At 45.6% G+C, this 135,433-nt stretch overlaps 3 protein-coding genes and 1 long non-coding RNA gene across 6 annotated transcripts; 2 read left to right on the top strand and 2 right to left on the bottom strand.

Annotated features, from left to right (window-relative positions):
* The first annotated feature begins 30,649 nt into the window (after window positions 1-30,649).
* Window positions 30,650-95,206, top strand: ARHGAP31 (Rho GTPase activating protein 31). 2 transcript variants are annotated; one of them, XM_075106699.1, is made up of 12 exons: window positions 30,650-31,575; window positions 67,538-67,640; window positions 68,157-68,301; window positions 75,533-75,615; window positions 76,248-76,355; window positions 78,081-78,226; window positions 80,047-80,245; window positions 82,025-82,149; window positions 84,539-84,598; window positions 85,286-85,912; window positions 86,243-86,556; window positions 87,437-95,206. In XM_075106699.1, exons 1-12 carry the CDS (start codon window positions 31,476-31,478, stop codon window positions 89,903-89,905), a joined length of 4,479 nt encoding a protein of 1,492 aa, XP_074962800.1. In that variant the 5' UTR covers window positions 30,650-31,475; the 3' UTR covers window positions 89,906-95,206. The 2 variants fall into 2 exon arrangements, with proteins under 2 accessions (XP_074962800.1, XP_074962810.1); XM_075106709.1 differs by lacking the exons at window positions 30,650-31,575; window positions 67,538-67,640 and adding an exon at window positions 74,386-74,530 and having other exon boundaries at window positions 68,226-68,301.
* Window positions 95,207-100,510: 5,304 nt separating this feature from the next.
* UPK1B (uroplakin 1B) lies at window positions 100,511-112,744 on the bottom strand. Of its 2 annotated transcripts, none has more exons than XM_075106678.1 (8): window positions 112,508-112,744; window positions 107,005-107,092; window positions 106,267-106,467; window positions 104,638-104,712; window positions 103,777-103,899; window positions 103,315-103,494; window positions 102,467-102,550; window positions 100,511-101,842 (listed from the first exon to the last, which is right to left on the bottom strand). In XM_075106678.1, exons 2-8 carry the CDS (start codon window positions 107,071-107,073, stop codon window positions 101,792-101,794), a joined length of 783 nt encoding a protein of 260 aa, XP_074962779.1. In that variant the 5' UTR covers window positions 107,074-107,092; window positions 112,508-112,744; the 3' UTR covers window positions 100,511-101,791. The 2 variants fall into 2 exon arrangements, with proteins under 2 accessions (XP_074962779.1, XP_074962771.1); XM_075106670.1 differs by having other exon boundaries at window positions 112,514-112,698.
* On the top strand, window positions 111,789-113,756 carry LOC142063232 (uncharacterized). Its single transcript, XR_012662698.1, has 3 exons — window positions 111,789-112,065; window positions 112,214-112,316; window positions 112,449-113,756. It is a non-coding gene; the product is annotated as an uncharacterized LOC142063232 (long non-coding RNA).
* A 7,117-nt stretch (window positions 113,757-120,873) lies between these two features.
* TEX55 (testis expressed 55) lies at window positions 120,874-127,180 on the bottom strand. The gene is made up of 4 exons (XM_075106660.1): window positions 127,031-127,180; window positions 125,525-126,013; window positions 125,191-125,253; window positions 120,874-124,556 (listed from the first exon to the last, which is right to left on the bottom strand). The coding sequence occupies exons 1-4, from the start codon at window positions 127,046-127,048 to the stop codon at window positions 124,443-124,445; spliced, it is 684 nt and encodes a 227-aa protein (XP_074962761.1). The 5' UTR covers window positions 127,049-127,180; the 3' UTR covers window positions 120,874-124,442.
* Window positions 127,181-135,433: the final 8,253 nt, after the last annotated feature.

Genomic DNA, 135,433 nt, shown 5'->3' with positions numbered 1-135,433 from the left:
CTTCAGTAAGCTTGTGATATGATATTTAATGCCAAGACATACTAAAGAAAGGAAGGCAAAAAAGTTTTTGCTTCTCATATTTACAGCTGCAGGGATGTTAGTGGGGAGCCAGTGGAAAAGGTACCTCTTGTACTTTGGTCCAAAGATGATGACATAAAGAGTCCAGAATGCAGCTGAATCTGTGCAACTGCTTTGGAGGGCAGGGAGTCCATGCTAGTAGCCATAAGGCAAGTCAGAATATTTTCCTCCATGCTCCAGGTAAATGTCTGGACAGGGCGTAGGGCCATCTTGTCTAGACTGCGCTCTTCCTAGAAAGGTTGGAATGGATGATCCCTGAGGTCCCTTCCAACCTGGGATTCTGTCTTTCTTGCCTGAGTTGCTCTCCCTCTAATTAAGTATCACAGAGTTCATTGAAATTGGGCCAATGGTTCTGGCCATGTCACATCCATAGTTGTTTAGCTATAGTCTGGGAATCAGTGACATCTCTCCACCTTCCCAAGAATTTTCAGAGGGTAGTGTATTACGTTATGCAGGCAGGAGCTTCTGAGGCAGATAAGCAACCATCCATCGTAAGAGGATGTCTGCTCTGTAGCCTCTCTGGGGCCTGGGTAAGAAGGACTCTTTGCTGAGCCAGGGACAAACAGACAGGAGAAAAGCCTTTGCAGCAGAGGACATCAAATACCAAATAATAAATTTGAGACAGGAGATCTTGCAATGCTCATAGTCATGCACATATAGATAGAGTGATAAAATAGATTAAAATTTCAGTATAATCCCTTGAAAAATTTCTTGTTTTTATAAAGATCCAATCCCACAGATGTTGACATCTCACTCATCAGTTTCTAATCTTTGGGCTCACCAGGAAAGAGAAGTTGACTCAATTGACAAGTGGTTTCCCAACATGTGGCTGGTTTGTTGGGTTCTCCTGGAGCAGGCTGCAGAAAGAGGGCCAGTGTTGGTTCTTCTTGGAGCAAGACAGGCATCTGCCCAGCCCATGTCCTCACCTCCTCTCTAAAGGGAAGACTGATTGGTTACACTTCTTGACTAATGGGGAACAAACCAAAGCAAGAAAAACCAAATATCCCTAGCACAACACATAGCTTTATCAGAAACTTGCTCTTGGTCTATGCTTACCATTAGTTTAGACTCTCAGCCACAAGCCTCTGACACTTTTATCACTAAGTGAAACACTAGACACAGAGGTCTTATTTGCTCATATGCCTCAGCTTGCAGCATAAAAGAACAAACCGGAGACACCCAAGAGGACAATGAGCAGTTTCTCTGGGAAATGCAGTGTGTAAAATGGCAATTAGTCTAAAACCTGATTCAAGTGTATGTTCACAACACAGTCTCTATGAAAAAGCATGTAGGATATAGTTGTCCAGCTTGCTGCAATCCATAGTTTCTGTTGCCATCGAATGTGGGTCAAGGTAGGTACCTTATTCCTTGGCCCCAAATTGCAATCACCTTCTCTGCCTGACTATGATTCATCTCCTCCCCGTCACATTCAAGGCATTGTAAGCATCAAGTCACCAAGTACCGGCACTTGTGTCAGTCTGGGCTGAGGAAAAGTTCAGGTACCTGCTCCGATGCAAATCATTCAGGGGAAGCTTGGTCACCTCTCAACTGAGTCAAGCACTTGAAAGAGAATACATCAGAGGAAGGGGCACATCAGCTGTTTCCTCAGCCTTTCTCACTGCTGCCTGCATGATAAAATGGAAGAGGAGCTCAGCTCCATCTGAACAGTATTAATCATGGCTGGATTGTCAGCAGTGCTACAGGCAAAAATGTTTAGCAGTAGTGTGGCTGAAGAGAAATGTATTTGTCACAAAAGCCTGGGGCTCCCTGATGGTGGCAGGGGCTTCTGGAGTGAAACCCTGGGCTGATGGGGATATGTTGTCAGTTGGCTGTTACCTTTTCTGGCCCTCAGAATCATGGGGTCCTGATGTCCCAGTGAAGACTACAGACAAAAAAATTCATGGCATTGAATCGCAACATGCCTCGGTGGTGCTTAAAGAGTGATCTTGCAGGGAGGTACCTAAGGACATGGGCACCACAGTTCATAGTGCCTAAGCTGTGAGAAAAGCATGATTTACACCCCAAGCCTCCCTGTTCAAATGTGCTCCATGCCTTCAGGACTGAAGTGTCAGGATTTATTCTACCAGGCTCTGAGATAATATGACAAATTTGCATTTTCAGCTAGGTCTCACAAATTCCACCACGTCCCCCAGCATGTAGCTGTACTTTGCTCTATCACTAGTCGCTCTCTTTGTTTCAGCAGGACAGCTGAGGGAATAAGATATTATTCATCATGAATAAAAGAAATAGCAGATAACTCTTAAGGAAACTAAGATGAGTAAATTGTCCTGTGGCCAGGTGTTCAACCTGCAGCTATGAGAACCAGGAGTATGACCAGAAGTTTAGCTTGCAATGGGGCAAAATGGGTTTCATATTGGACACACTTTACTAATTAGACATCTGGAAAAATCTGCAGCTAGATATGCAATTATTTAGGAACATTTGAATGCAGGAGTTCTCCAAGGTCAACTTAATCCAGCCCCTGCTAACAAAAACAGCTGTATCACAGTGCTTCTTATAAACTGACCAAGTCCCAAGTAGCTATGTTGCTTGACCCCTCTCTCCCTTGGATCCCACGTAATATAAGATCAAAGACTATGAAAGACTTTGAAGTGTCTAAACAGAGAGAGGCAAAAATTGCCATACTGGCAGAGAAAGTTCAGCTGCTGAACACTGATGTGTTCAAAGGAATCATCTCAATGAGCCTTAAATGTTACAGGACCAAAATTAGCTGTCCCTAACGACCAGGCTATTGAAAACTTGTGTTTCATTGCAGTATTAGTCAAACAGACAGAGGAAGGAAGAAAGGTACAGGGCTTCTGTACATGTTGGTAGAAATATTTATTGAAACTTATGTTTGTGACTGCAGAATTTTCATTCTGTGGTGACTTGTGCTGACCAGGAGTGGTGACAACTGTACTGCAGGATGGCAAGTCTGAAGGCTGGGTGTCAAGAATTGAGCTTCTTGTCTGCAAGTCTGTCTATAAAGCACGCAGTTTTAAATGATGCTGTATGAAATGGTAGTTATTATAATAATATATAACAAACCGCTTGTTAAAATTATCCAGGCTGGACATTTGCACAGTGTTTGTCTTAATGGAAAGAGTCCCAGGAAATGCTAACTCTACTTTTCCTGTTCCATTTACTGTTTTATATTCCCTTAACCTAACTATTGTTATTTGCTTCTTCTTTAAACTAAAGGATTGCATCCTTCTCAATCTTTCTTCAACAGCAGCCTCCCAAGCATATAATAATTCATGTTACCAGTCTCTGAACTTCCTCCATCTCTGCTGCAGCCACTTGATGGCTGGCGACTAGGACTGAACACAACATTCCAAGTGAAAGCACACTATTGATTTATTGAATGGCTTTATATTTTCAGCAATCTCTTTCACACACACTTTCTTGTTACTGATGCTAGAAGAGTAAATGGATTAAAAATGTCTCTCAAATGCACTAAAATGGAAAATCTTAGGTACAATCTCTGCCTTCCCCCTGGAAAAGTAACACATCTGACACCCTCTGTGCTGCAGAAAGTGCACATCCATCTTGGCTTTCAGGGAGGTGAACTTTTGACTTTCAGTGCGACTTTCAAGAAAGTTGGCATTTATTGTGTTACTGCACATTTTCAAAGTACCTTTCTTTTATTTATAGAGGTGTGATTCAGTTAGCTGAAAATGGGAATATCTTTTATTGGGTCAAGATATGTTAAGAAGAGGATGCTAAAGGACTTTTCTTTGCCAGTAACCATTTCTGTAGGTGGATTTTAGCATTAGGCACCTGTAACTGTTTTAACAAGAGATTCTTTTTCATATAAAATATATGGATCATCCGTAATATAATGTCATATAAACATGATGGAAAAAAAAGGAACAAAACACATTAACAGAGTAAAAGTTTGTTATGTCCTAAAAAAATAATTTTAAGGGAGGGAGAACTTCCCTCCCCTCCCCCTTGTATCCTGTGGAAAATAAAAATCAAGAACTTTTAGGAAGTCAAGAGTCACTGATTCCTTCTGGCCACCTCTTGGCATGCTCTTTGCCATCTCCTGGATCCCTAAAAGGTGCAGTTGGACTCTAAAAGTAGGGGGAGCTGGCTCCTTGTGTCCCTAAAGCAGCAGTGCAGATACCCTCACAGGCAGCTTTGGGCTGAGTGCTGGCAGCCTTCCTGCTGACTCTTAGATTTTTTTGTTCCTGTAAGGGCTTAGGGATGAAGCTTCTAGACATACAGGCACCTAGACTCTATCTATCTTGTCATATGCCAGTGTAGATAAAAGAGTATATGGCTATGTGCTGAAGCTGTCTGCTAGAGCCAATTGACAAGAAAGAAATGAAAAAAGTTACTGTTGTCATTATCACCGAGTGTCTTCTGGACAACAAGGATCACACTCACCAACCAGGAGCCCAGCCTCACAGAGTGCATAATGAAACAGGCACTAAGATAACTTTGCCTCCACCTTTCCATCTCTTGTCCTCTCCAATGTCCAATACTACAGTTTTTCTGTGTACAGCCATGCTGCATGGTCCACTGATTGATTCAGGTGATAATCCTAACAAAAATAGGCAGCTGTGTGAATAATGACACACCTAATTTACCTTTTTTTTGTCTATTGAAAGCCACCTGAAGTTACCAGTATTGGTGGAGAACTCATCCAGTCCTGGAGAGTAAGCCCAGTCTTCATTATAGCCATGACGACAGAAATGAAAATTATGAATTTGCAGAACTTTACTATTCAGTTGTGACACCACATGTGTTAGACAGGTCTCCTATACACAGATATCTTCCCTGGGTGCTTATAACATGCATTGAGCTATTATAATGTACTTTCAAGTATGAAATATGAATCTTTAACATTGAGTCTATCTTTGGGATTAAGAACAGTTGTGCCTCTGAATTTTACGTGGCATGTATTTGATATCAGCCTCCCTATCAGCAAACAGCACAGGTGATTAACAGACATGGATCTAAGAGAGTAATGTCTAAGGAGGCTAGGACTCCATGCAAATACCTGCGGATTAAACAGCATCTTAGATAGTTTGCTAGTCATAATGCATTTTAAAGAGCCGTGGAGAGCTGCTCAGTCTGTTATTTGATCTTGCTCATGTTTATCACCAAAGAATCTGAATATTTAACAGTGAATGCATGCAGATCCTGCAGTGAGCCAGCAGGGAAGTGGTGGTCAGTCAGCAGGGTAGTTATCTGCTAGAGACAGTTCCTCTCTGAACAGCTCTTTTAGCACCACATTCTCCTGCTATGATCAGATATATTGCTGTGGTGGGAAGATGAGTAGATAAACAGATGCATAAAATAGATGACATGGTTCAGGATTATATGGTTCAGGTCATTAACCATTAATGTGACAGGTCAAGTGCATTCTTCATCTTTGGATGTTTTCAAGATCAGACTGGAAAAAGTCCTGAGCAACTCGGCCTGATCTCATAGTTGACCCTCCTTTGAGCAGGGGATTGGACCAGATGACCTCCTGAGGTCCATTTCATCCTGAATTAAATTATCTGATTATCTTTTTTTGTTTGTTTGTTTGCTTGAACAAGAGTAAACTGCACTATCTAAGAGCCGACAACTCAGTAACAGCTATCTGACAGGTGCTGTTGCCAGGGTCCCAAATCTGTGCTCTAATGCCAGAACATCTTCACAGTCTGGCATGCTTTCTTAGCTGACTGAAATCTTGCTATTAGTTTCACTCCTCACAATGTACACTTTGAAAACATTCTGCATTCAGTGAAGCCAAAGGTCTAGAAAAAGAATATCAACAGGAAGACTGTGGCTGTGAAATGCATAGCCAGAGGTCAGACTAAAATTGATGAACAGTAACTATAAACTCCCACCTCTTTACCCAAACACATTTACCTTTCATTAGGACTAGCAAAATATGGTGGCTGTTTTCCACACATGATGTCCCCCCACAAATATACAGATTTCATTTTTTCCAGAGTTTCCCCCACTCCCAACTTTGTATCATTTAGGAATGAACACTAAATCATAATTTCTGTTTCATTTCATGTGGGCAATCTTTCTTCAGTCACGTCAAGCAATTTCATCCTATTTCAGTTCTAACAGAAAAATGTTTGTTTTTTTAATATCCCTTCCTCAGCCTAAACAAACAAAAAATTGGAGAAGAATCAAGTGCTTTTTTTATTCTGGAGAATTAAAATCTCTAAGGGAACAAACATTTCTCATGAGCACCCATTCCTTTGAAAACTCAGTTTTTGTCCAGAAAAAAAAAAAAAAAAAGAAAACCAAGGCTTTGATGAACATATTAGCTGCTCACTCTAACCGCAATAATAAATGAAACCCTCTGGAAGCAAAACCAGCCAAATAGCATCTTAAAACAGATAGCTGCCTGTGATGGCTTTTTATGGACTAATAAACTTGGGACAGCAAGCTCCCACGCTGCTTCCGCAAGACATTCTCCCACCCTCGGTTTAGGGCTACTGTGTGATAGAAATCCCTGTACCATGGCAGGAATCTCTCTGTGAATGGCTGCAATGCCTATAGGGGCTATATGTAGTCTGAAATCAGGATAATTGTCTATAATAGTGCCCTTCACTCTCTTTGTTGAGTTTATTGTTGCTGAAAGATGTCAGCATGACAACTGCTGAGACTGAAATCCCCCGTCTTCCACAGGAAAGGTGACTCCAAATGTAGGACAGGCTCCAGGAACTTTTCAGCCCTTTAGATGAGACTGGGTATAAGGGGGACAACTGTGGCGACAGTTCTGTGACCTGGACAGTTCCTCAAGAGCAGCAGGACAGGATCATCCACAAGAGAGAGCCGTTATTAGATGGTAGCCACTTATGATTACTTTTAGGTGGAAGAGATTTGAGGTAGTCATATTATTTTGAAGTCAGAGGCTTCACACATTTTGTTGTATATGCAGGTTTCCATATCTTTTCAGCTTTGTGAACTCCTGGTGCAACACTGAGAGTAACTGACAACCCCTTGGAGTATGCTGCTCATGGCATAAAGCAACCAGGAGTATAATATAAGGGAGGACAAGAGGATAGACAAGGGGGATTGCAGAACTGGCCAGGCACAGTGCCACAGCACCAGGCAAGGTGATAAGTCAAGTCCAGGGTCCCTCCAGGGAATGAGACAAGGCTTTCTACAAGGTGGATCCAGCATGTCTCTGGAAAAACAATTAAGCAAGCTGGGACAGAGCTGAGCACAGGTCCATGGGCAACACAGCCTAGGAGCTTTATTTAGATTCAGGTCTGGGCTAATGTGCAGAGGGTGCATGGCTGGAGGGCCCAGGTAAGCCAGCCAGGCAGTTAAGGTCTGTTAGTGCCTTCAAGGCATGACAGATAAAAGGTTGTAAATAAGGGGGAGCACCATTAAACTGAGAATGTGGACACAGAATCACAGGGAGCTGGCTTATAGCATCTTGTGAACAGTCATCTTAGTGTGAATTGATTATTCCAAGTTTTTTGTGTGTGTGGTTTTTTTTTGTGTTTGTTTGTTTGTTTGTTTGTTTTTGTAAAGGGCAGAAGGCATTTTCTTTTTGCATTGGGCTACAGGCAGTAATACACGGGCATAAAGGACACACGTCACTCAGCAGAACAGCTGTAGATTCAACACAGAACAGCAAGGTATATTAGGGAGAAATCAAGGGCAGGGAGAGAGGAAGGGGTTAGCCTGTGCAAAAGAGCAGAATTTGCAGGGCTACCCGGTAGGTGAAAACACCAATGGCTGCCAATTATCATGCATCAAGGTCAAAGTGGATCACAGTCAGGAAGGCATTTCTTTCCAAAGTATACATGAAAACATGAGGTGTGTCATCAACTATTTCATTTCATCTTAGAACACATACATCTCATCCTTCTTCAGGAGAGGATAGGTGCTCTGGCATAAAAACTTCGGCTATTCCTCTGGCTCCTTTGGATATGCCAAGCTGCATGCCACAGAGAGGTGGGGCTGGTGGAGCCCTATCCCAACAGAATGTTTTCTCTAAAACATAAGGTGTGAAGGTGAAGCAGCAACGAGTCTTATAATAATCAGAAGGATCTTTATTTCTGTCTGGAAACATTATTAGGACTTGTTAACTTCTGTGTGTCAGCCCCTGGAAAAATATGGCATACCACTCTCTCGTAGCAGTCCCTGCACACACTTCATGTGTTATTTGCACATAAGAAGGAGTCTTAGGCAGCAGATGATGCAGAAAAGGGAATCAGTGAATATTTATTCAGATTCTGCACAGCTGCTCATCTCCACTCTTCCTCCACTCTCTTTTGTTTCTTATTCATGAGGACTGGTGTGACTGGGGTTCTGCCTGGCATGTAACGTTTGGGACACAGCTGTGGCAGGGGTATTTTCTGCATGAGGAAGGAGAAATCTTGTAATTAAAAGCATTCTGACATGCAGTTCAAGAGCAGTAAAGCACAACACATCAGCAAGGGAGCCAATTAGACGGCCTGAACAGGAGAGGCGAGCAAGATGCAGACACCTCCCACAGACTGAAGTTTATTTGCATGAGCCATTCATGAAATAATTACCAAGAGTAACAAAAAGAAAACTCTGTTTGCTAATGATTCATGAGCTAGATAAAGGGTTGAATTAGTTAGATAATTTATTTGTAAAAATAATCTAGTCAGCTGTAATTAGAAGGCTGGATAGAGTGATCTAGAAAGAGAAGGGAAACATTCCCAACAGCACATGACCTTCCAGAGGGTATTGTTGGTTTTGAACAGAAGCATTCCCAAGAGCCTGTGAATTTGCCTTGGTACAGGTTGGGTCGGGTGGAAGCCTAGGAACCAGGATGCTTTTTTTTTTAGTGTAGGGATCATTTCCTTTCTTGGCTTTGGCCTGTTTGAACAGTTGGTGTTATTCCCAATGGCTTTTGGGTGTAGATCAAAGCGTTGTTGAAATCACTTTCAAGTTAAGTAGAGAGCATTTGGAATTAAATCAGCAACTAGCTTCATTTTAAAGGAGTTAGAGATTTTCTGTTGAGAAAAAAAGGTTTTTTTTGAAATATAGCAAGGCACTAACTTTCCTGGAAGACTCTCCATACAGTTCAGGTCTTCTCCCCAATTCCAGCTCTTTAACTACAGAGGCTGAGATAGGGATGCCCCTCGTGTGAAGCACCACCCTCTGGGAACAGTGCATCTAGCCCATAATGAATATCTAAAGGCCTGTGTGAGATCCATCCCAGCATCACTCATTTAGCTTGTCAAAGAGCTGAGCTCAAATGGTTCCTTGTCTGCCAGCTGGCCTGACCCTGATACCAGCAGTGGAGGCTGACAATTCTGCATTGTCCTCGGCCTTGCTGCGGGGCTGTTTTCTTCTCAGCCGAGCAGGGAGAGTAGGGGACAAAGAACTTGGCTGAGCAACAGGAAGAGGGGAAGGGGGCCACAGGCAGGTGGGAAGCTCTTGGTGGTGTCATGATACTGTGGAGATGAGGAGTAATCCATCTATTGCTTTGTGCAGAGCATTGCCACCTCCTCTTCACACAGCCATCAAGCCAGTGTTTGCTACCGACCTTTCCCTGAGCTCTCATCTCCAGTCACATTCATACACTAGGAGCCCTGAAAATGGTGGAGCAGCCCCTTTGGATGTTCTCTGCCTCCACTGGGCTTCTGAGGAGCTCCACCCTGAGCACTATCTCCCTGTTTCAGCCTAGCAAACTGTGTGAGTTGAGGCCAGGACCCTCCCTTGTCAAAGGGAAAGTCCTCTGGATGGAAGAGAAGCACTGGCTGACCCAAACACCAGCAGTTGTGTCAAGCTCACCTCAGCCAGTCTGTAGTTTAATCATCCCTGACTGTTTTTGTTGGCTTGCTCTGAAGCCCTTGGACCAAGACTCTAAAGGGCCTTTCCTTGAAGCTGCAGTGAAATGTTAAAGGGACTGTTGCAGCTCTCCATTGCATGATGAAGCAACAAGTGAAGATAATATGCTAACTGTGCCACTGGTTTTCTAACAAAGGTCTCATAAGTGTTCTCCCTCTAAACTATGCTGAGTCCTCCCTTCCAGCAGGACAGGTGACAAAGCGCTCTTTCATACTCATGGGATGCCACATCTCAAGCCAAGCCTTTCCTGACCTGCCCATTGCTAGAGGGAGCCCCATTCTGTTGCCAGGGAAGGCAAAGACCCAGTTGGTGTCAGCCAAAACAGGGTGAAAGCTTCATATGGAGGTTAAAAGGACCTCACATGGAGAAGCCTATTTTTAAACAGCTATGCAAATTGGTGGAATCATTTTAAGGATATTGTAGATTGCTGTTTTAAGGTATATCTGGGAGCCACAGGGGATTTTTCATCTCTCCCAGGGGAAAGTCAGTAACATTCAAAGAAAAGCAAGTCCCTTAGATACTGAAAATCAACTGTTTGTTGCCACCTATGTAACAGACCTGTATAGAGGGACTTGAGAAAAGGGTAGGTGGGAAGGCTTTCCACCAGATCAAAATAAGACTGTGAATCATCAATGTCACACTGCTGTGAAAAAGTGTAAGACCATACTAAAAAGTATGGCTAGACTCCTGTTAAGACTTCGGAAGTAATGCTTCAGCACAAGTATTGGTATGAACTCAGCTCAACAACTGGCATCATACTTCAGAAGATTTGTGGATCAGCTGGGCAGAGTCCAGGAGGAGGTTGCCAACAAAGGTCAACAGTTGAGAAAACAAGATCTGTGAGGAAAGACAGAAAGTACTGGGCTAGCTTAATCTAGAGATGATAACATTGGCTGAGGAGGAGGATGCGATGCACAGTCTTCAAAACATAAAAGACCACTGCAGAAAGGCTAGGAATAATTGTTTTTTTCCATATCTATGCTGGGCAAAGGGCAAGTAGTGAATTGCAGCAAGAGGAATTCAAGCTGGATGTTCAACTTTTATAGGTAAGACTAGAGATATGCTGAAGTAGATTGTCTGGGATGGGTGAGTTTCCATCAAGGTAAAGTTAAATAAATATCTGCCAAGAACTAGCCAGATATAGGTAATTTTCTTCTGGGCAGGAGATGGATAAAATAGTCCCTTTTAACTCATATCTTTTTATTAGTCTACAGTCAATATGATAAACCCTCACGCTAGCCACACACAGAGAATAGGATTTTGGTGCTGGAATACAGGGAGAAGGAATGGACATTTGTTCCAAAGATTGCTGAGCCTTGAGAAGGAAATCAGGGAGTTTCCAAGTCAGCGTATGTGATCAGAAAGGATTCATTTAATGCATTAGTATGCCAAGCAGAATGCTGTCCACACATCATTAGGAGTCAAGGCCTTTCCAGTCTGCTCTTCTCTGGCACAGAAAACAAAAAATTTGTCCCAGTAGCCTGTGTAAAAAAAGAAAAAAATTCTTTCTCATGCAATGCACTGGCTACTGAACACAATTTGTTGTCATCCCTCAGCCTGGTGACAGTTGCCTTCCAGCGGCACTGCAAGTACAACGCAAAGGTGCGCAGAATACTTCAGGACGGAAGTTTCTTCCTACAGAACCATATGGCCACAAGCTGATAACGCTGTGAGCAGCATTCATTAACAATTTCCAAATCTGCAGCAGCTGGAGCGTGGGATCATTGAAAACATGACTGATTTACTTCCTGCAGCCTTGAAAAGGAGGGATCAGTTGGAACCCAAACGCACAACACATTTCTCTGGACTTATCAAACGAAGCCACATGCCTCCCATTACCATCATAAACGTGTGCACACATGCACGCACACACACACACGTACTCACAGAAGTTGCCTCTTGGGGAGGGTACTGGAGACGCACACAGGACAGATGCTCAGTGGAGCGTTGGCAGGGGATCAGGTATTCCAGTTGCTGGGGTGGCTCCAGAAACTGAGCAGAACGGGTGAGCGGAAAGAATATCTATAATAATGCTGATGAAGACAAAGTGTCAGGCTACTATTTTATTTTAGCCACAGCAAGAACAGCAATAAAAGCTGTCAGAGGCAAGGACCGTTCTTTCAGCAAAACTGTTATGTGAAGGCTTGTAATGAGTTGCACTCACCTAAAAATAGTGTTCACGTTATCATAGTGTACTTTAATTGGTGGGACCGTGATCCATCTTTGCGCCCACCAGAAGTTACTGCATTAATTATTGACAACAACATGGCATTTCTATAGTACTTCATAGTGTTAAGAGAGTTTTATAAATAGATTGATAGATAAAAAATTAATAAATTGATTTTGTTAGACAATTAACTAGCATCCACCGTTTTAGTCTGAGATGATGCCAAGATGATGCTGGATTTTTTTAAAGCGTGCAAGAAGGGAGAGGCTGAGCTTGCCAGAAAAAAAGATAAATGCTTCCAACCTAAAAATGTGGAATAATTTCTGAATGTTAAGCAGTGGGGTTAAATGTTTAGAGTCTCCAAAAATTTTGGGCACTGGGACGGAATTCATCTTCCTCAGCTTGATTGAATGCAGACGTTTGCAGCTAGGCTCATCATCATGGACTCCCTTTATAGTCAGCAAAAAGAAATGAACCATGCCTTTCAAGTGCCTGTTCCTTTTGGTTGATCATAAAAAGAGATATTGTAGATGACAAGCTCTGACGTAGGCATTGCACAGCTGGGGGAGAAGAATCCTCCCCTGACAGCTCCTTTGAAAATTTGTTAGGAAAAACGTTTCAAGCTCCTGTCCTGGGGCTGCTGCAATTTAGTTCTTTAAAGATGAGGCAAGATGGCACCTCAGGGGAAGGATCGCCAGGCACATGGCAGGCACAGGCTCTGGCCAGTGCAATAACAGCACTTTCTCTGCAAAGGCATCGCATAACAAGAGCACCCATCAGAGGTCACGGAAAGCTCTCCTCCTCCAGTACCTCAAGTGTGGGCTGTGCCTGTGAGCTGCCCTGCTGCAGAGAATAAGTGTCCGAGGTGTGGGTTATGAAAGAAACTGTTGCCCAGAAACATATGGGCAGGTTTAACCTGGCTGTTTGGTTTGTGTTTAAATTGTGGTGATGTTGGGGCTCTTGCTGGGATCCCAGAGGGGATGCTGGAAGCACAATGAGTAGTGGTCACCAGCTGCTGCATACATGGCCATCCCAGCTCTATGCTTTGCACTGGCTGTGTGGGCCTGGGGAGCCTGAGGCAGTAAAAGGAAGCCAGCACATCTATAAGTTGAAGGAGCATTAGTGATAAATAGGAGCAATAAGAAGAAATACGAACGTGAAGAAAGGCTGAAAGAGTGGGGTTGTTCAGCCTGGAGAAGAGAAGGCTGCAGAGACCCCTTATTGCGGCATTCCAGTACTTAAAGGGGAACTATAGGAAAGATGGGGGCAATCTCTTTGGCAAGGCCTGTTGTGACAGAACAAGGGATAATGGTTTTAAACTAAAGGAGGATAGATTTAGGCTGGATATAAGGAAAAAACTTTTTACTATGAGGGTGATGAAACACTGGAACAGGTTGCCCAGAGAGGTGGTAGATGCCCCATCACTGGAAACATTCAAGGTCAGGTTGGCCAGGGCTCTGAGCAATCTCATCTAGTTGAAAATGTCCCTGCTCACTGCAGGGGGGTTGGCCTAGATGACCTTTAAATGTCCCTTCTAACCTAAACCATTCTACGATTCTACGAATATCCAGAAATGGATTGCAAAAGCTCCTGCTCTGTTGTCCCTGAAAAAGGCATCAGAGCTGCTGACACACTGCAATACATTACTCCCTTCAGCTGTTTCTCTATAGCAAATAAACTGTTGTTTGTTTTATGGTGTTTTTTAGGATGTAAGAGTGACCTTACATCACTGGGGAACAAGAATGTAGCGGGCTGATATTGTGCAAGCAATACAGCATGCTCTGAAGGCTGAGAGACTCACAGTGTAAAACACCAGGACCAGGATCCCCTCTCCAGACAGCAGAAGCCAGCACTCACCTGATTATTCAGGATTTCAGTTTCCCAGCTGGAGAGGGCTGTAGGATGTGGCTGTTAGAGGAGACATGATGGGAGGAGAACGGGGAAGGAAGGACTACTATAATTGGGTGAAAATCCTATTTCTTCCTTCTGTTCTGAAGGCCAAGACCAGGACAGTTCTTCCCTTGGGGACAGCAGCATGCAGCCCCACCAGTATTTTATAAAAATCACTGACATCTTTGTCATTTTGTTTTAGTGCAATGTACAGCCACAGCACAATGTAATAGGTGTTTAAGGGAACGACACTGTAAAAAAATAAGAACAGCACTGGTTATCATTATCAAGGTAATACTAACGAGACAAGAACATTTTGTTGTTATATGTTGGAAGACAGAAGACAGGGCTGTTACCTTGTAAAGGACTAACCTTTACAACTTTCTCCCACACAGGCTTTCTTGGGTTCATCTGAGTTGCCACTCTCCAAAATATTCAAGTGTTATTTAAAAAATATATCCAAGGAAGCTTGTTAAGAGTACTCATAATGAGTTCCGATAGATTATACCCTTTCTAAATAATGCTTAAACATTTTAGAGCTCTTCTGCATTTGTGCAGTAGTCCTCAGTGGGGATTTCGCTGGCTGTCCCCAGGCTCGGAGATGGATGTGCAGCAACACGGGCTGATTGCAAATATGGGGCATGTAGGAGAAGGCTACGAGGTCTTTTATGAAGTAATGGCCATTTTTTTTTCAGTTTTTCACCCCATCCCCCAAAAGAACCCTATATACTTTCACCCTGATGGTAATATCTTGATTATGAAGAGTCTTTCACTGTTCTTGTCTGATATTCTTCCTTTAAACCTCTATTGCATTATACATGCATAAGCATTTGCATTTGGATATCTTTTGTTGCTTTACTTGGGTTAAGACCCTCCTGCTATTGCTTCGTTAGCATGGTAAAAGCATGCATAGTGATCTAAAAGATCATAAGCAAAGAGGTCAAACCGAATCTTAACAAGATGTTGCTTTTCTGGGTGAAATATGACCTGGGCGTACCCCTTTGCTGTTTTTCTCCCTTAATCAAATGTCACCGCAGGATAAGAAGATGCACAATACCAAGGTGTATGGCTGTGGCTGTACATGCAGCATACAAGTGTGTACTTGGCTGATATAGGGATCCTCCCTCAGTGTGGCTGATCCCGAGACTGTGACCCTTGCACTTTCTGGTGTGAGCTCTGGGATTATACCACGCTTTACCACTAGATGTCAAACTGTGTCCCAAATCCCACAAATGCCTCTAGTGTCAAGTGTGGAGCCCTCTACGTGCTGTTCCTGCTGCAGCCATCTCAGCAACATGTTAGGGTAGATTTTAACTTTTCCTCAGAGGAAAAAGATTGACATGTTTAAAGGGCTTTAGCTGGTGCAGACCCAGGGATTTCTAAAGGGGTACTTTGCCCAGAGAGGCAGGCTTAGGTGTTACTAACAGCTACCAACCGTGATTTTGATCAAAAATTAAATCTACCTGCTCAGACGATTAATGAAAGAAGCAATTAATATAGGTCCACAGAGAAAAAGTTAACTCACCAGCAACAGAGGCTATATTATTTCTTTCTTTCCTCTTGGCCAGTTTGAGTTGCTTTAAAACCAAAATCAGTAAAGAGAAAAAGATGATGAGCCTTTAGCTTAGGACTGCAGCTCTTGCAGCACTTGTATGCAAAGCACAAAGGTCGTGATCAGCATTTGGATCAAGGTTCCCTCTGCACACAATAAAACCACAAGAGAAGCTGGTTCATTTGAGTGGATTAGTTTGGAAGCAGTGGAGGGGCTCACTTTCAGAAGAGCTGGACACTGAAGCCCCTAATGGAGGGTGTTTATTAGAAGTCCTGTATTTCCTTCCTCAGGAGAGGTCTATGGCACTGTTACTCTGGCCAGGTTTGAACTCGCTACATTCCACATGTTTGATTTCTCAGATGTGGGCTTCTTTTCATCATCTTTTGGTTGCTTCTCAGCAGGAGGTGAAGAAATTCCCATCTAACTAAATGCCTCTTCCATGAAAACTGTGACGTAAAGGATGAGATCTTGCCCTTACCATGTGTAGGAAAATACATAGTTAGGTGTAGGCTTCTGAAAAGACACTGCTTGGGCTCTTTTTAGGCTCACCAGCATCCTTCCTGTTTCTACCAAAAATAAACAAGCCAAGGCTTTTCTTCTCTAGCACTTTTAATCTTTCTTGGCTTTGTCACAATTTGTGTCACAGGATGTCCCACATCACCACAACATACCACATCACCACAGCATGACACGGGCTGAGATCAGCTCAGCCCTTTTCTGCGTGGGGAAGTGGCTGGGCCCCTCCTGCCTGCAGTTCCTCCTTCTCATCATCTCCCAGGGGATCAAGGGCGACCAGGTAGACCGGGTGCAGAACAGGTATATGCTCCCTCTGATCGGGAAGATTTCATTGCCTTGTTTTGACCCTCTGGTTTAGCATTGGTGCCTTACACCTCTGAAAGGTGTAAGCGACCCAAGCTTCCTCCCTGCATACAGCCACAATCCTTTCCCTGCCCATGCTCCACATACCCTGAGTGTGCAAACAACATTTAGTTACGGCTCATGTCCCTTATTGGATTGGTGCCTCCTCAGTATCTCCTGTGGTCCCCTTCTGTGGCCAGTAATTTGGTAAGAGACCCTGAGGCGCAGCTCTGTAAGGGTAGAAGGTCTGTCAAACATGGCACGGTAGTGGTCTGCCTCCTGCACGGGGAGTGGAGGTTCCAGCTGTAGCTGGCAGCTGGAGAGCTGTGTGGGAGGGAAGGGTTACCTTCACCCAAAGTCCTTCAGTCAAACCTGTGACATTACCTGAAGGCCCATAGCAGGTCCTTTTTGGCAGTCTTGCTTTTATGCACGGAGCAGCAGGTCTAAGACGAGAGTCTCCTAAACCAGACTGCAGAATAAGCGTGATTGGAAAAGCTGCTGCTGCTGGTTACTTGTCCCCAGAGCTATGTCATCAGCCAGAAAATTTCATCTTGACACACAGGGAGGGCCTCCTCAGCAAGTGTGATCTATCAAAACCAGGAGAAAAAGGGCCTTGTGCCAACAAACCCAGGCCAAAACTATGCAACCAGACCTCCAGCATGTTTAAAAATACCTCTGGGTCCCTGTACATCCCACTTCTCCTGGCTCCCTTTCCAGCCTGCTTCTCAATGTGAGGAAGGACTCTGTAGCTAGCTGGGGTTTGGGATGTGGTTGAGATGTTTCTGTGGCAAAAGGGTGGAGTTCCCTTGTTTTCTCCTTTTTCCCCAAAATACTCTGGCTCTCAGTCAGTGCTTGTTCGAAAAAAAGGTCACTATTCCTCTCCACTCCCTGCCTCTCCTCCCCTCACTGGAAAGGTAAACTAAGGAGTTCAGGGATGACAGGAGCCTGCAGCAAACCTGCGCCTTCCACCAACCCTTTCATTACAGCAAGGTGGGGCCAGCACACAACCCAGGAGGTCAGCCAAGACAAGCATTGCCCTTCAAGGGCCCTCCTTCATACTATACCAATGTTGGGACATCCTTTCAGGGGATTTCCTTACTATGGCAACCCACACCCACATGGTGTTTAGACGAAGGATGGTTTTGTTTTTTTCGTGTGTGACTACCTGCTCCACTTGCCTTCAGAATTGCCTCCTGCAGCTGAACAACAGATTGGCTGGGGGCTGGGATGGGGACATGGAAAACACCAGGGTGTCCCAGGATAGAAATGAAATGAAGTGGCTGTTGGCAGCTTGACAATATCATTTTTCAGTCAACATTTCTCTCCTTGAATTTTATATCTGAGGCTATATCCTGCTCTGAATATAATGAAAAAGTTATTCCCCTTCAATGACATGCAGTCCTATATTTAAATGATTCTTCCTTCAGCATCCTTCTCTCACATTCACTTTCCTTAAGTGAAAGATACAGGTGTAAAAGTTAATAGCAACCTAAAGTAATAATGATGATCTTTTTGCAGTCAAACATTGGCATGTGACTATGCTCTTGATTTTTCTCAAGCCGTGCAGTCTCACTCATCACAACTGGCCCATCTGCCTGAAACCACGACTAGCCAAGTATCCCCCTCAAAGTTCACAGTCAATCCATGCACAAGAGGAAGAAACTGCAGAAAACTTGCCAGATAGCTTAAGATAGTAAAGAACCTGAGGAAATAGCAATCTGCTCTGAGATATTCAAAAAACGGAAAAAGAAGTGAGATTTGCTGAATAAACAATTCATTGCAAAATTATTGAATGAGATTAGGAGCCAAATAAAAGGAGGGAGAAGGATCCAGAACATGTTATGGTAATAGAAGGCATGATGGTGTTGGCACAGGAGGAATGTACTTCCTAGAGGCAATGACAAAGAGGATCTGTCTCCTTATTGGCATTTTTCAGAAGCAGAACAAGAGGTAGGACCCTAGAAAAGAAATAGAAGCAGTTTTTATCCACAACCCATAGATCCTGGGGCCCCAGAGCTGAGCTGTCACTTCTTATTTTTATATCCTACTCCCAGTGTGTGAGTGTTTGACCAAGATGTTTTCTTTTCTCCTATTTCATATTTTCAGCAATTGCTATTGTTCTGCAGCCTACAAACAGGCTCTGGGAACCCAAGGACGGCATGAAAAACTGAAGTACAGGAAACATTGTACCAGGAAAGGGCAGAGCAAGAGGACTGATAGGACTGACAGAGACCCCAAGGTCTTCTGGAAATGCGGCGCCTAACTACTCTTGCCGCAAGAGCTGTACTCAGATGCAGTGGCACTTCAAAGCTTAGGTAGCAAGTTAAAAAAGAATTTTATAACCCTCAGGTATTGAGTGACTGTGGTTTCACATGTCTGTAATAAGTAGTAGGTAGTGTTAGACTATAGCGAACAGAAAAGGTGCTGTTTTGTTACTTTTAAAATTTTGTTTGGAGGCTGCTAAGCACGTACTAAGTGTTGGGGGTCTCTGCTGTTATCCATTTCTGCTCTGGCCATAAAGGGCTGGTGAAACCAGCAAACACTTGAGGAACTCTGTTTCTTTTTGCAAAAGTTAACTTGAAAAGAGGAGGTGATCCAAATCCAACTAATTTGTGAGTAGCCCAGATAGTTTAAAAGGGAGGCAACTGTGAGTTGGCTTGAACAGGGATATCTTAGAAAAGCATTTTGTAAAGTTTCCACAAGACTGGTGTGTGATAATATCTGTTCAAGATGGTGTGATTTAAAAATATCAAATAGAAAAAAAAGGATGATTGGAGCAATCTATTTTAATTATGTTTCACATTTGTAGTTATTTCCAAAACCTCATAAAAATTACCAGAAAACAAAACGAAACTAAACTAAAAAGTTGCTTCCTGTTAGCTGGTAATTAAAGCATCCTGATTTGAAATTAAATATAGTCCTTCCACTAAAATTGGTAACTTTTTGCTAGCCTGGGCTCTCTGCACATGTAAATAGGACAATCTAATCGCTCACATTTATTCAGATCCATAATTTGCATTTAGTTATGTTAGAAAATAGTGAATGGCTTTGCTTATTTACATGATAATTATTTTTTTTACTTTGATTTATGTCAAGCTATTTCTGGATGAGAATTGGAATTTAATTAAGATGCAGAAAGCCAGCATTTTAATTCTGCTTTTTATTAGATAATGAAGCTACACAGTAGCTGTGCAGGATATACAAGACAAGTTGATCAAAACTGATTAAGCAAGGGAAGAACATATTATCTGTAGGTAGTGAATTGAATTGCTTCTTTTTAGTCAATATGTCTTACAAGGTTTTAGAGCTAATGGATCTCAGCCTTTCAAATCTCATTTATACTGAGACCAAAAAAGAAAATCTAGCCTTCCTTGGTTTTCCAGCTTGCTATGAATTTCTTAGTGTTGATCAGAACATTAGTTATTGGATCAAACAACATACTAATAATGAATAAATTTCAGAAAAGCTCCTACAACTTCCAGAAAAGGCTGTGAATTGTAGGTAAAGGGGCTTTTTGACTTCAGCAGACTTCTCCTAGACTTTGTACTGGTGAGTTGCCTCACTTTGCTGGAGTGAGATTAGGCCTTTAATACACTGTGCCAAAATCTCACATTCATTTTTCAAACAGCTTCACTTTCTAAAAAGAAGATCCATTTCTTTTAAAGGCTAAAAACACAATTAAGAAAAAAAAATGCAGCTATGGTTCCTCCCCCAGAAGTCCTCCTAATCCACTTCACATCTAAACAAAAGTTTCTGCAAGGGGCTCCTCTCAGAACAGGGTCCACCATGCAACCACCAAACACAGGTTTTTGCCATGGGTTCCTCAGAGAATTAGCACCACCTCAGCAGCCATTTCATTGCCATCCCTGAGCTTCTCAGGGTGTCATCAATCCACCTTCTTCCCCTGGTCCTCCCTGCTGGTAAGCTTTTCTGTTTCCCGTTCAGCGGGAGCGCAGGACTTCCTCCACCTGGCCTTGCTGCCACAACAGGTCACAAAAGGAGCTCCGGTGTAAAATCTCCTTGGCCATTCAAGCAGTTGCCCAGTGGCTTTCTTATAGGTCAGGGGCTGCAGCGCTATCTTGGGGAGAGTCAGAAGAGGGAAGTGGCTGCAGGCCAATCCCTCTCGCATCTCCTAAGCAACCACTAAAAGAGATGAACAGTCTTTTCATAATGGCATCATGATAAAGTGATTTGGCAAAATGAGAATATTATTTCCTGTTGACTATTAAGGCTCCACAAATGATCTTTAGTCACTGAGCACAGTGGATCTGTGTTCTGCAATAAACAGCAAGTATGAGATAACCCCCTTTATTACTGCAGCACGAACCAAGAGGATCCCAGATTTCTCAGCCAGCGTGTGCACCAAATCAGGAGCTGCTATAGAGACAGGCCTTTGTTTTTTAGGCTGCCATCCAAATTTTTCCAAGCTTTTAGAGTTTGCATATTTAAAATTTCCCTGTACACTAATGAAGGATGTAGATTTTTTGGTACTGGTTTATACTAAAGACTGAGATTCTTACAAGAAACCCCCTGACTCCAGGAGATGTGACTTTAAGACATTTGCTAGATATGACAATAATAATAATATTATTACAACCCAGAAAACCTGATACATATGAAACTGCCTTATTTCCTATTACAAGGACCATCCCCAATTGACTCTCTCAGTGGTTTTAGTGATATTTGAGTTATTCAGGTTGTATTCTGGCATATGTTAAAGTGCAACAGTGCAGGGTCCTGCTTACTGTATCCTATAGACACTGTCTGCTAGGGGTCAGTCTGAAATGCAGCCTTTCCTTGCTGCATTATTTTCTCCCTTTTACCTGATTTGCCTGCTGTAGTGCCTGAACTGCTCCCTGTACTCTCCATTCATCTACACAATTTCTGCCTAAGACTGCTGTCCTGACGATTGGTGCTCTGTGCCCATGGCGTCAAAATATTATCTACTTATTTTTCCCCCAGCTGCATTTCTCCTGCCAGCATCCTATGCATTTCTCAAGAGCATCTTTCCTGCCAGCCTCCTAAACTGTTCTCAAAAGCTGGTTCCATTTTCAAGTTGAAAATACTTGGGATCATTACAAAAAAGATGCTATGTAACTATAAATCAAACAATTGGATTTGGCCCAGCATCTCTTAAATTTTCCAGAGAAGAGTGCGTACGTGGTGATCAGTGGAGTGAGAGTATGACATTCTGGTATGTATGACATGTGCTCCCCTATTCCTCACAAGAGATTGACACCCCTCTTCTCAGGCAGGACCAGCAGATGCCTGTGTGGTTTGGCCAAATACCTTTTAGCTGATCTTTCTCTTGCCCTAAATTTTGCTGTGATTCTGGTACTCAGCACCTGTCTTCCCCTGCTGGAAATGTTGGCGCTTTTTTTTTTTTTTTTTCTTTTTTTCTTTTTTGCAAGCTCTGACCTCTGTAATGCTTTACGGGCCTAAAGGAAAACCCAAAACAGATCCAGCTGAAGGATGTTCCTGGAATCTCCCTCAGGGATACACATGTCCTTTTCTGGCTAGAGAGAGTTTGGATCAGGAGGCCAAAAGAAGCAACAAATTTGGAACCTAAGGTAATGGAACAAAATCCGTTTTGGATGCAAATCTGCAGTTTCCAGGCTCTCATCATTTAGGCTACTGTGGATCAGGCAGACCCCTCTGTCGTAAAGAAATCTCTCTTCTCACCCTTCTCCCTGTCTGGCTTTTTTCCCTTCTTTGTTTTTTCCTTTGGCTCTGTTTGTTTAAAACAAACAAAAGTAATCCTAACGTGGTTCTTGTTCTGCTCACCAGTAGGGCTGGGGCTGCTCTTTTTCTCTCGCTACAGTGCTGAGGTTGTAGAAAATGGTAGCCAAACACCACAAAAGCACTAGAAAAGAAACACAGGGTGAGTGAGAAGGGCATCTGACTGCACCTGTAACCCTATATGTACACGAGCAGCTTCTAATACAATCAGGGCAGATAGCAAAGGCTTTCCAGGAACAACCTGCTGCTAAAACACACTCTGGCAAGAATACAGGATTAGAGGTGAGGGAGAACAGAGACCAGATCTCATATTGCTCCTTGCCACCCTGATTTGTTGCCCCTTGGCATTCCCCCCATGTCTTCTGACACCTCCTCAAAGACAATCCCTGGGGTAGGGCCACACCACAGAGCTGTTAGCATGAGGAAAAAGCCTGTGCTGGAGGTTGAGGCAAGAGGGACAATTGCTTCCCATTTCCCAGTACAGTATGTTACAAAGGGCTGTTGCAAAGCTTGGCTGCCTGACAGTTTCTTTTGCAAGAGCATTGGCCCCTTTCCAAGCAATTCTTTCAGGTCTCATTGTTTAGTAGGAAACAAACAAGGGGAACAGCACTGGGTGGGCACACCAGAAGAGGGTCTAAATATAGCAGGGCAGCATTAGGGAGCCAGGCTTCTTAGCCAAAGCTTACTCTAGAGATAACAAACCCCCTCTGCTAGTCTGCAGAAAAGACACCAGCCTTGCTATAGCTACCCCAGTTACACAGGAAAGGGGTCCCCAGATGTCCTGGTCATATTGGCCAGCTACAGTGGTGCTACCCTAGATATAAAATTTGAAAGCAGCCTGTTAAGCTGTGTAAGTAATTGCAAAGCACAGAGAGAATATTATTGGTTCCAGCCTGAAGTTTTCTGAGTACTTTCTGCTGTAATTTGCACCCAATATAAATTCAGCATGAGTCAGGAAATAATCTGAACCACAGATTTAGACAATGAGGTGTCCAAGTAAAGGCAAGCCAAGCCCTTTTGGCCTGTGATGGAAAGAAGATAACTTTGCGCCACCTTTGCCTGGAGGTGTTGAGACTCAGTAGGATTCAAACTAAATTATGTTGCTGACAGGACTGGAGGGCTGGTGACATTTCTGAAAGCAGAGGAAAAGAGAAAGCAAGTATGCCAAAGAAGTTTAAAAAATCCTCCAGAACCTGGCACATCCCCACAGAAAACACCTCCCGCTAGAACAGCCAGGGTGCAGGTAAGGAAATGTCAAAGGAGAAATATGGCTCTCCCTGACAGAGTATACAGGCAGCTTTAATATTATACATCCTGAGAGAGGGGGCACTCAAATCTCAGGCAGAAGGGATCTCCTAGCATAGCTGATTTCCCTGCTCAGTACCTTCAGCATTTGAGAGCACAGTAGAAAGGCAAGTTGTTTTTCCACTTAACCTAGGCACACGCCTGACAATGGAGAGGGATGTGGTGCAAGGCAGGAAAAGAAAGCCTAGAAGGGAGAAAGGATATGGTCAGCCTTGCAGAGAAGACAATAAGAGATCATTTGTGCAAACCCACCAATGCTTTCCCTACAGGGACTTAGCTCAGCGAGTAGAAATAAGAAACAACAAATGTGCCGGAGCCTGCCACTTGCAAGAACACCTGGCCTTGCCTGCCACAGCTGCTAGCACTCTACCCATCACAGCTGACAGCCCTCTTGTAGAGGTGTTTGCAAAGGAGACATGTGGCTTTTAAAACTTGTATTTCCTCTCTTCCCCTCTCCTGCCACCAAATCATACTTTGCCTTGCTGGAGACAGAGAGAACGGGCAAAGCAGCATTCTGTCCTAGCTGGAGACCATCACCATAGCTGGTGATTCTTCATGGGAGCTCTTCCTTGTGGTGCTAGACGTTCAGACAAAATAAAAGGACTCTTAGTTGAAAGCTTGTGCTAAAACAAGACATAACTCTCTCACAGAAAATATGATTCTCACAGTGATCAAGAGAAGACCCCAGAATAAAAGAAGTCAGGTTTTAAGTGACTAAAAATAGCATGTGACAGGCTAGCTTTTATCCCTAAAATAGTGAGCATCCCCTGAGCTATTTGTTAGGGTGTGTTTTTTTAAACAAATAAGACTATTATAAAAGAGCCCTTATCTTCTACAGAAAGTGATCAAAATAGATTATTGCTTGAGTGAACCCCTAAACTAATTTCTTACCTCCCTTCCAGCTTAGTTCTTATAACAGAGATTCTTTCTCAGTCCTTAGCCTTGCATCACCATTAAAATAATGCAATTGCAACAGACTGCTGTCTTTATGCAGTCAGGTTAACCCACAACTCCCTTCTCCCATGGCAACATGATTAGCAGAACGGATAATAAGACAGGCACGTCTGAAGGTGGAAATACAGGCAGTGAAGTGGGTGTTGGTGTCAGCAACCTCTGAGGGGTGGTGAGCTGGGTTAATCAGAAATTATACATGTTAGGGTCCTTTATAGGATACTACCAATGCTGCTGTTTGGCAGAATTGATAGCCGGAGTGCCTAAATAGTTTCTCTTTTTGCATTATAGGACTCTGGCTCAACAGATTTCTCATTTCTGCTATAAGAGTATTTATAGGATAAAGGGTGAGGGAAACTCCTACAAAACCAGTGAGGTGCAAATGAGGAGGAACAGGTACTGAAAGTCTTCTGCTCTCCCTTAGGCTGTGGTAGTATAGCTGCTGGACATAGTGACTGAGCAACGGGTGGATGAAGTGATAGATAGATCTCCTCAGGATTTTCTTCCCAGATTAAGTTGTTGGTTTTTTTTTATCAGCTCCTAGAGATCCTGGCTGTGCTTGAGAATCTGGTTATTGCTTGTGCTCACAACCTGGTTAGACATGAGAAGCAATGGGCTTATGGTTAAGGCATTTCCCATGTTCATAGGTGCTGTTGATTTGGCTTTTTGCTTTCCTATAGAGTCACAACATAGTTTTAAGCAAGTTGTTTAATTTCTGTAGGTCTCTTTGGTTACCTGATCAAGGGAAAAGAAGGAGGCAAAAACATTTCCTGGTTTAGTGGGAATCCTTATTGTTGTTATTTCCAGTGAGGCAATGTGTTGAGGAAATCACCTCTCTCTCTATGACATGCTGTCTTGCTTGTACTCAGCATAGGGCTGCCAGCTGCCTCTTCCATGTTATCCAAAAAGCTGCTGGCAGGATGCTCTTGAAAAGGCCTGTGTGAGTTTGGAATGGCTCCATGGTGTGAGGTTTGTGGCCTTCCTGCTTCACCAAATGGGTCATCTCACTGGTAAGATGCTTGGAGAAGGTTCAGAACATGCCTCTGAGATGAAGGAAGCTTTTTCTAGTTGTGTGGCTTGTCTGGTAGAGTTTTTTCTCTGAATGTTTGTTTTATAATACTATCATAAATTATTGCTCTATCAATACAGTTTTACACTGGGAGACACAAAGCCTTTCTATAATGGTCTTTATGCTGTTTAAATAAAGAACAATTGGAGTCCCCAGTCAAGAATTAGATTTCCTCTATGCTAGATGCTGTACAAACACAGAATTAATTAACTGTCACTGTTCAGACAAGTTTGTGCTTTGAGTAAGGAAAAGGAGGTGTGTTCTTCACCTGTTTTTCTGTATGCAAGACACTTCTGAAATGACTGTGAATAGTGGGAAAAGGCAGTCTGGCTAAAAATATAGTTGTATGATTTGTAGTTGTGGTGTGTATAGTCAATAACTGAATATCATCCTATATTAGGCTACTTATGTCCTTTAGACATCTGGGATGATACTCAAGGAGGTCAAATGGACAGGAGTATATGTCTGCTCCTAATATGTCAGTGACTACACCTGGTACTCTGGCTGTAGATCCTTGCTCTATGCCTTAACCAGCAAAGTGAGAGAAAAGTACCTTCCTGGTACAAGGGATGTTCCATTTGTTCTTTTCTGGTTGCTTTCTATGACTTCACTGTGATGACATCACATCATCATGCAGGGTCGTAATGAGACCCTTCTGGGCATAGGTCTGTTGTACATCCTGGTTACACCATCGTGTCATGGGTATGCAGCCAGGAGTAAGGAGGCTTGGTAGTGTGCAAGTGTGAGGTGCCTCCTTCATTTGTAGCTGAAGTGCTGGGATCTGTGAAGTAGCTAACTAAAAGCTTGCATGGGGCAGACAGATACACAGAAGAAGGTGCGTCATGATGTGGGGCAAGAGGGCCCTCTGGAAGGCAGAAAGGGAGATGAGAGCTAGGGGAGACAGGGCTTGTGTCTGGGAATGGGATGAAATTAGGAACCAAGAGTGGTGGGTGCCCTGTGACAAGGGAAGCTGAACGGTAGCCCCATAGTCTGCCATCCAATGTATAGTCAGAGAAACAAAAGCCTCCACGCCAGGCTTTAGGCTTCACAATACGCTCCAGCTTTGGCCACAGTGATGGGAGTAGACAGGAAACTGGGCTGGAGAGGGGCAGGAGAGGAAAGAGAGTGTGTCAAGGGGTGGGGAGGGAGGGTGAACTGGCGTGTCAAGGTCTAACAATGAACCGTCTGTGTCAGGAAAAGAGTCGTACTCGGCAGGGCTATTTTTAGGGGTTCAGATCCCCCCCTCCCAGAGTCTTCCACTCCCCCACCCCCCCGCTCTTTTGTGCTGAGTGGCGCCTGGCAGATTGGTGGAGATTTTAAAGCCATGGATAGGAAAGAGCTCAAACACAATGAAGGAAACGCAGCAGGGAAGAGAGAAATGGGTGCCCAGAAATAGTCTGTGTGACACCTCCGCCACGGCCCCTGGCTCTTAGAAGGGGAAGAAATACTTAGGCCTAATGGCCAGAGCTGTTCCCCAGGCTCTCTGACTGCTTCTGGGGTCACTGATACCTTGTCTGTGAGAACGGAAAAACTGTAAAGTAATTATCTGTCCTACATTCATTCACACACACATGTTGTCTTGCCATACCTGCTCTCGAGCCGAAGGGTGAGGCATTGCAGATCAGCAGCAAATGGGATGGGAAGGTGCCCCACCTTCCTGCATGAACCTGCGGCCCTCTCTGACAGGGAGACCTTTGTGACCAACTTGAAATCCTGACCTATTTTTACAGGTTCAAAGGGAAGGAATTAAAGTAAGTGTTTTGGGCCATGACTTCCTTATTTGGGCTGCAGTACCATGGGGCAGCTGGCCATCACGCTGCTTGTACGGCAGCAGGGACTACTAAGTAATGTCTATGGAGAGATTGCTTCTGTGAGAGCTCTGGCTTGGCTTGGTGTTGCTCTTATTCTGCAGACTCACTTTTTTCTTTTTACATATTTATTTTTTAGGAGGAAGAGAAATTCCCCCTTCTTTTCCAGCTGTTTCAGCTTTGAACTCCTTTTTGCTTTTCATACTTCTGGCCTGAGCTTTTTTCCTCTCTGGCTTTGTCTGTTCTTGCCTGTGAAAGCTTTTCCAGGAGGGACACTGGCTTATTCCTTAGCCCTGCTGCTCTCTTTAACTATTGCAGAGACCTCCCCTGCCTCCCGGGCTGTGCAAATCCAGACTTCTTATTTTTTTCTTCTATGGAGGAGAACATAGGCCCTTTCCCTTGGAGAAATCCCCTGGCTCAGCACTGATTTCAGGCTCTGATATGAAGTGCTTTGTTTGTAAAGCCTCCCTTGTTTGGTTCCCACTCACCTTGCCTGACCTCTTCCTCCTCCCGGCCCTGGGCTCCCCAGGCAATCCTGCAGCAAACTCCCCTCTGTCCTCTCGCTGAACCTCGTCCTGGCATGGGGAAAGCTAGTCTTGTAGCCTAGCCTGCCTGGCAAGAGTTCTCCTGGAACTCCTTATGCCTTCCTTCGCTCGCCGAGGTGCACGCCTCTTTCACCCCGCCTGTCACACCATTTCCTTCCTCTGGCTCCCTCATCCCGCCATGGGGTACCTGGTGTGGGGCAGCAAGGCAGAAAACTGCAATGTCTGAGACAGCCTCTGAATAAAGTAGGAATCCTCTCTGTTTTATTTCTAGCTCATCTTCCCCCGATTTGTCCTTCAAATACTGTTTATTCTTGGCAGATGGATGGCAGTCACTTCCCGCCCCACTGTGGCACCCCTGTGGCAATGGCTAATGGTTGTTTTGCAGCCTGACCCTGGGCAGCCACCACCCACTCGCAGCCCAGCCTCGGTCAGGACAGCACAGCCCCCAGACAGCCAAAATCAGATAGCAGTGCTCGATTCCTGCAGCATTCATCAGCCAGCAGGACCCACCACCATGGCTCCCAAAGATGGCGCCTCCTTCAGCAGCTGCAGGGAGCCACCACAGATCCAAGTCCAAGAACTGGTGCTTTCAGCTGAAAATGCCTACCAGCCTGTCAGAAACACTAAGGGGCGAGGCTGATGGGCTAGCCCAGCAGCGCTGCTGAATCCTCACACTCTGGGCCCATGGGCCACCAAAACCTCTTGGAACAGGGCTGCGCAAGGGACAGGAGGGAGCCTGTGCTGCATGGTGGCCATGCCAGGGCTCTCTCCACTGTGCCTGGGGCCATAGCTCCCTTGCTGGTGATGTGAGGAAGCCATATGCATGCAGGGGTTGCTTTTATTTATTGATTATCTTTTTTTAAAGAAGACATCCTCTATTGAAGACATCCTGTTTGGGTAGGCTTGCAAGGAAGTAGAGAGGAAACTGCATCTAAGATGAGGGAGGGCATGGAGGTGAGGGCCGGAGTGTGGTGCAGCAGGTCACCTGGCAGAGAGGACAGGTGAAGGCTGTGGGCACAGACCCCATTAGTGTTGCCGCCTAATGTAGCACGATGGAGGAGACCAGCATGGGGAGTTAGATGTCCTGTTTGGTTTGTGGACAGAGGGAGGTGTCTGCAGTGGGGAGTTCAGGACTTCAAAGAAGATGGTGTGGTTACTCACTGTGATGAAGTGTTTCCTCCCTGCTGGTCTGGTGCTGGGGCTCAGCCCTGTGGGATAGGTCATGCCTCCTCTCTGAGAGGGCAAGGAAAGGGGTTTCTCTTCCTACAGAAGGCAGCCAGCTACCCAGGCAGTGGGAGGACAGCCTGGCAAGATATCCAGGTCTAAGCGTCCTGTTGTCTATCTGCCCCGTTTGAAGTCTGTCCCTTGGCAGACAGGCAGGATGCGCTGCGGCACGCGATGGGTTTGGCCACATGTCGTTACAGGGAGGGATCCCATGCGCTGACTTGACATCAACGCGCTGTGAGAAGCCCAGAATAAATTCAAGGAAGTTTTAAGTGTTTCATGAGCACTGAAGGTCCCTGAGAACAACCATCGGTCTAGTGGCAAGAGCTGTTTTCCCCCTTAGCCTGGGAGTGAGAGTAGGAGGCTGGGAATTGACAGGCCAGACATCTCTGGCACCCTTCTGCAAATCATTTTTCCCTCAACCCATCAGCCAGCAAGCTGCAAAACAGGGATAATGATAATAATTATGGTGATAAACTGCACAATAGGAGTTATAATTGCTCAAGGTCCTTCACCAGGGCTCTCAGGTTTTTTTTCTTGTGCGTAAATGATAACATCCAACACTTTTGAGGGGAAAAAAAAAGAAGTCACCATACCAACAGACAGAACCCGAATTGCTTTTGGCAGCGGTCGAATCACAGTGTAGGCTTGATTTATCTGAAAAACGACTCTGTTAAAATAAAGGGGTGAGGTGGTGAGTTTGCAGAGGTCTGTGGGAAGGGATGAGGTTTCTCTGCCATGTGAGGGTGTGGAGCACAGTGAGTGGAGAAGGGAGGTAGGTTAAGGGAGTCCTTTGCCCTGTTTCCTGGCCAGTTTTCCTCCAAACCAAAATTACTCTGTCTTTGGACTGATTTTTGGTGAAAAGCTGCAATTTCCTGTTTTTCATTTGCTTGTTTATTTTTCACCCAGACCCATAGAGTTACATTTGATGCAGAGCAAGAGGGGGCAGTGAAGCCTTAGCAGAGTTAAGTCTGTCTCCCTAGGTGAAGCATGTGGCCAACCAGCATACCCAGTTGTGTGAAGAGGTTGAGTTTCTGGGATAAAAACTGTGGAGAAAGTGCAAGTGGCTGCTTTTATGGGCAGAGATATGGAAGTATTGAAGATTAGTCTAGAAAGGTGTTGGTGGAGGTGACAAGACTCAGGACCTGAGGGCAGACCCATCCTGTTTCCTTTCTTGCTGCTACTGGGTGATTTCTGTTGCTTGTCTTTAAACCCTTTCATCGGTCAAGGGGAGCCTTTTTTGGGACCTGACTCAAAAGTATATAAACTTAGATGCCCAGGCGGCATCTGTTTCTGCTTTCCAGGGAGATGGGGAGGAAGGAGCTGAAGGTTTCTCTCCTCCCCCCTCTCTTTAGTTTCCCAACTTTCTGCCCCCTTCTTGCACTTTGGTATCTCCAGCCTGCACCTCTGTAGAGGGAGGCAAATCCTGAAGGAACAGAGAAATGTTTGAGAGCAGGAAGGTGCCTTGCGATGAAGGACTCGATGAACAGAGGCAGAGATTTACTGGGGCAGCTTCTGGTCTCTCCTCCTCGCCAGCCCCTCCTCGGGCCTTTTCAGAGCTGAGCGTTGGTAGCACAGGAAGCTCCTGACCGCGCTGCGGGCTGCGGCTCAGCTCGCAGTGATTTCCTCTCAGGCAGTCCGTTATCTGTCGACTGTCAGGACAGGCTTTCCCTCTTCCTCCCCTCAGCCCCATCTCCGTCCCCCAACTCCTCTGTGTGCCTTCACTCAGCCTCTTGTGCGCGCACACACACACACACCCTTTACTGCCAAAAAACCGTCCTCCGCCCCCCTCCCCAGCTAACTTCCTTTCAGCATTTTTTTGAGCTGGATAATCCCAGGATTTGTAAAACGGGGGAGAGGAGAGAGGGAGCGAGCGGGAGTCAGGACAGGAAGCTGGTTTCTCATTCCTCTAACTGTCCGAAAGCAGGAGGAGGGGAAGGGGGGGAGCCAAAGAGGAGCCTTGTGCAGACTCTTCCCCTGTCCCTTTTCATTAGTCCGTTTGAACTTCCAGTCTCTTCTGAGAGCCGAAAGAAAGAAGACCAGACTGGGACGCTTTCTGCTGGAACTGGCAACAGCGTGGCTGACGAAACCCAGAAGGTGGCTGTGGAGGGTCCTGGGACCGTGCTGAGGGAAAGACGTCCTCCCCACCACTATCGCCTGCCCCCAACTTGCCAGGTCCGATGCGGGTACCCGTCCACCACCCACTTCCCTCTGATGAGAACCCTTCCGGGCTCGGGCTATGATCACTGCTGCTGCCAGCTGGGGAGCCTCCTCTAACTCTGACCTTCCTCTGCCACAGGAGCAGCCCAACATCTGGTGGGGATTAATGTTTACTTCTCCAGCTGGACGCTGTATGGGACCCCCGATGTTACTCCCTGGGAGTGGGTCACGGGCGGTTGTCTGAGAAGAGCAAGATTTTTGTCGCCCAGCGTGAGGCCGGGGGGAGGGGGGCAAGGCAGGAGGGGGGCGAACCTCTTTTGGGACTAACCTCATGAAGAACAAGGGAGCCAAGCAGAAACTCAAGAGGAAGGGAGCCGCGAGCGCGTTCGGCTGTGACCTGACGGAGTATCTGGAGAGCTCTGGGCAGGATGGTAAATGCCTCTTTATTCTCACTCTGGTAGTGGAGGAGCAAAGCGCGCGTCCCCCCCTTTTTTAACTGGTAGGACTGCAAACCGGACCTTTCCCAAGGCTGAGGGCTAGACAACCTGGAGCTGGTTTATCCCCGGGAAGTGGAGTCATTGCCCAGTTGCTCACAATGAATGAACAATCGGAAGATTGCTTTGGTGACGCGTCTGCATGATCCTTGCATGAGTAGCACTGTGTGTGGGGAAAGGACTGGGCTAGGGCTCTTGGGCTGCTAAGTGTGGACAGAGGTGGCCAGCTGTACGTTGTGGTGCCCTCTCCCATTCACCTGGCCAAGGAAGGGGGTAGCAGGCTTTTAGGGAGCTAGGGTCAGAAATCATAACTGTGCTTAGTGTTGCCTCCTCCCGGACTTGGAAATCCTCCTGAAGTCCATGAGACTAGAGCGTTGCGGGGCTGTAAGGAGGAACTGGGAATGTCCCATCTGCCCCTCCCGGACTTCACTACAGTTCCCATATTGTCCTTCTGGATGGAGGCAGGATAGACCCTGGGGTGTAGGGTGGAGTAGAGATGGGTGTGAGGTGTAGGGGGCAGCTGAGCTAATATTTTCACTACGCTGCCTGTTATCTTTCTCTCCTCTCCTCCTCCCCCTGACCTCCATGCCCCCAGATATCAGATGAGAATATGGTAGCTCAGACAAGAGGTAACTGCAATAAGATCAGAGGGTCCTGATCTTGAGATGGCCAGTCTTGGATAAGGGAAGGAGAACAATTTTTCTTAAAGAGAGTTGGATGACCAGAGAAGCAGTTGAGAATTTGGCATACAAAAAGACCTGCAGTTTAGCAAGAGGGAAAATAAATACATGCCTATTACCATCCCTGATGTGAGCATTATGTTCCAGGTTTAGCATTATGTTCCAGTTTGAATTAACTAACTTTTACCACTGTCAGACTACTCTGAGCACAAAAAAGCTTCAAGCAGCAATGTCAGCTTTGTACAGGGAGGGCTCTACAATCAGGTCTTTCATTTGCTGATGAGCATGGCTGATGAAGTACAGTGTGGAACTGCGCTGGCAGAGGGGTAGACTACATAACAGTAGTCCTTTCCGTTGCATAGTGAAGAGGGCAGTACACATATCACTAAGCTAAAATGTTATATATGTGCATTTATTTAGGTATGGGGGAAAACCAGCCATTCAATGTCATTGTGAGTCATCCGTAACAATTACTGTATCTTTTAACTTATATAGCCGTCAACGGCAATTGAGTTGAAATAGCAAAAATAACAGGCTTAATGAAGAGGCACCACTTTGCCAGCTTGAAGTACAGACAGATTAGTTCCATACAGTGCTAACATGAGCTGCTGCGGTGGAGGAACAATTTACAGCTGTTTACAGGAACACTGAAAAACAACACAGGGAAGGCAGGCACAGGGAGTATATTCGGTGGAAGGAGCAAGGGGAATTTTAAAGGGAGAAACATAGTTACTGCAGTTGAAATTAGGCCAGAACAGCAAAATTTATTACCCGAAATCCCATAGTTTTTTTAAATAGTTTTTTGGGCACAAGAAAGGAGGACATTGTCTCAAGTCTCATTTGTGGGATGGTTCACAGTTCCAACCTACTTATCTGTCCGTGCTGAGGAGCAGTGGGGGAGAATATGAAGTTCCTTTCCCTTTATGCAGTGCTGCTATTTGCTGAATAGCACATCCCATTGCCCAGTGCCGTGGGATCCAGAAATGAAAGACTCAATTGTTATAGGTTTATTGGGAAGGGTGTAAGTTAGGTTGGTACAATTCAATTCATTGGGACAGGGAGAGAAGAAGTGAGAAAATTAGAGATGCTACTTCTTATGCTGGTTGAGCTCTCAGGATCAATAGGAAAGTGACCAAGTATGCCAAAGTGATGTCTTGAGAAGAAATGAAGGTTCAGATGTCATCAGGACATCACAAACTTGCAACCTGTAACTGTGAAACAAAATTAGAAAATAATTTAGGGTAGGAAAGATGGTTGATTTGGGGATAGTTGAATTGTCCTGCTAAGAATTATTTCCAGTGACAAGCCAGTGCTCCTGCAAGCAGGGGCTTTGGTAGAGATGTAAAGCAATAGCTTTCTCTCTGCTTTAGATAGTACTATGTTTAACTGGTGGGATGCAGGGTCTGGTTGTTCCCTACATGGAAGCAATGAAGATGTGAGACTGTTCATGGTATCAGGAGTGATGAAGAAGGGGAGAGCACTTTGGTTGCTGTCCAGAAAATGTTTTGTTGTGGACCTTTGTGAAAGCAGATTTGAAAATGCACCCGAAATGATTAACTGGAAAAGAAGAAGAGGCGGTAGTGCAGGTGGGACACAAGTCAGACTGCTTGTGCTTTCATGCTCAGGTCTGCTTTAGACCATCATGCAGTGCTGCTTTGTGTGACTGGACCTGCATGCTCGCACAGGCGAGGAGAAGTGGAGACCTGCTTTACTGGCACTGGGGATGGCAAAGGGAGCACAGGAGATGGCCAAGGCCAGTATAGACAGCTCAATTTGGCTTTTTTTTCCCTCTGGGTTAGTACACAGCCATTACAGTTAGGGGGTGCTGCGCTACTTGTGTGGTGTTTTGTGGAGGAGATGCACAACTTCACTCCCTACATGCCTGTGGTTGTTGAAGAGCAGCTTGTGCTTTCTGCAAGGACCTTAGTCCCTGTGTTGTTGCCAAATTCCAGTGGAGAGAATTATATTCTGCTTAAGGTGTCAGCATTTCCTCTCCTGTCATTTAACTGTTTAATACCTTGTTATGGTCAACTTCAGATATGGCTGTGTTTCAGTGAAAGATGAAAAGATCCTGCTGTCTCCCTTACCAGACAGATGTACCTAAGGCTCTTTTATAAAGAGCTATATGACAGTGCAATAAAAGCTGCAGCAGAACTACAAAGTATTTAAGAGTGGTGTAGATGGAAAAACTTTAGCAGGTACAGTGGAGTAGCTCAGGAGACTAAAAATATGATGCAACGCCTTTAGCCCTAAGTTGATTCTTCAGATCTGACCCAGGTCAGTGGTCATAGATAGATGTTGCTGTCTGGTGGCTGGTCTGAAGGTCAGATGTGTTGAATTTACTGTATTTCAAGTAAGTTCCTGTCACTACTGCATTTGACCCTTCTTGGCCTTTTTCTGCTGGCAGTCTCTACACAGAGACTGGTCATGCTCCTTATGGGGGCAGACTGCTATCAGTGTTCCCAAGCATTTTAAATCATGACTCAGGACACAAAAATCATGAGATAAAATAAAAATCAGTGCTGGGTTCTTTTTCTGCTTTCTGTTTTCTGAAACTTGAGTGTGCATCTGAGTTACAATTTCAAGCCTTTGTACTGGCGAGAGGGCTACAAACTTGGGAAAAAATTAGATTTTCTTCCTTCCCACTAAAATTCTCAAACAATTACTTTAATAGCAGTGGATTTGAGGAAAAGCTCACATAAGACATAAAAGACTGGTGGCTGGCAATGCCAATGAGTAAAAGCTGTCTGATTTCACATAGTCCCTCTTCCATACACGGAGGCAAGTGATCTTTTGGAGTGTCACAGCTTCACTAGAAAGCAGTGTCAGGCTTTGGGCACAGATAGGCACTCATGCAGGAAGATGTTAGCACTCATTTCCCCTACTAGAACATTTTCGTGTGTCAAACTTTTAAAAAGTGTTGTACAGGTACAATGGAGCTAACAGATATTAGCCCTGAAGGATTACCATTAGAGCCATATTTTGGCCTCTCAATAACAAGCCTGCTTTCCAGAGAAAAGCACATAGTGCCTCTACTGAAGTCAATGGGATCTGCACGTCAGGCCCCCAGTTCCTGTAGTAACAACAGTATAATTTTCTGGTGACGGATGGGCCAGCAGAGAAGACAAGACACAAGGTTGTGCACAAACCTTAGCTGGGGCAGGGCAGTCTGAACTGCCTAAAAAAATGGTCACAAAGAGTAGTCTTGCTTCTGGTTGTATCACAGGAGTGTTACAAGGTGGGCTGGAAAAGTCAAAGCTGTTAAAGTGAGAGGGACTAAGTCAAAATGGTGTTTAATATTCTCAGTACTTCTAACTGTGGGAGATTCAGACTGGGATTTCAGGTCCACAACCAGGTACAACTTCCATTTTTCAAAATGGAAGTAGACATAGCATCTATAAAAATCTGATTGTGCTGGCAAAAGATAATCCAGTGTTTTGCACAGGAACCACTACTGATTTAGACCTACCTTTGCACCATTTCCTTAGAGCCAGGTAGGAGAAAGGCTGAATTGTTTCCTTCATTTTTAGTATGATGGTGTCTAGATGTTGGGATAGGAGGTGCTACCAGGACTGCAAAAAGCCAAATCTCAGATTAGATGCCTTGTTCTCTGGGTGCAGATCAGCTTTGTGTGTCCTAGCTTCCCCTGTTCGCTGGAGAGTTAATTCTGCTGTTCCTGTACCCCTCTGTGGTTTCTTGCACATCTGTTACTTGACTGATGTTGCCTGTTTGGGATGCAATGAGATCAGCTTTTCCCCTTAACCCCTTCCCACACTCCCCACAGCTCATCCTGAGCCTGTGGCACCCAAAGCACTTTCTATCTCTGTCTAATGCTGCTTATTGGCTTTGTTTGTTATTTGCTGTAGAAACAGAGCTGCTTCATTTGAGGAGCTTTGAAGCCACCAACCCCCTCGTGCTCTCTACTTCAGGCTCCTTCTTGCCAGGGCAGAGAGCAGGTCTGGCCAGCAGCACTCCCTGAGGCCAGGGAGGGAAAGGAAGCAGTTGTCTGCAAATGTAGCACAGGGAGATGTGTGAGGAAACCCTTACAAAACCCTGGATTGTAATATAGAGAAGGAGACAACAACATGGGTAGCTCATATGATATTCTTCTATGTTATGTGTTTATGCAATGACTGCTTTTGCCTTGTCACAGCTGCATTTGAATGAAAGAGTAAGGAAAGTTTTCATTTAGTGTTAGTGGTCTCATAAAAACATGGGACCCCTGGCTTGCACTAACTCCCCGAGCAGGATCTTAACCACTTTTGAGAGCTGCAGTAGGTCAAGACTTTACTGTAGGATAGGTTGGTATCTAGTACAGTAGTACTGTGTACTACTACTGTACTCTGTGTACTGTAGGATAGGCAGGTATTTCTGAGGGAAAACATTAACACTAATTCAGCAGTAGTATGCTTTGTACAAAGGAAAGGTGGCCTTGGATATTCTTTGGCTGTTTAGGTAAAGCCCCTTAGCATGCAACCTTCTGCCTGATTTTGACGCTAGGTGTTTCACTCTGAAGCTGCCTCGTCTGTGCTCAGATGGATGGGAGACCTGTCACTCAGCAAAAAAGTGGTTTGCTTCGAGAACAGGCTCCCTTCTAGCCAGTCGTTAAACCTGCTACCCAGATGTGAAGCAGCTTTACTGGGTCATGTGGCTTTCCTTCCTCACACTTGTATGTGCAGCTGCATGTGTTTGTGGGATAAGAACATGCAGGGATGTGCGTGAGGATGCATGCAAGTAAGTGTGTACCATACAAAGATGCATTTGTGTCCACTTAGTATTTTTTTTTAAGCTGCTTTTCCTCTGTTGATATTTTGAAGTGAATGCATGTCCATGCTTTTGGGTAGGTGCTTTTGGTTAGTGATGCATGCAGGAAGTCCTGAGGGAACTGCTGAAGGATCATTCATGGCAATGTGGAGGAAAAAGACGAGGGCATTTTTTTTAAAATCCCCTTGGAAATGAGCCGCACACTCATTTAATCTGCTGCAGAAGAACGAAGAGCTGTGTTCATCCCACTCTCAAAATTAGAAACTGTGGCACTGGGGATTTCTGTCTTACAAACTGATCAAGCTGAAAAGAAACCTTTTTCTCTTTTTGTGACCAGATTGCTTTCAATCCAGACCTCTTCCTTGACCTGCCTCATTCTGAAGCTATGCAAACACTTGTTTCCCTGCAAGGAAGGAAGCAGCAGGGGCTTGGAGGAGAGGAGGACAAGAACAGCCTCTTGGGCTGGCTTGAAATGCATTAGTCCTCTTTTTTTATCTGACTTTCTGCTACAGTCTGCTCTACATTTTCACACTGCTGATACACCAACCAGCAGAGGGTCTATCCCTAGCTGTAGTCATGCAGCCTGTGTGGATACTTAAGGCTGTGTCCCCTCATCTTTGTGATGGGAGAAAAAGGGACAGTTGGGCTGTGAAGTCTGGGGGCAAAAGAAAGGGGACATTACTGTACAGTGGAGGAGAGCTGTGGCAGGGTGGTCCTGAGGGTTTACATTAATTGGCAGGTGGAGGAACTGGGCTGGGACTGGGGAGAAGACAGCTCCATGGCCTTTCAGAGTCTGCCAAGGCCTGTCCAGTGGGCAGGGGAGTGAGAAACTCTGCTGCCAAAATGGATAGTGAGGGGTAAATCATTAATAACATAAAGGTTGCTTTTTCTCCACCTGCTTTCACAGGCGGAGCATCACTTTATGAGTCCCAGATATCAGCCTCTATGGCAACAAAGTGAGAGCAACAAGACACTGGGAACAACGGGAGCAGAAGCCATCTGTCTGCTTCTGTTACTCTGCTGTTCATCCTTGTTTTGGATGATGTTTGTGTTACTTCCTCAATCTGTTTCTGGTTCCTGGGAGCTGTTTTTTTGTGTCTCTGTGGCACAGTGTTACTGCAGTTAAACATTCATGTTGCAAGCTCAGCTCCTTGTTCTGTATTGACTTTCCATTGCTAGCGCTGCGTAATTAGCAGAGAGCTCTTCCATGCTGCCTCCTGCTTTACATTTCCCTTACCAAGCACTGCAGGAGGCACACGTGGCGTTTGCATGCACTAAGCCCCACTTTGATCCTGCCTTCTCCCCAACCCCTGTGAACAGCATGAATCACATGTCTTGCCTGCAGATTCTAGATTAGAAAATGTATTTTGATTTAGCAAATGTTTTCTCTTTGTTGGTAACAGCTGATTTCATCCAAACTTGGAAAACTAAGGACTAGGGACTTCACTGCCTGTGGTATCACAGCTCTCGAAGGTTCAAGGAAATAACTGGTGTGGATGAAATGCTGGCACTGCACTGGGTGGACGTACAGCATAGGCTGATGCAGACATGGTGAACAAGTAGTCTGGGAGAGCCCCAAACGTCTGCAGTGCTTGAATCCAAAGTTTTGGTCTAGGCCTGGTTCTAGTTTGGAGAGTTTGTGACAAAAACGAAATACTAGAAAGCTTGCATCTGTAACTTGGACTTTGCGTATATGACGCAGTTCTATAGCAGCAACGTTTGCTGGCAGTCAAGGTTGTGCCAAAGATTTATGTTCCAGTGTTTCTCCTTTAACAGTAATAGGGGAAATGTAAACAGACTGTCAGTAATGGTATACCCAGCCCTACTCTGAAGGGTGTGGGTGGTTATCAGATTGACTGCCCACATCACGGCTTGGACTGGATCTCTGATCAGCACTGCATGCAGTTTTCCTAAGTGTGAAATACAAATGGAGTGTGATTAAAGGATGGAGAGCTACCAGCACCTGCCTCCAGTCCTGAACTGCCATCAGGGTGCCACTTGCACTTAGAGTTCTGAGACGGAAACCTACAGATACCTTATTACAATACAAAGGCTGCTAATTGGCTCCACTGCTGGTTGTTTTAAGGGCTACTAGTGTTGCTAGTTGCCTACTAGTGCCTACTTTCCATACGTTCCCAGAGCCTCAAGTCCCAGATGTCCTTTGATCGTATGCCAGAGCCTCCACCTTCTCTACTGATAACTTCAATGAATGTGTTTTGCGTTGTCAACAACAAGAAAAAAAATCTGTGGCATGTTTACAATAGACACAGAGAACAGTGTAACATAAATTGAATTTAGTGCTAAATTAAATAATGTGGGGCAACTGCGCTGACTGTATTATTAACTTTCATACTTAATTCAATAATGTAACCCTCTGTTTTCTATATTTACCTGAAACTACAAGCAGACTTTCTGGTCTTCTGCATCATTGTGATTACAGATATGAAAGTACTTAACATGGGCTCGAGACCTATCTTGTTGTCAGTTGTCTAGGCCCTTGCACATGATGAAGTTATAGACACCAATACTAAACTTCACCCTCACTCGAGTGCCAGATCAATGCTATCGTTGTGGGTGAGAGTGAGTTCAGGCCCTAATACTACAAGTCTTTTAGCACACACCACTTGAGCGGACAGGGAAGTCTCTCTCCTCTTCTGTCTCACCCTCCTGCCTTGAACATGGCCCTGCAGGTGGATTAAATTGCCCATTTTCAGCCAGGTGGATGCACTTTTGATCTTAACAGTGCACAAAAAGGATAGAGAAAACCCCACGTGTTTTGTACTTGCCTTCTGTTCCTCTGCCTCATCTGCTGTACTCCCATTTGGGAGCAGCAGCCTGGCCTGGGCTTAAACCAGTCTGCCTCCATCCTGATGCCAGCACCTGATGCTGTGTGTGACAGCCCCAGTTCCAAGCAACTCTGGGTTGACTGGATGGCTGCTGAGACTTAGGTAATTTAATGTGCATATGGGATGAGTTACTTTAACAGCAGCAGAAAATGTTACAGAATCACAAAATTATTGATATGAGGAGGAGGGACCTCTTGAGATTATCTAGACCAACTCCCTGCTGAAGCAAGGTCAGCTAGAGCTGGTAGCCCAGGATGGTGCCCAGCGGAGTTTTGAGTATCTCCACAGATGGAGACTCCACACCCTCTCTGGGCGCCTTTGACTACTGTCACAGTGAAAAAATATTTTGTTCAGATGGAATCTCATGTTTTTTAATTTGTGCCTCTTGTCCTGTCAATGGGTACCACTGAGAAGATCCTGGCTCCCTTTTCTTCATCCCTTCCCATCAGCTATTTGTACACATCGATAAGATCCCTCCTGATCCTTCTCTTATCCAGGCTGAACAGTCCCAGCTCTCTCAGCCTCTTGTTATATGAAAGATACTCCAGTCCCTTAATCGTTGCAGCCCTGAGCTGGGCTTGGTCCTGTAAGTCTGTCATTCCTGTACTGGGGAGCCTGGAGCTGGACACAGGATTCCAGGTGTGGGCTCACCAGTGCTCAGCAGAGAGGGAGGATCACATCACTCTGCCTGTTGGCAACACTCTTCCTAATTATTGTGATGTTCCTAGTGATTTGTACAGTTTCTATCAGAAATTTGCATTGGTCTCCCAGCCTGGGCTGGCAATTTCAGTCTATAAGTAATGTGCAATTGGGACAGCGTTAAGGATCCTTTCTGCTCTGGTTAATGGTGAAAATGAATTGTGTTTTCATAAAGGGCTGCTGTTCTTTAATGGTTATCACAGTCTTGCTGCTGGCTAGCTCAAACAGATTAATGTATGCTTTATATAATATGCTGACATGCTACATCTGATGAAAGCTTTGCAGAGCCTTGGCTTAATAGAAAGCCTACAAATGATGCTGTGAAGCACAACACCCTTCTCAGGTCTTGGCTGCACAGCCCCCCCAAAGGCACTGTGCACCGAACCTGGGGTGGCTGTGTTACATGCCCTTCTCCAGCACGGGGACCGAGCAAGGGGAGTGGAAATGTGCATCCCCATGCAGGATTCTCAGCTGTGGCTGCTGCTTTCAGAAATATGCCCTGAGCAGCTGAGCTGGGTTCATAGCCATTTATCTCCAGCTCCTCTCTCTGCCCTCTTCTACGCCGAAGGCTCAGCTAACTAAATGCCTTTGGAAATGCTATTATCTCCTGTGCTCTCTGGGGCCAGGAGCAGCTTGAAGATTTATCATCTGGAACAGGAGGCTTTGTTTAATTCTGTAAAGCAAAGAAGAGTTAAAGAAAGAACAAAAGCTAAACCCCAAACCAAATGCAAAGCTCTCTTTACATCTCATGTCCTTTCTTTGCTTTCTCCCATCTGGGAATATGTGTGCATTTGGTTTACTAATGTGATTAAATACTGTCACATGGTGAAATGGTTAGAGGAGATATACCTGCATCTCTAAAATAAGGATTGAACAAAGGGCCAGGAGACATTGCTGCTGTAACTGAGTTGTGTAATTTGTTTCCTACAGAGTGTTAGACAGCAGAACAGGTCAGATTCTCCAGTACAAACTTCATTTAAATGATACCACCGTGGTTTTCACCAAACACAGAGGCAGCATTGGTACTGCCTCTTTTTCTGAAAGGTGCTGACATGCTTGCAAACTTTCTCTGCATGTGGGATGTAGGGCTGAGAATCCGGGCTACATCTATGCCTGATCTCACTGTCTATATTCACTAGCTCATCAAAAAAATACTGACTTAACAAACCAGAACACTGGGAGAAAAGGGAGGGGTTTGTTTATCTAGATCTGAATAGTTCAGTTGGGATACTTTTTATACTTTTAGTATTCTGTATTTTGCCATCTCAGCAGTGGATGTGACTGTCAGACCTGTTGCTGACAGGCAGCTTGGCAGCACAACAGGGCCAACCAGCGCCACGTGCAACTAGTGCTTGTTTTTCTATTCATCTCTCATTATGGTGCTGTGGGTAGTGATGGCACTCACACCTCAGGACCTGATCAGAGGTGTGATCAGGCAGGGTGAGCCTCCTTCTGGATCCCTTGCGTCTGCTCTGCAATTTGTGTGAAATAAATAAGCTGTCATCGGGACTGAATTACTTTCTTTCCTTATGCAAAATCAGAGAGGGGAACAGGTTCACCATTTTGCTCTTTCTCTTTTTATCTTCCTAGTGTACTCCACTTGGTATTGCATTTTCCTTACCCTTGCTCTGGTCAGGTAGTTTCATATACACGAGAGGCTAAATGAGAACAAACTCTCTTGTGAGATTTATTGCATCTTCTGCTTCTAATCAAGCCAGAAGAACAGAGCAACAGACTTCCTTCTATAATCCTGTCCTTTCCCTACCAGTCCCGGCTGGAAACCAGAAGTACAACAAGGTAGAGGAATGCAGCAAAAAAAAGCTAAAACAAATGTCCTGGAACCTCTAAAAGGAGTGTGGGGGTTTGGCTTGAGGCAACAGCTGAAGGTTGCAAAAGGGGCATGGGGGATTCTCGCTTTTCTCAAGTGTTTTCAGTTCTTCTTACTTAGCTTTTTTTTTTTGTTTGTTTTGTTTTCATTTTTTCCTCCCTCCTCCATTTCAATAGCATTATTGCCAGGATGGCAGTATGCACATATTGCCAAAGTCAATACATCAAGCGTCTGTGCCTAAAGACAGGCTTAAGAGCGATAAATGGGAAGAGCTGGTTTTGATCTATTGAGTCCATTGTTCTTCCTTCCTGGCTCAGTAGTGAGTGCCAGTCTCATACTGCTGCCCAGGGTTTGCTGTGTAAAGCCACAAAGGGGATCTGAGTCAGGAAATTCAGTTCCAGATCCCAACAGCTTCGATTTCGGGTACCCAAGAACCTGGATGAGGAGTGACATCCTCCTGCATCCCCATTTCTAGATCAGCCAGGTGCAGGTGACCCTGTACCTGCTGTCCTCAGGGTGGCAGGCAAAGTGCGTTGTTGGAGGCAGCCCTATGGCACTGCTTGTAAACATGCTTCAGAGGTGGGGAAGGAACCAATGTAATAAATACAAAGAAGGGCTAGCAGCCCTAATTAGTCCTCATTTCTAGCCTGCTAAAATAACCATCTGTCACTTTGCTGCAATAATGAGATTTGAGAAGATTAACTGGATACTACTTAGGCCCCTAAACATGGCAGCTCAATAAGTGTGCCGCTGTTCAGCCTTAAGCCGTGCAGCAATTACACCCAAAGTGGGTTTATGTCTGGTTAGCACTTGCATGGGAGTTGCCCAAGAAAATCTACTGCAGGACTGGGGTGGATGACTCAGAAGATGGCAAGTGTATCGTCTGTTCAGTCGTTGTTCACTTGGCATCGTTCAGGAAAATGTTGCCATTTGGGCACAGTGTAAAACAAGGGCCTCAATCCTTTTAAAAAAAGTTCTGGTTTATCTTTTGTTTCTAGGGGATAGGGACTTTTTTATATACGTACATGCTGTGCTGCATCTTTCCCTTTCCAGAAATGATTTCAGCTAGAGCCACAATTTGTTTTTTTACTCACTGTCCTAAACTGTCTTGTAGCTTTGCTCTGCCCAGATCAACAGCTGCCACCTCCCAGCCTAGAGATGGGTGGAGTAAGTCTTGTTTTTGCAGTTTGTGAAATATTTCAGGATGTAAGGCGCTTGTTAAATTACTGATGTTAGCTGTTGGGCATTAAAGACAGACATGAACTGTAGCTCTAGATCCTAAGGGCCTTGGAGGCTTAACCCTTATACTGGTTCCCTGCTTGGGATTTTTCATGCATCTCTTAATACAGATTTGAACTCACTGCAGGTTGGTGGAAGGATTTAGCAGATGGACAAAGGGTGACAGCAAGGCTTTTTGTTGCAACATTCTATACCTATGAAAAAAATTCAAGTGAGCATTAGTAGAAAAAGGGGAGAGGGACATGTGTGTTTTCTTTGGGAGAAAGGGAAAAATCAGAAAAATGTGTTCCTGCCTCTTGACAGAGAATGTTTGCAGGTTATGAAAAGGTTTTGTATCGTTGTGCTTCAGGGGACAGTGCAGGTGCACCTGACACCAGTTATTGTGCTTAGGGAAAGATATTTTATCTTGTCAAGTGCCTTATTTCTATCCCTTTCCCCACTTCTGCCTCCTTGAAAAGAGGCTGATAGCAATGGTGCTACTTGCTTTACCCAATGGTGACCAGTGTGGAGGTTGGGACATTCGGTGCAGTCTTGTCCCTGCAGTGCCTTCAGCTCTTTGGCTGGGCTGCAGTGGTGAAAAGTGAGGCCTTGGCCAATGTGGGAGAAAGGAGAGAAGGCAGCAAACGTGGCACTGTGCGCCACTGAGATCTCCGGGCAGCTTCAGCGCTGCTTGCAAATTCAGAGAGAACTGACTGCAAATGAAAACCCAGGTATAGCAGGAAAATCCTCTCCTGCATTTGACGAGGGCGTCCATGTTTGTGTTTGAATGGGAAGTGTTCCCCTTCCCCACCCATTTTCCCCTCCCTGTGTTGGGGTGTTGTGGTTGCACACAAACCTACTGTTTATTATTGGGGAGAGGAAGGGGTGAGGGCCATCTCTGACCCTCTCCTTCCCTTGGCAGTTTGCATGTTAATTAGCTTGTCCCTACAAGACGAGCCCGCAGCCTGACAGAGCAGCAATTCAGTGGCCAAACAATGTCCAATTATCCCAGCCCGGAGAGCAAGAGGCCAGCCCCCAGCACGTGGGCTCTGCGTCCCTGGCCAGATGGCTCCTCGAACTCACTTGGACAGGCCAGTAATGCCGCCTGGGGGATTTGACACATGTCAGCAGTTTTGGCTGAGCACTTTTGTGAGCTACCAGCAGCACGGTTGTCTGGAATATTGGGAGGAGCTCCACATGTACCCCAGGCAGTGCTGTCTACTCCATGCCCTATGCCAAGGCAGTGACCGATGGCTAAAAGGGATCGTGGGAGTTCACACGTGAAATAAGACTTTTGCATCCACAGTTTGGGTTCCTTTATCCCGTATCTGGTTTGGTGACCTGGCGGAGATGTAAGCAGCTTAAAAGCACACCTTCTGCTCTTCCCTTTAAATTCCTTTGTTTGTACACAAATGAAGGCTGAGTTCCTCAGATTGGGATTTGAATTGCATAGAGCAAAGGAGGTGGTAGGAGTCACACCGGTGGCATGCCATGGGCTATGGAAATCTCTGCTCCTGCCTCTGCTTGACTCAGTGAGAGACCTTACGCTGCTCCTTTTTCCACATTCTACTTCCCTCAGTGGTTAAATGATACTGGTATCATCTTTTTTTTTTTTTTTTTTTGTACAAAGTTCTCAGTATTATTTTTGCTTTTATTATTGTTATTAAATGTGAAGGGTCTCAGCTGTTTTCATCACCCAGTGCTGAAAAGTGGGCTCTTGCAGCTGTGGGGAGTGCCACATTGCATGACAGTCGGAGCAGAGAAGGATGGCACTTGCCCAGCTTGCCTGTCTCAGGCAGGGCCCGTACCAAGAGCCTCAGAAGGAGATGTGAGGAACACCAGGTTGGCATTACATACCTAGAGAGGAAGGCTGCTAGCACTTCCTTCTGAGTTAGTGAGGCCTCTGCCTCGATACGTGATGTTTTAGCTTTGAAGAGAACATGACAGCCGTTGACCAGCTAACCTCTGGGTCTAGGAAATGGAAAAACAATGCAACATGTATCTGAAATAGCAGAAGAGATTACCCTAAACTGGAATTTGGCCAGGATGCTGTCCTTAGTTCTGCTAATGTTGCAAAAAAAAAAAACCCAAGAAAAAAAAAAAGTAGAAAAGTGCTACCAAGTCTTTATGCAGGACTACAGTCTCCATTTTATAGTCCCTGTTTTAGAAGGGAGAATATGCAATAACACAGCTTTTCTTTGCACGCCATGGGACATGGTTCATTACTGGCCTATGGAAAGGATTGCCTCTTACAAGTCACTGGCAGCAATTTCAATTGATTCTGGTTTTGGGATGAGGCCCGCCTTAGGTTATTGATAGAAGCTAATGGTAATGCATCCAAAGAAACAGCTGGGAGGAAAGAAGTGTGGCAGAGAAATTAAAAAGGAGAGCAGAGGGAATGAATGGGGAAAGGGAATAAGGGCAAAGGTGGAGTGGAAAATGCATGTGAGGAAATCCCAATATGCTGAAAATAGAGGAGGGGAAGGTTGGAAAAACTGGTCTGAGAGCAAAACTGACCATATTGGAACAATCTGGACCGTATGGGAGACTGCCAATGAATGGTAGAAGAAGGTGGGCTGTAAGTGGGAACAAAATTCAAAATCCTGGCAGTTTTGATATTAGGGTTAGAGCAGATGAAGAGATGCTTTTCTGGGTATAGCCAGCCAGAGGATAGACAGGAATAGTGTTCACCAGAAACAGTGGACAGTAAGGGACGATGCTCACAGTGCCAACAATTCTTGCTATCCAAAGCTCATCTTCCAGATTGTTACCCAAAACTGAGCCAGGGTGAGAGGTGAGGGAATTATTTCTGGCTTCTTTCAGCCCTTGAAATAAACTTGGTTTTGGAAAGTGCAAGGAGATGCCATTGAGTTACTGCACTGGGAGTGATGCATTTTTTTGTCAGCTAACTACATTTTTTCATTCCCCCTTTGGTGCCTAGCTGATGTTAAAATGAGCTTCAGTCTCTGATCAGTTCCAGAGTATGGGCGTGAGCAAGAGCAGCTTTGCCTCACTTGGGTAAGCTTGCAATACTTAATGTTTAAATGTGTTCAGCGTCATTGCCCGCTGAGGGCATGCAGTGCCTCAGCTTCCTTTGCTTTGGAAGCCTGTGCTGTGAATCAAAACTTGTATGGCTTTACAGTCTCCAGTAAGTTCCTGCTTTTAGATCATGCAGTTTGCCCCCCTTTGAGGTAGACCTGTACAAGGAGATGAACTTAACCTGGTGGTTTTTTCCTCTGAAACCCATCAGCCGTGTACTAACATCAGGATACAGGTCTTGGCCTGAAGTGTGTGTGGCTCAGCTGTGTTGGCTGAGATAACTGCAAAGGCAAAGAGATGATTGACTTCTACAGCAGCACTGTAGCTATCAAAATGTAAGGAAGTTTGATTAAGTATGATCTCAACGCCCTTTTCCTGCAACACCCCTTCTTGTGTTTGCAGTGTGTTTGTTAGTGTCTCAAAGCCCTTAGTACAGCAAGATCCAGGAGTCAGAAAGACAAAAGAAACACAGCCCAGAACCTAACTACTTGGCATTTGCCTTTGAAGAAACGCAGTGCATGAAAGGATTTTTCTTTTGTTGCTTCCTCTTTCCTTGCCCCCCCCCCCCCCCCATCTTTGTTATTCCCAGCAACGACTGTATTTACTTATTTGCCTCTTCCCAAACCACTGGACAGACAGGAGCTTCATCAGGGAGCAGTTTAGCAGGACTGCTGGAGAGGGCAAAACAATAGGGCTTTAATCAGGGTGCCTCCAGCAGCCACTGCTGGCCAGAGGTTTCTCTGAATTCCCAAAATGGAACAGTTGCCTCTTTCATGAATTGCCTGTGGGATGAGCACAGGATTGCTACACCCAAAGCATTTTCATGCAGCAACAGCTCTCTGAAAGGAAACGCTGCTGAGGACACTGCCTGCAACGCCCCAAGCTACTGGGGTGTCCAGTATGAGAGCCTCTTTCTTCCAGGCCTGGACTGTGTTTGCCTTCCACATGCAATCTGTGAATAGCTCAAGTCTGGAAAGCGTTTAGGAAAGTGCCTAACTTTTCTCTTACAGAAGAATAAAAAAAAAGGAGGAAAAAAAAAGAAAACGTCAGGGGTAATGAAATAGTTTCCAGTGACTTGATGCAGTGTGGCCAAACCATTTGTAATAATTTCCCTTAAATTCCTTTTATATAGAAAGAATTAAATATGAAATCATGAAGCAGGAAGCAGTCATCCTGCCAGCCACTGACATGTACAGAGAGATCAGAGCAAAGTGAGAAAGACACAGAACAGCAGGAGACTTGCAAAAACCTTTTTTAGCCCTCTCTTTTTCTTCCTCTTTTTGTTTAGTGTACACATCCATGTAGTATTAACATTTCTTACCCAAAAGAAGCTGCGGGAATCTCCTGCTGTTCCTTGTCTCTCCAATGGCAGCCCTGAACCTTCCTGTCTTGATGCGTCTCATCTGTCTGTGTTTCCTGATGGATTTTGCAGTCCCCAGATGTTTGGATACCTGATTCATCTCAAAGGAGACTGTGAAACATTAAGTAATTTTAAATACCCAACTTTATAATTGCTTTGTTTAACTTTGCCGCATTCTGAGCTCATATAAGGCAATAATAAAAATCACTGCTCTTTTCCTTCAAAGGATTTTGCTGTTGCTGCTTCTAAATTTTTGTGTGCGCAATGGCTTTTGCCTTTGCGCTAGCAAGGTTATAACATTTCCGTTTCCTGAATTTTTCCAATTCTCTTTTCAAACCCTCTATAAAGATTCCTGTCAAGAATGCCCAGGCTGTTGTGTAAAAGAGGACTGGGGTTATCCAAATGCTACCAAATTGAAACTAAGAAATTTCCCCAACAAAACCTGAAATCAGAAGAAAAAGACTTTGTGTCTGTTGCCTACAAAGGTCTGAAAGTCTACAAAGCTGACCTGAGTTACACCTGAGTTGTGCATATCTCAAGAGCCTGCTTGGATTATACTCTGGAGATCTGGCACTGGCCTCTGCTGCCTCCTGCCCGAAGTGGGAGACGAAGATGCCTGCCTGGAGCCCAGCTCGTTTTGAACTGGTTCTTCTCAGAGTGCTCTGATCAGGGTTGAATTTGAAGTACAGATGCCTAAGTTCAATTTCCCTGAAATCCAGGGTGTTCAGCTGCAGGGTTTTTATCTGAGTCTGTCTCTAGCTTGGCTCCAAGGGAGGAAAGGGTGAACACTACAGGCTACGAGCCTACAGATGCAAAAAATTATAGGCTTTAAAATGTCACTAGCTGAGCACATAATGGATATTCTTTGGATTTTATGAGTAGCTGTTGTGTTTTGTTGGCTAATGCTGCCTTCCTGATGCGATTTATAAAGGAGTCTCAGGTCATGGCCAGCCAAGCCAGATTCAAAAGTGGATTCCCTGGGAATGTCACTATCTTCTGCAGCATTTCCTTTGTTTCTTCTGAGCAGGACAAGCTTGCTGATACACACCTGACTGTGAGTCCCACCCACTTTGCCACCTCTCCTTCCAGCCTGAGTCTGACAAGTCGTCATCCACCCAAATGTCTGCTCGCATACTGCAAAACCAAGGGGACAGTTATGAACCAGGCTATGCTGCTAAATCATGCCATTATGTCCAGCATTTCAGATCAAGGGTAGTGCACTATGTGCAGGATTCATACAACTGACTCCCATCTCTACCCAGAGCCATCCTAATACCTGGGATGGCCCAAATGCTGCACGTGTGCCTGTGCACAAAGCTGCACATGCCGTGAAACCAGGATCTAACTCTACATGGGACCATCTGTGCCCAGGGGACCAGGGCGTTGGTCTATATTCCATGAGAGTTGTGTCTGCACTTCATGCATTCATATTGATGTGTTTCCCTGTAACCCTTTCCTACTCTGCTCAGGTGGGCCAAAGGCGCAGCTGGCCTGACTGGCTGTCCTCTGCCCAGCTGTCCTCTGGTGTATAAAGCTGTGGAGTAGAAGGGAATGTGCAGGGCTGTGTGGCAAAGTTGTATGGTGCAGGGCTGTACAAGCCAAGGGATCCATTTAGGACAATGCTCCTTGGCTGCATGTTGCACCACAGGCCCTCCCTAGTGTGTGGTTCTTGGTACCCCATATGCCCTTTCAAGTACTCCAACACATAGGGTCTCTCACAGTGGGACACAAGAAGAGCAAGGGATTCACATGGTGGCAGAGAAAGGGTGTCTCCATTTTGTTACTGTGTCTCTGAAAAGTTTCTCCAGCACCTTGCAGCAGTCTGGCACCTTGCCTCCATTTCAGCATACTGCCTTTTACCACTGAGCTCCTCCAGAAGCACAGGCTGCATGGCATCACGCCAGCTTCTGACCTCAGTGACACTAGTATAAATCTGGGATGCTGCAGCCAACTGGTGTGGAAGTGCTTCGAATCTGCATATACAGCAAATATTCCCAGCCATAAAGGGGCTTATGACTTAGGTTGGTGAAACAGCAAAACAAAAGCAATGTCTCTGTGACTTGGGTAATTGTGAATCTCCCCTGTGACAAAGTGCTTCTGCAACACCCACACGGGAAGTGTTATCACCAGAGTGACACATGAATTAGCTCCAGGGAAGTCCAAGGAATGCACCAGTATACAACTGGTGCCAAGAGTGAAAAAAAAGAACAAAATTTTAGGTGGATTTGTCAACAGCATTGTTGTAATTGACTGCAGTTGGCACTGAAGATGGTGGTAGTATCAAGTCCAAGAGGAGTAGATTGAGTTGGCCTAAATCTCTTGTGGGACAACCTGTTGAGAAAGTATTGGTGAGGTTGGATATGTATCAGAGGAGCACTCAAATTGAAAGCTTCAATGACAGTGCCTGGATGGGAGGTTCTGGAGACCTGGAGACGAGGCATTATCTGTTTAGAGTGCTTGGCCACAGAACGACCTTACTCAAATGAAGCCAAGCTGCAGACAAATATGATCTTTTTTAAGACATGCTGCAAAATTCCTCTTTGGCCAGGGCCCTTTTCTGCTGTAATTGGAGAAAATGAATTAGCAATAAGCAGTGGGAAAAAGAAGTGTGGTAGGAAAAGATTGACTGAACTGGAGAGGTGCAAAGCAGAGGGCAGGAAGAGCCTTAGCTCATTCCTAAATATGATCACATTCTTAACATAATGGCTACCAGGGAAGTGCAGTAGAGCAGCCCTACTCAGGCTCTTCAGGCGGAAGCCCAAGCACATTATTTTAGAACAGCTGAGAAGCCATGGCTGATATTTTGCAGAATATTGGCAGGCAAAGCAGAAAGAGTGGCACAAATGTCCTGGAAGCCCTGAGGATCCCCCTTAGTACAAACACTTCAGGTGAACAGGGGAGTGATGCTAAGGCAACCCTTACTGGCCAGTGCAGGCTAAAAGTGGTTCCTGTGATGGGGCAGACAAATGTGGCCTCTGGTTGGTAGTTGACTCATAGTCTTTTCCCCCACCCCCCGTGATGCTGTGACAGCAGGCAGACATGTTTTGCAGGCATTTCCCCACGGCTCAGGCAGAGCCTGCTGGGCTCTGCACAGGCTCTCCTATAACCACAGAACAACATGGGTCAGGATGGCAGGCAGTGCTGTCTGCCCCTCCCCACAGTGCAGCCAGCGCTCACCAAGGAACAACCAGTGGCCAGAGAGGTCCCAAGTCATCTCAGAGCAGCCCTGGAGGCATCTGGGGAGGTGACAAGAGGTGTCTGGGATAGGACAGACCTACCTCCCCTGGTTTGGACTTGAGAGAAACCATTTCTACCTGGAAGTCAGCAGAGAGCTGGAACAGCCGTGAGGGCTGTGAGCTCTCACAGTCCTGCAGTCTGTCGGCTCAAGAGGCAGCAGTAACACATATATTTTGAGTCTTCCTCCAGACAAAGCAGGGAATGTCTGAAGGGGTGGATATCCATCCCAATATCCAAGGAGATCCCTGAGTTCCCAGCATGGTTTCCTGTCCTCCTGGCAGCATCAGCAGCTGCTGATTTGGAACAAACAGTCTGCATGTCCCTGTGCGAGCCAGGGCAGCTGGAGGTGGATTTGTTTTCTGTTGATTTCATGGCAGTGTTGCTGCTTCAGGCCACTGCCTTAGTGTGAGGAACAACAACATCCTAGAGGAGACACCCAGTGAATTGCTGACTGCTCCATGGCTACCCAATCTGCATGCCCAGCGTGGGAAGCGGTCAGACCACCCTGACAGCATCAACAAAGCCATCATGTTTGCTGACATTTCAAGGGAACAGAAGAGGGAACAAAAGCTAGAAACAAAAGTCTTTGATCCAGTTTAGAGCTGCCGTTGCAAGGTATGGGCCTGAATCATAAATGCCAGATCCAAGTGCCATTTTGCTGGTGAGGGATTTTAAACCTTGGTCCACGTCCCAAAGGTGGGGTTTGAGTTTGGTCTCTGGGAAGAAAATTGTGCTGAAAACTGATTGCCCTGTGAAATGAAAATAAAAGGTAAAGAAAGGAAAACAAAAAGATAGTTCAGGACATGGAAGTAGTCAGAAGACATGTAATTCAAGATGTTTGGTATAACTGATCTGTGAACAGACAGGAACATCTTTTCCCCTCCCACCCCCTGCCAACTTCCCTTCCTTGAAATGATCAGAAATAATGCAGTTTCTCCCCAGATGGCCTCTGGGTAACTTCTTGCCGTTATTGTGGTATGTAGTTATGAGAGAACCACTCAAGAGGGGGAAAAAAAAAAAAATAAAAGAAAAGAATTAGAAGTGAGACCAAGCCACACCACAAAGCATGGGTTCAGTTCCAAGCATTCCCAGGCACAGGGGTACTGAAGTCTGGTCTTGTGGGACAAGGCTAACTTTTAGGACAACCAACCCAAAAGGTTGCTCCAAGAATCTGATTATCAATCTCTGACTCAAATCTCCTTCTGAGGTTTTAGTCTGTGTGTCCAGATTTTGGCTAGAAGTTTGTGTAGCAATGGTCTTTCTGGTTTAGTAGAAGCCTGGGAAGAATTGAGCCCCTCCCAGAAAAACACATCTGTGGGAGATTTTCAACTTGACCTTCTGGGTCAGTGATTCTGAGAAGCCAGTTCAATCTCTGTGTGCTTTACCACCTTCTGAACTTTTGAAGGTAAGCCTCTATTTACCAGGAGTTCAGGTACAAGAAAACTGCCCATGTGTTTAGTTACAGAGTGGGAATCAAAGACGTGGCTCTAACTTTAGCTCTTCCACTGACTCTTTGCATGACCTCAGGCTGCCAACTCCTTTCTGTTTCTCATTTTTTGCACCTATGGGATGAGAATGATACTTATCCTCTGTTAATTCATGACTCCTTGCCAAGGGGTTAGATTTTTGCTGATGGAAGCGAAGCACATTCTGTGAGACTGTGCTGGGGTTTTATCCTCACAATGGGGGATGTGAGATACAAGCAAGATTTCAAATGAGGGTTTTTTGTATCCGGAGCGTTGAAAAGCAAACCCTAGGACACTCGCCTCCTTTTTCTTTCATTCATTGACAAGAAACACACACAACATTCTGGCTTCGGATTGCAAGGAACGGTGCTGCTGTCCTCAGAAATGTATAGAGGGGAGCAAACACTAGCCAGCCATTGATGGTATCACTTGATATCCATTAAAGCCAGTTCCTGTTTTGCACTGTGCTCCATCTTCCCCTACGGCAAGACTTCCTTTCATCTGGAAGAAAAAAAAGTAGAAACTCCCCCTAAATAAATATTCTCCAAAAGGTTATACTATGTTGAAAATAATGATATGGAAGTGAACATATTTCATCTTCTAGAAACAATATATTTGAGTGCTTCTCTGGTTGGAAACTCAAACTGAATCCCTGCGTTCCGGTGAAACATTTTGATTCTGCGAAATGTACGCTTTGCCACTGGAAAATCATTCTGCTGGAAGATATTCAAGTAGCCTTTCTTCCCGCATGCTTTAGTATCCAATTTAAACTCCAGCTGCTGGTTGCGGTTGTCCCTCATTGTAGCGAGTGCTGGCACTATATGCTTTCCTTTATACTTAACACGGCAAGCTCTTCCAGGGGATCTCATTGTGGCTTAAAAGGCATCACCTGATAACAACATGGGAAGGCTGGCAAGATTGTTTTGTCTTTGTCCCAGCAGCCCAAGCAGGACTGTTCCCTTCAGAGTAATCTCCTGCCTAATTTTCAAATATCCAGGCAGCGTGGCTCCCACCCCCTCCCTTGAGAAGCCAATTCTACAACATGATACTATGTCTCACTCTTAGGAGGTTTTTCCCACCATTCAACCTAAATTTCCCCTCATAATTTCATTCAGTTGCTCCTAGTTACAACCCCTCGATCATCAGAACAAGCCCTTTCCCCTGGTGGTGTTTGCACCCTGTGTAGACCACTATTGTGCACGTTCGTTTCTCTCCTGGTAATTCGGGCCAGCTGCGCCTATTTACCACCACCGCTTTGTTCTTCCTTGCAAGTCAGTCCCTGCAGATCATTAGAGTTTCTGCTCCTTTTCCCTTCCTTCTCCCCATATGAAGCGTAGTATCCTGTTTTCCTTGTAACTGTAGCCATGCTACAGGGCTAAAAGATTCAAGGATTTTTCCATTAATGATCCCCACGCCCTTTTCCTGGTCAGTATACTGCTTAAGAGGGATTGAGGTAATTCATTCACGAATAGCAAGCTTTACTAAAAGAGAGAGAGAGCGTGACAGGAAAATGTGAGCTTGGTCGAGCCTGTTTCTCTTGTATGCTTCTTTGTCAAAGTGCAGTTTTGCTCCCAGAGTGGCTTTGGAAATGGGGACCCATCCTGCAGAACACTCACAGGTTTTAGTTGGTGCTACCTTCCAGAAAAGCCACTGGCACCGAGCAGGTTGGAGCTCCCTGAAAAGCATGGGGAGGTCTCCTTTCCCGGTCCCCCATCCTGCCCTCATGTGTGAGCAGCGGCACAGCTCCAGCTGAGTTTAGCCTTGCAGGGTGCATCTTCTGCGGCTGGGAATGCTTGCCTAAATGTCAGTGCTGCAAATTTCAGCAGCTCTGGCCAATTTCTGCTGTGAGAATGTAGGTGGGCTTTTTTTCTTTACATCTTACACCCGTTCTTTACATCTTACACCCGTACTAGCCATTAAGATTTTGCAATTGCACCTTGAGTAAGAATTTCTGCTTGTGAGGAAAACTAAGCCCCAGTTCACTCTCTTGTAACTCTGCTGGCTCTGCCAGACTTGGGGCCACATCTGCTGCTGGCTACAGTTGCTGGAGTAATTTTGTCAGCCTCTGTAGCAATTTACACCCTTAGCTTAGTTGCTACAGTGACAGGGGAAGGTGACCAGGCAACAGAAGTAAAAGAAGGAGAAAATCACATTATAACAATATTGACATACACGTGAAACTCATCCCCAGCAGACCATTAGGAGCAGTAGTTGAGTCTCTAAGGGACAGGTCCTGCTTTCGTTATTGTTAGGGGATCTAATAACCTGTTCAGTTATTGCTAGGGACCCCTTAGTAAACCCCCTCCCCCCTCTACCCATTTTGGCCACAGTTTTAGGTGTAATATAGAAAATGCTGGGGGACTATTTCCCCAGTCATTCCCTAGGAAGGGGAAACCTCTGCTTGCAGGGAAACATGTGCCAGTGCAAGGCAGCTCCTCACCCTGCGCTGGAGGCCATGGGAGCCATGTGGCTGAAACACTGTGGAGGGCAGTCAACGCCACTGCCACAGCTGGCTGTGCTCCTCATGCTCCTCGTGTTGTGACCCGCCCACCATGATGGAGCCTGCAACCACACGTTCCTGGGCTGTTTCTGACACTGTGCAACAAACTGATAACCTCCTGGTAGGATCTGGGACAAGCCCATCAGCTTCTTTAATGGGACAAATGCAAACCTTGAATGCCTTGGACTGTGGGGAGGTCCAAAATGGTGTCTGGTTAGGTTTTCCCTTCTCTTGTGGTGCAGTGGCTCACGCAATGGCAGTCTGTGGAGCTGAAGTGCTTCAGCTTGGCATAAGCTGTGTTCTGCAATCATTGTCCAGTTTCTCCACTGTTGATGAAACTGTGCTGGCAGCAGTAGAGATTCCTCCATTTGAAAGAATAAAAATGAAGGCAATGGTCTGGTGTAAAGGTCTTGGCATCTCCCACAGCTTATGACAGCGCAACTGGATCATGGGGGCCGTGGCTGTAGCTTTTCTTTTGAGAGCTTACATTCCTTAGCAGTGGGACATCGGCAGCTGTAATTAGTCTCTGATGTTCTCTGCTAATAAGCAGTTTCTCTGGTACTTGCAAATACCAGCATCCCTGAGACATAGCTCGATTGTTTTGACCTCTTATCTCTTCTCTCTCCTTCTCACAGAGAGGGGCCCCAGATGTTCTTCAACACTGCTAGGAAAAAACTCCATCCACCCTGCTCCTCCCTGTTATATCCCTGTCTCCACTACCTTTTTCAGGTTTTGGGCTTTTATTTTTTTTTTTTACCCAGCCAGTGTGTAGGAAAATGGCTCCTGCTAGTCCTCATGGAAAAGGACACAGATGCCGGCAGGAAGCCCATTTGCTTTGGGAGGAAGAGGGGCCTGACATCAACAGGAAGCACTGTGTGGCAGAGCCTTCAAGCAAGGGGGACCTTGAAAACAATGTCAGCTTGCGGTTTAGTACTCACCGGCAGGAAACGCATGCATGCTGGTGTTTGCAGTGCAGAGGAAATGATAAGCACTACCTGGCCTGACTTGGAGCAGAGATAGCGCCATGGAAAAAAAATTTAAAAAAAAGGGGGGAGGGGGAGTTGTTTTTCTTCACACTGGTTTGGAGCCTGTCTTTTGCCAAATGGAAAACAAAATAAAGAGCAAAATGTGGAATGTATCAGGAATCCGTTGGGGGGCTTGGAAACTGAGGAGTGCAATTGCAAAGTGGCTAGATTTACTACTTTAGTAACAGCTGCATATTGCTTTTTTTTTCCATTGTTAGCACTGAGAATGACCCTCAGCTTGATAACCCCTGGCATGCACATTTATTGAGAGATGAAGGGAGGGAGAGGCGTGTGTCCCATGTGGAACCAGGGGCATTTTCTGTGTGGGAGAAAAGTCATGGGGACAACTGCTCCTACTGGGGGCAGAAGAGTAGCATGTAGATAGATATCTCTTCTGATTTGTCCCTACTAGGTGAGGGTATAGAAGCCTGTTTGGGGAATTAGAGGATGGCCTCATGCTGTAATATTTTATTCAGCTTTGTTTCTTTTCCTCTTTTATTAGGGCCTGTAAAAGCTTTATCATGCCTTCTTTCATCACTGACCTTCTGACAGAAGTAGTTTCTGTTTCTGATACCATTACCCCTCCGCCAGGCAGTTGCAGAGGTACAGTCCTTGCAGGTCAGCCTTGGAGAAACCGTGCCATACGCTCAGGGTTCATCTCAGTAAGTATGTGCTGACATCCTGGGGAGGAGGTAAACACCACCAGCAGGGCAGGAAATATTTTCTTCTAAACAATCCAAGCCCAGCGTCAGTCTTTAGAAGGCCGGGAGGCTGTGTGACACCATCTGCAAATGCTGTTCTGCCTCCTCTGCTGTCCTTGATGATTCTCACAGGCTTTGGAGAGCAAACGAGCTGCCCTCTTGCAACATAGCGAAGCGTTGATCTGCCACAAGGCTGGCAGATGGAGCAGTGCTGTATTCCCTGCTGTCTGTGAAAGAAACCCTGAAGGTGCAGCAGCACAACCAGCTGTTGAAGCCAGGCTACTCAGCAGCTTCTTTTAGAGCTCTTTACTTTCCCTGGTGTATGGAAAGGAAAACAGAGTCCCTGTGATCAAGGCTGTAAGGTAGACTTCAGAGGACTGCAGCGTCTGGACATGAAAAGATATAGCTAAAATGACCCATATCCCATGGGCTACCCTTCTTAACTAAGCTACTGAGTGAAACCAATCCACTGAGACTGGTTCTGGACCTGCTGATGTAGAAATACACATATGCTTGAGGAATCCACACCCAAACAAATAGCTTTCCTTGGCTGAGAGTAAGTACTTCACCTAGAAAGGCCTTCAGCACAGTAGCAATATGGAGGGCAATGCACTAGGTAAATGCACTTTTCCTGGGACAGGATGGTATGGAAAGTGTCTGTGGCAATGTCTTATTCTCTGGCTGGCTGAGCAAGCTTCAAAAAGCAAGAGCACCAGCATGTAGTGATGTATCCCCCAGACCTATGACATCAGCCTAGCAAGACTCGTGCAGCTTTTGGCTCTGTAAATGCCATCTTTAGGCTTTGATTGACACCTTATTAAAAGGAAAGCTATTTCTCTAAGAATTTCCTGCTAATGCACATGAAACCTCTCTCACACACATATATACATACAGAAATGATTATAATTGTATATGTAAAAATACATGCATGTATGTATATGTATGCACACACACACATATGTTGATATATCCATAGATATACATTTATTTATATATAGAGGTATGTGTGTCTGACCAGGTGCTGCTTCTGGCAGAATTTTCTCCATGTTGCTCGGACACAGAAACTGAGCCCACAGGCTGTGGTGATTGTATGTCTTGGGCATTACTTAGGATGGGTGGAACAGCACCTTGTTTCACCAGACAAACATCAGCAATCTGAGTCACCCACAGCTTAATCCTCTTCAAATAAAGACTGACTTGTTTTCAGCTTCCTCTGAGCAGGGCTGGGAGGAGCATTTCTAGGTGATCTTCCAGTGCTAGCAGCAGTCTTAATTCTCCACACTGTGTTGAACCTCACACTATCATTTTATGCTTTACAAGCTGGTAAAAATGCTTCTAGCACTCACCTCATTTGCTAGCACTTGCATGCCAAGGTAAGAAGTAAGAGAGAGTAGAGCAAACAGATTTTTTTTCTTTTGTGGAAAATACTGCTGAATTCAATGGGATTTTTGTATGAGTGTGGTTCTTTGGGTCAGGCCAAGACAGCCTTGCAATGAAAACACTCAACCTAAATATATGCTCAGCAACTGAGCAAAGATGGAATGGATTTTGTGCTGCTTGGCTTCAAATTATAATGACTGATTATTGCTAGTGCCTTCACATGTTTGTTTTCAATCAGATTGACATCACAAAGCCTTATTTACTTTTTCTCAAAAGTCTGTTTTCATTTGCCTTTCACTTCTCATTTGCAGCCTTTACGGGTTTGTATCAGGCTCCTCGTCTGTCTGTGATATATAATGACCCTCACCAATTTCCCCTGCTCTTTACCCTAAGTTGTTGACTATCCGTAAAACAGCCCATTTGGAATAACCTCTGGAAACTGCTGTATCCACTCTTCACCAGGAGAGCCCCAGAGGCAATATCAGTGAAAGGCTTGAGTGAAAGAACATTGCTGCATAGTCTAGTGTCAGTCTGCATCAGTCCATCAGTGTGACAGAGGGCAAAATAAAAAGAAGAGAAATGATATAAATAAAAGATATGTGCTGTGAGATTCAGCCACACAGTTTTTCATCCATATGAGAGCTTGGTCCAGGACCAGCTTCTCAGTTACTTTCTACTTTGCTAGCAAACATTAACCTGGTCTTTCTGTGGGGTGATTGGCCCCTGCTCTCTCTTTCACACACCTGAGCTCATTGGGACTGCCATTCTGCATTATCTGGCAAGGTTGGATGTTTGCCTTAAAGCTTCGGAATGGCTGTCATATACACTTGTAAATGACTTGCTGTGCAGAAAGCATGGAAGGAGAACCATGAGTGCTGGTGGTCCTCCAGCCTACCCTTGCACATTCAAAGAGACAACAATAATTTCCTGGATAACAACGGAAAGAACTGTGGAAAATCTCACCCTGCTGTAGCACCAGAGCTCATGAGACAACTGCCCAGCTCCTTGCCTCACTCTGTCTCTTCACCAGCAGGACAACAGCAGCATCATTTTTCCTGAAGCCTCCCAAGAGCATCTATTTGGGAATTAGTTGCTTTGTCACCAGCATGCCATCACTACAAAAGCGTACTAAGGATTTGTCTAACAGTGAGATAGCATGATGGAACAGCACAGAAACTACAGACAAATTCTATATCCTACAGAGATTGCTACAGATTTTGGTGTATGGGGGTGGTGTTTGTGAAAGGCACAGTACAAAGCCTTCAAAACTGTTCAACTAGTAGCTGGTATTTTTCAGATGCATGTCAAGATCTAAGCACCCAGAATTTCTAACAGCCCCAAAAGCTTCCTTATAAAGAGAAACCTGTAATCCCTATTGCCTGGCACACTAAAGTTCAAGTCAAAAAGGAATAAGGACCAAACTAACACTGACAGCCAGGTAGGGAGCATGCATTGATTCCCTTTGATTGCCTTTCTCCAGACTCTGGGATCCTAAGAATCCCATATGAATTCCCAAACTGTCAAGGGAGATGTTGGTTTCTACACTCTTTTTACAGTCAAGAAATTGGTGTAATAGCTTACAGGTCACTTCTAGAGTAATTTTGGGACTGTAAGAAATGGGGAAAGTCTGCATCAGCTAGCAGGCTTGGGTAAAAGATGGAGACTGTGCACTGTTTGTTTTCCAGCTTGCTTCTGAAGCCCTTGTAAATGAAAACATATAGGTCAAAATCTGTTGAGAGGAGGAAAAAACTTATGAAGTCCATATATTTTCCTTGCTTTGTTGCCAGCGGTTAAGTAGGTTAGCATGGCTTACATTAAGAACAGAGTGGAGAAAGGAAGGAAAACATGATACAGTGTGACACCTGCAGTCCATAAGCTTGTCTATTGACCTGGATGAAAGGCAGTGGGCACTCAGGAGACTTCAAATGGAGCCTACATCACTGGCCGTCCATCCCAGCCCTCAACACGTGCCTGCACTCTTCCCTTGCAGGCTTCCCTTCCCAGCTCCCTTGAGCTGCAGCATTGGCATTGTCCTGCTCACTCTTGCACTCCATTAGCACTGATGCAGCCTTTGGATTTGGTAGTGGTTTTAGTATATTTAGTCGGAAATGAGGTTAATGGCAGAATTCCTGTCTCACAGCGTGTTTATCCTCATAGTATTTAGGCATTTACCAAAACAGAGGTCAATTCATTATATGCAACTTCAAAACTATTCTGATCTTTTCTATGCTTATACCTGAGTCCCTTTTCTGAAACAGCATAAATTGTCCCATTATGCCTACCTCTAGAATTAATTGCCCCAATTGCTTGTGCTGTGGTGAACAAAATTCTGTACAATACCCATGCTAATCTGCTGTGGATTGGATTTGTCAGGACTCAAACAGCTAGCTGAGGATGTACACAGCTCATTGGCCTGCCCTGCAGAACCTAGGCCTGTTTTCTGAGGTGGCTGTACCACAGAAGTCATAAAAGTTAGGAGTGGAGATATCCTGTTCAGTTATCTGGTCTTTTTTTTATTATTATTTTTGCAGGAAATCCACAGCAGGATGTTTTCCTAACAAAATTATTCTAGTATTTAGTACAACCTCTTTTCAAAAGTGCCTGCATGACAGAATCTGCCAGCTATGTCAAGGTACTAGTCACATTTTAGAGGGACATGGTGACCGCCGGGGCTGAGAGTCAGCATTCAACATCTGCTTGTGCAGTGCTTTCTCCTAAGCTTTCTTTGATGTATGCTGTCTATGAGCTGGCCAGGTCTGCTGTGGGCTCTTTCATTTCTGCCTGGAACACCACCGTTGTCAGATCTGCTCTGGAGAATCAGGTGTTCCTACAGGTCTTATTTAGATATGTGAGATGTAAGCTGGGTATAATATCAATGGGAAAAACCCCACCGGTAGTGGTGGCATTGACTTAATTCAAACTCACACTGGGTCTGCAGGCTGTGTTGAAAGGCATTTGCTTGAAATCAGCACGCTACATCCCAAACAGTGCTCAGCATTTCCATTTCCCATCCCACTCAGGCAATGGGGGGTGATGGCTCCCAGCATCTGACAGATTTGAGATCTGTTTTCCTATGTCTCTGCCCAGCAGAATCGCAACTGCGTTCAGGATGGTGCTTTCATTGCAGGGAATGGCACTGTTGTGCTAACCTTCATGACATTGCAGAGATGTTTCCCACAGAAGTAGAGGAAGAAAAAAAAAATACTTAAGCGTGTGACTTGTATGGTGATTCAGTCGTACTGTCCAGGCAGACAGGATCAGCTCAGAGCCAGCTATTTGTCTTTTTTTAACTGTGTTTATGGCAGCTAGAGGGGAAGAAACGAGGAGGATTCTGACAAGGGGATTTGTTTTTAAGCCTGTTTGGTGTTGTTTAGCTATCTCATGTTATTCAAACACAGGTGTGTGCATGCACGGCGGGTTGTGCATGGTAGCTCAGCACTAACAGCCAAACTAAACACTGGAATTTGATGGTGAGACGGTTTATTTTTTCTTCTTCTGTAAGATGAACTTAGTGCTGGTGAAAAGTATGCATAGACATCCTGGAGACTGAAGCCCTCTGTTTGTCCTTGTAGCAGTTACATCCAGGCAGAGTAAACCCTCCCCATCCCCACCTCTGCCAGCTTCATCTCTGAGCAGGAGAGATCCTCTGCAGTGATTTCAGATGCTGTTGTTCCTTCCATCCCTGGCCTCCGCTGAAAAGGAGACAGTGGAAAGGAAAGGAGATGATACCAGGGGCCAAGGCAGGATTTATCCCTAGCTGCCATGGATTAGGGCTGTGCACTGGGAGGCAAACTGGAATCATGGCTGCCGTGCTGGACCAGACCTCAGGAGAGCTGCAGGGTGGACAGCACAGTTTGATCTCCTCTGGAATCTGTTTCACAGCCAACCTTATGCCTAGTAAAAATCAGACAAGATCAGCAAAAAAAAAAAAAAAAGAAAGAATTAAAAAAAATCTAGTGAATCAGCATTAAAACTCGTGATTTAAAGTAGGAAGCACCAGGAAATGCAGAAAAATGTCACATCAGATATACCGGCTTTGAAGTATGCTGCCATTTATACAATGTTGTTCCTTTCCTGTGATTAGGAGGCGAAGTTAATATATTAGTATGTTCTAAAATGTGTACTGTTTTGTTATTTTTGTTTGTACAAAATAACAGCTCTTGCTTAGTATAGACTGAAACATTTATATTTTAGGAGGGAATATTTCCTAATTTAGTCATTTAAATTGAAACAAGAGACTATTTTGACCTTTATTGTTATGATATTGACATAGCACGATAGGAAGCATGCACTACTATTGAGGGAAATGGAAAACAATTTTTAAAATACTAATACATTACAAAAAACCAAAATGGTGAAATAAAAATGCCCACAACTTTTTTTTAATTGTACTGGATTCATTTTTGGGAGAAATTAAAAAAAACCCCAAAATATTTCCTGCAAGTCAAACATCAAAAAGTTGCTGTTTCAGGTGAAATGAAAGGTCTGCATTTATCCTCCCATTACCTGAACTAAAATTAAAATAAAGTTAGAAAGGATGTGAAACCTCCTTCATGTGGCATAAAGCAATCACTAAGGAGGCCCTGAGTAGCTCTCTCACTAATTTTTATCCTTGCAAGGAGCCCTCTGAGAGAACAACAGAAGGATAAAGGCAAAAATGAAGCCAGCTGCTATTGAGTCCACTTCAGTACAGTGTACCCTGAATACATGACCCAGTCTGTGTTAGCTAACTTTAAGCACGATCTTATCGGACAGTATTCACCCTCACTGGTTTGGGTGCTGACTTAGCAACCTCCGCCCTAGGGTCCTTCTGCAGCTCATGGAGACTAAATGTTTCTTCTGTAAGGCAGCACCAAAGGCCACTGGGCATTACTTGCGTCTCCTGTTGGACCAGGGTCTTTCTCACTCTTTGCTGGTTTTGGTGGGAGACCAGGAGACCATCCTCCCACCAGTAGTTAGGTGGGATGACTCCCTTTTTTCCTAGTGCTCCCTCCTACTAGGGCTGCTTGGTGATTTAGCTAGGTGCATGCTTAAAGGTCTCCCTGGCTTTGACCCAAAATGCTCATCCCCATGCCAGATGAAGCCTTTGTCAGACAGGCAAAGAGTGAGCACCTTGCTTGCTGGTGGAGAGGTTTGGTGGGTGGTAGCACCATGGCTGGGAAGGGAAGGAGAAGGGAGAGATGCCCCTTCCCAGCAATGCGGGGAGGCGAGAGGCTCAGCGCACATCACTGGCACTAGAAGCCAGTGGGATCAGGAGGAGCGGGGAGTGGGCGCGATACTTGACCTAGCAGGAGCTGCACACATGTGTAAAGGAGGTGACATGAGCTGTGGTCACAGAAAAGACCCTGGTGAAGGTGAATGTCTACCTACACTGAGCTTAGAGGTGCTATCCAGTGAGCGTGGAATGAGTTACTGTGACTGCACTTCTGGTTTATTTTTGTCTAGGGGAAAAGAAGTATTGTCTTTTGTGTGCAGTATGTTTATAACTAAGTTTCCCTTCTGCCTCATGCCTTGCTTTGCGCTCTCTTCTCCTCCTCCATCTGGTTTCTATTGTAGTTTTAAATGAGGACAGTTTGGCTGTCTGGCAGAACAAGCGGGGTCTGTGTGACACCAGCTGCCTCTTCCAACTTCTAAGCCTCCAGCACAGTTTTAATTATAGAAGTGTCAAGATTGGACACCCCCCCACCCACTCCTTTCTGTTTCTGCACGCACATGCACAACCCCTGCTACAAATCCCCATCCACATCTGATCTCCCTTTGGGAGAGACCCAGCTCTATGATTTACATGTGCCCTGTAATGTCGATAGAGCCCTGTGGTAAAGCGCATGCTAAAGTCTGCACCTCCCTGCATTCAGCGTTGATCACAGTCTTTGTTTTCGTTCATTGGGAGCCATGTCTGAAATAATCAAACCACCTCAGTGATGGCTGGACATGGGAGACAGCCGCTCACTGCTGCTCTAACCTCACCTCCCCCAAGTGCCCAAAGGACTTGACTTTGTAGGAGATCAGAGCTGCTCAGGAATTTCAGAGCTGCAGGTTCTGCTCAAAGAAAACATTTATTGTGCTCCAGTTTCATACAAGCACTGCATTTAGGGGCTTGCTTTGCAGGAAGCTGATGCAGTCCCTTCACCTCCAGGGATCTGAGGTCAAAGTCTGTAATTTTTGGTTGCGAGTGAAATGTGTCCTATGTGGGGCTTTTTTTTTTTTTGACATCACAAAACTGCCACACATTTTGGCATAACTGGCTGTTTCTTTTCATAAGAGCCAAAGACCTGGTAGAGCAGGAAATCATATACATGATGAGTGAAGGGCACTGGCAGAGATATGTGAGAAGCACAGGGCTGGAAAAGCAAGGAAGATTGCAGGGCTGGAGTGAGACATATCTGCAGAGCTTGGTGCATATTGTCTATCTGCAGTCTATAAGGTTGTCTCTGCTGTGGAGTTTTCACCCACTTTTAAAAACGGTTTGAATTTTGTATGTTTGCTCCAGATTATTCCCCTCAGGCCCTGTTTTTGCTTACCAGTCCTCAACAGACGGATCTAGCCTTCTCTGGTTTATGTGTAAGAGGTTTGCTTACCTGCCTGAGGCCTCTTGACCTAATTTTTCCAAAGAAACTTAAAGCTTGGCAAAAAAGAAAAAAAGGAAGTGTGATTTAAATGGTCTTACTTTCAAGAGGTCAAATTAGTCTCAGCAAACATCAGTATATGCATTTTTAGTTGGTGTGCTTATTCTTGGCACTGAGGTTTTAGAAAGTATCTAATAAAGGGCACTGTAGGCATGGACCTCATTTGTGTGACAGCTGGACACCATCATATGAAGTTCGTCTATACGAAAGACTTCTTAATTTTTAAACAAACCTTGTCACTTGGCTGTCCTGCTCAAACAGGTTTTCTGTTCAGTTAATTCTTCTTTTTCCAGGAGGCATGGAGTGGTTCACCCATTCTCCCACCCAAATGGATCTGAAGTGAACATGGATCTGCCTAGCTTTCATCTTAGCAATTTGCATGAGATTTATTCCCAGAGACCCCTACCAAGAAGGAAATATTAATATGCCACGTCTGCATAGTTCCTGCCACAAAGATGATACAGCCTGACCAGACAGAAATGAGGAAGAGTCCTGAAGTTATTTGCCTTTCCTTTTTTTTTTAATTTCTAGAATCCTCATCATCATATGATCTGAGTTCCCTACTGCAGTTACAGATAAAAAGGTCTTACTCAGAGATAGGAAGGTCCTCTTTCTTGATGTGTCACTTGAGCATTTCTCAGCAGGATTTTAAGGAAATATCATACTTTTTCTTTGCTCTGTCTCCTTCCACATCATCAAGTCCTCTTAGGAAGTGGGTGCTGTAGGCACTGAAAGGAATGCTTCCCATGTTCCTTCTGGAAGGCGCTGATGTGCCTTCTCCTCAAAAGCCCTTGAATACAGAATCCTATAGCTCTGTGACTGCTGTGGACAAAACTTTGACTCTGTAGATTTCACCTGTTCTCTTGGCAACTTCATGGTTTCCCTTAGGGGTTGTTATTGTAGTAGGCTAGGGCCCCTGCCAGAATCTCAGCTGTTAGGCTTAGCCCAACAATGTGAGGGTCTTAAAAATCAGCCCAAGGGCTTTAAGCGCAACACAGCATGGCTAATGTACCTGCGTTATGAGTCCCTGCTCAAAAAAACCATAAAGTCAATTTTCCCCTGTTGTCCTGGAGAGGCTTCTTTGACTGGGGACAATTAGTCTGCTTGGATCATTCAGGCTTCCAAGTAACCACTGACACTTTGTGTATTCCTCCATTCGGGTTGGCCACACTGAGAAAAGAAGGAACACACAAGAAGGACCTCTTTACCTCCCTCGGTAAAAGTCAGGAGGCAGAAAGGTAGCAATTCCCTAAGTGACCGGGCTCAGTAATAGTGTGTCACTGAGGTAGGCACCAGTCCTCCTCACCAGAGCCTGAGCCCTGGGCTGCATGGTAGGGGCAAGTCCAGCTGGCTCTGGCCTCAGTGGTACCCATGAGAAATACAACACATGTACCAGCTGGATTTTGTTCAGGCTGTCCTTGGAGTGCTGTCTTTGGTTGCTGCCTGATGAAGCACATGCTAATATGTCATTATGGTCCTGAACTTCAAACAGAAGAAGTCAGGGAAGGTCCAGCCAGAGGCATTATCTCTGTGCTGTTGTAAAGGTGCAATAATTTCTATGCCTAGCTTTTCAGTCAAATGTGTGGCTTAGTCTGTTTGCTTCAATACAGCTTTCTGAATGTGCAGTGCAGCAGAGTTAGCATTACAGGGGGAACTTTAAATTCTGCATTGACTGACTTTTGTGCTTATGGCTGTGTGAAGCATTGCGTTAAATACACAGCAGTTTCTAGCACCTAATAAGGAAGGGCTTTCTTACTGTTATTGTTATAGCTAGGGTTGTTATAGTACTGGGAGGCTTGGTCTCACCAAGAGGATGAGTGTTTCCTACACCTATATAATGGGGAAAAAATAAACAGATGCTTTGGGTCCAGGTCTGGATGTAAATGTTGTGCCTCAGGCTCCTCTCAGCTTTAAGGCTGGTTAAGTCTTTGGCTGGTGATGTTGATGGAGTTCTTTGAAGGCAATGTCAGATTTTGTCAGTGTGCAGATCTAGTCAATACTTGAACTTTATACCCCCTCTGTGGGAGTTTATGAGCACTAAACTGTGGGTATGTAGGCTTATATGGAAGTGCAAGTGCTTCTCTGATTTTTATCCAAGCCAATCAGACCTTTTGGCACGATTCAGTGAGGCTGGAGCTCTATCTTGGGGAGGGGGGAGGTTCCCAGGACCTCATGCTTTACCTCCTGCTTTCAATTAGAATGAAATTGCCTCTTTTTCTGGAAAGAAAAGAAAAAGAGAGTGAGAGAAATGTTACCTTTCTTCCCACGTTTCTGTGACTGCAGGCTCAGACATTGTCATATGGCAATGAGCATGGCATGGCCCAACCATAGCACATCCTCACCCTGCAAATTGACTATGGCCACTTAGTGGGGTTTATTTTCCTTTTGCCCTGTATTTCTCCCACTGTTGTACCCTTCCCTGCATCTGCAGAGAGCCTCTGCTGCTGTTTCATGAAACTGTCGCCTCTGTGGTGACCTGTGGAAGCTCTCAGTGTATAGTCATTGGACATCTTGCTTTGCTTTCTTCTAGTCCCCTATGTGCTGAAGAGCTGTGCGGAGTTCATTGAGACTCATGGCATTGTGGATGGGATCTACCGCCTCTCAGGAGTGACATCCAACATACAAAAGCTGAGGTAAGGGTAATCTGTCTGAGTGCCAGAGGGAATCAGTGACACTGCTTGGTATCTTTTCGCTGTTCATCCCTCAGGCATAGATGGGGGCCAAGAGAGCTCTACACTGAGGCAGAAAGGAAACTGTCTCTGAATCTGGTAACAAGGAAATGCAATGTTTCAGGGGTTAGTCCATGACAAAGGAAAAAAAATCTCCTTCTGCAGCTATTAATGGAAATGGCCTGGAGGGTCTCAGCACAAATGCTGAGTTGTTCTCTCACTTCAAGACAAAGCAAGCTCTTTATATCAGTTTGGGGTCCACTCATGCGACTATGTTATGGAAACCAGAGACTAGCTGAAACCTCTGGGCCTTGTTTCAGGAGGCCTTCAGAGGCTGGGAGACAATCTGGGCCAGGCTGCAGAGACATCTCTGCTTTCCAGTTTTTTTTTTCCTCTAGCTGTAAAAGAGTACCCAGGGTGGAGTACTGGGATGCTACAGCTCTTATTCTCCTATATTGTTATGTCTCCATATTGTTTCAGACAAGAGTTTGTTTCTGATCAATGCCCGGATCTCACAAGGGAAGTTTACCTCCAGGACATCCACTGTGTGGGGTCGCTCTGCAAGCTGTACTTCAGGGAACTGCCTAACCCTCTCCTCACTTATGAGCTCTACAAGAAATTCACGGTGAGACCCTTTGCTGTTCTCATTCTTCCCCAGCAGTGTGGATGTGCTGCAGGTTCCTCCATGACAGCTGTTTGGGATTCACTCCAATGTCCTGGCTTCTGGTGCATCTATCTGTATAAACACTTCTCAGTGCTCTTCCCTTCTCGTCTTGCCCTGGCTCTCTTTCCCTGTCCTTGTTTCTTTCCCCCATTTCATGTTTATTTCTCTCAGTTTCTGTGCTGTTTCCGCCCCTTCATCTTGCTCATTTTTTCACTGCATTGCTTCCCTGCTGTTACTCTTTCTCCCCACTGTGCACCTCCTCCCAGAATTACTAATTCTCTTTCTTTTCCTCATTACTGTCCATCACTGAGAGTCTTCTGGGTCACCTGTGGCTTGTGATCATAGTCACAAGGATGCGGTTTCCTCCTCTCTGCCCCTCCAACAGTCCCTGACACCTGCGCAAACTGATTGCTCAGTCCATGTATAAAGCACTGACTTTTCTGCATCTGTAGCATTTTCCACACAGTTTTTCAGAGTACAAATGATGATACAGGTTACGCCAGGTGTGGCATAACAGGTCCATCATGATCATGTCATAAACACAAATTGCAGATGAAAGTGGCAGCTGGCCAAACAGAAATCTCTAACCTTGTTTAGAAGGATTATGATTTAAAGAGTAGTAACTTGATTCTGCAGAACAACCATAGATTATACATGGATACAGTTGAAGCCTAATAGAAGGCTGCAGGGGAACAGAAAAATAAGACCACAAAGCCTGAATTTTTAAGAGAGTTGGTTAATTTTGTTGACAGATAATATTTTATTAAAAGATGGCACAGCATACTATGCTTGTTGCTAAGGTTGCCTGCTTCTTACTGCTTTAAAAACACTTTCAGTTGTTTATGACACCAACAAATTTAAATCCAGTCATTCAGGCTGAAATCTTATGTGCCAGAGGTGTGAATTTTCAGGTAAAAGCATTCTCTAGCTTCTTAAAACAACTGTGGAGGCAGGGCATGGGAAAGATTGTTTCCTCAGTGTTAGAAACATCCATCCTTTGTTACAATTTTCTGTCATCCTACTCTTTCCCATTTGCTGGGAGGTGGAAGGGACAGATATCGCCAAAAATGTCAGATGTTTCAGAGAAGAGTTTTGCAAAATCATGTCCAAAGGAAATGGGAAGTGACGAGCAACCTTAGCTTCAGGTGTTGCTGTCTGCATTGCCTCTATCCTGAATCAAACACTTCCAAGCGATGCTGCTATGGCACAGGAGGCACTGAGAGAGACCTGCATGGTCCACACAAGATGTTCTCCAAATACTCCTGTTGTCTGCTATGGGAAGAGGTACACCCACCTGTGTCAGGAGGTTTGCTGTAGGGCGAAGCCAGATGGGATCAGCCAAGCAGCAACCTGCTATAAGAAGTCAGGTAGCTGTTAGGGACTACAACTGAGCTGGGGAACACGAGGTGGGAACTGGCTCACTGTGCGGCCTGACAGATCTGCAATAGAGTTAGTCATCTTGCTGTTTCGGTGCCAAATTTTAAGTAACATTGGCCTGTGTTTCAAGGTGATGCATAGTCAAAACTGCAGTCAAAATTCTGAGCAGATCTGAAAAATTGACCTATATCCTCAGGATATAGGTATCCCAGGGATATAGGATAGGATCTCTAAACTAGAGACCATCAGGATGAATAGGACCTTGAAAATATGGGGTATTATTCAACCATTCACAGTAACTGATGAGTCTCATTCTTGTTGAAGCTGTTTGGCTGGTGTCTTTCTGGCTATCAGTACTGATTTATGAAAGAAAAATGCTCTGAAGGAAACATGAAGACTGAGTTGGAAGCTTTTTTTAGGGATGAATGTTTGCTGAAAAGTGCAGTTTTGGGATGACGACGTGCAGATTTTCATTAGATACATTTGGCAAATAGTTTTATTCAAAAACAAAAGGGAAACCACTTCTGTAACTGTCTAAATGTTTCTTTTACAAATACTTTCTAAAGGAAATGTTTCCATATTAAATCAACACATCAAACTTGCAAATAAAACATCTTTCAGAAAAGGGTTAAACCTCCCCAAATTTAAGTGATAATTTCTTTGACTTTTGGTTGAGTGTGATGTTTTGGTCAGCCTTGAACAATTGTTTTTTAAAACCTTGTTCCAGCTCCCCAAAACTTTATCATTTTGGATTGACCTAAGAGGGATTTTTTTTTAAAACTCTGGCTTTTTAGTTTGTTAGCTCAGCCACAAAATCTATTATTCATGTAAGTGTACTCAGTGGGGATTTATAATGGGTAACTCAGCTGACAGGAAGCACAGTCAGATACCAGGAGGAAAGAAAGAAAAAAGACCAGTTCCCCAAGGAGCAGAAAAACTGCAAGGACCATGTGTATGCATGGGGTGTCTGGACAGGGAGTGGTGGCAGCTGTGCCTCGGCAGAAGAGCACTGGTAGGAGTAAAGGATGCGTGTTAATCCCAGGCTGACTCAGTCATAGAATCATAGAATGAATCACAGAATGTCCTGAATTGGAAGGGACCACAAAGATCATTGAGTCCACCTCCTGTCCCTGCACAGGACAACCCCAAAATGCACACCATGTGTCTGAGGGCGTTGTCCAAGCGCTTCTTGAATATTATCAGGTTTGGAGCCATGACTGCCTCCCTGGGGAACCTGTTCCAGTGCTCCACCACCCTCTGAGTGAAGAGCCTTTTCCTAATATCCAACCTAAACCTCCCCTTGTACATCTTCCTGTCATTCCCTTGGGTTCTGTCCAGAGAGAAGAGATCAGCACCTGCCCCTCCTCCTCCCCTTGTGAGGAAGCTGTAGACTGCGATGAGGTGTCCACTTAGTCTCCTCTTGTCCAGGCTGAACAAACCAAGTTACTCATATGGTTTCCCCTCTAAACCCTTCACCAACTTTGTGGCCCTCTTCTGGACACTCTCTAGTAGCTTTATATCCTTAATGTACTGTGGCACCCCAAACTGCACTCAGTACTCAAGACGAGGCTGCAACAGTGCAGAGCAGAGTGGGACAATCATCTCCCTGGACCGTCCAAGGCACACTGTTGGCTGATGTTCAACTTGATGTTGACCAGAACCCCCAGATCCCTCCCCACGGGGATGCTCTCCAGCCTCTTGTTCCGCAGTCTGTATGTATGTCAAAGGCTGCCGTGCCCCAGATGCAAAATCTGGCACTTGCCCTTGTTAAAATTCATATGGTTGGTAATTGCCCAGCTCTCTAGTTGTCTGCAGATCTCTCTGCAGGGCCTCTCTGCCTCAAGAGTGTCAACAGCTCCTCTAAAATTTGTGTCATCAGCAAATTTAATTAGTATTCCTTCTAGTCCTGCATCTAAGTAATTTATGAAGACATTAAAGAGTACTGGCCCTAAGAGGGACCCCTGCAGAATCCCACTAGTGACCAGCCCCATTTACTACAACCCTTTGAGCCCGACCCTTCAGGCAATTGCTCACCCACTGCATTACGTCTTTATCCAGCTGTATGCTGGACATTTTGCCCAGGAGGATACTGTGAGAGACAGTATCGAAAGCTTTACTGAAATCCAAAAAGATTATATCGACTGGCTTCCCTTGGTCAGATAGGTGTGTAACCTCATCATAGAAGGAAATTAAGTTTGTTAAGCAGGACTTTCCCCTCGTGAACCCTTGCTGGCTGGGACCAATTACTGCATTGTCTTTCAGGTGTTTTCCAATAACTCCCAGAATAATCTTTTCGATAGTTTTGCCAGGCACAGAAGCAAGGCTGATGGGCCTATAGTTACTGGGGTCATCCCTGTTGCCCTTCTTGAAGACTGGGACAACATTTGCCAGCTTCTAGTCAGTCTATTGGGACCTCTCCAGGTTCCCAAGAGCATTGAAAAATCATTGAGAGAGGTCTCGCTATGACATCAGCCAGCTCTTTAAGTACCCACGGACGAATCCCATCAGGCCCCATCAACTTATAGGGATCTAGCTGGAGCAGCAAGTCCTGCACAAGTTCAGGGTTGATTGGGACTTTATCATTCCCACAATCATGGTTCTCTAGCCCAGGGCTCTGGGTACCCCAGAGCCCACCATTGGTGTTGAAAACCAAGGAGAAGAAAGCATTAAATATCTCTTGCCTTGTCTATGTCCCCATTTGTGAGGTGACACAATTCTCATCAAGCAATGGGCCAATGTTATTTCTGGCTTGCCTTTTGCCATTAATGTATTTTTAAAAAACCCTTCTTATTGTACCTCACAGTACCGGCCAACTTCAACTCTAATTGAGGTTTGGTGCACTGGCGAACAGCATCTCTGTAGTCCTCCCATGTCTCCTGACCTTGCTTCCACTTTCTTTTTTTCTCCTTATTTCTCGAAGAAGATCCCTGGTCAGAAAAACCAGCCTTCTGCCTCGCCTGCTTGAATTCTTACACTCTGAATTGCCAGTCAGTGCTGCCCCTGAGATGGGATAGGCTCCACTTTGAGTCACCACAGTGATTCAGACATTTGTGGCTAAGGAAAGATAAATTCTTTATGACTAGGGAGAGGTTGGCCTCTTGATATCACTATGTCAAGTTTATGGATGTAACATCCCAGTCGTGATCTCACTGGCTATCAACTTCTGCAAAATTATGCCCTTTCAATGCTCTTCAGTTTGAAACCTTGTATTCTGGTGATGGATGCTTGTTTCACAGGATAGATAAGTTGACTCTGCTTGGCTTGTTCTAGCCTGGACATAGAAGGACCGAGTACTCCCTCAGAGCAAATTAGCTGTAGGAGGCCAAGCCTACCTTCTCTCCCCGGACTCCATTCCACTTCTTAACCAGGTGTGCTGGTTTTGGCTGGGGAAGAGCTAATTTTCTTCATAGTAGCTAGTATGGGGCTGTGTTTTGGATTTGTGCTGGAAACAGTGTTGAAAATACAGGGGTGTTTTCATTACTGCTGAGTGGTGCTTACACAGCATCAAGGCCTTTCATGCTTCTCAGCCCACCACACCAGTGAGCAGGCTGGGGAAGCACAAGAAGCTGGGAGGGGACACAGCTAGGACAGCTGACCCCAACTGACCAAAGGGATATTCCACACCATATGGCATCATGCTCAGCATATAAATCTGGAGGAAGAAGAAAGAGGGGGGAACATTCAGAGTTACGTCATTTTGTCTTTCCAAGTAACCATTAGGCATGATGGAGCCCTGCTTTCCTGGAGATGGCTGAACTCCTGGCTGCCAGGGGGAAGTAGTGAATAAATTGCTTGCTTTGCTTTTGCTTGCATGCGCAGCTTTTGCTCTACCTATTAAACTGCCTTTATCTCAAAGCATGAGTTTTCTCACTTTTCACTCTTTTGATTCTCTCCCCCATCCCAGCAGGATGTGTGATGCATAGCTGACAGCTGGGGTTAAACCTCAACACCAGGGCTTGTGAATTGTGCACTCCCAGAATCACCAATGTAGTAAAAAATATCCTAAATGAGGTGAATTCATACAGTGATTAACAGACACGTAATAAATGGAGTTATTGGTTCTTCTTTGAATTCTGCATCCTGCTGCTGTAATCCTGAGTTTTGGAGGGGGCCTCATATTTCAAAGGCACAAGATGTATGGGTCAGAAATGTGGCTTGGAGATTTGAATGGGTCATGACCTTAGAGAAGCTGGTGTTCCCTTGCTAACTGTTAGGTCTTTGAGACCTGGAAGTTAAATATGGGAAAGAAAATCAACACTGGTGGAGAAAATACAGTGTATAACCTAGATGAAATATAGTGGTTTAGGTGCACCAGTTAAAGTTTGTATTCCTCTCCTTCTTCATCTTTGGAAAAAGCCATTCAACTGGAAGCCTTGTATGAAGATCATGAAGTTCTTATACTTAGGATTTCAGGGCTAATGGTAATAAGCTTTTTTTTTTTTTGAAGTAGATGTATTTACGGGTAAAAAGTACTCAAAGGGATTAATCTACATTTATTTTGGTCAAAATAAGTGCATCCATATCTCATCTACACCAAACTAGTGTGTTCACTTGTTTTCTTTGCCATCACACCAGTGAATGTGTTCAAACTAGAGGGCATAGACCTCAGTTCCCAGTGTTAGGGAATAAAACACAATTCATATTCATCCCTGGCCTTGAAACTGGCAGTGTTTGGTCTGCTGGTGGTTACACATGAGAAGTGGTCTTCTGGGAAAAGGACAGTGACCAGAACACAGGTGGTAGCATCATCAGTGTGGATATTGTAGTGACTGCTACAAGAAGGTGCCTCTCTAGTTGTGGCTGGTAATTTCAGGTTCGTAATGTTTAAGCGATGGGTGGTTTGGGATGGGTTATTTCCTTCCTTTCCTCTCCTAGCAGTGCTGACGTCTGTCTGTAGGCAAAGCTTCTGCTGGCAGCGTGGGTCCCAGCATCTTTCTTTGAAATCTTTCCAAACTCCAGTGGCAGTAGGGTAGGCAGGAGGTTCCCAGACAGTTATGCATTGTTTGAAATTGCTGGTGGTTTGTCCTCCCCCAGCACAAATATTGAAAGGGAATAGCTGAACAGATGAATACCAATGCAGTAAACCCCTAGGAATGCAGGCAAAAGCTTATCGTATCTCTCTAAGCACTTGGTCCGTAGACGCTTGCTCAAGACCAACATGTATAATTTTGATCCTGTCTAACCTAGTCTAACACTGAGTATAAGAATTCATTAATCTACCTGGACAGTGATTTTGCTAAGGCATCTCCCATCATAAAAGATGCAAAATCACACAAACTGCTCCCTATAGCTATCTTCATATGACAGCCAAAACATATTGCTTATTTTGATGAGTATGGAACATGTATATCCCAGCTGTTTTCATAAAAGAGGGCTTGAAAGATCTTTTTTATTTTTAACACAGTTTTGGCGGGAGGGGTGTCACTGTATTTTTTTCATTATTTTCACTTTTCTCTTTCCCTCTCTTTCTATTCCACCCATCACTGCACAAGTTAAAAAAGAGAGAAAGAACAACAACAAAAAAAGAAAATATGCATAACTCCTAGTTGAAACTCTCAGTCCTTAAATGCCCCTCTCCCCAAAACATTGACCACCCTGTCCCAATGGGTGGGAAGGATGCACTGAGACTTAAAATAACAGTGCAGCGAATCTCTGCTGTGCTGGGAACACAAAGCAACTTCTTCCACCAATAGCTCTGTAAGGTAACAAGAGAGCATTCCCTCTGAGACAGGCTGTCACGTGTGACCCTTCTTACCCCTCTTCCTTATCCCCTGAGTCCATTGCCAGGGTGGACTGTTTCCTTGTGTCTCCACAGGAAGCAGTGTCACGCTTCCCCGAGGATGAGCAGTTGGCACGAATTCAAAATGTCATCCAGGAGCTCCCCCCATCGCATTACAGGTGAGAAGGTGTCCAGTGAGGTGATAAGGAACAGTGCGGTGACCCTCACCATCACGGAATATTGCCTGAAACAGCACTGGAGTTAATTTCCAGAAGTTAATTCCCAAAAGCTGACTCACCATTTCCAAATCTGACAACAGTTTAGCTGCATTCAAGTATCATTGAACAAACTAGTTTCAGAGATTGAACAAGCTCTTCCTGCCACAGTCTATCATCCTCCTTCCCCAGGTACGACCCTCATGGCATCCTTGGCCAGTGTCCTGGCTGTGGTGAGGAGAACATGATCTGCTGGAGGCACTTCAGCAAGAGCTAAGCCTTCAGCCTTTGCAGCATCCCCCTCCTTCTCCCATCCATCTGCCATCTTCCTTGCACCCATCACGCTAAGGATTGTTTGTGTCCTGCCCCATCCTTGGCCACCCTAGAGCACAGCTGTTCAGGTGTTCACTGCCATCCCGCATAAATGCTGGTGCCGTAACCCCCCGTCCTATGGGCCCTGTTGTGCCATTGCAGTTGCTGCCTTCCTTGAAGAGGGGACAACTCTGAGGCCAGGGCTGAGTCTGAGCCTTGCTGTCCCAGTGGGCAGGTATCGGTCACTTGACACTTTTTTCTCTCTTCATATGAAACCACTGCAGAACGCTGGAATACCTGATCAAGCACTTGACTCACCTGGCCTCCTTCAGCAACATGACCAACATGCACACAAGAAACCTGGCCTTGGTGTGGGCTCCCAATCTTCTCAGGTACAGTAGAGAATCCCCTAATCCAGAGACCAATGCTGAGCTCCAAGGGGAGCACCAGCACCTGACCCTGGCGACCCATCCCTGATGAAAATGCAAAAACAGGGAAAAGCAGAACAACTAAAGGGAACAGTAGAGCGGAGTGAACAGCTTTTAAAAGGAGGAAAAATTCTTAGAGGTTGAATAAACTGAAGTCTTACTGCCAGCATCCAAGGAAGCTTGTGGTTTTCTGTGTTTCCTATAGAAAAAAAAAAAAAGAGAGAGAAAAAAAAAAGCTGTTATTTGTAAGTTGAGCACATTGATTTAAAAATGAGGAGTTAGCTTTTCACTGTGGAACAGAAATGACATTTCTGACAGTGCCAGTGCTTCTGCAGTGGGGCGGTGAGAGACAGCAAGGCTTGGAAGGGAGGGCAACAGGGCAATAATACTACAGGCCTGTGCCCAGACCTGCATGAGGGTAAGTGGGATGAATTTGGTGGGCTTAATATGGCAGCTATTACCAGATCTCAAGACCACCAGCTAGTTTGTCATGTTTGTTAGGCCTAGCACTCTGCTGAGAAGAGGCCCAGATAAGATGCAGGCAGAGGTTTGGCTGATACATTGTAAAGCTAAGCAGAACAAGAACAAATAGTATCTGGAAGAAAAATCCTGAAATACTTACTTTGTATCTTGATGAAATTCCTTTCCCTGTCCATCCCATACTCGTGTATTGAGAGGAACGAACTATGCAGTGAGAGTCCAGGACTGCAGCTGGGCAGGAGAGGGGCACTGACAGAGCTGGTGGGGGGAGCCCTGGGCTGGCAGAGGACAGCAGGGGGGGACATTGGCTAGCGAGGTATAGGCCTGAAAAGCATTTGCTAAAGAATTATCTCACCCATTTAAATCACAAAACAGGCAGAGCAGGTTCTGAAAATGAATCAAACGTTAACTCTATTGAACATCACAAAGTGGACCTTTACTACTGAGACATTTTCATTCTAGCATCTGTCCTTGTCAAAAAACCTGAAGTCTGTTTCCTTTTGCAATCTTTTGTAAGTGCAAGTCCTAGGGAGGAAAAGAAAGGAGCAAGAAATGCAACTGCAGTCTCCTTACAGGGTTATCCTCTTGGCAATGCCCCAAGCTATTATCTAACACAGCAGTCATTAACTTTACAAAGGATCCATTGCCCAGAGATAATTTCTTCAGCAACACTTTGGCATGTCAAGATAAGGAATGTTTCTTTGCTGAGAGCAAGAGTGAGAATGTGGGAGTGCAGGGGGGCAGAGAAGAAACTACTGGGGCACAGAGCAAAGCATTTTAAAAAATTGGTGTGGGGAAGACCTGAGCAGGGTTCTAAGGGATTTCATTGAGACATGATTGAAGCACTGAGTAGAGATCTGGAAGCAGTGTTCGAAGGCTCCTCTATTGTCTTTCAGGCCCAACTTCGAGGGAGAAGAGTGGAGTTTGAGAGTCATAGTTTTATCTACTGCTGAAGAATATAAAAGTGAAGTGGGGAAAATAACACAGGCAGGGAAGAAAGCAGCAGAGGTGACAGGGAAAACACAGAAAATTTTTAAAAGAGTGAAAAGGCAGACAGGATGAGGGTCTGTGAGGGAAGGAGAGCAAGGGGTGCAGCAAGAGTAGGGTAAAGATCCCTGTTCCAAGTCTTGCAGGAAGAAAGCTGATCTCTCCTTCCCAGGGGCTGTGTGTGGCAATGCTGGCTACCAGTACATCTCTTTCCTGGTGCAGGTCAAAGGAGATTGAGGCAGTTGGTTGCAATGGGGATGCAGCTTTCCTGGAGGTGCGAGTGCAGCAGCTGGTGATCGAGTTCATCCTGAATCATGTGGATCAGATCTTCAACAACAACAGAAAAGCCAGCTGCACAGAGAACATTGGTAAAAACCTTCCTGAACCCATTCTACGTGTCACTTGCCATGTACTCCAGCTCTAACTGTATCCCCTTCTACTAATATTTCAAGAACATCAACCCGTACCATGCTCACAGACTCCCCCAAACACACCTTGAGCCCAATCCCTCGTTACTCTTGTCCTCTTCATCCCCATCTCCAACATCTTCTTCTGAATAACAGCCTCCTTCAGTGTACTCTGAGATTTCCCTATGGCTCATCTTTTGCATGATCTCACTTGGTTTAACCCTTTCCACAAAAGGAAGGCCACCTGATTACTTCTCAGTCCTGGCCTAAACTTTCTCTCTAAGCCCATCAGCCACAGTCTTAATTCTTCTCTCAGGCTCCCCCAGTTATAATTCCTCATACCGATGATACCTGCCCTGCAGCCACCACATCCACCCAAGTCAGAGGCCACACTCCTAAGATAAGACCTAAGCATGTGTTCTAAAAACTTATGTCTTCTACTTGGGGATGTTTTACAAAAAGAGTTGGGTGTTGGGGTTTTTTTGTGTGTGTGTGTGGTTTTTTTTTCTTTTTTCCCTGAAACATCTTGGGAGATGCTGATTTTTGTTATTTAGTGACAGGTTTGTTGTCAAGCCTGGGAAGTGAGAGGGCTTGGATCCACATTGACCTCACAAAATTTCAGAAATATGCATTGTTTTGTTTTACACACTGGGAAGACTCCTAATACCTGCAGAAACGAGGGAGTAAATGTTCTGCTTTCCAGCCCCGTGGCAGCTTGTCCCATTCACCTTTCCCTTAACATGTGGCATTCCCTGCTAGTCTGTCCTTGGAGCCTGCAGTTCCAGTGCAGTGTCCTGCTCCACCTGTATCATCCCTGCTCTGCTGGTGCAGGTGCCATTCCAATGGCCTTGTTTATGCCCTGGCAGAAGGCATGGAGAAAGAAACTGATCCTGTACTGCCTTAAGCATTGCAGCAAAACTCTAATAAATTCCAAGGCTTATGGTTGTACTGCAGGTCACTGGCCCAAAGCTGACCCAAGTTTCGTAAGTGCTGAACACTGCTGGCCTTCAAAAGTTGTATGGAGTCAGGAAAGGAACATGCTGATGGTCCCAGTTGATTTCTTAGTGGGAAAGTGCCCCTTCCCCCAGCCCCTCTGCATAGGCAGGAGATTGCACCCTGCTTCAGCAGAAGGAGTAAGTACCCAATGGACTACAGAGACTGCACTGCCTTCTTGCACGTCAAGGAGGACTGTTTAGGACAGGGCTATTGGTGGGGTGGCATATGGGAAGCTGGCTTTGCCACTGCCCATGTAAACGGAGACTTTCGGTTTCCAGGGCTGTTGGTCACACTCCTTCCCATAGCCCTGAAATGAACTAGGAGGGTAAAGGTGGTGTTGGTTTTTAGAACAATCCGCTTTCCTGGAACAAGACAAGGAGAAACATGTAGAAGTGAGAGAATGAATTAGGTACCAGGTTTGGATCTGGGACAGAACTGCTCCAAAATCTGGGAAGGGACTGAGGGAAGGAGGCAGGAGAATGGAGAATGTGTGAATCCTGGTAGTTTTCAGAGGCACCTCCTTCACACTGAAGCATCTACAGCAGAGGCAGCAAGTCTGTACAATGCAGCCTTTGGGTGGCGAGCGTAGCCCCTGCTGGGAATGCGTTCAGATGGATAAGGTTGCTGGGGAGATGGAAGACTTATCTGACAAAAAGCCTCTCTCCCTGCACGTGCTGATCCTTTCCCCCCCCCTCCACAGGAGATGTTCCAGTCAAATGAAGACATGAAGCTCTTGCTCTCATCTCTTCTCACCCCAGGAGGGAATGTATTTTCTTGTTTTTCAGAGACTGCATCAGTAGTGAAAAGTCTGACCCTTCCCTCAGCCTCCCTGCCGATGAAACTGGTGAGCCTGGAAGAAGCACAGGCACGGAGTCTGTCTGCCTCCCACCCTGCTAGGAAGGAGAGAAGAGAGAACAGCTTGCCTGAAATTGTTCCTGTAACTGGGTCCCTCTTCCACACAGTTGTTGACCTCCCTGACAGCAAGTAAGTGTGAAGAGGAGTGTAAAGGGCAAACAAAAAACTGCAGGTTCCCCAGCATGATCGGGAATGAGACTTTTGTTAGTGTGATACCCCCACACCTGCACACATGAATCTATAGCCACTGAGAGAAAATTGTGTGCCCTTCTCAAAAAAACCCACAGCTGCTCCTGAGAAGAATTGCAGCTGGGGGGGTTCATAGCTCCACTAGTCCTCATCCCTCCTTTGGGGCAGAACCTCGCAGCCCTGCAGGAGGAATTGATTGTCTTTGCAACCTTGTGTCAGCTCAGGATTTGGCTAAACATGGGCTGAATGAGGAGCAGCTCTCCTATGAGTTCTACCTGCTAGCAGCTGGTCCACGGCGTGCCTGGTGGCGCGTGCCTGGTGGCATTGACCTGCTCAGCTTCATGGTTCTCCAGGTTCCTCTACACTCAGCCAAGCAGTAAGGTGAATTTTCACTCATGACAAGGAGAGATATTTACATTGTGGCACTGATGCCACCTATGCCTATGCCAGGAGAAGAGTCCGATCTCAGCTGTGATTGCTGCAGTTGTTGGCACTGCTGCCCAGCATAAGTAATTATCTATTGATCTTTCTATCTGTTAATATATGGCCCCTCTACTGCCTGGTTCTGAGAGATTATAGCCTCTGCAGCAGGAGGCTCATTAATCTACTGACCCATAAAGCAGCAGAGCAAAGATATTTATTTGCACTTGATATATTAAAGCAAAAAGGAGCCACCTAACAGAACACTTGCAAGAGGATAACCAGCTTAAGACAAAAGGGTATATCGCCCCTCTAGAGTGTCTTTTTTTTTCCCACTTGAAGAGAACATTCCTATCCCCAAGAGATTAATCCTCTCTGTAGGACTGATTTCCACTTTTCTGAGTATTGATCTGAAGGAAAAGCAGAACTACAGGGATAGAAAGCCCCTTGGAGAGCAAGACAGGGAGGTAAGAGGGCTCTTGCTCTGGAAGAGGAGAGAAGGAAGGAGGAGTCAGAATGGGTGTGTGAAGGAATGGAAACATGCAGCAATATGGACAGAAGGAAAGTGGCACCAGGAGCAGCAGTTTCTTTCTATTTAAAGCGGGGACTTCCAAAGGGGACACAGGGAACTGGTATCCTGCTTCTTCTGACAGTTATGAGAAATTGATTTAATTCCCTTAAGCCACCTCCTTTTTGGTTAGTACATTATACATGCATATGATCATATAACACCTATTATTAAATCATGTTGCCCTGAGAAGCATTAATAGCTAGTTTGTATTAAGGGTTCCTTTTTTTTTTTCCCCCACAAATTCATAAAAACTGTAAGACACATGGACATTAAAGGATAGCTTTGTGCACTGAGCAATAGTACTAGTTCTACCAGTTCTTTGGAATTTATCTTGCATTCCATTATTAAAACTTGTTAAAAAGGCAATTTTTCTTTAATGTATTGCAAGATGGTTCTAGCCTCAGAAACCTCTCCTTTCTGGAGACAAGCATGGTTGATCACCCAGTCAATCACAGTTGCTGTAGTGTGATGCCAGAGCCAACTTGCTGAAGAGTCAGCCTAGGTGTCTTTCCATCCATGACACGCTTAAATCAGCAATACTGATAAATCACTTACAGAAAAGCAAGAGTTGGTTGTGTAGCTATGCTTTGCATGCCTTAGAATTAAAAGAGGTGTGAGAAGAAAAGAGGGACAGTGTTGAGGGGAGAGAGCTCAGAGGCTTTTGTGGGACAGTAAAAAGACAAAATTATCTAGGGTTTGGTAACCTCCTGAGCGCCTTTTCCTTCCAGGAGAAAATTATCTACCAAGTCCAAGAAATGGAAGTCAATATTTAACTTGGGCCGTTCTGGCTCAGAATCAAAGTCTAAACTGAGTCGAAATGGGAGTGTCTTCGTAAGGGCACAGAAGCTGTCTGGTAAGGATACACTTTTCAGTTAATTATTTCTCTCTGCAGCTTTCTCCTGCAATATTTATAGCATGGGGCAACCTGTATCCACATGACACTAATACTATTAGACTTGAGATAGTTCAATGGGGGTCATGTTTATTGCCTGGTTTCGTGTACATCTCAATTTCCCATGATGGCAAGAAGCATCCTTTCAGGAGGACATGCCAGGCTTCTACAGGAAATATCCCATTTTGGTATGTGATAAACTGGCTCCTGTTGCCCAGCTCTCAAGCTTTGGGACTAGGACATGCTATGTAGGCTTGAATTAGTCCACTCTTGCAGCATAGCCAGCCTCTGCCTCCTAATGTTCCTTACACGGCACTGGTTGAATAGCTGTCCTTCCACTAAAAGGCATTAAAGAATCAACTGTGTTCAGTGTCTTTGTGAAAACCAAGGTGCCAGGAGTTCCTACGGCTCCTGGCTCTCAGTATTTTGAGGGAAGCTATTACTTTTGCAGAATTTACAAGAGAGAAGTTGTCTTTTCTCCTGGCTGTAATCCCAAGTTCTAGCCCCTCCTGAGCTGCCATCTCTTAAACACTCTGCTTCCTAGAAAATCACACGGCAGTGCCAATTCCCAATGTTCAGAGATGATGACTCAAGTTCTAAAAACCATGAAGTTGACTTAAAAGTAATCACATTTTTTAAAAAAAAGCAAACCCCTTTTTACCTGAGTTCATAAAAAGGTGTTTCAGGTTTATATGTCCTAGATCTTTTTAGGATCTCCAAGTCAAGAAATTTACTTTTTAAAAAGAAGATGAAGGTGGAAATTTTTTTAGATAATCTCATGACTCCAGGAGCTGGTGTTTGGAGGAGCACTACCAAACGTTGCAAGACTTAAAATAAAATAGTTAATGTTGGCAACATTACCTACCACCACATATAAGAGAGGCTGTATTTGGATCACGAGCATGATGCCAAATGCTGGTTCCAGCTCTTTTTGGACCCCTGCCTTCCCCCATTTTTTACACATACAGATGGCCTTGCATAGGGTGCCCATGGCAGACCTCAAAATAGTTCTCCGCCCCATTTTGATCACAGGATCACCTTCTCACTTTGATAAGGAACACTCTGTCCCAAAATAGTGCTAGCACAAGGACGCCCAGGAATGACCGTAGCCCAGTGATCGCAGGGGCTGATCCTTGTTCTGAGCACAGTACTGAGTGACAGGAGGCTGTACATTTTCACCAGGACACACAAATGTACCACCATGCACAGAGATTTAGGAACTGAGGCACTGCTTTTGAGAAGCAGTGCTTTAATGCTGCCATGCTGTATTTTTGTGTGCGCTCTGCTTACAGCTTAATGTGAGGAAACAGATGAACTTGTTGTTGAAACTCAGCACATGCTTTAACACAGTGTGTGTCCATGCACACAGGTCTGCAAGTCACATAAAATGTGAGCTCCACAGCTTGAATTCTCTTCGTCCGGGAAAGCGGAGCCAGTGCTTGAGACATCATGTCATATGAATGTAAAAGGTAGCCAGGAATCCATATAAATGTAAAAAAGTAGCTGGAGTTTCTCCTATGCCTATGTGAAAGTCAGTCCCAGAAGCCTTAATTATATATACAAATTAACTCCAACAAGCCTGCTCACTTTCTGCCTTACCTACTTTGTGCAACATTGTGAACAGCAAACTTTGCTCCCAGGCATTTTCCAGAGCTCCACAGACCCTTTTTGGGCTGCCAGAGACTAACTTGTCTTTCTTGCCAGCTACATTCCTCCCATCTCCCCTTTTCAGAGTGGTAACAGCTACACACTTCCAAACCTCTCAGGAACAGACTCGTAGAGTGTCTGGTGACAAAGGGCAGCTTGTTTCTGGACAAGCAAGTTCAGTGAGGATGACCAGGAAAATAGGTTGCTTACTGCCCTCATAAATTTCCTGGAGTGCTTGGTGGAGGCAGGGTATGCTCATGCCAGTGAAAGTGCCTGGGAGTGCAACGTAAGAATAACCTTACATTTGCTATCAGGAATGAGAGGTGAGAAGGCATTCATGTCAGTTCAGTTAAAAAGTCCCCAGAACCAATAGCTTGACTTGATTGGGGCGGGCAGTGGCGTGTAACGGCTTTGGGGATGTTTTACTGCTTCACAGTGGAGATGGTGCTGACTGACTGGGTTAAGTATAGCTCTCCGCCTGTCTGGCAGGTGCAAAGCTGTTGTTAGTGCTAGCAGATCCCCAGCTGTGTGGACAAGTGTTGTGGGTAATAAGCCCGGTGGTGGGGATACAGAGCGGGAACAGTCTGTATCCCTGGTGATGCCTGCCTGGCATGCCCATCTATATGTAGCCTTTGGTCTTTATGGACTGAAACCTATAAGGCCACAGGATCTGAAGCCTGTTTCTAAAATTCATTTTCCACAGAAAAAGCAACTATTCGACCCGCGAAGAGCATGGACTCATTGTGTTCCCTGCCAGTGGAAGGTGAGACATCAATAACCTATACCATAAAGGCGAAGGATTGCACCTCTGCATTCTCAGCTTTCCCCCACGCCTGCATAGACGTGGCAGTCTGTTTCTGTGCCAGTCTCACCCTATTACATACCTTTGTATGCTTGTGCCATGGCTGCTGACACGTGCCCCCACCTTTGTGTGCATATATTTTTAACTATTTTCTGTGTCTTTTATGTTGATGTATGCACCTGACAGTTACCACTGTGCCTAGCTGCATCTTCATTAGCAGTGGGATTGCTTCAATTTCATTCTTGGTTATTCTGGGCACAAAATTCCCATTTATAAGGAAAAGTATAAAGCAGTGGAAAGTGCTTGCAGTAAAACAACAAAGCCCGGACGTGTGATCTTTGTGGATCTAGGGCAATGCACACTAGCCCTAGACTTGACTGTATCTGATTGAGGGGGTGTCTAATAAAAGTCTTAGGTGATTTCCACTGGAGGTCTTCCTACGCAGCCCTGCCTGCCCAGTTTGAAGGAGGCCCAGAGCTGGAGCCTGGAAGGTTTTCTGTGCCTGCTGTCCCCATCTCTCTGGGGAAATGTGAGTGTTCACCAGAGTGGGACACATCCCTGGAGGGACTGAGGAGGGCCCCTCACAAAGGAATGTTGCTTGCTAGTGCTTTGCTTCCTACTGACTCCTGCCTATCTTCCCACCTCTAGGGGAGGATGAAAAAAGCAGATTCAAACGGTCAGTGACTACTGGAGGGTTTTTTGTTCCGGTGATGAAGATACGGACTGGAGGCACAGGCAGCTCATATGACCTCAGCAAGGAGAATGAGTGGGAGAGGGAAGGATCTGCCATGGGGGCCAAAGGGTGCTCAGAGCTGGGTGGGGAGAAAGGTCCTCCCCGGACACCGCAGGCAAAGTCACCCCCTGAGCAGCTGAAGGTCTTCCGGGCAGCAGAGGATGCCGAAAAAGAGCAGACTTCCCCCAAAGGTGGCCGCATGTTCTACACCTCCGAAACAGCTGCCAAGTCAGGCTTCCCAAGCAGCCTCTTCCCCTTGGAGGCCTCCCCTCGTCACCAGAGGAAAGCCCTGAACATCTCAGAGCCCTTTGCTGTCTCTGTCCCCCTCCGGGTATCCGCAGTCATCAGCACCAACAGCACCCCCTGCCGCGTGCCCACCAAGGAGAAGCTTTCCCTCTCCAGCCTCGAGGAGCTGTCTTCCCTGGTGGCCGAGAGCACGAGCCCCTCTGCCCAGGAAGCGGGGACACACACGAGGACAGAGCAGGTGCTCCAGCAGAAGGAGAAACAGCCAGGACCCACTCTGCCAGTGGAAGCATCCAGAGGTAAAAGTGTGTTAAGGAGGGGGATGTGGAGCTTCTGTCAGGCTACTGGAGGTGCCCTGCAGCTCAGTGGTATGGAGGTTGCTCCAGCCTGCTCTTGTGGCAGGAAAGAGACCAGGCTGTGGTAGGGTGGGCATTGACCATAGCAGGTCAGGTTGGTGCTTGTTGCAGCAATGGGACTGAGGAGGTGGGTGGCCCTCCAGTGACGTCCTGTTGTGCCCAGGGGGAGCTTGCTTTGTTAGTTGGCATTGGGTTGAAACATCACCACTTTGTCTCAGGGCATATGTTTTCAGTCGCAAGTGGTTACATTATTCGTTTGTGTTTCTGATCCAGGCTCTCGCCCTGAGGATCCGGTGGCAGCCAGGAAACCTGAGACCTTAGAAACTCCGCAACCAGCAGCAGAAAATCAGGAGACGTTATGTAGGCAAAACAGCTGCACAAGCAGCACTACCAGCCCGCAGCAGTCCTCAGAGCAGAGTCCCACCTTGGAACAAACACCAGCCTCAGAGGTTCATACAGGGCTGCTCCCTGCAGACAAGGCAGAGCAAGGACAGCTCAAGACAAAGGGTGTCTCCTCAGAAGGCAGCTGTGGCCAGCAGGAGATCGAGACAGCTAAGACAGAAGAAAGGTCACACTTCAGAGATGTGGTAAGGAAGAAGACATGAGAAAAAATATGGGGGGCAATGTTATGGTGGTGACTGGGAAGTTGTTCAAACTTTCATTGTGTGTCCATAGCCACGAAAACTCAGTCTGTGACCTAGGCTAAGCAGGGTCAAGAATTGACCACGTACTGATTTCACTTTTGTCCACATCACCATGTGATGACTTACGTTTGCACAACTACCTGCTGTCCCCTTTTGGTCTTCTTTTCCTGTAACTGTACAATTGCAGACAGTACAATCTGTCTGCTCTGAGACTCTCCAGGTGTGAGACTGTCCTGATGTCTGAGCATTTTAATCCATTGTCTCTGAATTTCCCTTGTATTTTTGCTGTCCCATTTGTCCCAGACAGCCTGAACAGTCCTTTTATCTTCCATTCTCTGCACACTATTTTTTTTTATTTATTATTTTTGCCTCCTCTGGATCTGTAACAGAGCTTTTTCACCAAGTTTCTTACAACGATACTCATCTCTGGAGAGCTATTTAAAGATCTGTTGGCATAGCTCCTTGAATAGATTATTCATTCCAGTTCATGTGTGATTTGGGAATGCAGATCCTCTGGCAAGGCCAAGCGAGCCTGAATGGGAAGAGCTGAGAAACAGGCTGAGACATTCCAGCTACTCATTCACCTCACTCTTTCAGTACATCTGTCCAGGCCTCATTTTGGCTGCGCCTTGGATCTTCTTATCCATAAACCCACTTGTTTATAGATGTATTTCCTTCCAACTGGTAGCAGTATGTGTGTCTGCGTTTCTGTACCCATGAGCGTGCTCATCCTCTATTTTAAGGGGGCTGTTTGAAGAAAATGGAGGGGTACTTACTGGTAAGTTGTAAGCTGCCAGGTCATGGCTTTTCTTCTGTTTTTCAGACTGAGGAGGACCCTGCGAATGCCCTTCTAGAACCGCTGTGGCCAGAGATACATCAGGAACTGAAAATTATTGAACCTGAAGAGGAGCTCTTGCTCTTGCCAGCAGCTGCCCCCAAGACTGGCCTAATTTCTGAATCCCCTTCTTCAGTACAAACAAATAGTTCTTCCTCTGATCCAGGGCAGAGTCCAACACTGTCTGAGCAGAAATCTGCAAGCAGAACACCACAGATAAAAACTCAGGTGCCTTTATTTGGTGCCACCAGCATGGAACGACAAGACGGCGTCCACAACTGCCAGTCTGATGTGCTTGCACAGCAGAGCTGTGCTTCAGCCCTACCCAAACTGGGTACTCTTCTGACTGGCACAGCCGCTCCAAAGAACCATCACCCAGTGGTGGATAGAGGGAGTGCATGTCTCACTCCTCCCCTGGACTGGAAGCTTCACAGTCAATCAGAATTTAATGAGGTTGCTTCAAGTGATGAATTTTCTTCTTCCAAAGGAGCATGTCCAGAGTCAGAGAAACAAAAAGATAGCACTTGCCAGCTGCAGAGGGAAAAGGGTGGTCTCACCAGAGTCCAGGCTCAGAGGAAGAAGCCTGAGATAATGACTGCTGATGAAGGGGACACATTCTCCTCCAAGGCACTGAATGGAGCTGGAATCCAGGAGCTGAAGGAGGGCAATGCTGTTAGCAGAACCCATGACGCTGGTGACCAGGATGATGATGATACCTGGACAGATAATGTGCAGAGCTTAGAACTTGTGGAGCCGTGGGAGGATCACCAGTGGGTTACAAGCCCACTCCATTCCCCCACCTTTAAGGACATTCAGGAGAAGATGATACAGGAGTTTCAGCCACAGAGCCAGAGAGCAGAGACAGGCCTTTCTCTTAGACCACGATTCAGTCGCAGCCTCTCCCTGGACAGTAAAGACACAGTGATGAGTCTGTGGACTATCCCATTCTCTTTCATAGATGCCACTGACCAGCAGCAACCATGCAGTGACATTCTGCCAGTGACTTGTGAGCTTCCCAAAACACAACCTATCTCCCCATCTAGTTTGGGCAAAGCTAAGCAAGATGAGAATGGCACAAGTCCTCCAGAAGAACCTTTGAAACCTGAGGAGCTAAGGTACCCCCTCAGCAGGGAGGAAGCACCAGTTGAGAAAGAAGGACCCTCCAGAGTCCCTCTTTCTAAGACAGAGGAAAAGAAGGTGGATGTGAGCAAAGAAAATGCTTGGAGCTCAAAGCTTGAGCTGTCTTTACCATACCAAAAGAGCACAGGCAGTTCTTCACAGACCAAGAACACAAAGGAGGAGTTATCCATGCCTCAGGACACTGCCCTGGGAGGAGAGACTGTTACCAAACCGTTGTGCTCTGCCACTGAGTCACAGCTGAGTAATAAAGGTGAAGAAACACCTCGCAAAGTGAAGACTAGGCCTTCATCCCTCAACTTGGATTCATTCCTTCCAGCCCCAGATTTCTTCACATTTGAGAGCCTGTCCATGCCCTCTGCCCCTGGGAACCTCTTGGGTGGGCAGAAGGAAGTAAAAAGCAGTGATTCTGTTCCATCTCTGCCGACTGCCTGCCCTGCTGCCAGTAAAGGAGTTCCCTGGGGGTCTCGTTTCAATGCTCACATGGATCTAGACTTGGATTACCTGGCAGTAGCCCATGCCACCACTGGCCGTCGTAACTCTGCTCCTGTCAGCGTGTCAGCGGTCAGGACCTCCTTCATGATTAAGATGTGCCAGGCTAGAGCGGTGCCCGTGATACCACCCAAGATTCAGTACACCCAGATCCCCCAGCCTCTGCAAGCTCAGAACACTGCTCCACCAGCCGAGAAAAAGGAAGCAGAAGCCAAGCAGGCAATCAGGCAGACTCAACAGGTGGCATGGAGCCACCTGGAGGCCCCCAAGAGCCCACTGACAGAGAAGAAAGCCAAAGCAGAGAAAGAAAACAGTGACCCAGCTCAAAAGGACTCAGCCTGTCCTTGGCACAGCAGCCTTAGCTCTTCGCTGGAGCCGTCTCAGTCCAGTCATCACCCCACTCTGGATGCCCCGGTTCTGCGCCGAAAGCGCACCTCTGAGGGGGAGACAGCTGGAGATAACCCGCAGTCCTCAAAGATGGAGAGGCCATCAGGGTTCTCCAAGCCTTCTTATAGATCTAGGCCTGGGAGGCCCCAGAGTCTGATTCTCTTCAGTCCCCCTTTCCCCATTATGGACCATCCCTCCTCTTCAGCAGACTCCAGGGTGTTGTTATCACCCATAAGAAGCCCCACTCAGACCACCTCTTCGAGCCCCATTTGTGGCGATCTCTCTGAAACTTCATGGACAACGCCTGAGGGGGTGACACTGCGGAACAAAATGACCATCCCCAAGAATGGCCAGAGACTGGAGACCTCTACTAGCTGCTTTTACCAGCCCCAGAGGCGCTCTGTGATCCTGGATGGACGAAGTGGGAGGCAGATTGAATAGCAACTGCTTTCTCCTATTCCTTTTCTGTTGTGGATGGGATGAGAGTGTCCAAGACCAACTCTGTTGCCATTCTGCTGTTGTTATAACTATTTTGTGCAAGACAGACCCAAATCCTTTATAGTTTCCTGCAAAGCATTTTGCTAAAGAGGGTCATAGTCTTGTTGCCTTGCTTTTCCTTCCCTTTCTCACCCCTGGTTAGTCCCTCACTGCCTGCTTTTTTTTTTTGTAAGCCAGTCCCAGGGAACTTGCGTTTCCTTATACTTATTGTATAACAAGCCCTGTGAAAGTGTCATCCTCCCTATGGAAAAAAGGTAAAATAAATCTTGGTATAATCAAAAAATAGGGCTGGTAGGAGACACTGTTCCAAAGCACTGTAGCTCAGGGTGCAGGGGCACAACATCTGCTGAGGAGGTAAGTCCAGATGTTTGGGACCTCCTTCATTGTTTCCCAGCCACCAGTGAAGGACCATGCCTATCCATTTTGTTGTCTGATTTAGACAGTGTAAATAAACAGTGCAAGGAGACTGGGGATAGCTGAAGAGGAAGGTGAAGCTGGCACCGGCAAGTCATACAGAGTGTGAGACACCTGAGGATGCTCCAGTGACAAACATACAACCTGAAGGCAATGCCTCCAGCTCTGTCCTTGCATCAAAGATGTGCTATTTCCAGCACATGTAAGCAATGAATGTAGCTGGGCAGGAAACGCCTAGTTGTTCTTTTAATCATCCAAGTCCTGCTCATGAGCTTTGTTGTGCTTACCCACACCTTCCTTGGGCAGAGAACATCCATGCAGCTAGACCCATTGTGTGTGGTTGACTGCTCAGCAGTAGAGACCTTCCAGGCTGGTATCAATGAAAGCAAAGACATGGTCATAACAAAGGCCAGTATCAACTATTTTCATCGTTGATTAAAGCCAGATGACACCTCTTCAACTATCTCCAGCTGTGCTCCACACTGCCAACAGCAGAGAAAAGCAAGATCTTCTGATCTGCATGTCCTTGGGCTATTGCCTTCTTGCACCCTGACTGACATAACTTTGACATTTGGTCTTTCATTGCCACTGTGTGGCATGTGCCCAGGTGCTTCTTGCACCTTTAAACTTCCTCTCCTTTTACAGTGATTTTACAGAAACAGTGATTTTACACTGTTTCTTTGAAAGCATGGCTGGTTGTCTCCTCCCTGGTCCTCAGTGCTTTCAGATTGATTAAAAGTATGGTAAAGAGGATGACTTGTGGGACTGCAGAACAGGTCATGAACAATATCCTGAGAGGGGGATTTGAGGTGAATTAAACTCTCCTCTGATGGGCCATCATTGTTACAGGCAAATACAGGTTCATATAAGCAACAGCTGCCATGGGAATAGAATTAAAGCTTCCTTTATAAAGCCTCTAACTCTATGCTAACTGCAGGCTCATCTCTTGCCCAGTATGTGACTGGGGGCGATTGCAAAGTTGGGTACAGCCTGTGTTGTCTCTGCAGTTTAAATGTCACTAGTGAGTATGGAGGAGATGGGAACACAAGTGTTGCTGTCACCACTGAGATTGTCCCTGTAATGGTGCTTGCAGGGGCCGTCATTCATGGAGATGTCTGAGTATGTAGGCCCTCGGGTATTTTGGGCTGTAGTTTAAGAAGTAACTGAGCATCTGGTAGGAGGTGCTATAGCCAACCACAATGAGTGTCAGTCAGAATTTCCCAGTTGATGTATGTTTAGGGCTTTTTTTCTGAAGTACTGGCATTTTCAAATTGTTAGCAAACTCAGCCCATGTACTCTTTGTCTGTACTGAATATCTCACTTAATTAGTGTCATGGCGGCTGGAGGGCCCAGATCCTGTACAGTGCTTTCTATGTACTCTTTGATCACTAAAGCGGAGAGATGCCAGAGTACTTTTTAGAAGCTCTGGGCCCACAAATGCAAGGAACATCTCTTCAGCAGAATTTTCTCATGCCATATCCAAAGGGAGCGTGAAAAACAAGAGGGCTTTTCCTTGTCACCCGCTGCAGTCTTTGATCCTCCCCATTGTACTCCTCACTTATGCATAACGCAATATAAGCGGGAATAGAGCAGAGAACTAAGTCTGTGCTGTCAGTTTTTTTTGAGGGGGAATATTAAACCAGATGGGAGCCTGGAGTTCTTGTTTGGGTCCATGTTGTCTCATAGATGTCAGTCTATGATTTACTTGGACAAACCATGGATGGTGGGTCCAGATTATGCAGCTTCATGACAATTGTTTTATCCTCCTCCCAGACCACAAGATGCCTGTGCAGCCTCCCATTAAAACCAGGGGATTGCCAGTCCTCCAGGCTCCTCACGGTTAGCACAGCTCTGCACTGCATTTACATGGCACTCAAATGCCTTTTTTTACTGCCTTATGGGAAAGCTTTTAATCACCGCAGCTGGGTTAATGGCAAATGACTTGGAAAGGTGCAATACAAGGTATTGTGGTAAGGCTTTACAGAAAGGTAAAGCTGTGGAAATGGTGCCCAGGTTTTATTGGCATCAACAAAATAGTTTACTTTGGACAGGGTTTTATATTCTCTCAGTTCCTAGAAGTTTTGACTGCCAAGGCATGCGGAACAGAACCAGGGAAGCTCACGAAGTAATGAATCAAAAGAAAATGTGATGAAACCTTGGCACCTTAAATCCATTCTTTTTTCTTTTTTCCCTCCTTGTTCTCATATAAGCTGATCTATGAACAAGAAATGAGGTCTGGCAATTTGTATACAATACACTGTCTCAACTCTTAACTGTGTTCCAGTAATAGTGCTTTTAGCATAAGTACTGAAACTCCTGCAAGAGAAAATTGTTACAGATCTTTACTTAATATTGAAGATCAGCCTCAACTAAAATCTCTATCCAGACTATACTTTTTAAGGGTATTGCAGAATTTAAACTCAGATCAAGGTCCTGGATTTTAATTAAGCAGAGATTCTCTGATGAGATACCTGTTTTGTAGCTTGATCCCATCTCTGACTACAGTTTCATCTCCAGCTTTTGGCTGATGTATCAAACGTCCAAGGGCCTAGCCAAGTGGGCTTAACGCAGGCACATCACTCTAGCTCTATGGTCACAAGTGGGTTCCATCAAGACAGCTGAGAGAAAGCCCCAGATCCTGCAGAGCTGGGAGTACTTGCTTAGTTGCAAGGTGCACCATTGCACAGGTATCACTGTTCCCAAATCCAGACCCAGACTTCTGCAGAGTTTCTAACGCTTGATGATGGATCCTTGTTGATACTGATAGTTGCAGTTAGCTTTAAGGACCAGGGCTTGATAGTTGGACCGATCCAGAAGACAGAAGCCACCTCCTGTTGTGTGGTTGGAGCTTTCTGAGATCCAACTTTACTAAGCCATTCCTGAGGCCAGTTTCAGGGTCAGACCCGATGTCATGTTTGCTTCAGAGCCCTCAGGTTGTCCCCTGCCACCCTGCAGTAGCAGATTGAGCCTGAGACTGGAAGTTCTTCTGAGGTTCAGGGTTTTTCAGTGGTACGTTGTGGGTACCAAACTCCTGCCCTCCAACACAACCATGCAACACTAGAGACTTTAAGAAAGGATTTGGGCTTTTTTGCTTGTTTTTGGGTTTGTTTGGTTTCTCCTGTGAGGTATTATGGAGAGGGATAGATCAGATTTATGGGAAAAGGGTCTGGCCCAGAATTTGGACTTCTGTGTATGCGAGAGCTAAGTTGGTTGTTCTTGGCATTATGGAAAGGACCTTCCTAAGTAGACTGTCACATGATTTGCAGTTCAGCAAGGATCATTTCAGGGATCCTGCAGTACATTTGAGTCCCTTGAGACTGTGGAGAGTGTAAAGGCCGCTCCCTAAGTTTGCACATGGACCCTCAGTCACGATATGGTATCACCAGCATGTGTTGCTTGTGCACTTTTACCAATGGGAGGCAAGTGACTAAATTTCACTTATTCTTCCCATGTAGTCAAAGGGTTTGTGCAGCTTCTGTTAAGTGTAGCTCAGAGTGAAATGGTTGGGCTGGCAAAGATGGGAATCCCCTGATGGAAAGGAGGGACATGGATAATGTTAGCTTATGTGGGAGCTGCCTTATTGGTGAGAGGGTAAACAGAAATGAGGATTGTATTTTACCTTATAAACCACATTCTTCTGGGCTGTCCAACCCATGCTATCACTTCAGAAAGACTGAAGCACTTCTTTTTTTCACCTTTAGCTTCAGAGGAACTTAGGTCTGCATTAGAGAGCACCCATAAATCCCTGCAACAATTTCCTTCATCCAGACTCCAAATGGTGCAATCAAAGTCTTTTTTCTTTCTTTATGAATTCTGAAATGCCTGTAGTGGTGAATATTGTGTTAAATTTATATATATATATATAAAAGAACAGTCTATATAAATATATTAAAAAGAAAATGTAATTAAAATGAAGGAATTGCTTAAACAGAATCCTGCACATCTGTGAAACTTGGGCTGATGCACGGAACTGTTTGCTGCTGCAACTTTTGTACCACTGACGGTGTGAGAGCAGCTGGCTTTTTGCCCACAGAGGAGAAGCTAATTAGTTCTGGCTAATCTGTGGTGGGCAGAAGGTCTGAATCTGCCTTCCTGAGCCGGATCATGGTCTGGGAGAGGAGGGATGAGATCAGGGGAGACCACTGTGCAAGAACTGATTTAACTTTCCACCACAAACTTCTCCCCAGTCCTTGAAAATGCAAACAATCTACTGGAGCATATACTAGCTTTCAGGCATGCCCAGGCTTTGCAGTTGTTCCTTTTGCTTCTTTCCATGTCTAGAAAAAAAAAAATGTCTCTAGGGGTGGGGGGGAAGTTGTAGCTGATCCCAATTTGGTTTAGCTTTTGCTCGCTCCTAATCAATGTAAAGGCTTGGTGATAATTAATTCTGCGCCAAGCAAGGAACGGAAAGCTTGCCGCTGACTTCAACTGAAGATGGAGCAGGACTTTAACAGCCCTGGAAAGGAAGGATGGCAGAAGGCAAGTGCTTCCTGAAGGCTCCATGCAGCAGCCCAGACCTTAGATCTTGTTCTTGCAGGCACTGGTTCCCTTTGAAATACTATTTGCTGCCAGGTGAAGGGAAGGGGCTGGAAGTCAGACACTGTGAAAAGGACTGTCCCCATCCCACTGGCCCTGGTTTGTGATTAATCTTCCTGCTAGCTCTGATGGACTGTGTTTTTGTTAAGCTTTGATCTCTGTGTGGGCTTGCCTGCCTTTGTGCCTTATTGCTTTAAAAAAAGAAAGAAAAACAAGAGCCAAAAAAAAAAAAAAAAAAAGATGTTTTGCCAGGTCTCAGCCATGAGATTAAACTGGAGTTTTTATAAAACCAGACCTGTGCCTAGTGATGTTTTGAAACATTTTCTTTTTCCTGGATTTGGTTTATGAATGCGGTGCAAATGCATTTGTCTTCCTCTGACACAGATTTTGAGCCCTTCTTTTGTTGTGTGAGTGGCCAGGGCACTAAGCTGTGTTTGTCTGGGTTTTGACTGTTGTGATGAAGGTTAGGGCCTGATCACACACTTTTCTGATTGGGGGTTATGAGGACTGCAGCTGCTCTGCAGCTCTGAAAATTAAGTGAGGGCTTGGAGACTTCCGCAGAATTACCATTACCTGAAATGCTTTAAAATTTCCAAGGGTAAGAGTCATCTTTTCTCTTACTGTTTCTAGTTCTACCAGCCTGAAGTTTCAGTGATGCACAACCACACCCTCCCATTTAGCACCCCTCCTGCAGAATTCTGCCTTGCCTGTGATAAGGTAGAGCAATGCAGAATAGAGTACAGAAATATTTTGGGATTCTAGTGCTTGTAGAGGGGAAGCCAAGTTGAAAAAAGAGAATTAACTATGAAACCCCTGGCGCATCATAGATGCACTTCTGTTGATTTGTAAATGACAAGCAAGAACTTAAAAAAATAACAAATTAAGTTTCCTGGTTCCCTGAATTCTTGCAGTGCCATCATTGATTCAATCTCTGAGCTGTAGCGCAGAAGTGAATGTTATTAGTATTTGTCTGTTGTTCTATCCTGGAAAAAAGACAGGGATTCTTGTGGTTGTAGCCACAGTGGGCATACCTGTAGTTCAGCCTGCTCTTTGTTCCCCTTGAAAAGCAGAAGAATAATTAAGGTAAATGAAATATTTTTTCTTCCTACTCAGCAGCTGAACTCAGGGCTTGACTCCCTTTCCTACATCCTTCATGTTTTCTATTTCCCTTTAGGAAAATGCCTGGGTTGCGCTTCCTGCTTTACCATGGCAACTGGCACACAAAGCGAGAGAGAAAACCATGTCTCTTGAACTCTGGGACTGTTGTTAGCCATAGCCAATTAGCGCTATATGAGAAACAGTGTTTTTGTATTCTTTGTGCCACAGAGTCTAGAAATGACTTGGCCTTAGAACAAGAGGATAATCTCAAACTGCTCCCCAGCATTCCCAAGGTTAAGAAAATCAAACAAGAGGCACGCTGCAGATCTGGTCATGCTCCTCTCAGGACTGTGCGCTAAATCAAGGTGCTTTAACACACGGAAGGGCTTGAGCACAATTTCAGCCAATTCCTTTTGCCTTTCCCATCACTATGAGTTTGGAAGTCTGACTCAGGACAAACATCTGTGTGGGTTGTATTGGAAGCACCAGCAATAATATCTTGGCTACTTTCAGCTAAGTCAAAACCAGGATTAAGCAAGTTCCCAAACTGGCTGTTAACCAAGAAACAATCTAACCCAACACCAAAGAGCACTTGATACTGGTGTCTCATGGATCCACCTTGCAACACAGGAGTCCAGAAGCTGTGGGACACAGGACACTAGCTGGTATCCCACTGGAAAGAGCTAAAGGTCAGCTGGCAGCAAAGGGAAGGCAGGTAGTGCAGGGAAGGAAATTTAGCCCAGTGGGGGAGACAGCCCAAACTGGCATAAGGCATCAACAGCAGCTAAAAGAAGAGGATCATAATGGCCGAGATAGAGAAAGGCAGTGAGATCTCTGAGTTCGTTTTCCATATGAGCAGGATAAACTTTTCAAAGAACATGTCTCACCACATGGGTAAAGGATGAACAGTTTCAGAGTTGAGGATTAGAAATTAATGGGAGCTGCAAAGCCCAGACCTGGCCCAGTACTGATTCCCCCGGAAAGTCTGATACACTATGAGTGATAAAACAAGAATGTTTGGTTCATTCAATAACAAAAAAGGGTAGCTATTTTCTCGTGTCTTATTTGCAAACTGCAGTGCGAGATGAAGTACATTTTGCAAACCTAGAAAAAGCGTAGGAATTATGTGATGCACTTTGAGTCCAGATACATCTTAAAGTTGGACCTGTTTTCTCCCATAGCACATCTGCTACAGGAAACACGTATCTCTCTACCATTTAAATCCCTTATCTGAAAAGAAGAGGAAATACTTTAATTCAGTGTGAGGAAATGGTTTCGAAGAAAACTTAGTAGCTGCTTATGAGTGAACCACAAGGAACAGGAACATGGGAACAACCAGGGCTGGAGAAAGGAGAGTAACACACGTGATGGTTATTAAACAAGGAAAGTCTCCAAATAAGTAACACCTGAAAAGGCAAAAAAAAACCCCCAAACCAAACCCAGCCATAAGATACAGTTGAACCGGTCTGAAAAATGTCAGGTAGCTTCTTTCCCTCCTCCTTCATAAGAGTCAGGCAGAAGTTTAGATCAGAAAAAATGGGTGCTCACAAACTGCTTTACTCACCTTTTTTTAATGTTATGAGATAATTTGCTTTAAACATGAAGGGTCAGACAGTGGAGGCAGAAGAAAGCTGTAAAAAGACCAGGCTGGTTATTTGCAGGTATTATTCGAAGTGGCTTGACTTTACCTTCTCCAGCCTCCGTGCCAGCCACAGTACCCGGCATTGCCTTGGGAAAAATACAGAGGAAAGTTTTTCAATCCTGCATTCACTCACAGTCAGTAACAGTCCTGGGTAGTCAGAGCAGCTCACTGCTCATCACTTAACTCTCTTGCAGAGTTTATCTCAAGTAGTGAGCACACAAGAACTGCAGATGACCTTGTCTGTGCTGGAATTTCAGCTCGCGTGCAAGCTAACACAGCCAGAAACACCCTCACCTTTTTTTCCTGTTGAGGATAAACCCTCAGTAGTCATCCTCAACTCCTTACGCAGCAGGATCTCCTAAAGATAGATGCCTGAGATTACAGGGAAAGTTCTTGCAGGAGGTTCCCAGCATACCACACGTTGCAGAGGCTTTCCCCAGTTGCCAAAGAGGGCAGGGCTGCCAACGGGTGGGATAAGGAAGCTTCATTTATGAGCTAGTTTTAGGTCATATTTGGTCCCAGTAAACACTTGCTTGGCACAAGTCCCTGTTGTAAGCAATATGAAGAACTAAGATGCCAGAGCAATGAGTAGGATGGGAAATAAATCATCTGAGTCAGAGGATAGCGAACGCCTCTGACAGCCTGGTGCTGTTTTTTGCAGTGAGGTGGATAGCTGGATCCAAGCATGGCACATAACGGGCATTGTATGTCATACACAAACCATCAAGGTAAGGAGAAATAGGGCCTGAGAGTCTGTGCAAAGAGATCTTATGCAAAAGAGGAAGAAGCGAGGGGAAAGAAGAAAGGAAAAGCTCAGGAAAGATTGTTGGAAAAATGGGGCACAGCACGGAGTACACAAAAACAGCCTACATTGCCCCATCGCCTGAAGGAACAGAGACCTTCAGGGCTGCCAGCCACAAACATTCAGGAGTGTGAAAGACATCAGTTTATGTTTGTGTGTGTCCGGGAGGAGAGCAGCTGAGGGTTTGGGATTCTTGTTGGCTTGGAAGCCACACTACCATGTCAAGTATGAACAGAGGATGTTTCTCAGTGAGCCTCTGATTTGTCAGAGCCGGGAATATTACAATAAATTAATTATCTAAAAATACAGTTGGTAAATCTGTCAGAGAATTGAAACACGCTTTCTTTGCCAGGAGAGAACTGTGAATATTCACACCTATGGAGAAGAAATACACAGCACAAATCTGCAAACAAACCACACAGCTTCCACCTGGAGAATTTTTTTCTTCATCCTGTTTTAGTCCAGCAGTTTTTATGCATCTATGCATATCAACTGCTCTGAAGACCACATACATCCATACCTTCAGGCAGCAAACCAAACAGCTGAGAATGAACAGGATTTCTTTACAAGCCTCAGCCAACACATGAACTAGTTCACCAGCATTCCTGTCACAGCCTCAATCCCTACCTCACCCTCCCTTGGCATTCCAGGTAGGGAACTTGCAGAGATTGGAATCACCCTTCAGAAGCTGAAAAACCAGAAAAGGCTATGCAGGATTTTTCACAAGTCTGCTCAACATCATTCTGCCAACAGTCCAATTTTCTTCTTCCTCCTTAGTTCAGGTGGATAAAGCTGGATTTTTCTGGTTGCATAGATCCACCATTGCCCAGATCACTTGTTCATCACAGTTTTTATTTTTGTAAAACGTAAATCATAATGTAACACCTGAGGAAAGGCTTAGGAAGCAGAAGACAGATTTGAAGAACCCAAATTTATTTGGCTTAAGCTGCTGTTTATGCAATAGGTAAATATTGTCACTTGCAACCGGTCAGAGTTAACACCTTCAAAGTAGTCTCAGTTCCTCTTCTCCTGTAAAGTCCTGCAGCATTTTCTCTATATTGAGCGCAGTGCTATAATCACACCACATTTATATGTAGCATGAAGGAAGAGACCTCTGGGTCTGAAGCAAAAGACCAGAGGAGGAAAATAATATCTGAAATTACCTGCTTTTGTCTTTTTAAAGTTTTTATGGGCCATATCTCCAGCCACATCTGTATGCAGAAGGCATTACTAGGCTCTAGAAAGCCCCATAGCCAGTTGTTTCACCCATTTGCAAAGTTACCTGAGTTTCAGAAATAACTCAAGCAAGAGACCTTTACACAGGTGTGCAGCTTTCCAAGAGGGCTGTCATGACTGAGGAGTTATTGGAGGGGTTTGGCCAAGCAAGAACAGAGGCTGTGTGCCTGCACTGTCTGTCCTAATCCATTCCTCTCCTCTCTGCTTTTGCAGTTGGCAGGCATTTGCAGCTCACAGCAACTAGCTGAGAACCCAGTCTTTGCTATTGCTACCTAACTTAGGCAGACACTGATTCTCTTTGTATTTCTTTAGGTTTAGGTATTATTGTAGCTTTCAGCAACATACGTGCACACACACACACAAAAATAATTAAGAACCAAACTCAGACCACTTCCATAAACAGTCCCCATGGTCCATCCTTGACCTCAGGTCTCAGAAAAAAGTGCTGAAGACTGATTTCCTTATGGAAATTGCTGAGAGTTCAGGCTCTTCAAGAGAGTCATCACCCCACTGAACCACTGGAGTGGCTGATCCATGGAGATTTTCCTTTTGAAGGCAGGCTCATATAGTCCCCTCTATGTTGCAGGGACCTGTTTCTCCTTCAAGCTGTTCATTCTCATAGCTGCCTCTTTCTCTCCTCCAGTACCTTAGTGAGGGACAATTCAGCTGCAGAGTTTCTATAGCACCATGAATCATGGTGCTTTGCACTCAGATCTTCAGGACAGGGTTACAGGACTTGAAAGCCTGCCTTTGCACTGCCCCAGATATAGAGCTTTATCATTTCCCTTTCCCAAACACACAATCTTGAACAAGAAAAACATTCCACTTCCACTTGTTTTCAATTGATATTTTGGTGAATATACAAAAATGAAGAATCAAGGCATCTGGCAAGTGTCAGGACCTGAACCCTGGGAAGAGGCTTCACCTTAAAATGCTCTATACAGGAGCATATTTCACACGACACACATAACTGCTTAAGTGTTCACTAGAAAAGTCACCAGATCAGTCTGGGCCAAAGTAAACAGCCTCTATTGAACTGAGTGAGAACTGTAACTGCTGATGCAAAGACTGGATTTGGTTCAGTTAGTTCCTTGCTTGCATTTTTCGCAAGAGTTACTCATTGCCATTATTTGCTATTTGTCCTATGTGATCAGGGGATGTGGAAGGGGAGTACACAGGGGACATTACCATATACCTGCAGGTAGCTGAAGCAAGAAGCATGGTCATCTAGGGGCATGGGACAGCCACTTTCGCAAAGCCAACCACAACAAAGGACCCCTTGCATTCTGCACAAATTCTAGCCCATAGATCTGTGAAACCTTGCGTGAAATATGTAAGAGCTTTTTGAAGGAGTCGCTTGTTAGCCAAAGGAACCTTTTCTGGACTGGCACTTCTGAAGGTAGGAGCACATGCAGTACTTTCATCAGTGACAGGAGGTAGGCTTGAATGTAGGCAGTATGTTGCTGAGGAGTGAGCTAGCCTTTTATTGAGCTTGACTAGCAACAGACTTTTTATCTGTAACATGTCTGTACTGATGACACACTTAAACTCTTAGAGAATCTGCCTTATTCTAAGGCAAGTGGTGACAGAGACCAGGAACAGAAGCTGAACAATAAAATATATTAGAAAGGTCTGCAGTCTTCTCCCTCACAGTATTCATCTTTATTGGTCAGCGGAGGTTACAGTTTTGCTCACATAGCCCTTGCCGGCGCCTTTAGCATTATTATTTACATTCAACCTAGTTTTAGAGAGATGTTTTTCTGGAGCAAGTGTTTATGGACATTTTCCTTTCTAATGTCATCACAGAACAAATCAGATCATTTCTTATCTTATGCTCCAAGGATTTCTTGCACAGAGAAAGAAGGATTCTGCCTCAGCCAGGAGGCATTAAGGCTGCAGATCAGGGGGCAAAGAAGGGACAAGAAGATTCTTTCCTGGATTCATCAGTTCTGTGTGTCAAGTTTTTTGGTGGGGCAAAAGTATATATGGGAGACGTAGTGGCAAAACTTCAAATCCTCCATGGCAAAAGGAGAATGGAGCAGGAGACGAACGAATGCAGTTTCACATGGTGCTTCAGGACAGCGCTGAGGACACCGGACCTTCAGTATTCAGTTCTGCTCCAGTAGAACATGGTACCAAGGAGGACGCAGAACTGAAATGACAAGACTACTAAGTTTCTCTGCTCCCTGTTTCATTCTCCCCACCTCTCTCCTAGCCCCATTTAGTCCTACTGGTAGGAGAGAGCAACAGAAATTCTTCATAGGCAAAGTCTGTTCAGGCAGAGGAAGCTTAAAGCTTTTTATCTGCACAGAAGCTTCACAGAGAAGAAAGAAGATTTATGCAGCCACAACTATTTGACTGGATCACTCAGCTTGCTGGGGGTTATCTGTCATGAAGCTGCTGAACCCTGAGTACTTAAAACACTCACACAAATTGTTTGACCTAAAAACTGAATTATCTACCATGATTACTGTTTAGATGATCCAATACCCTTCACAAACAAGTATATGCAAACTAGTGTTGTATTGCTGAGATGGCAGCAGGTCTCAGCAGGCTGGAAGGCCATCTAGCTCTTTGCCTGTGGAAGCCAGAATGGAGGGGAAATTGTAAATGTAGCCCTGTTTGTGGAACAGGCTACAGGCATGTTGGTAATGAATGAATAACTAAAATCTACAGATATTTTAAATGTGTCAGTCCTGTGATCCACGTCCACGCAACTGGGTGTGGAATAGCAAGAAAAGAGAAGAGAAAATAAAGGCAAATATTAAGTACTCACAGTCCAGCAGAGGATGGCAAAACCAAACCAGGCAACACCCCAGGCATGTGTGTTCATTGGCCCAGAAATAGCATCATAACAACCCTGCAAGACAACCGTAAAGGAGTCAATACGAGCTTTGAGCTTGTATCACAAGGCAACAAGCTTATCCACCTCTGAAAGAGGTTGAGGCAGCATTCTCCTCTCCTATTGCAATCCGGGTAGCTCACAGGGTCTCAGGGGGACAAGTCAGAGCTACGCTGCTTATTGCCAACTTGCAGATAGCTTACCTGTTTCTAGCTCCAAATACAAAGTAGACCCATCTCATACACTTCATGGACAATTTCCTGCGCCATCAACTTGCCAAATATAGATATATAACCAAATGCAGCCAACAGAGTTGACCTTCAGAGTCAAGAAGCTGCAGGCAAATTTGGGAGCTTGAATGCCTTCTAGAAATGCTCTCTAGTGCAGAAGTTGATGTTTATGACCCAGCAGTCTGTTTGAATAGGACAGGGTGGTCTACTGAAAAATTCTACCTTGCGTAGGAGAGCTCCTGACTTGCTCACTCATATTGTATGCACTCATCTTTGGGCTAAGTTTGATTCAGCTACTGTTCATCTACATGTTGGCGACGTCACTTCTTACTGCATTGGGAGAGGTTTCCTGGTAATTTTCTCTCCATCAGGAAAGCCTATCCTGGGTTCAGCAACGTGGCCAGGACCCTGTAGGCATTGCTTCTCCTCCAGAAAGTTTTTGAATACCTGTTGCTCACAGCAAAGGATGAAGGCTATTCACTGTTTTTTTCCCTTCCAGCAAGGTGTTTTTGGCCAACATATGTTAACCAGAAAAAGGAGAGAGTATCTTACGTTGCTGTTGTAGTAGCCAGGGATGCCAAGCTTGCAGCCATCGAGGTTGACAGGAGACTTTTGGGCATTCATGACACAGCAGTTGTGCGGCCAAGGGAAGTCAGCGTCACTGTGCATGATGCGGAAGGCGGACGTGTACTCCTGCCAGTCGGAGGGGCCCTGCACCCCGCAGCACTGGTTCTGTGGGGTGAGAGAAGGGAATGGGCTTTATGGGCCCAGGTCACAGCCCTGCACATTGCTAGTTAGGCATTAACCACAGATTTATGAGGGAGATTTTTGAAGTGCCTGCCTTTGACAGTCTGCCATCTGATAAACAAGCAAAATGGGGAGTGTGGCAGGACTTTCTCTAAAGTTCAAGGCAGATGCTGTCCTCTTTATTACCAAGTGGTCCTAAGGAGGACTTGAAATTCCAGGGCTGCAGAGCATTTAGTAATTAGTGAGAGTTTTCAGTGTTATTATTACCTGAAGCATGAGTTTATCCCATGTCTTTGTGACCCCTTCAGACATCCATTTGTCATTGTTATTTACTGTCTCTGACTTCTGATACATCTCCAGCATTTGCTTTAGGAAGAGATTTGGAGTGAGCTACAGAAAAAAAAAACAAACAGAGAAGAATGCAGGAACTATGTAAATATGTGGCCATGTAAAGCAAATATAGGGTTATCTGAGGTGGGTTTGTCTGCTTGTTTCAGTTGCTGCTAGGAAACAGGAATTCTGTGTCTCCCCCAGTTTTATGCACAGGAGGCTAAAGAGCAAGATTTGAGGAGCAGGAGCAATGAAGATGTAGATCTTGAGCACGACTCTTAAGCAGGCCCTACCAGATGTCAGATCACAGAGATGTGCAGAAGCTATGGGTTACATTTGATATGTTGCTTGGAACTAAAGCACCACAAGTAATTTCTGCCCCTGTCAATATCCAATAACCCACATAATCTTTCCCTCACTAGTAACACTGCCTGTGGCAATGCTGAAGATTTCTCTTCTGCATGTATGATAGATTAATCAGTCTGTAAGTGAAAGACTAAACACTGTTGATGATTCAGCTAACCCACGCTATTATTTCCTTAACTGCAAGGCTGTAAACACTTCAAAATGTTAAAAATAACAAACCTACGTTAAAAAGAACAAAGTTATTCTTTTGATTGAAATAATGATGTGGAGAATTTCCTTGTGGGGTCTTACTCTAACTCAGCAGCAGTCCTTTGAGTTTACATTGTACCACCACACAGGCCATTTACTACACTGAACAGGACAGCCACATGCCCTAGGACTGCAATATTTCCTAGTGCAGTTACAAGAATACACGAGGAAAGCAATACTCACAAAGTCCCGGTGAGTCACTGCTGTGATGCAAGAAGCCATTTCAAATGCGTAAGTGATCAGCATCAGAATAATATACTGTAGGAAAAAGACAGCATTGTTAGCTCTTGGAGAAACAGTTAAGCAGTTTCTTCCAGTTCTGTATTTTTCAAGATTAAGCCCAAAACTGTGCTCAGGGTGAGGGAGACTAGGCTGTCCTAGTCTCCTCAGTCCTCTCCATTCTCCTGAACATTCATGTAGCCCTTCCCTGTGCATGTTCCGGTTTGCAGTCTGCTTTCTTGAAAGTGTATGACTGGAATTTTCTTCATCTCATAGACAAGATTTCATCAGAACCTCACAGCATTAATGCTACCCTGACTCTATGGAAAATACTTTGCCTGATATGTCCTAGAATAACATTTTCTTATTCTTTGTTGCATCTCACTGGCAACTTATGCTTGTTCCATGTCTCATCCTTCCACTTCCACTTGCCATCTATAAGCTTTTCATCAAGAAGCTGTCTACTCCTAGCAGGAGAGCTTGTATTTTTGGGAAACAGAAGGTGCAATTTAGGGTGTCATGCAGATCCTCCTGATTTTGCATCAACAGATTTCCTCATCACTCCTACTTTGTGTGCAAAGATCCTTCATGAAAACAGATCCTGAGGATCACCTCTCATAGTTTCTTTCACTGTTTCACTTACCTTCTCAGCACAACCCCTTTAACCTTTCCCATATTCCCTTTGCAGTGCTCGTGCCTCTATTTCTCCTCCCACATTTTATAATGGTCATCTCAGATTCAAGACATTTGTTTTCTTCTTACCCCTCGTATCCTCTCTCCTCTCCTATACCACAGCCTTGGGTTTCAGCCAAGACACCAAAATTCAGAATTAAGGGAATTCTCTTCCATCAGCTGTTTGCTGGTGAATTCCCTGGCACAAGAGTCCAGATCGTTGTGTGTCTGCTGCTTAAAACAGGCACCCTGCCATCCCATATTAATCCAAGAGAGAGCCAATTCCAGAGTTTTCAGTTCCACTCATCTTTAAGCAAGCACAAATTAAGTTTCACCACCATCAGCCTGAAGGACTAAGCAAGAAATTGTGTGGCGATTTATTCACATCTTAACATTGTCCTTGGCTTATCCAAAGCTCTCTGTCCCCACCCCTGTAATTTCTGCCTGTCTGCTGATGTCTATTGTTCTCAACTGCACCCATATTTGGTATACTAACACATACTAATGCCTTGTACATAAGCCATTACTTATCAGCTCCTAAACCAAATCGTACATGACAGCTGAAAGGCAGTAAGGGGTGGGGAGAAACAAAGATCTAAACCACATCCCAGCTACATCTGACTACACAAGTCCTTCTGCATTGCTTCGGGGCAAGGTGAGGGTCAAGCCAGTCAGCTTAAACCTCCATTGCAGGTATCACTATTAATTCCCTCAGCCTGGTTTGGGAGCTTCTTATGCATGTGTCCTCACAGGGTTCACCTTGTGGGAGACCACAGACATAGTCAAGAAGAACCTTTGGCTCCTCATCACTAATAAAATCTGTCTTTGCTTAGTGGGTAATTACCAAGCTGAGCAGGGAAAATAAGGTGGCATTTTTTTTCAGTTTGGCAGCAATGGGTGGGCAAACCTTGCTATACTTACCACCAGCAGCAAGGTCCTGTTGGACTTAATGACTCCAACAATGCCAAGGATAGACAGAGCAAAGAGTGCAAAGCCAACAAAGATGCCGATCCAAGCGGCAGCATAGATGTCATCATTTTCTGTGGCTTCCAGTAGAGGGTAAAGACCATGGGGATCAGACACAAAGAAGATGCACTCTGCTGTCAGGGCTACGCCGCACATCTGAGAAGCACAAGTTTGGGAAATCTATTAGATCAAGCTTCCCCAAAGAAATAGCAGAGACAGAAAAAGATGGAGACCACTTTCCTTTCATTCAACCTTCCTGCCAAACAGGAGCTGCTCAACTCTTCCTCAGCCCAACTCTACAATCTCTTGTACTGTGTCTTCACAGAAGAACTTCAGGCAAAACTCAACCAGCCTAGACCTGAGAGGTCAGGCCTAGGACTTGAGAATGTTAAGAAAGAATTAACAGAACCTTTCCCATCACTGTATGGAGGGAAGTGGCTGGAAAGATGTTGCTCAGCAGCAAGGGCTCTTTCCCTAGAATTCATGTTGATCTTGTGGATCAGCCCCTGCTGTCCCTTCCTGTCTCCTCCCCAGCCAACTGATCAGCTAGCACAGTTCTCCTTTACCCCTCCTGTCACACTTTAGTGGTCTATTTATACGTGGACTTCACACATGAAGAGGGATTTCACGGCTGGGAACTGCTGTTTTAAGAAGGAAGGAAGCCTCTACCCATAGTTGTCCCACTTAACTTACCCCAATGACCACATTCCCAAAGACTAAAAGACCCTGCAAGACGTGTATGCCATCACCACTTTTTGCCATCTTTAATTCTTCATGCAACCTGGGAAAAACCAACGACAGTCTTAGTTAGACCAGTACAATAGGCTTCACTCAGAAATAGAAATTATCCCTGAGGAGAAGGATAGACAGAACCTGCCAGCCTGTCTGTACACCTCCCACCCCTTGCTTCATAGTAGCTTCAGAGGAGAAATTTCCCCAGGTGTGAACCTGATAACTCAAACTTTCCCTGATACTTAAGCTACAGAAGATTTGGACCATTCTGGAGACAGCCAGTGTGTTCAGCTCCCTTTTGGGCAGGGTTTTTGTCATCACAGCAGTACCCATGCAAACCTCAGCTCACGGTGTTGCATTTCCACCTGACTAGAAACCCAGCTAGACCAGCTACACCCAGATGGACAGGGGACAAGTTCAGTGCCCTCATCTGGCTCCTTTTCCGAAGAGGCCAGCTTTGCCCCAGAGTATGCTATCCACCCCGCTGGACCTTTCCTCTCGGCCAGCACCACCATGGAAATGAACTTGTAACCATAGGGCTTTAGCTGTATCCCACACACGTACCTACAGTTCACAGCTTGGCAGCACCTTGCTAAGGGTAGCCCCATCTCCCCCCCATGCCAGGAACTGGAGCTGGGCCCCCCATTCCTGGTCAGGGAGCTGCTTAGGCTGCAGCTGGCTCATGGGAGCCAGGCCAAGTAGCATTCCCACCAAATTCCTGAGAGCGCTATATCCTGCAGGCTGGGGCCAGGCGCCCTGCATTGAATTAATCCCCTTCCAGAGAGAGCGGCATAAAGGCACTAGTCAGAGGTGTGAGACCTCTTGGAGAAACAAGCCCAGATGCCAGTGCCAACGAAACCCTTCTTTCAAAGGGGCGGAGTGCGTGTGTGCATGAGGAGGGGGAGGGAAAAAAAAGCCCAACCCCAAGACAGCTGATTTGCTGGGTGGTTAAGAAAATACAAGCTGTGAAAGAAAGGCCGAAGTGGGCCCAACTTGAGCAGACAACAGGAAAAGCAGCTTGAATACCCTTCTTCTGCTACAGTACCTGCACTAGTGCCTTCTCTTGCTGGGATTACTGACTGAAATTCTTCAAAGAAACTGTTGGAAAATATGAGTAGACATAGCTGTCTACGATGGGGAGTTTCTTGAGGAACAGAGCATTGTGGGACCTCTCTAACAATGCTACCTTCAGCCTCCTCAGCAGCTGCTGTTCTAGGGTAGGCAGGACTTCCAACAGTGACAGAGGGAAAACCAGAGTTTCCTACCACCATTTCTGCAGTGGTTTGAAGGTTAGGCATGAAGAGATCTCCAGTGATCTCACTATTTTATCAGCAGCAAAGCATATAAGTATTTTTGCATGATAGCATGAGTGGGGATGGTCATTATTTCCAAGGTAAGAAACCATTTTTATTCCCAGCCAGATTGTTAGAGGCCAGCCTAATACAGCTGAAGCTGTATGGCTCTGCACTTAAAAATGGCAGGTTCATGAGGTCAACCTGAAGCTCTGCCCCTACCAAACTTGTTAACCAACCAGCATGCCCAGGGGCCACATAAAACTGCCTCGCAAGTCAGATCTGGGTCTGGGCAATGTTTGGCTACACATGGTCTGCAATACAACACTGCAGAGTCTGCCAAACCTGAGGCTGACACTGGTCTTCTACTCATCTGAAAGCTGTAGAGAGCACTGCCTGGCTCATGGATCTTCGTGCTGCAAACTCCAGAGATTTTTGAAAAGCCTTTAGTTATTGCCAGCTAAGAGATGTCACAACTCAGGGGGCAGGAAATCTTCCCTGCTCAAATGCAGGCATGTGACTTCTGCTTCATGGAAAAGCAGGTCTGCTCCAGCTGTCATGTAGATAGCAGGGTTGAGTGTGCCATGTGGCTATCATGACAGATGACACCAAGCATGATTAACAAAGTCACTACCCTTTCCTTAACATCTCAGGAACCTCTTTCTCCTTCCCTTTGTCTCCTACAGACTCCCCTGCAGTGTAAAAACAGCACTTACACCTTGTATATGGGACATCCACCCAGCCCATGCTCTTGCCTCCCCACAAGCTGGCTTTCTTCTGTTCTCTGGCAGGCAGGACCTAGCTTGACTTTGCCTCTCCTTCAGCAGGCATTACTGCAGGCATGCCAGCCTGAGAAAGCAAGCCTATTCTTCTGGGGCAAGCACATCTCCAAGGATACAGTAGCTGGGAAGAAAGCTGGTCACAGTCACCACAACACAGGTATCAGCTGAAGAGTGGCAAACTTCTATGCAACTTAAGGCTCTCCTGTACCTTACCTAAGTCCAATGCAATTGCAGGGTGAGAGGAAGTGGAGAGACTGGGAAGGGAAAAAAGTAAGGAAGAGCCTTTACTGTAGACCTATAAATGAACAAGTGTCATGATGTTGCCATATTAGTGTGAATTCTCCCTCTGCCACCAAGTGATCAGCACTGAGGGAGTCCATTTCTTGGTGTCCACTTCATTTCCCTGTGCCACATGTGGCAAGCCCTTGTCTGGCCCCTTCTCTGACATAGAGGGTTTAGTATTGGCATCATGGATTGGGCCACTGGGAAGGTGCTCAAAGTGACAACATCTGGGCAGCTGGAGAGCTGACCCTCCAACATGCCCTGGAGAAGCTGCAGGAGATTTGGGGCTTTCCACCTACTGCCTGCTCCCAGTGCCTCAGAGGTAAGCTATTTTAAGCAAGAGCAACTTGCACAGCACTTGGTGCAGGTGCATCACTACAGAGGCATGAGGCAAACCTTGGCCAGCTTGCCTGAGGCAAGCTGTACGCAGGTATGACTCACAACCACCCAAGGGGTGTGACACTGGTAGGCAGTCCTCCTCCCAGCCCTGAAGGAGACAGGCGCCAGCAGCTTGTGCATGTGGACACAAATCAGTTTGGAGATAGAGAAGCCTTCTGTGTGGGCTGATTAAGATTAGTTTTACATCCCAAATACAGTTTCCTGGGGCTTCAGAGAAACTCGTGAGGAAACCGGAGCGTCAGCTGCAACCGTTATCCAAAACCTCCGTACAAGTAGGTGGCCAGGTCCTGTGATTGCAGCCCTGAGCTTTCATGAACCTGGTGTTCCTCAGCACATCCCAGGCACCTTGCAATTTAGCTGTGGCTTTAGCTTTAGCTAAAAGGTCCCAGGTGTTCAATTACCACTACCAAAGACTTTGCTCCATGCTCCAAGCAGCTTTCGAAAGGTGTTTGTTGCTCCTATTTTACCACAAAAATCTACACCCCTCCTGAAGCACATCTTTCCTCCTCTTCCTTATGCCCTGGTCACAACCCAGACTGCAGCTTCTCCCCTCTCCTCTTCCCTCACACCCCCAAAACACGGGGACTCATGGGAGTCCAGCTGAGCCTGTCAGAGCCCAGGACCAGTGGTAGCCCTGCCTCCCCGTCCCTCCATATATTGCCACAGACCTGTTATTTCCATGCTCTTAGAGCTTTCTTGACCTCCCCTCCCTTTCTTTACTCACAGGGGCTCTGAAAGACCTGCAGCACAACTGTGGCAGCCAAAAAGGAAGATCCTTTCTGTGGAGGCTGGCTTCTGCCCTTGTATTTTAGGTAACCAACTCCATGCAGGCTTTCAAAGGAAGCCCTGCTCACAGCAGTGCCTGGATTCAGGCAGGATTCAGCCTCTGCTGTGCGTCCCTCATGCACATTGAGCTGGTTGATCTTCTGAAGCCTCCACACCCTCTTTTTATAGATTGGGACAGGATTTCAGTAGCCTTACAGACAAATGTCGTCTGCTTAGATTAGTCCTACTCCATCTATAGCCAAAAAAAGCCAATGGATAAGAATTCATTTGGCATTGCCCTATGAAGAACAGAAGTGGGTCCCATTTTGATTGCCTTGTGTTTTGTGACAGTTGTTATGGTGGAGTCAAGGCACTGTGACCAAGGGATGTCCAGAAACAGCCCCGCAAGCATAATTTTTTTCTACACCCTGCTCTTGGAGGTATCTCAGCGTGGCAGTGGGGCTTACAGGGGCTTCACCTCACCCCTTGTTACCTCGCTTTGCTTCAGTGTCCCCGCGTAAGGGCATTGCATTCTCATCCCCTGGTGTAAGGAGGCAGAGACAAGGGACGCATTTGTTTTATTACTCACAGGCTCTGCAGCCTCCAGATGCCTTGGCTGAAGGGCTCCAAGCCACTCAAGCACAACTAAATAAACCCAGCCATGCAACGACACAAACCTGGTTCTTGCCAGTAACCCCCTCCAGCCAAGAATCCCGGGCACCACACCTCCTGCCCCTCATGCTCACCCAGCCCTGGCTGGAAAGCATGTCTCTACAGGCAGGAGTGAGATCCCTGGGCTGGGGCGCTGACAGAGGGAAGTCAGCGGGGTGGAACTGCTGCTGGAGGTTCTGTGCCGGTGCCGTGGGAAACCTGCATGGGGCACAGACCTGCCCACACCTTGACCTTCTGTGAGCTCTGATGCATCAAGGCTTGAGGGTCCAGATAGAAATAAAAGTACTTTTTTTTTTTAAAAAATTTACTTTAGTGGAAAAATTAGCCCCCAAGGGCCTAAAAAGAAGCTAGTTTCCAAGTGCTTGGGACATCTTCAGAGTTACACAATTTTTAAGAGGATGCAATTAAATATATTATAGATGAGTCGTTTGGACTCTGCTGTAAGAAGACAAATGCTTTACAAGTGTCAATCCATCATCTGTTTACTTATTTCAAAGCAAACACCTCCAGCGCACACAAACCCACATGCTTCTCCTGCCCTGCCGGCCTTTTGCCATCGCTCTGCCTGTCCTGAAATGCAGCCGCCTCTGACAGAGAACAGCTTGTGCACCAGGAGTCAACCACTCTCAGAAAAGGAAGAGCCAGCCAGTTATTTTGTGCTACCAAAGGAGAAAAAAATAAAGCAAAAACAAAGCTCAGCACCAAGCAGAGGTCAGAGACTAATTAAGTTTCCTTTCAAGAGAGAATGCTATGAAATGAAGCCTGTGTGAACAGTGGAGTGGCTGGTAAATCATCATCAGGCATAATTACCTCGGAAATAGAGCTGGGAGGTAGGTTTTTCCTCTCTCCCTCATTAGTTCAGCACAGCCAAAACATGAGGTTTTTTTTTTCTTTTGCCTTTCTTATTTTCACAAGTGTGGGGGAATTACAGGATTAATCTTTCTCTGCAACAATTTTTCTTTCTTTTTTTACACTCAGATATATTTGCAACAGATTTACTTTTCCCATTCCCTCCTCCCCAATCTTTAGGAGAAAAAATATGAAACAAATTAAAACTGCCCTAGTGAAGATACAGCCTGAGGTAAGAAAAATGAAATACTTAATAATCTTCTGCAGTTAACCTTATCCAGGTAGCAGACTCCCACATACTAAACACAGTCCAGGGACTAAAATAAGAACCATTAAACATAAAAACCTTCTTTTCTTCTAACAGACTCTTATCACTCACGTGCCTCATTAAGGGGAAGATGATGACCAAAGCAAGGCACTCACCCCTACCTTCTTGTGATGCTTCCCAGCAGAAATCCCGACCCGCCTGCAAAGCCGAAAAAGCCCCTTTCTCCCACCTCCACTGGGCTTTAAAGAGCCCAGGTTGCTTGAGGAATGTGCTGTGTGATTGGTAGGACACCCATCACATGAGGAAAACTTTTTTTCTAGCCAAACCTGTTTCCTGATCCCCAGTGGGACTGGAGGGTGTCTCTGTGATTCTCAGATCGTATCGGAATGCTGTTGTGCTGAAAACACAAAGCTTTAAAGAATTTCTGTTATTATGCTCTTGAAAGGGTGGATGTATGACTCACTCCTATGAGATACTTGAACTTTAAAGAGGATGGGCAAGTTGGAATGACGTAAATATAAATATTAGAATTGCTGGACTGCTGGTTGAACATGCATGTAAGAAGAATGTACTGACTAGAAAAGAGAGTAAATGAATTTTAATGTTTCCATTTAATTACATTGCATGGGGAAAATCCAGTGGTTTAGGTTGGATCCATCTTCATTTTATTTAGGTTAAGATTTTACTTTGGAAACAGAAGCGTAGGTGTTGACTACTCTGCAAGACACTGTGGATAACATTAAAAATGGGGGGACTATTGCATACCCTGGGGTCCTTTGGATTTTCAACACATTCAATCTTATTAAGACCGAGCAAGTCAAGCACAGATATATATACATTAATTGGCTTGTGATGAACTGAGATGGACTGAGCCTGAGGAGCACAGCAGAAAAGGAATGTCTCTCACCTTCCTCCCTCTCACCCATTCCAGCACAAGTCTGCCAAAAGTCATCATTCCTGTTCCTGGAGCCTTGAGCAAATCTCTGGCAAAAGTGCGGGTGCTTGTGCTTAGTGTTCGTCATCTGCTGGTACAAAACCCAGACAAATTAATAATGGGAATAAGGGTGATGGGAGCTTCATGTTTTTACAGCCCTTCACCAATCAAAAGCAAACATCAAAAGAATATATGTGTCTCTCCTTGGTAGCCATCCTTGCAAATATCTTGTGGGAACTTAGTGAGAACTGCAACAGGTCTAATGTTTTATGGATCCCCTTGGTACTTGGAGACAACTGAAGACAGAGCCAGCTCTCCCATGAGATCCCCATGAGATTTCACCCTGAAGAAGGGAGAGAGCTTTTGGCATTTCCAGCTCCTTGAGGCATCACAGTGATAAACAAAAGAAGACCTGGCCATTGCAGCCAGCCTGATCGAGTAGACAGGGACAAGAAATTCGACACTCGGGTGCTCAAGGTAAGGGATGCATGTTTGGCTAGACCTAAGTATCTAGGAGCCACTTGCCTGTTATTTGTGTTCCCTACAAGACATAAAGTCTGGCTGGGTGCAGTCACTGTCCCATCTGTTGGCAGTGCTGGGGGGACCACACATTTCATGCCAACTGGTGTGCTTGGTTCTAAGAAGGCAGGCTCCCATCATGACTGAAAGACATTGAGAGCAGCTGGCAGGGGGGTAAGCAGCACACCTCCTGAGCATCACAGCCTGGCAAGTCATGAGGCAGCAGTTAGACATAAGCCCTGCCATGGTAAGACACCCCACATCTCAGCTTGGAGGAGAAAAGAGGCAGCAAGTGTGGAAAAGCTGTTCTGGGAAAAGAAGATGAGGAAAGAGGAGAGAGGGGAGGAGGAGCTGGTAGTCAAGTTCGAGGTCTTGCCTGCCAGCAGCACTGAGAGCGGCTGTTGGGAGAGAGCCCTGTTGTGTCTGAGCCCTTGCTGCTCTGCAGGCCTGTCTGGGAAGCTGCAAATGGGCATTAGCGTGAATCCTCATTTGAATCAAGAATGGGTAAGACCGGGTAGGGTGGTATTCGGTCCCAAGCTGCCATCACCAATTGGCTGCTAACATCTTGTTGTTGATCTGGTTTAGTGGGTAAGGATATGTTTTTGGTGATATCTGGAGAGAAATTTAGTATTGGGAAGGAAAGAGTTGGAATAGGGCCTTTGTTTTTTTGCACTTTTTTTGGTGTGTGTTGTTAATGCCGGAGTTTGCTTGAGTTTGTGTGCAGAGCGGAGGGTCAGACAGAGACCTTGCCTGAGCTGCAGACTCACAAGCGCACACACCCTCACAGAGCCATACATGCACACACACAAATCCACACATGCATGTGCTTCCCTCACATGTATCCAGACATGGGTCCACATTCGTGCACACCTCTCTTGCATGTGGGTTAGACGCAAAGTGCTGGCTTGGTAGTGAAGACACACTGCAATTTGGGGTTTCATCTGGAGACACAGCCAGATAGATGGTCAGGCCACAGCCTGGCTCATTTTCAGATGGAGGTGGAGAATGAAATTTCTCAAGAGATCTATCACTTGACTATGGCAATGTGCTCTATGGGTGACAGGGCAAGGTGAGAACATGTCTGTCTCTAAGTGTGCTGTGGATTTTCAAAATTGGCAAGGGAGGGATGTTGGAGGATGCCCAAAGAGAGAATAAGAATGCTGAAAAGTGTTGATTAGATGCTGTAGGTAATTCCAATGGGCTGGCCTTGCTCCTAACCTCTGAGAATACTATTTCACATTCCTGCATCCTTTGAATTTAATTTCCTCATAACATCGAAATGGTGATTTAAGACAGAGTGTGACAGAGAGCAATCAGAGAGGGAGAGAGCACACAGGGAGGCAAAGGACGTTATGGCCAAAGCAGCAGGGTCCCAGGAGTTACTTCTGTGATCACCTCATGCCAGCATCACGAAAGAACCACTCCCATCCATGAACTGGAGGCTCCTAACTGCATTTGCAAGGTTGCATGGGAAGATCAAATCTCACAGTTAAGGGAGACGGCTCAGAAAATCCCACGTCCATAGCAGTGTGGCTGCAGTGTTGGCTGAGCCTGTGCACCCATGCACAGGTTCAGCTTGACACACACCATCTGTTTGTCCCAGAGAGGGGGCCTTTCTTGATGAACATCCCTCCAGTGCATGGCAGCAGAGCACAGCAGCACTGCCAGGGGCGAGGCTGAGCATCCCTGCTGCAGCGTGCTGCAAAGGTGCTGCCCATGAGCGGAGGGGCTGCTGCCTTTCCCAACAGTCTCCACCTCACCAGCCAGGTCAGCGACCTCCCCCTGAGGGCAGCACTACCAGCAGCCCCAGCCCCAATTCCTGCTGCCCAGCTTTGCTCACGCATTCCTGAGAGGGCTGCGAACAGCTGCTTCCCAGTCGCAGTTTGACCTTCCTTCCCTTGGCCAGATTTGGGTCTGAGGCTTGTGCCTGCCACCCAAGACCTCCACGTGCCATGGCCGGGAGCCAGCTCCTCCACAGAGGAGAAGGGAATTCCTCACAGCTGCCTCCTCTCCCATCTCAGTGCATCTGTGTGGAGCGCGAGGATGTGGGCTATGGGGGACAGATGTCCTCTACACCCCTTGGGTTTGCCTCGCTCCAGCCTTGACTCCTGCCTCCCCAGCCCGGTTGTGGCTTTTATTACAGCTCCCTCCCCCTTTCTGCAATGTTTTTGCCCTTTTTTTGCCACTTCTATACCTCTCAACTGGAAGAGAGAGAAATAACTGCGGGGTGCAGAGGATAAATAAATGAACACCACCTAGGGAGATCAGGGGAGAACAACTCTGTCCCTGAAAATGTTTACAAAACAGTGCTGAGTGTGGGGAGACAAATGGCATACCGTTAGAAACAACCATGGGCTAATTATAGTGGGTTAGGATAAATCACTGGGTCGCTGGGCTAGCCTCTCCAGCTGAGCCTGCAAATGTATAGATTGAAAAGCAGAACTGTATGTGTATATTTAGCATAGAGTGGAATGCAGTAAGTAACTTCATTCTAAAACCTCAGATACCTTGGTGAAGAGCACTGCAGAAAACTCAGATACAGGCATCTTTGTGACACCGGTAATCCTCATATCCTGCATTTGGCAATGCATAATCTACACACGAATATGGCATTGCATATTGCATTCATTCCTAAGAGTGCTATAAAGCTCACTCTCAAGGATTGGGGTTTCTTAATATTTTGGGGAAGAAGGGGGATACGCCTTATTTTTCTAATTTTGTAGGGTAGTTTTATTCATGAGCTTAAAATCATGGCTGTATTTTGGTGTTGTTAAGACTTGCAATTTTAGGTATTTGCATAAAGCTTAAGCTAGTGTAATCATGATTGTGTGAAAATCTGTACTTTCAGCCGTGCAGAAGAGACCGTTTCTTCTCCTTCCGACAAACAAGCAGGCAGAAAGGACAAACAATTTGGAGGAAGCTGCTCTGTCTGGTGAAGAACTGGGTTCAGGTGGGGAACTGCTTCCCCAGTGAGTTTTGGACTAGTACTCATAGTGAAATTTGAACATGTGGGTAGAGGCAGTAACAAATTAAATATTGGTACCCCACTGCTAACAATTAGGCCAGCTGCTGCGGCTCCCTTCCTCGGTGGTGTCAACCCAAAAACTTAGAGAGAGAGAGGATGTTTATAAAGGTTAATCTCTATTGTCTACTATTACTGTTAATAAAGACAACACTCAGCATGCCTTCTTGTACCCCTTGAGAGAGATCTGGGATCTAAATCTCCCCCTAAGGGTACTTCTTTTACTCTCTTGACTATAAAGGAAACTCATAGGAGAGCCTCATCACAGGCCTGAGAGTAATTTCTGCAAAGGAAAACCCAGACCAAAATCCCTGCATCTTAGAGCTGCTGATCTCACCCAGGTCTTTCAGCAACCTACAGGTCACTTTTTTGTGCACGCAGAGACCAGAAGATAAAAGAAGCATGGAGGAGCCCCGAGTTCAAGCCCTGCCCTGCCTCCCTCCCACGTGCAGGAGTTTCTTCTGGCCGGGAAGAGGAGCCAAGCCCTGCAAGAGTGGCACTCCCCAGCCAAAACCCTTGATGGTGTAAAAGTCAATAAATGGGAGGTGGCTTTGTCTTGAATCTCATCTTCAAATGAGGGCAGGCCAGCTCACTCTCAAGAGGAGCCTGGCCACAGGGAGGCTAGAAATCTTACTCTGCCTGGGCAAATGATTGCCTAGCATCTTGCAAAACACATAGCAGAAGAAAAGGCTTTTGAGAAGACAGAAATTTTCTGCTTGTGTTTTAGACAGCTCCCTTAAAAGGCTGACAATGTCCAGGGAAGGTCTGCTAGAAAGTGTCTCTGTATTGCTCTTGATTGTGAATTTGAGGGCTTTCTGGCCTCTGAAATACTGCAGATGCCAGTGTTGATATACCTACTGGGATGTGGTCCCAGCTCCTGAATTACCTTGGCACTGTGATGGTCCTTTGGTGCTGGTGGTTCAGCTGAGTTTCACCTAACAGACTGGGAATAAGCTGTTCTGTCTGGACCCAGTGACTGCATTGCTCTTGCTGATGGTTAAACACCTCTCCTCCCAAATCCTGTGTCATTCAAGAGCCACAACGTGGTAGAAAGAAGAGGTCTTGTTTGGGGACCTTTACTGCTTGTTTTCAAGGGTCCAAAGAAGTTTGTCCACATTAATTGTTCCAGCTAATTATTGAGGGTTGTTTGCGGGTACATCGTTCCTCTCAATTCCATCCTGCTTGCCTCCTCTGCATCAGCTGCTTCTGGTTTGGGAGGCTGTAACGGACTGGCAGTAGAGCACTGCCATCTACATACGGTTGCCTGTCACTATCTAGTTTCCAACACACTTGCTGTAAGCCAAGTGCTGCAAGCATATGTCTGATTTATCTCAGTATCTCCACCATCCACCTTGCCAGAGGGCTGCAGTGCCCAAGAGAAAGAGGGAGGATTGTCAAGGTAAAGTTGCATCAGAAGACTCTCAGCAGCAGGAGGAAAGGGGAATAGGAGAGGGGTGTTAGCTGGTGTGGTGATTAGGATCATTGCAATGGAAATAAATAGCATGTGTGCCTTGGATGAGATTATAGTGCTTCTGACATGACAAGGGTGTGGTTGATGTCTCACACAGACTTATTGCTTTGACAGAACTGTAGGCACTGTCCAATATCCTTTCTCTGAAACTCCCTATTAAGGTATCAGTAACTAACTGGAAACTTCCCTGAGAAGTCTGTGAGACTCAGACCTTGTCAGGCACCTGGGGTTTTGACCCAGTCAACCCTGTCCCCAGATGTACCTGGGTTTTAATTTCAGGTAGGTGATGGATGGAGCTGTGCTATGGGCCATCAAGCCCTTCTATATGGACCCTTTCTCCTCCACTTGTAGCTACTCCATGGCTGGACGTAGCTCTGGAGTTAGTCTCCCTGCCTCTTAATAGCCTTTAGCAAAGGCTCAGCCGGTCTGTGCTGCCCTCTCATGGGCACACACAAGAAAGGTTAAGCGTCACCCTTCGTTTTCAAGATGCTTTTTTTAACCCACTACTCCAGCGCCCGTTTTTAACACACGATTTCTGAAAAGCCCGGAAGGCTTATGAACAACTTCTAAGAGTTACCGAAAGGTAACTACGAAAAGTAATTCTACCTATAGTTGTGCTGGACTCTGCCCAGCTTTTACCTTTTTAAAGATCTTTGCTCTTCATTTGGAAATGTTTAGACATTTAACAGGGCAAAAAGTAGGGAGCTTTTGCTCCCAGCAACAGGCTGAGCTTCTCCCTCATACACTCCACTCTGCCATGTCAAACATGTGTCAGCAACACAGCATCATTCCATGGTCAAGGGGTCTCTCAAGATAGCTCAGTTATGCTACCAAGGATTCAGACAACAGGGCCAAATGCTATGTTCTTCAATGAGGAGTAATTGCTTTCAATACTGTGGGGTTTCAGCAGACTGGCAACACTGCCTTCCCTGTATCTCTTTGCAAGGAGGCAGGATATTATGCTAGACCCAAGGGGATGCTTAAACAATAGCGGGATAGAGCAGGCATCTCTCTGCTCTTCAAAGGGACTCCTGTGCTGTTAATGGTATTTATGCAACTTTGAGTCACAGTTAAAAACCTTTAGCTCTCTGACCACTGGCTTGCACTTTAATATAACCTTTTCCCTAATGTCTACCCATCTGTCCAAACATGAAAAGCTCCACAAGGTGGAAACAGTTTTTCGTCAAGGGCTAATATGACATATATTTTTCCCATTAACAAACAAATGTATTATTCCACGTTTTTATTCACCTCGGTTTCCTGTTTTATACTAGAAGATAAGCGGAAGGACAGGAAGGATGAAGGACAGAGGTCACCTCTTGTTCTTACAAACTCTCTAACCCTAATATGGATCCTGGCTCATAGTTTGTAAGAATAATTTTTGTGTGTTGGACCAGGTGATTCCAAATAAGACATTTGTGTTAAAGGCTGCTAAGTTAATAGTGACGTTGTCACAGCCAGTGTAAGTGGGTGTTGCACTCCCTTAGCTACATTGCCTACCATTTTGCTTTGCAAACTGTACTAGTTAGCTGTGCACCTTCGTAAGTCCGGCTCTGTACAGCCCTGTGCTCCTCCATCTCTTGCCACTTGAATGACTGACAATGAAGGTCAATTTTGGTGTCAAAGCAAGTAACGACAAATAAAGCGAGTGAGGCCATCTCATAGTTTGTTTCTTCCCTGGTATTATTTCACTGGTGTTTATGAAGTGACACCAGAAGAGAAGGCTGAGCTCTTCCCACCTGGGAGAGGAGTTGCATGGCAAATTGGTAGGATAGCTGAGGGAGAAAGAAAGAGCCACTCATTCATTCCTACCAGGCAATTCTCATACAGACCAAGGACCACAGCATCTGCAGTCAGCTTCCAGTTTCCAGAAACAAAAGGATTGCTTTGCCTATCTTCAGCTGTTTTGCAGTGACGTTCCAGCCCACCACCTTTCCCCAGGAGAAGATGGCAAGTGACTGTTCATTTACCCCAGTTCACCTCAACAAGTCAAAGTTCCCCTTTTCATTCGTGTATTTGAGGCATGGCCATGAACTTTTTGGTGATGCTCCTACACCAATGTTTTCCATGAAGGCAGTCCCAAAAAGGGAAGGCAGTGTGGATATTGATACTTGACCTTAAGGGAATGTATGTTCTTGTTCTTCTGCATTTCATCTGGCTGAAAGAATGGTCAAGAGAAGCTTTCCCTTGAATACATCCTGAAGGCATGTCAGACAGGGTTTGATCAATTTTCCCTGGTATATCCCCTTTCTAAGCACTTCCACATTCTCCAGTCTTCAGCTTGAGTGCTCTCTTAAGCTAAGCTTTTTGTTGGGCTTTACCCAGAAGTTAATTTCTTCCACTTCAGATGTACAAGCCCTGAATAGTTTCTGCTGCCTACGTCGAGTTTCACATGATTGTGAAACTTTGAAATCAATGGCATTAAACTAGCTTAAAATCGGTGTTGTGTTATGTAGCAATGATTCATATACAGTGAGTCACAATGAAATGTCTCATGCTATAAGTAGCTGGCCATTGAAGAGCTATCCAGCTTGTGCCCTCCACCTAAGAAGCAGAGCAGAGTCTGTGTGAACTTTTCAAAGGATCTTTAATCAGCATTATTTAATTTTTAATTGGTTAGAGGCAGTACACAGGCAACTTTAGTATTGCTTGGGGCATCTGAGTCATTTTAAGTTCTATAAGATCTTATTCATCTTAAGTTCTATGCAGAGATGGCAGAGAAAGAAACTGGTGTTTTGATGCAAGACACCTATTTCTCAGTGAGCACGCTGCCTTTCTGGTTGGCCCCTTTGCATCCTGCTTCTAGGGGAGTACAAGGTTCATGACAGAAATGGTCCGCACACCACAAGACCATGCTATTTGGCAGCTGAACTGGATGTCATGCTTCTGCATCTGTCTATGGATCAATGAAAAGATCTCATCTATGAAAATACCATGCTCTCTTGGTGCCGAGCTCAAACTACAGAGGAAACACCCTTGGGAAGTACAAACTATCTCCGAACTCCCCACCTTCTACTCCGTGACCTATCCCTATCCGTTAGAAGCACACAGCAATACACAGGTGTGGGTAAAAAAAACAAAACACCCTTTTAAAAAGAATGCACTTTGGTGCACAGACATCTCCCTTGTGGAGAGGAGAAAGAACAAACAACAGATGTTAGTCACGTTGCTTAGCACACTACTGGAGGGCATTCAAATATACTGTGACTAGCGCGCTATAAGGACTTATATGGAATAATTTTGGTTACACACAACGAACTGTTAATTCCTTCAGAGCACCCAAGGCAAGAAATGTAATGACAGTTTAATGTCATATTGATAAATGTCCACTTATGAAGAAGAAACACGGATCCAATGGTTTGGGAAAGAAATGATGGAAAAAGGGAAAGTCACTCTGGAATTACGACTACAGTAAATGTTTCCATTTTAAATCTAACTTCTTTCCTTTTATTCACCACAGATAAGCCTTCACACATACAAAGAGCAGTGGTACAATAGTGCCTTACTGTAAGGTAGAATTTTGCTAGAGCTAAGATGTATTTTTCAGAAAAACTCTGGAGCAAATCAGAAAGGACAGCTGTTTTGCATTAGCCTACGCGCACACCTGGAAGATGTTTTTTTGTTGTCATAAAACTAAGTTCCTGGATTTTTTTCTTCAATAAATGCCATTCAAAATAAAATCCAATCATCTGAGAGGCTTGAGGAAGTGACATTTCTTCTCAGATAGATCATGATAGGTTAATGGTTGGACTTGAAGATCTTAAAGGTCCTTTCCAACCTAAATGACTCTCTGATTCTTTGAGGGGTTCCCCAATATTTCCAGTCAAAGCCCTTCCTCAGGGCTGATAACTCCACCCTAAGTCTGTCAAAGCTGAAGGGCTGTCCTTGGCCTACTGCCTTCCACAGTCTTGTGCCACCTACACAAGCTAATTGCAGACCCACGCAGCCATCCCGAGCGCAGCCGCATTCATTTCTATACAACTGCTGCTCCTCAAAGTAGAGGGACCTTGAGCCTGAGAAAAAGAAGACAGCTGGTGTCTCTTACATGCACTGGGGAGGAGGTCTTGCTACCACGCAGCAACTTTGGTAGCATGAGATAATGTGGCCAGGCCACCAAAGGAAAATTTTGGCTTTGATATTGCTGAGGAACTCTGGGTAGGGCCTCTCTTGCAAAACTTTTGTCATCTGTAGGAAGACTACACTCCAGCTCACTTCAACTTATCTGAAAGAGAAATTAAGGATCTTTCCTTGCATAACTCCCTTAACGCTGACTTGACGTTGAAGGCACACACCTATAGTCAGAGAACATATTACAACTCAAAAGTTTTTCGTAAGTAAAAAAGAACAACAAAATACAATACAGAAATAATAGAAACAGGAAATTCACAGCTAAAGCTGTACCCAAAAGCACCTTAATCCTGTTCTACAACAAAATCCAAAGACATGCCAACATCTCCGTCTCTTGGGAAAACATGCTGACAAGTGACCATAGAGATGCAAAGGCTTCAGCCAGTATGTTCATCTTCCATACACTCCCGTTTCACAGAGGTGCATTAGCACTTCCCTTACATTCACATCATGTGTACGCACAGGGCTTTGATTCTTGATTCTTGGTCAAAGATGTATCAGGCTGAAAACCAGTCACTCTCTGCGTTTCATTAAGTGTCAACTTCTTCCAGCTGCTGAGGGTAAGTAGGGCTTTCAAAGTACCTCACTGCTTCAGTGGGATCTAGATGCCTAAGTCTACATCAAACCTCTTATAAAACTCATGAAGATTTTACCTGAATCTTAAGCCATTTTTTAGGCTCACAATAACCTTGAAAAACTTCCTGCCCTATGAATGACAGGGGTACTTACCTGCCTTTAACCCGGAACACATGAGTTAACTGATCTTTTCTGAGAACCTTGGACAGAAAGGCAACACAGAATTTGTATGCCAAATACTTGCCTCTGATATTGTCAAGCTTTTTGAGCCCAAGCTCTGCTGTGGAGTATCACAAAACCTAATCATCAGACTTAGCTGAAAATAGATAGATGGAAGATAAGTTTCTATGGTGCTCTTTTCATAACCATAGAGACAGTCATTTGGGAATACGCTACCATCCGTCATGAAATGAGAGCACTTGCCTAAAAAAGAGAAAAGTCTGTAGTGACAAAAAACTTTCTGGCACCTACTGCACATACATATGAAACAAAGCCAAAATAACAGAATGCTCTGTTGCACATTTTCAATAATCTTCAGGAAAGAGACAAGAAAAAGAAGGACAAATTTTCTTTACAGGGTGGAGACACTTGAGTAGTACGAAAATGAGGATTGTAAGTGCTTTGAGAATTGAAAGCAGTTTAAATTACATACCTTGACTCCGAATTTTCCGGGCTACTAGTGCTTGTTTTTTGTTTGTTTAGTTTTATTCACCTCCCACATTCCTGAGAGACAATGTCTTCTGAAGCCACAGAGGGTACGTGGAACTGTTGCTTTACTGTTCTGTTTTTCAAAATATACACCATACTTGCAAAGATACAAGCAGGGCAACCCCAAAAAGCAGAGTGATCAGAACCCAGCAGGGATGGTTAAGGGTGAGACAGCTGTGCCCAGGGTGTGGAAGAGGCAGGGAGACAACTTCTTGCATCACGGGAGCTCTGGGGACAGCAGGAAAGCCACAGACCCAGCCTCTCAAAGTATTAGATGGGCATTGGCGCTACTGCATAGCTGGAGACAGTAAGCCACCAATGCAGCATGAAAAAAGAGAGGCCTGTGGGTCATCCAGAGCTGCTTTTTAATTCTACTTGCTTTTGCACTTGCACTGTCTGAGCTGTGAGGTTTCTCTGCACAGAAAAGCAGACTCCAGGGGTGGCCTAAATGTGGGATTTACACATTTGTATGCACAGACTGCACAGGAGTTCAGCAGACCTGCCTCTTCAAGATGAGTCATATGCGCATGCAGGTCCATGCACACTTTAAGATTTGAGTTTGTACATCCAAACCAATACTTGGTTGCAGGATTTAAACCCAAAGGGAAGCACAGGCATACAGAACAGAAAAAATCAGGAAACAGAGGTACAAGCAGATCTGTTCCAAGTTACTGCCAACGACTACAAAAGTACGGTGCTGTGATGGCCGTATGCAATACCGCAACAGCAAGGTCAGTAGGGGTCAAAAGGAGTGCACAGAACCTCTTCCAGAAACACCTCCGCATCTTCATTCTCCTCCAATATTCCCTCCATTTGTGCCTGCCTGGCATTCATCATAGACTGCACCTGGGCAAAAGCAAAAGGGACAATTGGGAGCCTATTTCCTTACCACTGGTGCTCAGAACTGACCTTGCCACTCCTCCCCAGGTTCTGCATTCAGTATGGCATGAACCCAGCAGCAAACCACAAAGGTGGTGCTTCCCCTGACTGACTAGACAGCAATGAAGGAAAGGACCCTCTCTTTCCTCTAACCTCCTCCTTTCCCCACGGAGCTCCCCACACTTCTAACTCACTCCCAGACTATCATTCACTCTACTTACTTTGAATTTCTTGTGTTTTAAAACCCTGCAGGATCAGCAGAGTTGACAGTTGATGAGAGTGGTTGACAGTTGACAGCTAAGCTTCCCTCGCCTCTCAGCTAACAGTCCTCCAGGGCACATCCACCCCGTTCTCCCCCCTCCACCTGGTTCTCACACACACACACCCTCCCATATCTCTCCTCCCTCTCCTTTTAGGGCACATGTGGTCCCTTGCACCCCAGGCACTCTGCTCCAGCCCCGTGCTTCTCCTTCCAGGTCAGCAGACACACAGTGAGAGAAATGGTCATGGGTTGACCACATTTCTGGTGTGCTCAGCAAAGCTGGCTTTCTGCTGTGGCTGTAATAGACAGTCCCCACTGAGCCCCAGCAAGACACCATACCTGCAGCAACATGAACTGCAAGGGGTCATCGGGCTTCTGGTACACCAGTTTTTCTGTGATCTCCTGAGACAGAGACAGACAGAATGAAAGAAGTATTGATGGTTGGGTAGATGGGTGGCTGCACTTTGTGCTCCAACACTAGCTGTATTATAAAAAGCAAACATCTCTTTCAATACCCAATTATGATCAAGGATCCTTTTCTACTGCTTAAGTCCACACTTAAGAAAGCACAGGACAAGGAGGGATCTGGGGAAGGGATAATTTGGTCCAAGCAAACTTTAGGCCCACCTTCTCAAGCAAGCCTCTGGAGGGAGAAGGGAAAGAGATATTTCACCTGAAATATCTGCAAAATATTATGTTTCTCCATGTACTTAATGGAGGCTTCAAAGGGGTCTTCATACACCATTGGCTGCTCCAATGTTTCACATGTAGTCTCCGTTGGCTTGACTACAGTTCCTGATGACCCAGCCTCAGGTGATTTACCGCCAGCCTGTGTGGAGTCAGACATGTACATCTTGACTTTGAAACCTGGCAGTTCACCCACAGGTGATCCAATCTCATGTGAGTTTTCCCTGGATACGGGAAATTCAATGACAGGTAACTGGTCCTCAGAATCTGGTGGTTTCTCAACAACCAGCTGGTCTGCAGACACTGGCAATTCCACAATAGATGGCTGTTCTGCAGATGCTAGTGTTTCAACCCCAGGTAAGTCATCCAGTGATGGTGGGGATTCAACTATAGGTGTATGGTCCTCAGATGGTTCAGAAGCTCGTGATGTGCTAGATTCCTCCACTTCAGATTCTGAATGGTCATTGGGCTTGTGCTAAAATATTTAACAAATAAAGAACAAAGAGTATTTTAAACATGTAGCCCCGTAGACCAGATACATCACATTACTGCATCCTTCTGCAAATACGTTGCAGCCCATCTTAGAGCATGCATTAAAAGGCTTTAATTTCTGTGACTGCTCTCACCCCCACCTCCTGCCCATGAATCCAGGAACTTCATTTAAGCTCAGGCCCAAGCCTTCAGACTTGGTTTAAGCTATGCAGTAGGTGTACCTGATGCTTACTGACTGACTGATTTTCTTAGGGGCACTCTAGGTGTATACTATAGGTAGTTTTGTCTCTGGGTGGAAGTCCCTCAGATGGATCCCAGACCGGGCTCCTTACCTTGCCTTGCGTGGGACTGTTGGTGAGCCCTCTTATCAGCACCCTGCCCAGGTGCTGTGGGCTGCGCTCCATTGGCACTGCCCTGCCTGTGCTGGGGTTGCCCTCAGCTCACGGCTGTCTTCCTGCTTGGCGCAGCCCAGGTCTTGCTCCCTGACAGCAAGCAGCTGAAATCTGGGTGGGCTTTGCCCATCTCCCCCTTGAGCAGCTGGCTGCGGACTGTGCTGTATCCACCCTCCTACTCCCAGTCCTGTGACTGAGTTCAGGAGGGGTCCCGCCGCGTTCCTCCTCCCCCTCATCCCAAAACCACCCGGGGCAGAGGAGGTGGAAGGCACGATGGGTTCTCGCCGCTTTGGGGGTTCCCGGTTGCAGCTCTGTTGCATGAAGCAGGGTGCTGGGGAGGGGGAGGTCGGGAGGGGGGCAGGACCCGCACCCATCCCTGTAGCTGGGAAGGGGCGCGTTCTGCCTGGGGGTAGGGGGTACAGGACGCTTTGTTTTTTGGGGGGGCGGGCAGTATGCCGCGGGGGTCAGGGGGCCTGGGGGCGCAGGAGGCTGGGGTGGGACGCTCGGGGGCAGCACCGGCTGGTGCAGCCGGCGGGGGCGACCCCCGGGTCTGGGTGTGCGCAGGGGAAAAGGTTTCCGGGCCCGGGGCCACCGCCGCCCTCCCTCACCAGCCCCCGTCTCTCCATGGCGGGGCAGGGGCGCGCTTCGCCTCTTCCCGGCGCCGGCCTCTTCTGCTGCTCCTCGCTCGCCGTAGGCGGCGGGGGGGCGGAGGGGAGGTGGGCGACGCCGGAGGGGTTGCCAGGGGAACCACCACCCCTCCGCCTGGATAGGCGGTGCCGGCGGGGTCACGTGGGAGCGAGCGCTGCGCGGCCATCATGGGCGAGGGCGGAAGTGCTGGTCGCTGTGGCGGTGCCTCGGCTCCGTGCCGGTCGTGGTGCCGGTGGCCGCCCTCCCCCCCTGCGTTATTCTTCCCCCCACAGCCTCTAGAGAGGTCTCTTGGTGCGTGCCAGCAACCAGCGAGTCCTCCGTGGGGGGCTGCCTGTGGCCTGGTGGAAGCAAGGGGTCCCTTGGCAGAGGGAAGGGCATGGCGGTCTGCGGCCCGTAGCCCAGCCCGCCACCAGCCCTTGGCTCTGCAGGGAGCCCAGTCACCTCACTCTGAATTCTGGCGTCCTTTCGGCAAAACGTGGCCTGGCTAGGGCCTTTCAGCCTTGCCATGGTCCTGTAAAGGACACAAGAAAGCATGGGGTAGCCATTTGCTCTTGTTGGCCCTGTTATCAGTACCGTGGTAGGAGGAGAAGGGCAGAGACAAGCAATACATGGAGGATCAGATGGAAAAGGACGTGGCAAATAGCTTGTAAAGAGAAGTGGGGAAGCAAGAGGTAGGGTAGTAGAGCACTGAGAGAAATATTTGCATGCACGTTCATGTGAGAGGAACTTTCTCTTCAGTTTTACATGGATCCTGACAGTTGTGCTGTGTGATGAACTTCATCAGAAAAAGCAAATAAACAGATTGCCAGTTTCCCCCAAAGAGGAGATGAAAGGAATAAAGATAAAAGCTGTGCTGGGTTACCACAGTAACCAGCTTCTGAAATACTCTGGTTCATACTCCAGTGAGACAAGAGCTGGGATGAAACATGAGTGGCCGGAACTGCCATGGGGGTTGATGGCGGGGTGAGAGGGAGGGAGATGCAGGACTTCAAAACCTGTGCTAAACTAACATATGTCACTTCTATTCAGAGCAGCTCAGTCTGTGTCTGTTTTTCAGGCTACAGTGGTGACATTTTAAGAGAAACAGCTTCCCCACTACTCCAGTACTGGCCTCGTGACAGTGCTGTCCGTATCCTCAGCCACACTGACCACTCAGATCATCTTGCACTGGAGCACTGTCTGCACTCATGGGATGCCAGGTCATTACTCAACTCCTTTGAGACTGTCTTGCCTCTTCCACTTTCCCATGTGACTGCAATGGTCCCAGACATGATGGGACTGCTGGCTTTTTGAGTGTGGTTTTTTTTTTAATGTGTTCTCTTGGAAAGATCTTGAATGATACTGGGTAAAATCTGTAAAATGGTTGAAGTGTCTTAGGGAGTTGGTGGGGTAGACTTTCAGGGAGATTTCAGGATCTGACTTCTTCAACCTCCACTGATTATTCTGTCCTCACATGATGGGAAAGGGTACAGTATACAGCCTGGTGCTTGGGATTGTCATCCTTTGATTTGTGGACCCTGACAGTTTTCCTCCAGGAGCTGTAAACCAATGGAGCAGGCTTAAGTTTGTAGGCAGAATATTTGCTGGTTTGTCTTGTACATCCCTTAGAAATATTCTGTGTATTTCGCAGTGATCTGTGCATGTTTCAACTCACATTTGCAACCCTTGTAGCTGTGAAGAAGTTTTTGCTTGATGAGGTCTTGTTGCCAGTCAGCCTGGAAACTAAGACAGCAACATCCAGAAACAATTGAGGTGTGGGTTAGGAGATCTTCCCTGCCCTGCAGCTAGGTATTTTTGCATAGCTGTAATGGTCACAGACTGAGGGTCTGAAAGGAAAACTGTAAACTTACATCCCTGTCATACTTCAGGGGAGCGGTGTTTGCTCTAGTAATTGCAGTTACAGTTTTAGCTAAAGTAGGCACCTGCTTTCAGTTGTGTGTGTATGGGTAGTTGTATGCTGAGCCATCCCAGTGCTGTTTTCTCCACAGCATGACTCCCCTCAGAACTTCTCCCATGGGTTTCTCCTCTGCATCCTTCACTGGATGGGACTAAGCAGTTCTCAGCTGCCTGCTGGCTTCAAAGAGCATCCTGCTGTGGGTAAATCTCGAGCCCAATGTCTTCCTTTCATCTGTGCCTCACTGGTAAATAGCAGATCTCTCCATTTCTAACCCCACTGCCTACTGCAGGGATCTGGCTGCAGGAGCTGGAAAGCTAGGATTTTGTACAAGGAAGTAAGATGAATGACTCCATTAAATAAACATCACTGCTCTGTTTATTCTTTCAAAAGAACAGATTACAAAAGGCAGAAGATGCATTTTAAATGCATTAAAAATTCTGAGCAAAATAATGCCTTAAATACAATTCTCATGTAACATAAATCACATGGCTTTTTTCTATCCAGGCACATGGAAAGAAAAAACGTATTATTACATCATTATTTATATGGCACCATATGCTAAGTCTGGAAGTTAAAGACTTTGAAATAAATAAGAAAACACCAGCTGCAGATCAGCAATATGCTCCTTTATTGGGAGTCACTATGTAACCATGGCTATCATTCCTGCTGTTAAGTTAAAACTTAAATAAATTGTCAGAGAAATGAGGTAGCCATTAGAGATTCAGTGTCTGTCTCCTGGGGACACTTTTTCTAACAGCTGTAACAAAGATCTGCGGCTGGTTTTGTCCTGTCTGTGTAGTAACTCATTGCATTTGTCCCTGCAGTATCACACAGTTGTTCAGTAGAGATGGTTGAGCTGTTCACTATAAATAATGTTGGTTAACAATGCGGCCCCTTTTGGGTTAATAAATTGTGCTCAAACCGCTCCTGTGCCTCTTTGATTGGTTTCTTTTGAGTCTGCAGTGAAGAGCTGGAACAAATCACTTTCCACAGTCTGTTCACTTTGAATATTTCTTCTTATTTTATTGAGCTGTAAGTATACATATATAATAGCCAAATCCTGAAAATGCCCATCTTAAACTCCTGTCACCTCATCCAGTACTTGAAAACTATAATGGGATACATGAGATGAAACACATTGGAAAATGAAATGTCATTGCTTAAAGGGGCAGAGGGCCCTGGTCAGCGCCAGGCTGGGGAATTTGTCCCTCTACTTTGTGCCAGAGCCACTGTTGGGACTCAGGCTTTCTCCCAGACTGAGGTTGCTGGCCAGAGCGGCGAGGTCCCCTCCTACGCGATCCATGAGGCTGCCACAGCCCAGCCGATACCCAAGGCTGTGTCCTCGTGCTTCCCTGCATGTTGTTGCTCCAAGACTCTCTGACCTCTGGTTCTGCACAGCTGCAGCCAGGTGTAGTTGAAACCTTCCTGAGGTCTGGTCAGCACTTTGTGGCATGTAGCAGTGATCAAAAAAACAGGCTGTGAGGAAGAGGCTGGGGTCCTTGGAGAGACATCTCTGCTCACCCACGTGCCCACCTGTGACTCTGGGTGGGTTGCGCAGTTGCCGTGCATATTGGTTCCATACCTATATGGTGGAGTAATTGCTCTACCCTCCATCCAGAGGGTTGTTGAGAAAGTAACTGCATTACAGGCTGGGAGGGGCGCAGGTGTAAGCGCAACAGAGCAATGTGGAGAAAGCTGGCTCTTGCATGACGTAGAAGAGAGAGCTGAGATACAAGGGGAAGAGAGGCAGGCTGGGGCTGCTGACTTGCACCCAGACTGCTCCTACCCCAGCAACCTTTAATGTGGGCCTGCTTCCAACAGCGACGGTTGAGGAGGAGACTGCACCCAGGTGTCTGCTTTTGTAAAGGTGGCTCTTAAGTGTTGGTGTGCAGAGACCAAGCCAGAGCATGCTGGCAAATCCAGCTCTTCCCCGGTATGGCCTCTTGCTTGGGCTCTGCCCACGTTTCCCAGCAGAGAGCAGCAGAACCTCGTAGCTGCTCACAGGGGCTCCGAGTGCATCCTCCAACACCTTCTTGCCGTGTTTGCCTCCACAAAACACAGCAGTAAACCTTCGCTGAGCTCGCAGGAGCGTGTCGGACCCTTCAAGAGCATTGGTATGGACAGACAGAAATCGCATGCTTGCAATCCTGAAGTTTTGGTGCTTTCCTGAAAACCAAGGTGTTCGTGGAGAACAGAGAGACCTTTCTTGAGGGGGTGCTCTCCAGGTTGTCTTTGTGCTCAGTGCCAAAAGTGAGTGCCTCCAGAATGGCTTCAGAAAGTGGGGAGATACTTGTATCAGGTTAAGCACACCTCTTTCACAGATGACTGGCATAGACTAGGTAACCCCTTGAGGTCTCTTTCAGTCCCATCTTTGGCAATGCAGAAAAGAAACAAGTTATTAGCTTCTGCGTTCAGAAATATTTGCTTTGGGAATCTGTTTAGCCTACATTAGATTTAACCCTTTCTATTAAAGTTTCAGCTGTCTCTTGTTTTCTCCTCACTTTATAATGTCATCATGAATGTTATTGGTGATAAAAATGAATGAAAAATGTGAGACACTGCTTCTTTGCCAAGGTGTAAAAACTAATTAGTCTATGTCTAATTTGGAGAACGTGCGCCAGGAAAATGAGACTTTGTCCCCTTTGTAAACTTACCTGCTCTTCCCTGGGAGTTTAAATAAGCCAAATTTGGGATTATACTGTAACCTGCTCAGTGGTATTAATTGTGGCAGCTTCTGTCATTCCTTAATTGTCCCACTCTAATTCCTGAAACTAGCATGGTTTTATACATTCCCTTGTGAAATAACCACAGACCTTCTGGGAGGCCCAGTCCTTGTGAGTGAGAAGGCTTCAGTTTGGTCTCACTGTCACGTGGCACCAGAGGGAGCGGATGCTCTGTTCTGACTGACATCCACAGCGAACCTTCATCCCATCCTCTCTGCATCAGCTGTGAAATCCCTGAAGGAAGGGAGAGTCCAGGCATGGTGTTCACCTGAGGGAGTGGTGCCTGTGGAGGATGCTGGGGATAAGGATAGCACCTGGGTAGTGGGAAGGCACAGGTTTGTGTCTTCACCCTGCAAATGCTGCCTTATTGCTGTGCTCCCCTCTGGTGTGAACTCAACTTTTGCCATGGGGCAGGCTTTTGGAAGGCCAATGTATTACACAGTGACAGCAGGACCCTGGATAACCCTATCAGTATGTCCCTTTTGAAGAGGCTGTAATCCATGGACAGTTGCGAGTGGCTTTCTGCATTCCTCAAAGCTTTGTGGCCAGATTGCCTCGCCGTCCTCGCTTCCTCACACCCCCTCATTTGGCCTGTATGGCAAGGTAATTTAAAATGCAATGCAAACCACCTTAGCCCTGGGGTCACTGAGCTGGTCTCCACAGCCTCCTGCCACTCACCCTAGGTAGTATCTGTCCTTCTTTATTGATGCAAATGATGCTTCGTCTCTGAATAGTAGCTGTACATGGGAAAGGTGCAATTAGCTGCTGCAAGGAGCCGGGCCCGTCTGCCTTGCCTTGTTTAACAGAGGCTTTAATTAAAGACCCCCTGATGCTCGAAAACCACATTAATTATTCATCTGAAAACATTTACATAGAGTCCCCCGTTTCCCTTCTTCAATAAATTATCAACTTCACGTCTCCATAATTCATCGAAATGACTAAAAATACATTGTCTCAGCCTCCATCACCTCCCTGCTCACTCTGGCTTTGTCTGTTCCAACTGTGATGGGTTCAGTATCTTAATGTGAAGGTCTCCTACTGCTCTTAAGTAAAAAGGAGGGGGATGGAAGAAGCGGAGGAGAGGGAGAGGGGAAAGATTTGTCCCTGCACGGGAGTCATGCAGATGGTAGTAATTTTTCTCTTTTGTCTTTCCCACACAACTGGCACGATATTGAGGTTTGAAGAAGCTCGTTGACTATTTCTAATGAGGGAAAAGCCACTGAGGGGAGGAGAAAAGATGTTTCCGGGGCAAAAGAGGCCTGGGTTTAAACAATTTCTATGCTTAGCTGCAGATATCCTGTGCGACCCAGAGATCAGCAGTTAATCTCCCTGGATCACCTCCATACCCACCTGTAAACCAGGCCAACAGTTCCCTATCTGCCTGGTAGAGGGATGCTGCTTTACTAATTATAAGCTGTTCCAATATAGCTGTTTTAAAGAGGAAAAAGGAAGACACGATTAGGCAGAGGGAGAAGTTCTGTAGCAATTCACAACAAAGATGTCACTGCAGGCACAACTGAGGGAAAATTCACTGCAAATAGTTTTTTCCAACACATTTCACTTTGTGATAAAGTGAACTGTCACATGAGAGAGGAAAAAATCAGTCCTCTGAGGGCTTGTTTACATGGGGAGTTAAGACAAATTAGTGTGAGGTGTGAGGTAATGCGCAGAAGTCGAAGTGCTTTAAACCCCTGTGTGGGTGCTCTGATACAGAAGGAAAATGGCCTCAGTTCACTATGGTGACAATTAAATGAAAGCAAAGCAAGGTCCCTTTATCCCCGAATGTCCACGCAGGGCTTAACGTGCTTTAATTCTTGTGCTTTCCTGTCACACCTTTGGTTAATTTACCTTAACTTTCATGAATGTCCTAACCTGCAGGCATTGGACAAGTGTGTATTCTGCCTGGCTCTGAATAACTACTGTTCTCTGCAGAACCAGGAGCAGTCTGGTGCCTACAGAAATCAGGCCCGATGTGCTTTCCTGGGAGCAGAGGGAGCTGGTGGCTAGGAAGGGGTGATCTTCTAAGGTAGTGGGTGGAAGGGGGCAGGGTGGACACTGGCAAGTTTCTCAGGATGTGATCAAACAGATAATTAGAGAAAGAACCAGGAAAAGAGAGCACTGACTCCAGATGAGTTTGCCCACTGACCTTTAAAGATGCGGGTTCAGTGCTTTCAGAAGGAAATAAAGACGTTTCTGTGTTTGGACCTGAGCAGATACAGGGTCCAGGTCTAAGACTAACAATGGGGTTGAGCTGATTACAAACAGTGGTACACTTATCTGAAGCATTACTCTGTTGCCTTCTGTCTTTTTTTCCCTTCTCTTGCCCTTGTTGTGGTTTTAGTTAGGCTGTCTTGGCTCAGCAGCGAATAACATGGTGGCAAAACATTTGTCTAGCCATGAGGATGTGCCTAGATCTTGGGCACTGCTCTCTTGGAGCTGAAAGACTAGAAACTCTTCCCACTTCCAATTCCTGGAAGACAATCCACTGAGGTCTTTTTGAATAGCTAGCTCTGGTTCAAGCTGTTTTTCACAAATTGGTGGAGGCTGGGGGGACATAGGAGGGAAGTACAGCCGTATTCTGCTCTTTACCAAATACACATTCCTGAGAGGTGTGAACAATTCTACAGTCCTCTGTAGAATTAATGTAATGGGGAGGAATGTGTATGGGGAATATGAAATGCACAAATTCAAATACATAGGAGCAGGATCTGTGGCATGGAGGACAGAGAGGGAGAAATAGGATTGTCAGCTGGAGGAGATGCTGGCTTTTCAGAGGCTGACTTTTGGAAATGGGTCACCGTTTGGAAGATCTCATTTGCTTCACCATGAATGGCATGGAGTAGTACACCCTAGTTCATGAACCACAGCCCAGCTCTTGAATTAGGAGTGAATTTTAGCTTAATGTGCTCTTAGCTCTGGGCGTAACCTCTTCCCACTGACCTTTTCCTTGGAGACTGGAGATACCATTTCGTAGGATATGCTGGAAAAGAACACCAACAGAGGTCATTCTGCTACTCAGGATATCGCTAGAGGATGCTAGGTAGCACTGAAATAAAAGCTTTCTAGCATTCAAATGGAGTCAGATACTTAGGATTAAATTTACTACAAATATAATCTATTGCTTCCCAATTAAATTATATTTCAGACCATGTCACTAAGAGATCTGAATTAACATTCCTCTGGATGTAAGACAACCGCATTTTTGCAGGCATTAGGAAATAACTCCCATCCTTCTCTTCCATCTGAGCAAATTGGATTAAAATTTTCCGCAGTGAAGTTTTTTAGCACTTTATACTGTCTATGGAGATCCCTTAAAAATTGTCTGGGCTGTGGCTTCCATCCAGATGTACATAAGCGTCAGTCTTTAGATACATCGCTCACAGTCCTGCTTAGAAGTAATAATCGGTGCTGTCTTTCCTGGGGGATAGGACAATATGTAATTGGCTTAAACAGAAGGAAGATCTGGTTAGACATTAAGAAGCCTTTACTAATGGTACAATAATAAGGCACAGGAATAAATGGCTCGAGGCCGTCTGCCTGTAGAGAAGTTTAGATGAACACACTCAAATGATCTTGCCTCCTTCCAGAAGGAAAGCAGAGATCATTCTTTGCGGTTTCTTTCAACCTTATTTTCTATGATTCTGCATATGCCTGCAAAGTTTTCTAGCCAAAAGTGGCAATAGCAGCATTTTCATTTCCACTGCATTGTCACTGAAAACACTAACCCATCAGTGTCCCAAAGG

Source organism: Phalacrocorax aristotelis, chromosome 1, assembly GCF_949628215.1.
Source record: "Phalacrocorax aristotelis chromosome 1, bGulAri2.1, whole genome shotgun sequence".
Lineage (NCBI taxonomy): Eukaryota > Metazoa > Chordata > Aves > Suliformes > Phalacrocoracidae > Phalacrocorax > Phalacrocorax aristotelis.
The sequence above is the reverse complement of the archived record's forward strand: the minus strand, read 5'-3'. Positions and strand labels throughout refer to the sequence as shown.

What these genes read in the sequence shown, in the direction of transcription:
- ARHGAP31 (XM_075106699.1), top strand. Translation starts at nt 31,476, where the DNA reads ATGAAGAACAAGGGAGCCAAGCAGAAACTCAAGAGGAAGGGAGCCGCG. An exon ending in GGAGAGCTCTGGGCAGGATG is followed by an intron (nt 31,576 to 67,537) that starts GTAAATGCCTCT and finishes GCTTTCTTCTAG; the next exon opens with TCCCCTATGTGCTGAAGAGC. An exon ending in TCCAACATACAAAAGCTGAG is followed by an intron (nt 67,641 to 68,156) that starts GTAAGGGTAATC and finishes ATATTGTTTCAG; the next exon opens with ACAAGAGTTTGTTTCTGATC.
- UPK1B (XM_075106678.1), bottom strand. Translation starts at nt 107,073, where the DNA reads ATGGCAAAAAGTGGTGATGGCATACACGTCTTGCAGGGTCTTTTAGTC. An exon ending in GGGATAAACTCATGCTTCAG is followed by an intron (nt 103,495 to 103,776) that starts GTAATAATAACA and finishes CTCACCCCACAG; the next exon opens with AACCAGTGCTGCGGGGTGCA. An exon ending in CTGGCTACTACAACAGCAAC is followed by an intron (nt 102,551 to 103,314) that starts GTAAGATACTCT and finishes GTTGTCTTGCAG; the next exon opens with GGTTGTTATGATGCTATTTC.
- TEX55 (XM_075106660.1), bottom strand. An exon ending in ATATTTTGCAGATATTTCAG is followed by an intron (nt 125,254 to 125,524) that starts GTGAAATATCTC and finishes TCTCTGTCTCAG; the next exon opens with GAGATCACAGAAAAACTGGT. An exon ending in TGCAGTTCATGTTGCTGCAG is followed by an intron (nt 124,557 to 125,190) that starts GTATGGTGTCTT and finishes GCTTTTGCCCAG; the next exon opens with GTGCAGTCTATGATGAATGC.